Below are 144,179 nucleotides of genomic sequence, written 5' to 3' on the forward strand. Positions count from 1 at the left end.
GTGTATCTGTCTAATCACATTTTCTTTCTCCGTTCATCTGTACATGAACACTTAGGTTATTGGCATGTCTTGGCGTTCGTGAATAATGCTACAATGAACATGCAAGTATCTCTTTGAGAAAGTGATTTTATTTCTTTTGGAGATATATATGTATCCAGAAGTGGAATTGCTGGATCATATGGTAGTTCTATTTTTAATTTTTTTGAGGAAACTCGATACTCTTTTCCATAGTGGCTGCACCAACCTACATTCCTACCAACAGTGCATAAGGGTTCCCTTTTCTCCACATCCTCACTGACACTTGTGATCTCTTGTCTTTTTTATTATAGCCATTCTCACAGGTATCAGGTAGTATCTCATTGTCGTGTTGATTTGCATTTCCCTGATGATGTTGGCCATTCATGTATTCTTTGGAAAAATGTCCATTCAGGTCCTTTGCCCATTTTAAAATTAGATTTTCTTTTTTTTTTCTATTGAGTTATATGACTTTATCATATAACTGATCTTAACCGCTTATCAGATATATGATTTACAAATATTTCCCTCCATTATGTAGGTTGCCTTTTCATTCTGTTGATTGTTTCTATTGCTGTGTAGAAGCATTTTAGTATGATGTAGTCTTATTTATTTTTCTTTTTGCTGCTTATGTGTTTGGTGTCATATCCAAAAAGATCATTGTCAAAGCCAATGTCAAGGAGATTTTTCCCTATTTTCTTCTAGGAGTTTTATGGTTTCAGGTGTTACATGTAAGTCCTTAACCCATTTTGAGTTAGTTTTTTGTGAGTGATGTAAATAGGGGTCCAGTTCCATTCTTTTGCATGTAGATATCCAGTCTTTCCAACACCATTTATTGAAGAGACTATCTTTTCCATATTGAGCATTTTTGACTACCTTGTAAAATATTAGTTGACCATATATATGCATGGGTTTATTTCTGGGCTCTCAATTCTTTTCTATTATGGGTCTGTTTTTATGTCAGCACCATATTGTTTTTATTACTATAGCTTTGTAGTGTAATTTGAAATCAGTTAAGTGTGATGTCTCCAGCTTTGTTGTTTTTTCTCAAGATTGCTTTGGCTATTCAAAGTCTTTACTGTTTCTATATGAATTTTAAGATTGTTTTCTCTATATTTGTAAAATTTGTAAAACGTGTTGGAATTTTTATAGGGAACACATTAAATGGCTTTGGGTATTACGGGTATTTTAACAATATTCTTCTAATCCATGAACATAGGATGTTTTTCCATGTATTTGTGTCTTCACTTTCTTTCATTAATACGATGTAGTTTTCAGTGTGCATATCTTTCACCTCTTTAATTTTATTCCAAATATTTTATTGTTTTTGGTGGTATTGTAAATGGAATTGTTTTCTTCATTTCTTTGTCAGATAGTGCATTGTTAGTACATATGAATACAAGTCAATTTTTTGCCTGTAGATTTTGTATCTTGTAACTTTATTGAATTCATTTAAGAGTTTTAACAGTTGAGAATTTTTGCATCTATATTCATCAGGTATATTGGCCTGTACTTTTCTTCTCTTGTAGTGTACTTATCTGGCTTTGGTATCAGGGTAATGCTGGTCTCTTAAAATGAATTTAGAAGTGTTTCCTCCTTTTCAATATTTTGGAAGAGTTTCAGAAGTGTTGGGATTAATTATTCTTTAAATATTTGATGGAATTCTTCAGGGATACTGTTTCTATTAATGGTATCCCATAATTCACTCTTTTATTGGATGATTTTAAATTGTTTCTCTACTAGTTCACTAATCCTTTCTTATGCATGGTTGAGTTTGTTGTTGATGCTTCCTGTTGAATTTTTCAGTGAAGTCATTGTACTCTTCAACTCTAGTATTTCTGCTTCTTTGGTTAGTGCTTTCTATTTCTTTGTTTAACTCTAATTTTGTTCATCCATTTTCCCCCCTGATTTCATTTAGTTGTCTGTGTTTTCTTGTATGTCACTGAAATTCTTTAAGAGGATTATTCTGAATTCGTTTTCAGTTCATAGATCTCCATTTAATTTAGGGTCAATCACTGGGACTTTGTTTATTTCCTTCAATGGTACAATGGTTCCTTGATTAATCATAATCCTTGTGGTCTTGCATTGGTGTCTGGACATTTGAGGAAATAGGCATTTCTTTCAGTTTTTACAGACTGGCTTAGGCAGGGAAATTCCTTTACGAGTCAGAGATTCCACCCAGAGATTCTGAGTGGGATGTCTGGTGCCTTCTCTGGGCAAGCTTGCTGCTGGAGTCTTTGGGCAGCCTGTCCTGAACCTGGGTCAGCAGGTGAGCAGGCCTGGTGATGGGGTCCATGTGGCCTGGTATAGGTCTTGGGTACACAGGGGCATATCTAGGGCCTTGTTTCACTCTGGTGTGCCTGGCTCTTGAGTCTGTGATGATGGGCCTGGGACTTGAGTTCACATATGCAGGCCTAGATCCTGAGTCCTCAGGAGTCAACTAGGTGCAGGGGCTGACTAGAGGTGGGCCTGGTGTCTGTGCCTGCAACATCTGCTGGGGCAAGTCTGGAGCCTTGGGATCACAGGAATTGGCCCGTAGCCTGAGGCCTCAGGGGCCAGCCTGGAGACTTGGGCTATAGGAGACAATCTGGCACTTGGTAGGCCAGGATCCTGGGGACAGAGATGTCAGCCTGACGCTGGGATCATCAAAGAGCCTAGGTTTGTAGAAACCTGCCTGGGGCTGCAGGAGTAAGGCTGGCACTGGCGTAAGTGGGTGCTGTGGTTCATGGTCAAGTCAGGTGCTCATTTCACTCTCCCTCCCACACAGGGAGGATGTGTGTCTTTGCACAGGGCTGCCTGGTGTTGGGAGAGGGTGACGGGAGTAATGTGAAACAGTATTTGCTACTCTCTTCGATGCATCTTATACCTTTGCTCCATCCAGGTGCTGTAATCCTTCACCTGGAATCCTTAGCTCTTGTGGAGGTATCATCATGCTTGGATAGTTGTTCAAATTGATGTTTTGGGAAGGGGATAAGCACTGGAAGTTCCTACTCATATACGGCCGTCTTACTGACATCACTCTCCATTCCTAAGCCTCCTAAAATACTCAGTCCTAAGATGGTTTCCAGCCTGGAGCAATAGGACCTCAGAAGAAAGAGTTTGGAAGTATATTATCAAAATCAAGTGTTGGTGGGAGATAGAGGGAGTGCTTTAATGGCCATCTAGAAGAAACTAACTTTTTTAAGGAACCCCTTTCTTTGGACTGCTGCTAAATATCAAATCCACTTTGAAAAGATAAACATTTGATTTCCACTTCTGGTCAGGATGGAAGAATAGGGACTGGATTATCTTCTCACCTCCCTGAGCTTATTCCTTCAGGTACTTATTGCACCTGCATTCTCTCGCCTCCTCTTCTATTCCAGGTTGGTCTCTGTTTTTCCACATTTAAAGACAAAATTTTCTGGAAGCATAAGAAGAGCCGTCTTAGAAACCTCCATACTGAAGCATTTCGCATACTAGCTCTATCTCATCCTGCCTGACTACCTCGCTGGAATGGAGGTGGGTAAGAGGAGGTCAAAGCTGGGGCCACCTACGGTTTCTTACACTTACTAGTAGATTGAAATAACCATTTGTTCAGAGGAGGAGTAAGTGAGTGAAGAGTAATAAGGTAGTATTTTTGACTCTTCCTTCAAACTCTTTTTGGCGGTGACAAACCTTAGAGATTTTCAGGTGATATTCCACTGTGTACAGTTGCACAGCCATACAAACTACAAGCAGGTCTGAGAAGTACAAGGCTCTCCTTCAGTTTCTGGCCTTTGCATATGTTATTCCTCCTTATAAAATACTCTTTGCCTCACTTTTCACTTACCCATCTCCTGTCGTTCCTCCAGTTATCAACTCAGATATCACTTCCTCCAGGAAACCTGAAATGTTACTTCTATATACTCGCCAAATACTCTCTGCTTACATTCACTTATGATTCTGCATTGAAGTTGCCTATTCTTTTCTGATTCTTCTATGAAATTTTAAGCTCCTTTGGACAAGGATTGTATCTTGTTTACTCTGGCATACCCATGCTTAGCTCAGCGTCTAGCATGTTTCAGCTGTTCAGTAAAGTTCTGGTGACTAGTCCAAGGTTCCATAGCTCATAAGTGACAGATCTGGGACTCAGATCCAGCTCTATCTGCCTGTGGGGCATTTGCTTTGTGCTGTGCTGAGAAACACTACCTCTCCCTCCCACATATACTCACTTAAACATATAGTTATTAAAATGTAATCTTGAAAGTATTGCGTGGTACAGACTGATGGTCATTGTTAGGGAAATAGCCACAGCTAAAGTAAATTATTCTAAATCCCTCCACTGAAGTGTGACAAAAGTTGGCATCACATGTGGTGTTTCTACTGCTGGCTGCTGTGGCCGAGGAATGGGCCTTGATTTGTTTCTCATGTGATGGAACAATAATAATTCCTACAATCCAGCCATGTGGAATGAATAGGTCACGAGTGAAATGCACAAATATGTCCTTCCTCAATCAAATGATGTTATGCCATAAAATGTGTCAAAAACATAGTGACTTGTTTATGTATGTTAGCAGGAATTAACTGTTTCATGGGTGTTTCTAATGAAAGGAATTACATTTTAAATCTTTTCACTTAAGTGTTTTTAACTGAATTTCATTATGTGTTGTAGTTTATAATGCATTTTTACTACAAGACAATGTGTCTTTCAGTCTCAGCCATAATGTGTATTATGTAAGAGTTTCTAAGTGTTTTTTTCTTCTTAATTATTTTGATGTTCAACTGTCAGATTGTGGTAGTATTACAGACTGCTGCAGCTTGAAGGAGAAAAGAGAATTTGACAATAATTTCTACAGCGTAGAGTGTATTTTATACTCTCATAATGAGAAAGTGCTTGTAATTGAGATGGCACAGGCTGCACACATCATTTGTAATTGTTCATCCCTTTTAATGTGTTTAATGTCTCAAGACCTTAATTGGCAAGTATCTACCTAGAACAGAGATAGTCAATCACATGGTATTTTAAAAAGCAATTGAGATAAAATTTGTCAATTAGGAGATTTAACCTCAGGATAAATATTTTTGAGATCTTCTAAAAAATCAGGTGATCTGGAACCAGGTGCTCATGCAACATACGACCCTGGATAGGCAGGTGTAACACCTGCCTGTCCCCTTTCAGGTGCATGTGTCTCTAGTCCCTTTCACCCACACATTTCCTCCTGTTATGTGATCTCCTTGGTCCTCTTGGAATTGATTTCTTGATCTCTCGACTAAAATATTTCTGTTTTGTCTAACTAATAACTTTTCAACAAATCAAATGGATCCAGACAAAATCTATTTTCAAGGTTAATAGCAATTGAGTTCTTTAAGTGCTGGGGAGTATTTTTTTAAAAATAGGATCACATCCCAATGGGAATAAGTGAACTTTTGGCCTATATTATTTTGCAGAGAACATAGTTTAGTTAAGAGTTTATTGAACATCTGTGGAGCCCTGGGGATGCAGCCATCTTCTTTCAAGTAACTTACGGACATTCTCTGCTTTCAGTCAACTGTCAACAAGCCAGGAACAGGACTGTGGGCTTGGGGGAGGGTAGACCAACCTGTTAAATAAAACAGAGTTGTAAGAATTCAACTTTTTGAAAGTTACCTGTTTAGAAATGTTAGCTCATAAATAAAGATCATAGAGTTATCATCAAAATTGAAGGAAACATAAATCCCTAAGATTATATTCTTTATTTTTGGAAAAAAAAACTAAGTGTTTTATGAGTAAGCATTTTTCTTCTTGGAATAAAAGAGAGTCCTTGAAAAGTAAGGTTCACTTATTCTCTCAGTGAGCATAGTTACAGAAAGTAGGTCATTGCTTTCCTCACCAAATTAACTAAATATGTTAGCCCTTGAACTGAAAGAAAAAAAAAATCACATTGTTAATGCTAGAATGTCCATGGTATTCTTCATCTATTCCCTAGTTGGGAAAGAGCTGTTTACATGTTCTTTGTCCTGCTTTATTGCCTTCAGAAAGCTTTAGTGTTTCTTCTACTTTCAAGACAGAAGAACAGAGATTTGCTGAATCCTGGCACCAACTCTCCTGGCTAACGGCCATTATGTCATACTTTGACTTTGGAATTCTTCATTAGTTTGATCTGATTTTCTGAAATCATGGCAACATAATTAAATGAATCCGGAACAAATAGACACAGTTATAAATCAGTTATCAAACTTGAAGTCTATCAACTTATTTTTTTACTCCAAAACTGTTTCTTAATTTCCTTTAAAAACTCTGTGGTCCTTATAACTAATACCTCTGCCCTATAAGATGGTCTTATAGGTAAGACATTTTATACTTACTGGTGTCTCCCTATAGCCACGTTGACTTTCTTGAATCCTCTAACAAACTCTGCACACATAAATTAGTATTTTTGCTCCTGCAGTTCCCTCTGAATGGAACCCCAGTACCTTCTACACATTCAGTGAATGCCAAACTTTCTTACCACTTCTACTTTTACCATTCCACCAATGGATCTGCTTTAGCCGCCGAGGTCTCTAAGGAGACAAACATTACCAAATTCAATGGGTCCTTCTCAGTCTTTCTCTTGATCTTTCTGCAGTTGACCATCTTGAAACGTCTGTTACCTTGTGTGACACTACAGTCTCCTACTTTCTGTTTCCCTTCTTACTCAGTTTGACAGATAACTCTTCCTCTGCTTGCCCTTAAATAAAGTAAAACACATTTTTAGACCTTTCATGGACTCAGTTCTTCCCTAAGTGATCTACACCATACTTATTGTTGAAGACGCACTCCTACGCCACTAGCCCTCAAAGCTGTATCTTCAGTCTAGATCTTTCTTTTTTGCCCCACACTTTTATGCCCAACCCTTGAATACACATATTCATTTATGTGGACTACAGTACTTCAAATTCAACCCAAATTTTTGCACCCAAGCCTCATCTTTCTTTTTTATTCCAAATCCTAGTGAAGAGTATCTTTATAGATGCAAAAAACGTAAGCTGAATCCTAGCACTGATCGTGATTTGCTTCTTCTTAATCTTGAATCCAGTCATTTACTCCGGGAGGTGGAGAAGAAGTCCAGAGAGCACTCACGTTCTGTTCCAGTGGCCTGCTGTCTTGAAATGGGCTCCTCAGATCTCTAACCCTGGCAATCGAATTATTCTTAGGATCTGACCTTGAGTTTCTTCCACCTCTACTGAAGGTCCAGTCAATGACTTCTTAAAATGTAAATCTCTTCTCACTACTCTCAAAAATAAACAAAGAAATGAACAAACAAACGAAAATCAAAACCCTTTCACAGCCTCATTACCTATAACAGAGGTTTTGAAACTTGTTTCACAAAGGAAATATAAAACAGATAAAAGCTAAGAAGGTTTATTTCCCAGCAGGCCCTGAGGAGACACTACTCTATAATTTGAAAACCACTGGCCTACAGTGTAAACTACAGATTCTTTCATAAGGCAACAAGTAGGCTCTCCTTAGCTTCCCTTCCCTGCCCTCACATCCACTTTCAACCCCCTGTCCACCACATTGATCTCCTTTCCTTTCTCTAAACCAGCCACTTTCATTTGGGGCCTCTCTGCTGTTCCACACCCTCTACTGGCTGCCTGGATGTTCTTCCCACCTTTTATGACTGATAACATCTGGTTTGTCTCTGAGACCCAATTAAACTGTCCCCTCAGAGGCACATCCCAATGGTCCCCCTTCCTGCCCACACCCTGTCCCCTAGCATCAGTGATTATTCCTGTTTCTATTTACCATAGTATTTTTACATGCACTTATATATGTATATATTTATATATCCCTCTATTTTATATATACATTTATTTTAGGTTGTTTATTTGTTAAGTTCTCCCATCATATTGTGAACTCCTGAATAAAGCAAGTGGTGTATTCATCTTTGTATTCCCAGCCTGCAGCAGAATGCTTGGATCAAATTCAACAACTTGTACCTTTTACAACGATCTCAGGTAATTTTTCTTTTTCTGGATATCTTACTTACAGCATCTAATCCTTTTCCTCAAAAGCACAAATGCACTTACTCCCTTCTGCTCAGTTCTGCAGTGTCCTACTGTGGTTCCTTTAATTATGATACCGATAAGTACCAACCAAGTGATTCACCTTCATAGATTTTTATTTAAATTTTTGGAAGCTTTTTTAGATCATCCATTCATTTGTTAATTGAAGCAGCAAGCCCTTATTGAGAACCCAGAGTGCACTAGGCATAGAAAAGTGGAGAGAGAGAGAGAGAAGCTGGGATAGCCATTTCCCTATGTTAAGTCTTTCCATGGTGACACCTTTCAACCTAACACTTTATGGATCTTTTGAAGAGAAACTAAATTTGGCTTTTAATACACGAATCCTTAGAATGGATGGTGAAATTCAAGAAAGGGAAAATAAAGCCTTCACTATTCTGCCTTTCCTCTTAAATGTGCATACCATATTGAAGTCAGTATAATTTCAGAGGAGTAGACTCGCATGATGCAAAACTAAGGCTAGAATTCATTTCTGTCTAAAAACTCTATTATGTCTTCCTTATAGTGAGGTAACTATGAGGGTTCCTTCGGATTTTAGTATTTCATATATGTTATTCACATATATGAACAAAATGGTATTATCCATTTTGGTGTGGTGATTTAGTAACTGTAGGTGATTAAATGGGGAATTAAAAAATAATTATTGTTATTTCCATAAAAAGTCTCCTAAACTGATTATTAAAAAAAAGACAACTCTCTGATTAAAGATTTCTCATGGTTGCCAAACTCAAGCTATTTATTGCTTGACATGTTCAATTTTTTATGCAATAAGCATAGAAAACACTTGACTTTTCTTGGAGTACTTTGTATTTTTAGGAAAAGAAAAGGAGAAATTGCTATTTATTGAATGTCTGTTATGCAGTAGGTGCCAAATGCTTTTCCTTTAATTCTCCCCACGAACCTTGTGACAAAAGACATCACCTTCATTTTCGCCAGTGCAGAAAATGGGTCTCAAGGGAAGTACAGAACTGTGCCCCAGATTCCTCACTAGAAATTGGCATAGTCTGATTTACAAGTCAGCGCTCTAATGTCTGACCATACATACTCTTTCTCTGTGGAATGTTTCCTCAGACACACATGCTCAAGACCAGCGATGAATAACAATACCCAAGTAAATGGACTAATTTATGACATTTTAAAAAGGATGACACTTCAGGCCTGACCTTGTTGCTATTTGTCTCAGTGCCATATTCTATCTATTTGTGACTGTAGTTCACTTTTCACTATCCACAGCTTATTTCTACTTCTTTCCTAAGGCTTGTTAGAGTTGTTTTCAGGATGTACTGTATAGGACCGAAAGGCCTGCTAACTAGAAATCACAATGTAAAAAATTGTTTTGGCCACCAGTATAACAACCATATGCTTTTTTTTTTAAATTAGATCAAAGGCAGCATGGAGTGAATAATACCTTTTCCTGCTTTATTTGACCCTTATGCACAATTATCCTTCTAATTTCCGTTCTTTTAAATTATTATATCTTTTATGGTCACTACGGCTTTCAGAAATATCACATTATTTTGTGCTGGTATAGTACACTGTAGTCCAGTTTTTATATATCATGGAAAGATATTTACTGTCCAGATATGAGATTGCTATAAGGGAAGTTAGTTCTAGAGCAGAATATACTCAGGCATGGAACTATTGTGGAGTTTGAAACTTTTTTTATGAAATTGGAAATTTTATATTGTAATTTTATTTCAAAGCATTAAAATTTATTGCAGTTGGCATTTCAACAGTGGAGTACTGTATACAAATTTTGAAAGATGCGTCTGTTACCGTGATTTTCATTCTTTCTCTCCAGTTCATATTAAATAATGTTGGATCTCCAAATACTCAGATGACAACTAAATATGCTTCACTACCACTCATTCAGAAACTTTCTATAATTCCACTCATCTATTATGGGAGTAAAATGTAAGATAACTAAAAGCTTTTATTAAGCAAGTAAAAATAAGAAAATTGCAGTTTGTTCTTTTCATTGAGCTTCTGAGTGATGGGAGCCTGTTATTGAAACAAATTGTGCTCTGAAATAACAAATGGGAGGAATTAGGTCTGTACTTTTATATGCTTACTTTTTTTAAATGTTTCCTTAAGCTTTAATTTAGAAGCTTAAGTTAGCAATAGTTCAAATTATAAATTAATAACCGAGCTTTTGAAATATACTTTATTATTGTTTAATAATAATAAAGTTGTTTATTAATCAACTTTATTAAACAACTTCATTATTTTCTACACTTTGAATTAGATTCTGCTCTGAATACTTATCAGTTTTATTTTGCAGAACAGAAAATGAAAACAGGAAACTCATTTTTTATAGATAGTAATAGAATAACAAAATTACCTCAATGCTTATCCTGTCCTTCTCTCTGCTAGTCACCACTAAATTCCGGGCTGTAAAGATCTGTTTAAAGACACTAACTCTCTTCCCGTGCTCTCCCCGCATAACCCTAGCCCCCAAAACAAACAATCTGAGTCGGTAGCATAGGCAGTTAACAAGGTATAAATTTTAGTGAAATGAATCGAGCAGAGCAAAGGCTTACCTTATCATCCATGCCATTTGCCATATATGAAAACCATACCCTTTTTGCCTAAATTCTCACCATTGGTGGCAGAACCAAGTCTAAAATCTAGATCTTCAGGCTGATGTTTACACCACATCACACTAAGTTCAACCAGTGATTTGTCTGATGTCTGTTCTTTGTGTAAAAGTATAGTGCCTCAATATTTCACAGATTTTAAGGGACATTTATTCATTCCACAGATATTGATTGAACACTTACTATATGCTAGATATATAGCTATAAATGAGATAGACAGATTCATTGCTTCACAGGGCTTAAATTATAATAAAGAAGATAGACAATAAATAAACTGACAAATCTATAATATAATAATACATATTCAAAGCAGGGTAAGGCAACGTAGTATTTTGGATAGTAACTTTGTGAATGAATTGTTTGGCTGTATTTCTTTTTTCAAGTGAAGATGGACTTAAGACATTTTGGGGGAAGTATTAACAGAAAGTATGCTTTTGTCCATCTTGGCCTTTGGACTTAATTCAGTATATTCACAAACTCATGAACACACACACAGTGTGTTAGTGAGATTAGCATAACAATGGTTTTTCTGATGAGTTCTTAAAATGCTATTTTAAATACAGACTTATTTCTTATTGTTAGTGTTGCCATTCTCTCTTGCTCCAATTTATTTCAATGACATTGTCATCTAACAGTGTTCATTCATCTAACTGTTGATGCAAAATTTGAAAGGCTAAGATATAGAAAAATCACACTAGAATGACTTTGTAAAACATAAAATGTGGGACACTCAGTACAACTGTGAAGAAGCTGTTACTATTCCTGGGGAATTCCAGTGTATTGTGGAGAAGAAACTTCCCTCATATCTGCATCTCATCCTGTTTTATCAGGAAAGAGTAATGATGGTACACAGAGCTCCAGAATGGCCATGAGGCAAGTGGAAAATTTTTTCTTTTTTTTTCCTCCCTACTTTTTCCAAATACCTGGGAGTTTACCTCTGATATTGAAAAATATCAGATTGTTAATGATGATAACAGTATCAAGCCCTTACTATGTCCCAGGCATTAGCGAGATAGGGAGGGGACAGGGACTCCAAGAAAAACCACTAACAACAGCCAAAGACAAAGGACCGGTAAATCAAGAACAGACAAGGAAACCAGCCAGCTAACACCAAGATGGCAACGAAATTCACCTCCACGTAAACTCCATCCACATTATAAGATCATTGGAATACATCTCCACACTAAATGACATACCCACCAGTGTCATGACACCTCTGGAGAGGACCATATAAGGGCAAAAAAGGGTGTATCCCAAATTCCAGGAAAAACCCACCCCATCCAAGTACTAATAAGAACATTCCTCTGCTTTATTCCCATATTAAAAAGTTTAATAAAAACCACAGCCATAAGCAGGGTCGGTGCTGTCTTTTGCCTAAGGGCAGCCTCTACTCTATCTGTGGAGTGGGCTGCCCCTCAACAAACTACTCCTGCTTTTTTGTCTGGTTCACATGTGAAGTCCTTCCTACGTGAAGCCAAGAACCCTCTTGCCTGTAACACTAGGAAGTACTAATCGCTAATCACTTCCTGGTACAGCACATATACAAAGTACTTTACATGAGCTATTTTATTTAATGAAAACAAAAACCCCATGAGTTAAACATGATTATGTTCATGCCATGGGTAGGAGTCCCAAAGAGGTTAAACATCTTGCTCAAGGTCACACATGTAATCACAGGAGTCAGACATGGACCCTAGCAATTGGACTCAGGGCCTCAACTTTTCAGCACAGCCATCTGGGTGAGTCTTTTATTCTGAAAAATCATCTTGTGGATCAGGTTCTCAGTGAAAAGTGAAAAGAAAAAAAGAAAGAAATGAACTGCATGGTGTGAAGCACAAAAGATCTGGGAGTAGTCATTTGTCATGGTCAAGCAGTCTAGTGTGGTGAAAGATCGTGGTTTTTCTAAGTATCTGTCTACTCTTCCTGAGGGCGATCCCCATGAACACAAGAGAAAAGTTGTAGAACTTAATAGCACAGGATGACACATATAGAAACCTTGGAGAAAATTAGATAATTTTTTCATTGCAGGAGTTTTTTAGACAAGTGCTCTCAGTAAAGCATTTGTAGATTGTGTCTGGAAAGACCAGGGAAAAGCCTTACAAATATCAACCAAAATCAAAAGGGTACTTGTGGTTGGTGGATACATAGACTTTATAACATGACTTTCTGGTGCCCCTTCTTCTTCTTTCTCCTGTGGCTGCTAAAAGTGAAATTATTCACATTTGCAGACGTTTCTCTGATTGTGCATTCATTGAATTAACCAGGGTATGCTGTACGCTGGAGAAGGGGTATTCGTATTTATTGAATTATCTGTGTCAAGCATGGATCTATAAGATTGACATATATAAAAATTAAAGGACGAATTCCTGCTTTAAAAGAGTTTATGGAATGTTCCTTCTCTCCTTCCGAGAATCATTTAACACATATTATGAAAGTAAATTGTATGCGATATAATGCTTGCTTCAGGCTTACAACCAAGAGCAAGGGAGACTATCTTCCTGAACTTATGCACTAGGTGTTCTAAAGAGGAGACAGGAAATAAGTGAACAAATACAGACTAATTATTATTACTACTATGATGGGATTAAGTAGGGTGCTGTGAGAGAGAATAATAGAGTCCCACTTTATGGAGGGGAGAGTAAGAAAACCTCTCTGAAGAGATGACATACAAGTTGAGACGGAAACATGAAGTGGAAACTGTCATTGAAACAGTCAGTCAGAAAGAAGTCCAGACAAAGGAAATGAAAGACTTAACATGGGAAGTAAGAGGAATAGGAGGAGGGGGATTTAGTGACTTAATACAGATTCTGAAAAAACTTTTTTGCAGAGGCAAAAAATAGGTTTTTAAGACACTTATTCCTATGATTTCTGTTCTACTTTCCTGTTTACAAGACAATGAGATGTGCATGAAATCGACTGAAGAGCCACGAAGAGGCAAGAGGAAAAAAATCTCAGATTTTACCAGGTCTTCAAGATACTAGAGGACAAGTTGTATTTCCAGAAAATGAATAACTCGCAGAATAATTTATCAAGGTAAAGTCTTAGGATACACATTTTTAACTTGCAAGAATGCGTTATTTTCCAACAGTAAACTGAGACACTGGGGATGGCAGATTTCTTATAAAGAAGCATTCTGAAACTTTAGTTAAAGGCTTTATTGAAAATATTTTTCATGCCAATACCCTACTTAATGTTTCAGAAAAGTCATTGCTGAGGTCAATATCTATGGAAAAAAATGACATAATTTTTGTTTCAGTTCAAACATTACAGAAATAAATTTTAACTAATGATTACTTCCTCATATTTAACGAGGTACTTTTTAGTATTGTCATCGTGAGGTGCTGACACCTCATTACTTGGCAAATTTATATGGTTTTCAGAACTCTGAGTTATAGAAAGAAGACATCATGAAGCCCAAATTCACTCAGTTTTGTTATTTATATGGTTGATTAAAAATTAAGTCATGTAGGAACCACTAACAATGTGATTGAAACTCTGTGGTCAGCTTCTAGGTTGTCAAAAGAATCCAATGTATATGAGCTCTGACAATTTAGTTCACGAACTTGTTGCAATGATGTTGCTAACCTTTTCTGATATCAGAGGGATTATTCGTTATGAATTTGTACCAACTGTTTGTAACAGTTAACCAAGTTTACTGTTTGGAAGTGCTGAAAAGGCTGTATGAAAAAGTTAGATGACCTGAACTTATTGTCAACAATTCATGGCTCTTGCATCACGACAATGAACCAGCTCACAAGGCACTGTCTGTGAGGGAGTTTTTAGGCAATAAACAAGTAACTGTATTGGAACACCCTCCCTACTCATCTGATCTGGCCCCCAATGACTTCTTCATCCAAAGACAAAGGAAACATTGAAAAGAAGACATTTTGATGACATTCAGGACATCAAGGGTAATATGACGACAGCTCTGATGACCATTCCAGAAAAGAGTTCCAAAATTGCTTTGAAGGATGGACTAAGTGTTGGCGTCGGTGCATAGCTTCCCAAGGGGAATACTTCAAAGGTGACCATAGTGATATTCAGCAATGAGGTATGTAGCACTTTTTCTAAGATGAGTTTGCAAACTGAATTGTCTGACCTTGGACACACACATACATGTGCACACATGGCCACACACACACACACACACACAAAGCCATGTTTTCATTGAGCACGTACGTAGGAAGGGTAAGAGGTTCAGCAGTCCTGCTTCATGCATGCACTAGGTAAGACTAACCAGAAGGTTCTTCTAGTGTTCTCCAAAGAGCATTGGAATGTCCCCAGATCACCCCACAATCCTGCCTTATGCGGCTCTGCTGGGGAAGTGACTCATTACAGGGGGCAAAGAGGAGCTCTGTCAGAGACTCTGGTTTTCATCTCTCCTTTCTTTGACACAGCTTCAATCTCTTTCTTTTTCTGATACCTAATTCTCTGTATCTTTGCTTCTCAAGGTGAGGTCTGTGAACCAGCAGTATCACCTGGGAACTTGTGAGAATGCAGAATTTCAAGCCCCACCCCCACACCTGCTGAATCAAAATCTGCATTTTAACCATGTGTTATATATAATTTAAAGTTTGAAGCTCTCCTTTACATTCAAACATGCACAGATTTTCTCTATCTTGTAAGACTATCAGACTGTCCCCGTCTTTTTTTTTTTTTTTTGCTATAATTATGTTTTCCTCTCTTTCCATGCCAGACTTCCATGCTGCTCCATGTATTCCAATTCCTTTTTGCTTTCTGCTCCATAACACCCTGGAATCTGGTTTTGTGTCCATCTGTGGTGCACACGTACAAGTCATTGACCCATAGCATCCTTGTACCTTATCTCACCCAGCATCCTTCACGCCTCCCTTCTCAGCACACGGGTTTCACACCCTGCCCCCAGGGAACAGCGTACCCTGGTTAAGTCATACAGTTGACCCCATTCCTCCTGGTCAAGGTATTGATGCCTACAATCGGATGGACTTGTGGTCACTTTGAATGAATGAGGAACAACCAGATTGGATGAGGACTTCCGGGGAAGGAGCTTTTTGCTTTGTTTCTATGGGGTTTCAGGATGACAGGATGTATGTTCTGGAGTTTCTCCTGCAATCCTTCCTGCCTTAGATCCAGATGCAAGTGGCCCCTGCCCTGGACCCCATACTCTGGTCCTCCTCCAACTGTGTTTCTTCTCATTGGTCAATGAATCTCCAAGGCCGTGGGGGTGGACCAGGCAGAGTCCCTGACACCCCCTTATCCAGGAACCCAGGACTCTGGAATTCTCTGTCCAGTTGACCCCCAGCCTCCTTGTAAGGCTTGTGCCCGTCTTGGCCTATCTCCTGAAATGCTTTCTGCTGCTACTGTTGCTGCTGCTGTGTGTAGTTCTCACCTGAGGGGTGACCGCAGGAAGCTTTTTGTGAGGGGTGTGGACAAAGCTTGCTCCAGTGGGCTGTGAGATTTCCCTCACAGGGATGGAGCTGGAGATGAAAAGAGAGGCAGCCATCAACAGCCATCACCATTCATTTACTGTTGGTACCACATGAGAACTATTCCCCCCATCTCTGCTCTGGAATGTCACTGATGACTTCTAAATTGCCACACCTTTCCCTCTGTTTTAGTTTTCTTTGGCCTCTCCTTCATTCAGCACTATTAACTCCCTTAAAACCTAGAAAATTCTATTATCAGTACTTGTATGGTGTACATGTCCTAAACCTGAGCATCAACCTGGACTTTTCCCTCAGCCTCAGGTGTCCTCTGCACCCTTATGTCCTTCCAATTAAAAATTGTTTTTAATCAGTAACATCTTTGTCTTTGCTGTAGATATCCTGGATTCCAAACTAGTCTCATTCCTCTGAAATGAATCTTCTACATAATCATAAGAGTGACCTTCTAACAGAAAATCAATTGCATATATTTTTCCTACTTATTCATCATCAGTGTTTCCTCTCCACCTATTGAATACACACAATCTTGATGATAGCTTACAAATACTTTCATGCTCTGTCCCGTGCTTACATGTCCAGCCTACCTCATTAATTAACCAATAGTTATTGTCTACTTTGTGGTAGGCAGTGGGGAAACTGTGGTGAGCAAGCTAGGACCCCTGCTTTCAAGGAACTACGAGGACAAATAGTCTGTAAGCAAATCAACAGATAAGTCAACAAGGGAAATGTAAAACTATTAGTAAAATCTGTTCACAGAATGACAATAGGTTATTTGCTGGAGAGTGACAGGGTGGCTAAATTAAGCTGTTAGTCTGAGAAACTTTTCTAGAGATGTGACATTTAAGCTGAGAGTTGACAAGGACACAGACCTGAAGTACAGCCTCGTGATCCTTCTGAACAGAGCTCACAGAGCATGCAAAGCCCCTGAAGGAAGAACTACTGACCAGTCTTTGATTCACATTGTGTGCCTCAACTCAAACGTGCAGTGCTTCAGGCATGCCCGGCTGTTACAGCTTCCGTGGCTTTGTGCACACAGGTCTGTCTGCTTGGGATGTTCTGTCCTTCATTCTGCCCAGCCGAATACTACTCATCTTTCCAGTTCAATCCACCTGTTACCTCGTTTGTTAAGGCTGCTTCCACTGCCATCCGTAGCCAAGCAATGGAGGTGCTCCCTCTTCTGTGCTCCCATTTCTTTGCATGAATTTCCACTCTAACAACCCTGTTATAGTTTTGCAATTCTCTTAAAGACCGAATATTTGTATCACCTTGTTTTTCTAGAGTTTTGCATTTATCACACAGTCAATGAATATGTATGTAAATGGATGAAGGAAACATTCTTTTGAAAAATCTCTCATCTATTCAAATCTCCATGCCTCTCTGTTGTAATTCTTTTCAAAAACCTCCCAACTTCCTTATTTTTATTTTTAGTAGGGTCTTCTTTCTCTCTTGCCTCCCCATCTATCTTTAGGCCTCTCTAGGGCTGAAAACTCATAACTTTCTAGTTCAGAGATCCCTTGAATTTTCAGAACTTCAACAACCATTTCTGTGTTGATTTAAATTTTTTTTATTTTTAATAAGATGCTAGTGTTTTCTTTAAAAATTTCTTTATTCATACTAATTTAGTTGACTTTCAATTCTTTGTTTTATTCCTTGTCCTTAAGATCTTAAACATTATTGAAAGGGATAGTAGGCAAAAGAAAATCAAAGTCAGTGTATATTTTCGAGGAATCCCCGGTATTTACATGTGTGATAATCGTCAAGTAGCTTTGAATCAGACATGCTAAGTGCTTTATAAGTATTAGTCATTTAACCTTCAGAAGGGTTTTATAAAGTAGGTACTTTTATTACTTCCATTTTACAGTGGGACATATGAGACTTAGAGAGATTGGGAATTTGCACTGAGCCACCAGTCAGGGCTGCAGCCTGGATTCTAACTAATTCTCATCTGTTTGATTTGACATTCAACCAGTAGGCCAAAAGGGCATGTGAAGATGTAGCTTAAACATTAAGCATTTTATGATAAGTCTGTGCCTCCTCAATTTATCACTGTATAGCTATGTTTCAAGTAAAGCTAGGAATGCAATGGGTCTGAAATTCCTGCAACCATTTAGTAATTGGGATTTGCCAGCCTTTTACTGTCTTGTTTTGTCTCATAAATAAGCAACTATCTATATAAAAACATTCTTTCCGAGTACAGCCACAACACAGCACTTGTTGTGTTTCTTGCACACATTTTTACTACTGGAAAGGGCAAGCATAAGACTCAGATAGTGGCTTGCTACAACATTTGCTGTATGATATATGGGGTGGAAATTTGGAATTCATAAGCCTGCTAAGAGAGGTACATTTTGTAAATCAAACAATGCTATAATCAGGATTCATGTATACTCAGTGGCTTCTTTCAGACAATGTTTCTGAGATTAAATATGCTTTCCCTGGAGAGTTATACTAGAATGTGACAGCAATCAGATTCCTTGGCTGATTAAATACTTAGTGAGCATTGAAATCAACTTCACATTTTCCTCCTGCATAGTCAGGACAGAGGCTTTTGTGGGGGCATCACAGCAGCCATCCTGTGAGGATAGACACACCACTCCTGGTCACTAGAGTAATTCAGGTACACAGGAGAAACCCACCCACAAGCAGAGTGGCTTCCACCCTCCTCAGGCAGAGGTGGCACAGTCAGTTGTGCCTTGTGACAGCAAGTCATCCACAGACACTCCAAAACTTTGATTTCTGAAGAAATAGCTTGGATCCATTGTTTGTCCTATTTTCATCTGGGTATTCAAAACAGTTGACTCTGTAGTGATGGATTCTTGTGACTGTAGACGTCAGGGCACATTTGCACCATAATGGTTTTGAGGATGGTTGTGACGTTCTGTGTTGTTGCAGGTTTTGTAGAGAAGCTTGCTAGAGTAATTGTGTCTTTTTGAAGTAAAGAATGATGCAGACCATGCTCATCTCCAGCTTTTGTTCTGCCTTTCTTTGTCAGGACAGAGTGGCATATGGATATTAGGGAATATTTTGGGAAGCTGGATAGCACATTTGGGAAATCTGAGACTGGAGTTAGGGGAGCTGGATAAGAATCTTGACTGTCACTTACTGGTTGTGTGACCTTGGATGAGAAATTCACTACCTCAGTGTCTTCACCTATAAAAGGAGATGTCAAAAATACCTGTCTTGTAGCATATTGGGAGGATCAGAATAAAAGACTTATATGAAAAAGGAGAAGGCCTCCAGATGGTACATAGCACTTAGTGATACCCAGTACATGTTACTTCTCTGCAGTTGGACTCCCAGATAAAATGTAAGTAAGCTGGCTTTGCCTCAGGTCACATTTGATAGTGGTAAAGATGACAACCACATTATTCCCCATACAGGAAACACTCAGTACACATTAATCCTGTGATGTACCAGGGCTCAAAGAGAAGTATGCTGGACCCAGTTTATGTGTTTGTTTGGCATCAGCTGTCTTCTTAGACTTACATCTTGCTTTGGTTATCGAGGCCATCACAGTCATCACCTCATTTCTGAACGACACCAGTTATCTTTGCCTCCCTGAGATGAGATGAAACCTGGACTGCTGGAAACCATCAGAGCTCATCTCCAGAACCTAGGTCCAATCTGACTACACCCATGAGGCTCAGAGTTGTCCAGTAGATGCCCAAAGGGGCTGGGCAACACACTTTGGAGATACGGGAGTTCATGTCCTGTGGGGTGACTCTTGACTAACAAAAGAGAGAAGGGAAGAGTAAGTAAAGCACTCACCTTTCTTTTCTAGATGGCCTGGTCTGAAATACGGTGGTTTCACATGGTCAGTTCAGTAACAAATCACCTGCTATTTACTTCACTCGTTCCCAATCACTTTACTTTCTCCTTTACTCTTGTTTCCTTGGGGTTATACTCCTCAATAAAATGTTAGTAAGATAGCTTTGCCCCCATTCTCTAGGGATCTAGGGACTAGAGGCAAGAAACAGCATTTTTCCATAATAAACTGATAATACAGCTTAATAAACATAAAGACATTAACAACATTTTCAAAACAATGTAATAATGGCTATTCTATTACCATGGCCACAGAAAAGATGTATTCCTCAAAAAGGAAGGAAGGAAAACTCAAGCAGGCTTCCCTGAAGAGACTTTTGAAGGACGAATATTTTTGAAGCATGAATAAACATGGACAAGAAAGACACAAAGAACAAATTGAGTGAGGGCAAAGCAAAGGTGGATGAACAAATGACAACTTGCATGTAAAGAATAAGGGATCCCATGTGACTAGAGTGGAGGGCGTTTAGATGAGCAGGAAGTGTCTGCTGACTCAGACTGTGAAGGGCCCTGGAGGCCATGCCAAGGAGGCATTTTGCCATTAGACTCTATACCTAGGGAGCTTTCAAAGGTTGTTAGTTGGGAGGTGATCTGATCAGAATGAAAGATATTGGAAGCAAGTGACTTACTTAGCTGGCTACTTACTACAGTGCACATGTTGCCATAAGAACCGAATCTAAGAAAGAGGAGGGACTGGAAAGTGAAAGATAAATTCCAGAGATGTTTTGGTGACTGAATCAAGGGGACTTGAAACACTTTGCCTGTGGAGTGAGAAAGGAGTGGACGATGCTCAGACGGTAGGCAAACAGCAGAATGAATGATGATATCATTATGAAGATGGAGGGCTGTCACGTCCTGCACGGCAAGAGTTGTGAGGAGTGAGGAGGGCGGCGCAGGGTTAAGAAAGACAGTAGCCAAGATAGTGTGCAAGTGGGGCCAAGGGACTCCAGCTTCAAGGGCTGAGCCCTGAATCGGGCCAACGCATAGCTTTTATTAGTTAGGTGGGGAAGTAAAAGAAGTAAAGCTTGTCAATCTCAAGATCTGTGAATCCCATACATTATAATAGGAAATTGATTCAAGCCAATCACCCTTGCCTGCAGGCAGCTGAACTGTAAGTCTCAGGATAAGTACTTCCCCAAGGGACAAAACCTTCATGCATATGACTAGATGGAGAGCACATCATTGAGTCACTTCCCCTGCAGGTTGTGGGAAGGAATGCAGCCACAGAGGCAGAGGCTCTCCTTAGCGGGGGGAAGGTGGGGGGCTGTGCCCACCTCTATCGAGCCCGTGAGTTCCCCAGATGGTCCCCACACGGCTGTGTCTGGCTTGGGTTGCCCATTCCCTCCACCCTCTGCTGTGGGGAATCTTACTCATCATTGACTAGCCAGCCATCTTTTGGGGCCAAACTTGGAGACATAGGTGTAAGCACTAAGGTGAAGCAAAGTCCCTGAAAGGATCCGTCTCACAGACTCTCCTTTCTTTAGGGGCAGGTACGAGGGGACAGATGGGTAGGCTGCTGCATGGCAACAGAGGGCAGAGGGAAAACATGGGTTTTGGGAGGGAGCTAATTTTATAATAACATAGTTAAGTTTCCCCATGAACATCTAGGCAAAGGTTCCTAGAAATTGTTGGCAGTACAAATCCAGACCTAAAGAATGTTGTTAAACTACAGATAAAGTTGACTGCTGACATTCACTGGTAATAGATTCCAAGTCTTTTTAGAATAATCAAATTTGTAAATACCAATTTAGCATGTAAGCCTTGCCTCCAACTCCCCCCACCCCCAGCAAATGCATTGAACTGCAATGGGAAGCTCTAATAAGCTTGAATAAGGATGTTAAATTATGTGATTGAGATGTGAATGATGTAAATTCACTAGGTCATTAGGTTCACTCTTACCTGAGGATCCGGGCCCTTTATAAAACAGGAGAGACAGATGTTGGCCTCAGAAGAACAACAAATTATTATGTCTTCAGAAGGACCTTTAGGGTCCTTCATGAATATTTCAAATTATGATGATTACAGTTATTTATAAATGTAAAAGACATTTATATTCAGGTGCTGAATAAAGGCAAAATAGACCAGGGATAGTTTGCAGAATGAAAACATTTATTAGGGAGGGAAGAAAACCTCACATATATTTATATTTCAGTAATGTATGTGAATTTTATAAATAACAATTAGCATTTAGTAAGACATCTTCATAATAAGCCAGACACCATAGTATGAACTTGACATGTATTAACTCTCTTAACCTTTGCAAAATCCTGGTGATATCGGAATTACTTCCATTACTTTTGAGAGGAGGGCACAGGAGGGTCGTAGGTCACGTGGCTGGTGAGTCAGGCTTAGAACCAGGCAGCGCTGTTCAGGCCCTCTTCCTGGAATCATCATTCCGTTCACCTCTCTAGTTCTCGAAGAACAGCAACGCTATTACTGCCCACAAATTTACAGTTCTTGATGCATTATTTCATATTGACAGAAAACAAACTTATAACCTAGAAAATACAAGTATCATTAAGGGGCGTGAGGCTGACAAGGTTTGTATTCTTGAAGGTTACCCAGCTTTTTCGTAGCTCTTCTGTGACATGAGCTGACTTTGAAGGCAAATACTATCAAGGCTGGAGAGTGCTTACTTCTGAGTAGAAAAAGTGAAAAACCCAAAGCTGAGTGAACCCACAGCATGGTGAAGTCAGAATAGAATCTAGGAAGTGTGATTTATCCTTCCTAGATTTGACCATATTTCCAACAGCTTCCGTGGGGCCTGTTCTTTAGGAAAGAGAGCCCCACATTCCAGACTTTTCCATTGAACACAGTGTACCCCCACAGCTTGCCAGAGGTATACATGTGTTCTGAGAGATGAATTCGAGGAGACAATTCTGCAAATCATTTCACTCAAAGGCCACTAAGACTTAGTGGGCAATCACTTTGCCCCTCACTGCCCTGTGTAATCCGGCCTCAGGCCTGCTCAGAAAATGGGACCATTTCCCTTTGTTGCTCCAAGGAGGTTTTCTTGGTCACTTTATACAAACACAAAAGGAAATGTCCATCTTTCTTCATCAAATGCACTTCACTAACATTGTATCCTTAATGTTATTATGGTTTAGGTATTGATAATTATAGTGGAAGATGGGGTTTCACACATTTACTTAACAAATATTTGTGTCCAGTAAAACATAGCATTTAAGAGAATGGACTCTGGAGCCAGACTGTGTTCAAATCCTGAATCTGTCCCTTTACTGGCTCTGAGGTTGATCAATGTCACTCTTTCCTTGTCTGTAAATTGTGGCGAATAATAGATCATGGGCTGTTATAAGGATGAAATGCCTGGCACACACATGCTTTGCTAGTGTTAGTATGTTCCTGAGTGCCAGGGCTGCTGTAGGGACCTGGGGTACTGTCATGGTCAAAGGTAGACAAAAGCCTTGTCTTCACACATGGCCTGTATTCCATCATTCTAGTCTGGAAAACAGATAGCCCACAAGCATCAAGTTCGGTATACATTATGATTTCCAGTTGTGAACTAAATTGCATTGCATAATGGCTGTCCATACTCATATGCTTAACAACATAATACTTTATGTTAGATAACCCTCCACTGTTTTCAAGCACCTTCCACGTCTTGTATGATCACTGCAGTTTATTCACTGGCCCAGAATTTGTTTGGCACATATTATTTTCACTCCTCCCCCAAAACCCGAAAGGCAAGGACCTTAGACTTGGAGAAATTCTCTAAGTTGGTAAATGGTGGAGGTAAAATCCAAACCTACGTTTGTCTCACTTTCAAGTCAATGTCCTGTACCGGCACTATGCTGCCTCACTGCCCTGAGAAGGGGTGAGACGGACATTACACCCGTTTCCAGGTGTGTCCTGGATCAATGTCACAGAGCTTAGTAGGTGGAAGAGTTGGTGTGTGAATCTAGGTGTTTGGATTTCTTTGTCGATGCTTTATCCACTATAGCAAAATTGTAAAATTCTACAAGCATGTCAAGAATGGTTAGAAATGCCACCTAGTCCCTCAAACAACTCTCATACTTTATTGTTATTCATGTCAGCCTCAGGCTTAAAAATCCTTATCAACTGTGTGTGAGTCAATTGTTTGGAATCTGAATGCAGCTTCTCAAAAAATAATGTCTGAAATAGTGGTTAGGTTCTTAGATCAGCCCGCAAATGTCTCCTTAACATTTAGGGGCATGAACCACAATGTTAATGAAGCTACTTGGTACTAATGATTTGTTAATTCTTCTGGATTTACACCAGCAGGGTTTCCTTTCTAGGACAACCTCAAAGCCCTGAGATCAGTGCTCAGCTGGGAAAGATGGAGGGTGATTATGCAGGAGGGTCACTCTATCACCCAGTGGGCCATTTGTTAGTCAAGGAAGCCCTGCATTTTCATTCTCCTGGAACAATGCCATGACAGAATTAGCATAGATGTTTCTGATTTTTGTATGTGACAATAGTCATGTTTTGTACAATTTTTAATGGTTAAAAAATAGCATGACGGTCTATTTTAGTCTATCCAGACAGTGATCTGTCAATTCCCCGATGCCACCCCCACAGTCTCCCAGAGAGATTATGTGTGGAAAGAATCTTTGCAAATCACTTTCAAATCTTGTATTTCTTTGATACCCCGACGTTCTCAGTGATGTTGGAAAAGTTGGCCAGGAGAGAGACCAATAGGCAAATCAATTGCAGCAGCATGAATATAAAAGGAAATTGTGTGGCGACACCACAAACTATCCTCCTAAGGCCATTAATTTGGCCAGAAACATTCTTTTATATTATGTGGTTTACGTTTTGGAAATGCAGGCAAATGTATCTAAATGAGTGCCAGAGCTCTTTCATATTTCTGAACTTTTACTTTCATCTTCCCACCAGTGAATATGAAAGGGACTTTTCTCTGTTTAATTTCTTCTTTGGAATCCTAAACCATTTCTGTAAAGGGTTTTTGATCCTCAAATACTTTTTTGAAAATTATTTTTACCCTTTTAATATATGGTTCCTTTTAACCACTCATATAAAACATTTATTTCACAATATGCAGTATTATGGTTTCCATAGTATTGGAGCATTGATGATGCCAGAAAGATTATATTAAATGTCTTCATGGTTAAGTAGAAAAAACACTGAATTAGGAGCCTAGAGACCCAGGGTCCAGCCTGGTTCATCCACTATGAACATTCTCTTAGATCTTTTGAGTCTCGGTTGCCATGCCTGATACATTGTTGTGTGTTATAATGTTGTATGAATTTGCAAAGTAAAGATAGTCTCAAACCTGAGAAATTCTAAGTAACTCTTTAGAATTTGAGATTCTCTTTTTTAGACTCTACTTTAACTCCTTTCTAATAACTTTCATGATACTTATGAGTGACTAAGGCATCATTGGAAATCTGTTCATTAGCATCTTCCCTCGATAATGAGTAAGCTATTATTCTTTTGCAAAGATGAATGGAATAGGAGTAAATCTATTTTATAAATTTTGATATTGATTTTTATAGGTATAAATAATAGAAGCAAACAATGTTCTTATAGTAGCACCAAATTTCACTATAGGCGTCTCCAAGAAATTAATGCTTTAAAGTGCTAAGGAAAGTTCAAAATAATTTAATTACACCAAGTAATTAATGTGAATAATATCCCACTGATTTTAATCTGAAACATGTTTGATATTTTGTCTTTCTTGGATATATTAAAATTCCTTTAGTCATGTTCATTTTAAAATGCGTTATTGATCATTCATGGACCTTAAACATATATTTGAATCTTAAAAAATGTAAAATTTCTGGTGTCTTGTCCATTATTGAGAAATTAACTCTTTAACTTCACATGCAAATTGTACCGTTTATGTGTGAAGAAACATAGTTATTGAACGGCATTTAAAATTATACCACAGGAATCTGAGTTAGTATATATTCAAATTGAGATAAATTATTTTCCTCTTCCTGGCAGCTTCAGTTCTTAGGATGACTACCTTAAATTATCAGCTTGGAATTTAGGGTGACACATTAATCACTTGGGTGTGGGGTAACTTAATTTCATTTTCCAGAAATTCAGTGAAATCTGCAGGCCTGTATTTATTAAATGTGGCACCCATGACTTTAAACTCTTCTTTTGGAAATTCCTAAATTTCTTCTAAAATGAAGAGGGGGAAATTATTCTACGAGTGTTCCAGTTAACTGATTTTTTTTGTTTTGTTTTGTTTTTTAAATATAAATGGCCATTTGGATGTTTCTAGTCTCTACCCTAGTATCATGTTAGAAGATTGTCCATGACATATAATTGGGAAAAGATGAGTACACTGTGTCTCTTTTATTAGTAAGGTTATTACTAATAATCTCATAAACAAGTACATTTTAGCAAAAACTTCTAGTCCTAGAAAATATTTCTTTATGAATTTCCCTAGTGAGAAGGACCTCAGTGTCTCTCTCTCTCTCTCTCTCTCTCTCTCTCTCTCTCTCTCTCTCTCTCTCTCTCTCTCTCTCTCTCTCAGAAACTTTAAACAAAGTTATAAATATTGTTTCCACTGAAACCTAGTATACAAAAGGAATTCAAAATTTGCCATTTAGTTATACATTTAAACTATATTTAATACACATCTGCTGTATCCCAGACACTATGTTAGCAACTGGGAAAATAATGAAGAAACAAACACTGGCCTCATGGAGCTTACCTGAACAACAAACATGAATTATTTACCAAAATTATCATGGAATGAAAAACTTTATGTGGATGTTCAATGGAAGACTTTCCTGTGGGTGGGCAAGATCTAACGGGAAAGAAGGAAGAGATTATTTCAATTAGAGGGAATGTGCAAAGACTCTTTGGTGGAAGAAAACTTGGAAAATTCCAGGAAAATTCCAGAAGTCTTCTCTGGAGCAAAGCAAATCACTGAGTCTTATATTATGAGCATGGACAAATAGGAAGGAGTCAAGAAACCATGAGTTATTTTAGCTTTACCCTGAGAGCAAGGGAAAGCTATTTAAGAAATTTAAGGTGGGGGACTTGTATTTACATTTTGGAAAAAACTTTCCATTTTCAGGGTAAAGAATGGATTGAAGAACATCGAAAGTGGATAAGCAGAGGCCAGTTAGGCTGTTGTTTAGTTCTAGGCACGGTATGTGGTGCGTTTGGAGTAGGGTAATGTGTCAATGAACATGGAGAGAGGAATATGGAGTGAGTTATATTTAGGAGGTGAACCTGACAGGGGCTGGTGATAGACGTCATGAACAGTGAGAGAAGCAGAGCATCTGTCCTGGGAGTTTGACATAAAATTGAATGGCTCCTGGTGCCACTCTCTAAGGGAGGAAACATGGGCAAAGAAACCATTTGGGGGCAAGTTTATGAGTCCAGTTTTGGATTGAGATGCACAAGTCGAAATGAAGAAGAGTGGAGAGCTGGATGTCTGGGTTTAGAGCTCAGAGAAGGACTCTGATGTAAGTTTAAAATTATTAACGTATAGGAGGTAATAGAAGCAGTGGCAAGGATGAGATTGCCCAGGGAAAGAAATGAGGTGTGAGGTCAGTCTGACTAGGGGAGAATGAGCCTGCAAAGACGGAAAACAAGAGCAGCCAGAAAGAGAGGAGAAGGATCAAGTGTGTGGTCTCTCAGATCATGAGGGACAGTCAGTCGCATGGAGGGGAGGGGTCAGGGAACCTCCTTGTAGGAATTTCATCCAACTTATCAGAGTTTTCTACCTCTTCATCTATAGGGGCATGGTAACAACTACTTCCTAGGTGAGTGTGGCCATGTCTTCAGTTTTGACTGAAGAATTAAGAGCGAGAAGGCTGTGTGTTGATTCTAGGCACAGGCAACAATAGCCTGTATGAAGTTTCCCCAGGCTCTCCCTCCACCAGGACAACAGGCAGTGTTCAGAAAACAGGCTTCTCTGAAGGTCTAAGTCCCTGAGTGATTAAGATGAGCAAAGCCCTCCGGGTGACTCTCAATGGACAGGCAGAATGAGCAAGAGAGAAACCTTTGCTATGGTGAGCCCGAAGTCTTGGAGTTGTTTTTTTCTGCAGCATAATGTAGACCATTCTGACTGATTTCACTATTAAAAATCTGCTGAGAGATCAAGAAAGATAAAGATGGAGAAAAAAATCCATTGGATTAAAAAAAATGGCTGTAAGGAGAGCTTGATGAAAGCAGAAGTCAGATTAGAAAGGGTTGAGGACTGAGAAGAAAATAAGGAACTGATAGCAAGTACATATAGAGAAACTCTATCGAAAGCTTATCAATGATGGGGAGCGAAGGTTATCGTGGTTGCTTGAGAATGATGTAAAAGTTTGTTGTTTTTATGAAATGGTGGACACTTAAGAGATGTGTGAATAAGGAAGGGTTCCAATGAGAGAAAGGTCTAAAATAGAAAAAAAAATGCAAAGGAAAATAAGAGATGATTGATGTTAAATGTTTCTGGAACAGGCAGGATGAATATGCCTTGAGAACTACTAACAGAATTAGGCAAATTTTGCCTAACAAGTAATTCTTGGTTCCTTAAAAAGCAAATCATTTATTGGAGCAAAAATAAATAAATAAATTTAAAGTAATAAATAAACAAATAAATATTCTGCAAAGTAGTAAACCTGAAACAGTGATGAAACCTTCATTATATTTAGTTACCTCATTCTTCTTTTTTGGTCACAGTGCCATCTGCAAGAAGAGACAAGCTCCTACTTGAACCCATTCAGAATGAGAGCTCTGTACGTTTAGAACCAGTCCTAGGCAAAACTTGAAGTCATCAACTTTTAATTTGGGCCACATTAATTAAGGTCTTTCATGTTGCAAGAAATACAATAATGAGGGATCTGAAAGGATAGAGAACAAAGTAAGAGCACAGGAAGTCACTGTGACGTTTGTACAATCAGAAAGAACTGAAACGTAGTTTAGGGTGTAACCCTTAGTACACAATTCACTGGAATGTAGCCTCTGTGAAGGCATGGATTTGAGTCTGTTTTTCTTGCTGCAGTATCTCCAGCTCTTAGAAAAGTACCTGACATGTAGTAAACACTCAGTAAGTATTTGTTGAATGTGAGAATGACTAACAACTCACCTTGCTTTGGCCTTATAAATGGGTCTCTAATACTTTTGAACTCTGTGATTCTGCCATTCCTGTGACTAGCCTTTCTCTTTGTTTCTTTCTGTCTGTTTCTACTCTACCACCAATCAGCAACCGTCCACCCTACTGCTCTCTCCTCCCACGGTCTCTGCATATTACTCAAGTTTTTGACTAGTTTGTGGTTTCTATTTTCCGTCTTGTCAAGATGTTTATCTTGGTTTTGCAATACTCCCAAGCCTGTAACTCTATTTGAAGTTTTTCATTTGCATGTCATAAAAGAGATGATTTGATTGTTTTGTTCATTCGTTACTATTCAATAAAAAAAATAAGAAAATAAACCCTGATAGGAAATACCTCCATGTCAGAATACCTCATAAGACCCCTGTTTAGCTCTGCAGCTTTCAAATTTGCTACAGAAAGGAAAACATTTTGTATTTGACCCAACATTCAAACATCCATACAGACACATGCATGCACATACACACACACATTTACATACACACGGAAATGAACCCTTCATGAAACAACACTGACCTTTTTAAAATGTGTTTTCTTCTATTTATTCCATTTCATCCCTTCTATTCTGTTCTATTTCCATATATTCTATTTCACTGGAAATGTTGATGAATTGACTTAAGATCACAAACACGTCTAACACACAGTGTGAAAAACCCTGGTCTAGTTTGCATTTGGACAACTTCGGTTTGGACATTAATTTTCAATCCCGTTGTCCATGATTAATCACCTGTGGTCAGTCAGGACAGAGTCATGTGTTAGAAGGCTCGCAAAATGCTATCTGTTGCTAGAGTCTCTCGGGAGTCGGGAGAGACCCTCCTTTCTCACGTGGATGTGAGCGAAACTTGTGAAGAGTTTCTGCTACAGGGGATCCTGTTCAGTGTCGCGCTGCCTTTATCGGCCCGACTCCGCCCATTTCATCCACTAACCCCTACTAGAAAGGTGGTTGATGAATCCTTGCCATGGGAACCCTTCTAAGGTATATTTCCATTTTAATAAGGACTTATTGAATTAATTTACTTGCTCTTGAGAGCACTTCCTTTTAGAACTGAATCATGGGTCTCTCATAATGAAATAGTGGGTAACAGTGCAGAGACAGGTGATGGTTGGAGGACCCAGGGCCTCTCTTATGCCTTTTCAATTACATACATTCTCTTAACACTGGTCCTGTTTGCACATAAAAATATTTTCTCTTGATTCCAGTGACAAGTTTGTAAGGGACCCAACTCTACCCTTAGAATACTATATAGATAACTTCCTGAAGTGGAAACTTGGCGTGGTAGCCAGAATAATGGCCCCTCAAAGATGTCCACACCCTCATTCCTAGAACCTATGAATATATTACCTGGCATGGCAAAAAGGGCTTTTTAGGTGTGATTAAGGGTCTGTACTTTAAGGTGGGTGGGGGACGGGGGTTAGAATCCAGGAGGTCTCGTGTAATCAGTGAGTGAGTTCTTCACAGAGAAGCTCCCCCAGCTGTTGTCAGGGAAAGAAAGGGGGGAAAAGGAGGGAGAGAGAGAAAAAGGGAGGAAGGGAGAGAGAGAGAGAGAGGGAGAGACAGACAGAGAGAGAGAGAGAGAGAGAGAGAGAGAGAGAGAGACAGACAGAGACAGAGACAGAGAGGGAGGGAGAGTTGATGTGATGACAGGATCGTAAAGATGTGACTTGAGAGGACTCAACCTGCTGTTGCTGGAGGAGGGAGAATCTAAGCTAAGGAACACGGATGACCGCTAGAAGTTGAACAAGGCAAGGAAGTGGAGTCTCCCCCAGCATCTTCGGAAAGGAATGTGGTCATAATGATGCTGTGGTTGCAGCCCAGTGAGACCCTGTTAGCCTCCTGTCTTCCAGAACTGTACGAATATAAATTTGCATGGTTTGAGTCACTGAATTTGTGGTAATTTGTTATGACAGCAATTGAAAACAAATACACTCAGAATGAACTTGTTAGCACCAGGAGAATGTGTGGAAATACAAACGGCCAACCTCATAAAGGCCCTGACATCCCAGATGGGAATCCTTATGTGGTAGAGGATGATTGGCTGAAGACAGTCTCCTTCTATGCTGGGGAGCACCAGATGTTTGCATCTTGTCGGTAAGCCTGTCTGTGTCTCTAGGGAGTTCAATCTCTTAAACCCAAGATAGAGAATAGATCACACTGTGGTTTAATACTTATTAGAAAGATACAAAATAAGTGGCAGTATTCCCAGAATATGAAATACACTGCTACCTGCTTTCAGAGCATCAAACTGACAGAAAAATGATTTGAAAAATTCCATTGATGGTGTCCACAGCACACAGCAGAATGTGAATGGATGTTAACATTAAAAAATGTTTTGTTTTTATGTGCAAAATTTAAAAATGTTTAAGAAACAGGTTGTGTGTGTGTGTGTGTGTGTGTGTGTGTGTGTGTGTATGCTATCTAAACTATGTTTGCACACAAATTAGGAATATCTGCCATCCCCTTGTCTTGGCTTGTAGATTATGAGTTTTAGAGAACACAATCAAAAGCTGGTATTTTATTCTCAAATAACTTACAATCTAGTATACCAGGGACTCAGAGTAAACTCTTTTATTCCCCCTAAAGTGGGTGAGGTAATTTGTATGCTTGTACACACACATCTGTTAATGGAATGCACAAATCACTATTTTAATCAAGAGACACAAAAGTCCATACATTCCTAGGACTTAGACAAATATACACTTTGAAAATTTTCTGGAAACGCATGTGAGATCCCAGGAAGCTGATGTAAAGGCTTCTGAAGATTTTTCCAAGGCGCGGTCGTGGTATGAAAGTGGCAGTTGTACCAATAAAAATACAGAGAAGTCAATAAATAGACAACTCTTTAGGTTATGAGGCAAGTACTCCATGGACGTTCCAGCCAAAACTGCACAGAGGGTTCTCTGTTGTTGATGAGTAGCAAAAGGGCAGCATGGAAATCTAACCCTTGGAAGAGCTGGCATGGATTTCCTTGTGTTACCCTGAAAGCAAGAAGTGAAAGAAAACAGTGATGAACTTCTAAACTGCAGCTTGGTGGGGGTCAATTTATGGATGACTCATCTTACAGTTGGAATCAGGAGCCAGAAAGAGGTAATGAAGGAAAATATGAAATTGTAAGAACAACTTGGCTCGCTTTCTTAATCTAGGGAAATAAGGTCGATCTGACCGAGGTTAACTTTAGCCGTAACGTTTTACTATAATTTGAGCTATTCACTGAAAGTAACTGGTAAATGGCACAGTTATTAACTATTTTTGGAAGGTTACCGTGTGATCATGACTCAGGGACAAAGTGAACCAGGATGTCAGAGGCAACATACAGACTGAAACAGGACAGAGAAAAAACTCCAGGGGGGACTTTCATATAAGCTTGCTAATGTGGCCTTTCTCTTTCCAAGATAGCCTCATACTGGAAAAAAATCTGAGCACGTGGGGAATATGGCTGTTTCCTATTACTCTTTTTGGTATATTTGTGCTACAGGGACCAAACAGGAGTGACATTTAACATAGGTCATTGAAGGATACCAGGAAAATCCCCTTTTGATTATTAAGTAACAGCATGGGCATATTTAAACCACTTTTTGTGTGTTTGATTTCCCCTCCGGGTGCAAGAATTCACTTGTTCTGTTCCCTAGTAGATACCGAGAGGGAGTCATGTCCAAATTCTAAACTAGCTGCAGCATTAATAGAAAAAAAATTACCCCTGCATTAATATGTAACTAACATAGCTAACAGCTTCCATGTGGTCAGAGAATTTTTGAGGTAGAAGGAACTTGAAGCAAAGCTTCCCCATTTTGCTGGTCAGTTCAATTTAGGTCAACAAATCTGTACCATGGGTAGGCACTGTGGAGCTTTTGGATATTTAGAGATTAAATATGACCCAGTCCTTGATCTGATGGAGTCTAAATATTGTGGGGGAATACTGCCACTTATTTTGTATCTATTACAGTGAGGTAACAGTTGCGTTAGATGTAGCAGTCAGAGTTTTTAGCTCCAAACAATAGAAATGACTTTGGCTAGTATACACTGAAGAATGACACACCAAACTCCAGTCCCACAATTGCTGGGAAGGCTGGAGAATCGGGCACAAGACTTATGAAGCCAGAGCAGCAGCCAAAATACAGTAATGCTACTGGATAAATTAGTTGTTTCTGCTGAGAAACCTCAGTGTGTATGTCCATCACTGAGAATCCTGGGCTGTAGTCTCCACGGCTGCGACAGCCACATCCAGAGCAGGGCACTGTTTTCACAGCTGCTTTTGTTCAACACGACAGTGTTTCTGCTGTCTCTGCTTCTGTGTCGCCAGTTCCTAATTCCAGCTCCCAGATAGCTGTGTCTGTTTAGCCACTTAAGTGCTCTCTTCCCCCCTTATCTCCCAGGCTGGCCTGAGTCACTGGCATTTCAGCTTGCATGTTGGTTGTCACCATTAGAGTGTGGATGGGGTGAAGCAGATTTTAAACTCCCAGTTTAGTCCACCATAGTCTTTTTTCTCTTCAGTAATCTTTTGGGCAAATCCTTTTTAATTCTCAATCTTTCAGTTTCGCCGCCTCCTCCTCCATCTCCAAGACAGTAGCTCAGTGTACGGTAGGAGGACAGACAAGGCATTATTGTATGGGGTTAAGGGGGTTTGAAGCCCTTGTGTTGCCATCTGGGTCCTGGCTGGTCACGTGCTGTGGAGGTGTGATTCTTCTGCTTAACCAACAGGCCTTTTTGGAACATTGTATAAGCAGGCCATCCATTGATGGGCGATTCTTAATCATTTTTCTGGCACCACCAAGGCATAGTGTAGCCTTTTTATCCTACCCCTGGCTCAAAATTTATTTTACTCTGTCCCACCCCCAATTTTCTTGTCTTGAATTGTAAGCAATCGGAAATAATGCTGTAATATGCAGAAGGAAAACACAAAACGAGGAAATGGAAGGGAAAAATGGAAGGAAATATCATCCATCTTACACTTTAAAGCACATTTTGAAAAATCCAGGGCATTTTGGAAGATGAAGGGTTAAAGGTCTGCATTATATCGGTGGCCCCTCTGAGTGACAATCACAGTGCTGATGTAGGAGGAATCAGAAGCTTTCCATCCCCACCTGGAAAGCCCTCATCCACCTGCTCGGTGGGCAGGTCGGCAGTGAGGCAGCTTTAGCTCTGAATCACTGAAGGAGAATCTGGTGGGGCCGGTTCCACAGCTGCATGAGCATTTGTTTGCACGAAGCGTTTTCAGTTCTTGCCAACACTGAGGGTGCCTGCTTACTCTTTGGCAAACATCAAACCACTTTTGTTTCCTTTTACAGAAATAAGTTCGTATTTACAAATTGCCCTTAGATCTACCCACCTGATACGTATTTTTTTATGTACTGCTTTGCCTTTCCAGTTATTTTTCCTTCCTAGGGTGAAACTGTAGCCATCCACCCTCTTCTCCTGGTTTCAGGTGAGGAGTATGAATTGTGGGTGTTGTAGTTTTGCCTCTTAGGGTTTCTGGTCGGGCAGCCTGAAGCTACACGGGGAGGACTTCTAGTCCCAGGTGGCTCAGTAAGCAGCAGGTCAGGTGCCGCACACAGAGCAAGACACGCTTGAAGAGAGTCCTTGCTTGTCGTAGAGTGACTTTCATTCACTAACATAATGTTCCTGGACTGATGAGACTTGGGTTCATTTCCACAACTGTAAGTGTTGTTTTTAAAAATTAATATTCTCTTCACTATTGATATATGGTACATATAGGAAATTGGGCTATTTCCAGAAGAATTGAACAAACTAAATGCTTCTTCCCAGGCCCTGCCTAGAAAGGAAAAAAGGAAGGTAATTGATATTCTGTGAGTTTGTGGGACGTGGTGTAGAACAAACTTCGACACATAGAATAATACCTTGAGACACAGACTACAATAAAATAATTTATAAAAAAAGGAGAAAGACATGCAACATTCAAAATCAAATGTGAAAAAAAAGACTCTGGTTTGCTTCAAATATGTATATGGTTGAAATCCTCGGAAAATTTTAAATATTTCAGGAAACAGCCAGGTGTATTGAAGAAACTGTGGGCATTGAAGTCAGATGAAGTTGGATTCACTGGCCCCAAGCTTCAGATGTGTGTCCTCTAACTATATGTGTCACCTTGTTGAGCCTCAGTTTCCTCACTTGTGAAGTCGATATAAAACCTACTTCATTGGGTTAATATAGTGAAATCAGTATAGTGTGTTGTACTAAATAAATGGTTAGGCACTAACAGACGGAGGATAAACTTGGCTTCTTCCCAATTAAGTTTCAATTAGACTTCAAAAACAGATTAAAGAGACACAAATATTGTATGAGTCCACCTATGTGAGGTATTAAGAGTAGTTGAACTCATAGAAACACAAAATAGAATGCTGAGTGCCAGTGGGTTGGGGGAGGTGGGAATAGGAAGTGTTTAATGGGTACAGAGTTTTAGTTTTGCAATCTGAACACGTTCTGGAGATTGGTTGCACAACAGTATAAATATACTTAACGCTACTGAACTGTACTCTTAATAGTTAAGATAGTAAATTTTATGTTACTTGTTTTTCACTACAATTTTAAAAAAGATAGAGAATGTAGTGAAAATTCTGGTGCCTCCTATTTATTAAGGCATCCCTGACTCCAGAAAAAAAATATCTAAGTCCATTTTCAGTGGGTCTAATTTCAGGACCGATATTGGATCAACTATGTTCATGCCTAAGTTTTGCATAACAATAATTAGCTATGATGATGCATTTCTGGTATATTCTTAAAGTTTCCTCAACTTTTGTGGTGATCCTTTTATACCTTCCTTAACTTAATCATGTGATTATCTCTCATTCATAATAGGGATTTTTAATATGATTTCATAGGTACTGTACAGATAGAGGAATTATGAAGTCATAATTATTTGGTGCAACTTGTTTGAAAACTATATACAAGTAAATATTATTTATGCCAGTTGTCTCACATTCCCTGTAGCATTTTGTAAACAGATTATTTTTATGTGTCTCTGTCTTAAAGATAATAAAGACTATTAAGATGGGATGCGCCAAACACCATCTTATCTTAAAGTGGCTAATTTGGAAGACAAAAGACAATTTGGGGTTATATTTATTTTACACTTGAAAGCATGTCTGAATTTTTGGAAAATCTTTTCTTAAAAAACCACACATATGCCTAACTATCTATTAAAACTAAGTATCCTCTGTGGTATTTGGTGATAGCTGAAGGTGATAGCAACCTGTATTTGTGATGCATGTAGAAAGTTTTGCATGTGATGTACTATTTAAATTAAAACTCTCTGAGGAGCTATGTCAGCAAGTGTAGGGTAGCATTAGAATGAAAACAAAGAAGAAGGGAAGCTGCAAAAGCACTTGATAAATATGGTATACTATTTAAAAGGGCAGCATTGGTTTGCTGTGGAATGCCATCTATGGTTTACTCTCTCTAGGAAGTGTCATTATTCGACAATTATTTTTAGCACTTCTACAGTGTTCTTCCATTGGACAGGGCCTTGGGGTTAAAGAGTGACAGAGGCATAGCCCTTGAGGGGATCCTCTTCTCCTAGAGGAGATACGTACTTATAAAAAGCTAAAGGGAGGAGATGCGACTCCATCAATCACTCATGCCATTCCCAGTATCACTGTTGGTCCGTTTATCCACTCCTTAGAAGGTGTGATGCTCAGTATTATGATTAAAAACATGCCTCCATAAATCTTTGCTTGAACTATAATCATTGGAGTTCAGAACAAAATAAATTCGAAAACTTGTTTATGGGTCACTCAAAAACAGAGTGGAGTGACTTCCCAAAACATGAAAAAAAACATGTGCCCAGATGCCAGAGGAAGGGGAGGTCATGGAAAATGAATATCAAGATGATATCCTGGGAAGTGGTGGAGCTTAAGCCAGGCCTAGAAGGATGTACAGAGTTGAAATCAGCAGAAAAAGATGAAGAGAATATCTCATCTAGAGCAGTTTCCCAACATTTTTATGGATGAAATAATTTTAGGCAATATCAATAACAATAATGTTGAGTTAGCACAGTGAGAAAGTTATATTTTTCAACTTACTTTTAATTCTTCAAGGACTAAGTTTTGTTGTTGTTGTTATGACTTTAAAATTCTTCTAACACATGTTTAATCCTCATTTTTAACAACAATAGAGTAAGTAACAGGTTTAATGATTTTAGCAGGCAAAAAGTATTTAGTTATAACTTAATAACTTAGAAAAACATTTATTTTTATAGTTATTGCGTATTTATTCCAATAGACATGAGTTTTTCCATTTCTGGTACTAATAGAAATTTGCTTTTAAAAGACTTATCTGAGCTAAAATCAGAGTGGATTTACAGAAAATGTTAAGTTAAAAAAAAGTTCAGATGGTACTTGATAATGGAAAAATCATAAGGAGGTACTAGAATGTCTGAAGTTTGGGACACATTCAAGTAGAGGCAATGTCAAGTACAGAAATTAAGATGGGAAGTTGAATAGGCTGTTTTTATATATAGCTGAAAAGGAGGGACATTGGGTATTCTTTGAAGGGTCTCCTAGGGAACGTTGGGTGATGATGCTGGAATAAGGTTCACGTTTATGGAAGCTTTAAAGGGATTTGTACTTTAGCTTCAAGTTGGTGGCATTCCAAAAGGGTCCTGACCCAGGGACAATATGTTGAAAGCTGTGCTTGAGGAAGATCATCCAAGGAATGGCATACATGGTTTGGAGCATGGGAGCATGAATTCAGAGAGCACTTTGGAAACAGGTTTTAGTAGTCTGAGCATCAGTGGATAACGGGTGCTGGGAATGAAAATGGAAGAGAGGGATGAGGAAGTCATGCAAAAAAATAAAAAAAAATTAAGTAATAATAAAAATGATGATGATGATGAAAAACAACAGGCAGGATGTTCTTGAGTTTCTCAGCTTGGTGGCCTGTGAGAATGACAATAACACTGAGTCAAGAGGTAGAGCTTCTTCTTGTGGGAAGAAACGTTGCTTTTACTTCAGGCCATTTGAAATGGAGATGAATAGACCCTCGGTGCAAAGGGAAGCTTCATTGTTAAAAACGTGGGACTGGAATTCGGGAGAGCCCTCAGAGTTGGCCAGAAAAATGGGACAGCAGCACCTCCTTCACTAAAATGCAGCTTAGTTCTGCTTTTCCTCCTGCTCCACTCAAGAAGGAATGCTGAAGAAAGAGAATCTTCAGGTGTCTAAGGTTGCGAGGGGGAAGGAAGAGGAGGTTGACTGCTTCCTCCCAAGATGTTACTGTTTCTTGGAGGCTCTCTCCAGCACCTTCCTCAGAAGTGACACTTCGTTATAGGATCCTTCCTCAGAATAAACAAACACATCTTTATTTCAAGCCAGGACAATAGCCACCAGATTTAATTTCTAACAATGGTAGAGGGAAATTTGCGTGTCTTCTGTTTCCATTGGGAAAAGCACTGAATTCAGATATTTTCCTAAAGGGATTACAATACATAATAGATAGATGTTTAAATATAGATTATCAAAAAGACTTGTGCACTCACCTCCCAGCACACAAAAAATAAAATATTAGAAATTGTTTTAAAATGAAGGGTTCTTTTTAATCCTATTCTCTTTTCCTACTGCAGTGGCTACTGCTATCTGTCTTTGTGGATTTTCTCTCCATTGTGTGTTTTTATTATTTTATCTGTTTTATTTTTTCTACTGCTATGTGAATGTACCCATAAATAGCCTATGCCATTGCTTTGAATGTTAAAAACTTTATATAAACATCAGAGTACACATTATTCATCTGTTTTCTCTCAATATTGTACTTTTGAAATTAATTCATGTTGATGCTTGTAGCACAACTTAGTCAGAGTCATATCTATGTGGTATTTTGTTATCATAAGTAGCACTCGAATAAATATTCTTATACATGTCATTTGTGTACAAATGTAAGAATTACCCTAGTGAATGTTTCTAATAGATTTGCTGGGCCATACACACATGAATCTTCAACTTTATGAAATATCTATACCAGGTTATATTTCTAGCCAAAATGAATGAGCGTTTCTGTTTCTCCCCAATCTCAACACACTTATTTATGTTCTAATTAAATAACCTTTTTACATATGTAACTGAAAACTGGGTGCTTGTGGCATCTGGGAGAGTCAGATATGTTTGGAACACTGCAATCTCTAAAATATAGTATAAAATTTGATTTCAAATCAACTTCCTTGCTTCTCAAACTATGGTGTAAGAAGTTGACTGACTTTTCCATTTAATAGACATTTGCTTTAGTATTACTTATATTAAAAATAACAATATTGTTAACAACTGTTGACATTAATTGAATGCTTATCACATGCCAAGTACTGTCCTAAGCACTTTAATTACATTATCTTATTTAATTAATTTGGGGGGGGGCATATAATGATGTCAAACAAATTTTAGAGGTGAAGAAACTGAATCACAGAGACATTATGTCAATAGTAAGTAGGGGTGGTGGATTTCATATCTACTCAGTCTACTCCAATTAAGACAGATAAAAAAGGATAGGTGGGAACAGACTGGAAAGAGAGACATCAAAGTATCATAGTCCTTAACTCCTAAAAGTTTACAATCTAGTTAATATTTAAATAACATCAAAAGAGCTATGTAAGTAAGGGGATGTATCAAATAAGTGCTATATTTCTACTGGGGAAAATTTAATTTCCCTGGGAAGATTGGGACATTATTCTTGTAGGTGATCAAACTTTATTGATCTTGGAAATGAGAGAAAGGGAGTTAAAGAGACAATAAAATGAAGGGAGTAGTTTTTTTTAGCAAATATGGGAAAGTGAAAAGTACAAGAACATTTAGTAAAGTTAGTTTATCCAATCATTAACTCAACAAATAATTCCTGAGCATCTACTAAGTGTGAGGCACTGAGCTAAGTTGTGGAATACAACATGAACAAAAAAGATACCATCCCGCCCCACAGATGGGTGTGCTTGGACGTGTAGAATTCAGGAAATGGGGGCAAACGTATGAAGGAAAAGATAGGTTGCTGCTAATTTTGAAGGATCTTCACCTATCAGCTTGAGGAGTGTGCCCTTTGTCCTGAAGGCAGTGAAGGATCAGTGTGAGTCACTGTGAGATGAGCTGCAATATTCATTTATTCAGTAAATAGTTACTCTACCTGTGCTTTGCCTAGTGCTGAGGAAATAAGGGTGGAGGAGCTCATATTACAGAGGCAGCGAAAAATATATATATAAAATTGATACGTAATACAATGTGAGCAATGAGGCAGGGGTCGCACAGGGTAGAGATGCCGCACCCAGACTGGAGAATTGTGGTGAGAAGACGGATGAGCACAGTGGCAGATGTTCCAAGATGTTTTTGGGGATAAAGAAAACTGCTTGAAGAAATTTGACAACTAAGTTTAGTCTTTTATAAAACAACATTTTCTTTTCTGATTTATTTTAAAAATCTTACATGTTCATTGTAGAAAACTTGAGAACTACAATCATAATTACCAATGATAATTACATCTTTACATCTTTAAGATCTGTGTGTATATCCTGATAATGTTTTTATGCCTATAATATATGTTAAGAATGAATCATTTACAAAAAATGTTATGCAATCATTTTAGTTCACTTGACAAGATACTACACATTTCCCTATCATGACATAGTCTTCTATCACATAATTTTAAATTGCTCGTTTGTTTATGATATAATTTAACCAATCCTCTACTGTTAATCCTTTACTCTCACCGATGTCTGCTATTGTGAGTAGTGCCACATTGAACATCGTTGTACAAACATCTTACACAGATCTGATTGCTTTTAAAGGTAAATGTGTAGAATTTAAATTATGTGTCACATTACCCACTAAAACTGCTGACCATATCATACTAGAGAAGGAAAACCCTTATAGAATATTAATAAGAGATTGAATCGATGAAACCTGGATTTTAGAAATATCATCCTTAAAATATTGTGATGGGAGAATAGAAAAGTTGGAAGCAGCCAATCAGGTAAGATTTATTGTGGAAATCTAGGTGAGGAAAAAATAAAGCCTGCACAAATGAAGTCACATTAGCAATGCAGTGTTGTAGATTTTAGAGATACTAATTTTGCCGAAATTAGTGGATTAGAGAAAGTGACTCAGAGGCAGGAAAGAGGTTAAAATTGTGGATTACTTCTCAGTTTCTGACATAGATAAGTAACCATAGGGGGGATGGTGGTATCCTTGTTCCTCTAGATAGGGAAGATGAGAAACAGGTTCAGTTGAGGCCAAGGGACTTTGACATGCGTATGACCATCCGATGGAGAAATTGCTTCAGCGATTGGACAGGTCTGGAATCAGGAGTACAGATAGGTTAGAGATAGGTATTTGTGGGAGTCACTGATCCCTAGGCAGTGTTACAGTCATGGGTGTGGATGGGATTTCCCAGACGTGTTAAGGATTGCAGCATAGAAAAAGTAGAAGGCTCATGATGGTGTCCTCCGACATAGTAATAGCATTAAGGTTGAATCAGAGGAAGCCACAGCCATACTGGAGACTGAGAAGGAGAGGCCAGAGAAATAGGAGAAAATCCAAAGGAGAGTAGAACGAGGGAAGATAAAAGAGAACGTTCCAAGATGGGAGAAGTTAACAATGTCACATGTCACAGAGAGGCCCTAATAAAACTGAAAGGTGTCCTTTACATTTCACTGGAAGTCTTGTCCAGAACAATTAGAGTAGCAGGGACAGACACCAAAGTACCGTGGTTAGAGCTGTATTTCAATCCTCAGTGGGTAACAGAGCTTAGGGAAGGAAGAGATGAGAAAGTGGGAAATCAGTCCCATGGAGATGGACTGGGACTCCAGAAAGGAGGTTATAGGAGCTAACCCAGGGCATTGGATAGAAAGACTGTGGCAGTAGGATGTATCAAGTAGAGGGATGTGATGTGTGAGGGAGAGGACGGAGGTTAAGACGGCTCCAAGATTTTAATCTGATATGACTAACAAGATTGTGAAGCCATCAACAAAGGCAGAGTTAAGGAAAAGCAACACGCATTTTTGTTGGTAGAGAGAAGAAAGGAGAGATGAGTTAGGCATTGGATATGTTGATCTGAGGTATGTGTGGAGATGTGTAGGATATGGCAGCATCCACACAGAGACATTCTGAAGCTGTTATGATCCTGTAGCTCAGGGCAGAGATCCAAGTTAGAGACAAAGGTCATGGAGCTTTTCCTATAAAGGTGGTGTATTAAATCATGAGGAAGGCTGCAATAGCTCAAAGAAAAAAAAATCACTGCACGTGAGAAGTGCAAGAAAACCATCGGCAATGTTTAAATAAGCAGGTAAAGTAGGTGGAGCTACTGAAAACAGGGAAGGAATGATCAAAGCAATAGTAGGAAAACCACTGGGGGATAATTTAAGAAAGAAGAGGTGGGGGAGTTTTAGGAAGCCAAGGTCGTGACCAAATCAGCCACAGGCAAAGAAAGCAGGAAGAGGACCAAGGAAGGCCTTTGGGATCTGGGCTAATTTCAACTCTTGCTTTGTCCTGAAAAATACATTTTTAGAATATTTATTGTAATGCTGTAATTTATGTTGTCTTCTAAGTTTTTATTTTCCTTCTCAATTTCTTCTTACTTTTGTATGGAACTAAATACCTAACTTTGTTTAATTCTATGACACAGCTTTCAATTTCTCTTCTTGACTGAATTTACAGGAAATACTTTATGACAAAACTAACATTTCTAGAAACTAGCCAGTTTTGACCTCATAAAAATTTATCAGAGGTAAAACTTTATGTGGGTTTTTCTTCCCATTTTTTTTTTTTGTGCCATTCTAAAGAAAATAAATTGCGTTGATTCACATACCAAACTTTTTTTAATTTTCCGTAACTTTCTCCATGATACATAGAGCTTAAATTTATTTCTAGACCTTCAGACTAAGGGGTTAGAAGGAGCCTCTTTATTCTTTGCTAATTAAAAAGTAGCACGTCTCCAGCAAAGTGAGCAGTCATTCTCACTGGGCCATTTCTTTGTGGATGATTTTGATAAACTGAAAATTCAGTAAAAATATAACTTGATTTTGAATATCAAGAATCAAGGCTCATTTTCCAGGTGTAAAGGGTACGACCATGGTTTTATGTTATACCTGAAATCCAACCTATGTTTATGTATCCTCCTGGGAAAAGAAAGCATGTGTGGTATATTGCTCACCTATTTACTGAAAAATATAGACTCATTTATTCTATCTTTGATGTTTCATTCAAGTTTCCAAAGGTTGATGTTATAAAGAAGCAAGTCAGTCATTTGGGAAGTGCATTTCACTCGGGCTATGATTTAGACACAACTGTGTCAGGATGTCAGGGTTGGAAAAAAAGATGTTGGAGCCTTTGTGCCAAATGAAAATTTGAAAATAGTATTTTTAAAAATTGAACAATGAATAGAGGCCTTAATATGTACCTAAATGTATTTACAAAGATATTAAAGACTTAAAGTAGTTCTTACATACAATAAAAAATCCAAATAATATAAAAGCATATAGACTGAGAAGTAAGCTGAAATGCCAGGTTGCAGTCTGTGTGTCCTCTCCTTAGAAGCATAGCTTGCTAAGCTTTCAGTCTCTTTTGAATGCTTCCAGTTATAAATATTCTGAGCATATGGGGTATCTGGCGCCTTTCCTATTTTTGCTTAATATATTTTGGTGATTGACCCATATCATTGCATATGAAGATACCACATTATTTTTTATTATTTTTATTTTTCAATTTCAGTTGACATTCAATATTATTTTATATTAGCTTCAGGTATATCGCATACTGGTTAGACATTTATATAATTTACAAAGTGATTCCCACAATTAGTCTAGTACCCATCTGATACTATATATAGTTATTAAGGTATTACTGATTATAGTCTCTATTCTGTACTTTACATCCCCATGACTGTTTTGTAGCTACCAATTCGTACTTCTTAATCCCTTCACCTTTTTCACTCAGTTCCCCAAAACCCCTCCCTTCTGGCAACCATCAATTTATTCTCTGTATATATGAGTCTTTCTGTTTTGTTTGTTCATTTATTTTGTTCTTTAGATTCCACATATAAGTTAGATCATATGGTGTTTATCTTTGTCTGACTTACTTCACTTAGCATAAAACCCTTTAGGTCCATCCATGTTGTCGCAAATGGTAAATTTTCATTCTTTTTTCTGGCTGAGTAATAGTCCATTGGATATATGTACCACTTTTTTATCCAGTCATCTATTGAGAGGCATTTCTGTTGTTTCCATAACTTGGCTATTGTCAATAGCACTGCAGTGAACATAGGGGTGCGTATATCTTTTCAAATTAGGGTTTAGGATTTCTTTGGATAAATACCCAGAAGTGGAATTGCTCAGTCATAGGTAGCTCTATTTTTAATTTTTTGAGGAACCTCCAAACTGTTTTCCATAGTGGCTGCACCAATTTGCAACCCCACTAACAGTACAAGAATTCCCTTTTCTTCACATCCTTGCCAACAGTTTTTTGTTGATTTGATTATATCTATTCTGACAGTTATGATGTGATATCTCATGGTGAGTTTAATGTACATTTCTCTGATGATTAGAGACCTTGAGTATCTTTTCATATGTCCATTGGCCCATCTGTTGTCCTCTTTGGAGCAATGTCTGTTCAAGTCCTCTGCCTGTTTTTTGTTTGTTTGTTTGTTTTTAAATTTTATTGGGGGATATTGGGGAACAGTGTGATTTTCCAGGACCCGTCAGCTCCAAGTCAAGTCGTTTCAATCTAGTTGTGGAGGGCTCAGCCCACTGGCCCATGTGAGAATTGAACCGGTGACCTTGGTGTTATGAGCACTGCGTTCTAACCAACTGAGCCAACCGGCTGCCTCTATGCCTATTTTTAATTGGATTTTTTTTTTTTTTTTTTTTTTTTTTTTTGGTGTTGAGTTATATGAATTCTTTATAAAATTTTGGATAATAATCCCTTGTTGGATGTATCATTGACAACTATTCCCTCCCATTCAGTAGGTTGTCTTTTCATTTTGTTGATGGTTTTCTTTTTGTGTAAAAACTTTAGTTTGATGTAGCCCCATTTGTTTATTTTTTTCTTTGTTTTCCTTGCCCGAAAAGCTATCAGAAAAAAATATCACTAAGAGTAATGTCAGAGAATTTACTGCCTATGTTTTCTTCTAAGAGTTTTATGGTTTCAGGTCTTCACCTTGGAGACTTTAATCCATTTTGAGTTTATTATTGTAGATGGTATAAGAAGGTAGTCCAGTTTCATTATTTTTGCACATGTCTGTCCAGTTTTTCCAGCATCATTTATTGAATAGACAGTCTTTACCTTATATATTTTTGCAGCCTTAGACATAGCTTAAATGACCATATAGGTATGGGTTTATTTTTTGGCTGTTTTTTCTGTTCTATTGATCTATGCGTATGTCTCTGTTTTTTATGCCAGTACCATGCTGTTTTGATTCCTATAGACTTGTAGTATAGTTTGATATCAGGTAGTGTGATATCTTCAACTTTGTTCTTCTTCCTCAACATTGCAGTTGGTATTAAGGGTCTTCTGTGGTTCCATATACATTTTAGGATTATTTGTTCTAGTTCTGTGAAAAATGCCATTGATATTTTGATAGGGATTGCATTGAATGTATAGATTACTTGGGGTAGTATGGACATTTTAATTATGTTAATTCTTCCTATCCATGAGCATAGTATATGCTTCCATTTATCTGTATCTTCCTCAATGTCTTGTAATTTTCCAAGTATAGATCTTTTACCTTCTTGGTTAAATTTATTCCTAGGTAATTATTTTGATGCAATTATAAAGGGGATTGTTTCTTAATTGCTCTTTCTGATAGTTTGTCATTGGTGTTTAAAAATGTAACCGATTTCTGAATATTAATTTTGTATCCTGTTATTTTACTGAATTCATTTATCAGTTTTTTGATGGAGTCTTTCAGATTCTCTCTGTATAGTATCATGTCACCTGCAAATAATGATAGTTTTACTTCTTTCTTTCCAATTTGGATGCCTTTAATTCTTTTTCTTGTCTGATTGCTGTAGCTAGAACTTCCAAAGCTATTTTGAATAAAAGTCGTGAAAGTGGACATCCTTGTCTTGTTTTTGATCTTAAGAAAAATACTTTTAGCTTTTCACCACTGAGTATGATATTAGCTGTGGGTTTGTTGTATGTGGCCTTTATTTTGTTGAGGTATGTTCCTCTATTCTCACTTTGCTCAGAATTTTTATCATCAATGGATGCTGGATTTTGTCAAATCTTTTTTCTGCATCTATTGATATGATCGTATGACTTTTATCTTTCATTTTGTTTATTTTACCACAATGGTTATGTATATGCCAGAGTTTATTTATTAGACTTGTATTGATGATTTTTAAATGTAATTTCTAGTTTTTAGCTACTATTAACACAAGTGCAGTGATCAAGGATGTTAAATTGAAGATTTTGTAGGGTATCCGATGGATACTTGTCTCATTAGGGAGACCACCTCAGGGATGATGTAGATGCCTGATCATTGCACTATACACCTGAAGTTGAAGCTGAACAATAATGAATGTCAACTACAATTTTATATATATTTATAAGAAGTGGAGTACAGCATTAGGAATAGAGACAGTGGAAATATAATGGTTCTATGCAATGTCAGGGGGTAGTAGATGGGGGGAGAGGGGTTATCACTGTGTGAGGGATATAAATGATAAATGTCTAACTATTCCATAGTTTTGTACACCTGAAACTAAAAAAAAAAAAAAAAAAAAGGATGTTAAATTGGATAATTTTGATGTTAAATTGGCTAAAATTTTAAGACAATTGATTTCAGATACAAAAATGAGAGGTATCTGACTAAAATCCCAACTGGGAGTATTTTCACAGTTCTTGACCTCCTTACCTACTTCCAGGTTATAACAAAAAATAAAGGGAGAAAAACCACTGAGAGGATTTTGCGAGAATGATTTTTGGACAGCTAACCCAATGTAGAGAGGTAGAACTATGGGATCATTTTTTTTTTTTTTTTTTAACCTTAAGCTTAGAGGAACTGGCTTCCTTGTACAATCCTGGAAAGCTTCATATGTTTTCCTGCTAGAAAACCGGAGATGAAGGAGGCATAGCTGACAGAAGAATTAAATGCATTGTTCAATCCACAGGAAGTTGTAAGCTTCTGAGGGTCCCCCAAAGCTCATCCGTGTACGTGTGTGTACACACACACACACACACACACACACACATTACATGTAGTATAAGCAATAAACATTGCAGAAGCAAAGCCAATTTTCAATCTGAGCAGTAGATTAAAAGTGTTCTATTTTATTTCTCCCTTTCCACCCTGATTCTCGAATTTTGGAGGCTTCAATAACAAGAGCTTGCATGCTGGGTGACGGAAGAGGTGAGGTAGAAAAAGAGAAGATGTGCATCGCACCCTGTCCCCATAAGACTGTAGAATTGCACAGCAAGGGGGCAGGGAAATCTGTCTTACACTGGGAGATTGGTATGCTGTTGGAAATATTGGACGGGGCATTCTAATTTATGAATCAAAACTGCATTTTGCAATTTAAAATAACCACAGGATTTTCTTTAAATCAAAGAGTGACCAGAAGCTACATGGGGCCAACTGGGGAATTTTCATTAGTGGTATTAGAGAAAACTCCCCCCAGTGAATACATTTTTAAAAAGAAAGTGGTGGGTAAAAATGCAATTGCATTCTGATTTGTCTGGCAAATTGTGTATAAAATGGTTATATATTATCTTTGCCTACATATAAGGGAAGCACTCATTCTTAAACAAAGACAATATTCTATAGGTTTTCAGAGCAGTGTAGACTCAATTAACTTGCAGTAGGAATAATTGAAACTAAAACCATATCCTAGAGCTGCATTTCCAATGCGGTCATCACTAGTTACAGGGCCTTTTAAAATTTAAATTAATTAAATTTAGATAAAATTAAAAATGCAGTTCAGTTGCATTATCCATATTTCAAGTGTTCAATAGCTACATGTAGCTATTGACTACCTGATTTGACAAAGCAGATGTAGAACATTTCCCAAATCACAGAATTTTTGTTCCTTATCACAGGCGTTAAACCATTTAATTCTCACAAAACACAGTGGAAAAGGTATAATTATTTTTCTCACAAATAGACATAAAAATCAAAGATCCGACAGTTTTAGAAACTTGATCAAGTTCTCTGATTCCTGGTGCCATGTTCTTTCCTCTAAACCACACTGGTTGACCCTCAAGACAACTACAAAATATAAAACTGATTTCGCTATACTTTCAAAATACAACAGGGAATATTCTGAAATCTAGAAATTCCTAAGGGAAGGAGGCTTTTGTTCATCGCTATATCATTATTGGGTTGGTGAGAAACACAATCTCATTTGTAGTTTCTAATTCCTCCCATTTTATAATCCATAAAATTTATTCACAGAAGGAGATTCAACTAAAAGACTATTTTAGTGAATGCCAAAGGTTTTAGTAGCAATAATGAGTACTAAATAATGGCACTTATCTATATTATCCTTTCACTTTGGTATGTTTCTCTAAGAAACTACTCACAGACTTGTTTATGCGAAGATTGCTTTGAGACCAGATTTACATTCTGTTGTCTTTTACAAATGAAGATAAATGGAATTCATAATAAAATTATTGCTTCACACAAAATATCTAGTAGTGTGTGGGGATAACTGTTTTATTGGAGAGAGAATATATAGGACCAATTGCAAAAAAGTAAAGATAATTAGCAGTCAGTGAGATATGAACACCTCCTCCCCTATTCTTTGTAGGAGGCCAGAAAGGTCCAACTGGTGTATGGATTAAGTGTGTCACCTCCAAGTTGTGTATTCATAGAGCCTAAAGCTCAAAAATAGAATGCAAGGAGGTCTTGAGTGCAAAACCTCAAGAGATTATTTATAATCTTTAGGAGTTCAGGAGTGGAAGATGAGGAATGAGTTGGGTTTTGTCCCCTTCTCTCCATTCATGTGATAAACTTTCCTAGTTCAGGCTACTACCACTTCTTGTCTCTAGTCGGCTCCACCTGTTGTTTTCCATCTTTCATAAACTGGGGCATGCCATTCCCTTAACTTAAACTCCTTTGTGTCTTCTTTCTTTTAAGCTAAAGTTCAAGTTCCTCAGGATGTCTCGTAAGGACATTTAGGACCAGTCCTTGCTGGCTTCTGCATTCTTTCCTCTTGAGACTTTCCCAGACCTCCTACCTCTGTTGCTACCAAATTGCTGTGGCCCAGCCTTCCTCAACTACTTCTGCTTCCTGAATGAAGCATGCTCACTCTTGTTTTCCACATCCTGTGTATCATATGCTTTTTGCTTGAAGCATTCTTTCTCTTCTTTTCTCTACAAACACCAAGGTGGAGCTGGTGTTTGAACCCAGAGAGCTCAACCTCAGGAACCCATTTCATAAACACTACATGATATATGAGGTCTGACAATTAAGTGTGCTACATTGGCAGCACTGTACAAACAGCTCAGCAAGGTTTCATAACCTTGGTATATCAGTGTCTCACAGCTGTGTTCATGTCAACATGTGGCAGTGTCTTGCTGAGTGGTGTTCATTATTGTTGTGTGTTTTTGTGCGCCGTCACGAGAATGTCTGAGCTTGAATTAGAGCAACAAACAAACATTAAATTTCTTGTTAAACTTGGCAAGAGTGGAAGTGAAATCATGGACGTAGTAGTCCAAGTTTATGGGGATAATGCCATGAAAAAGTGTACATGGCATTATCCTGGCAGTATATAAGTGGGTTAAACGTTTTTCTGAGGGGAGAAAATGTGTCACTGATGAAGAGAGGTCAGGGCAGCCTGTAATGAGCACAACTAACAAAAACATTGCAAAAATTCACTGAATTGTGCGTCAAAATTGTCGGCTGACTGTGAGAAGCATAGCAGACCAAGTCAACATCGATAGAGAAACAGTTAGGAAAATCTTAACTGAAAATCTTGGCGTGAGAAAGGTATGTGTGAAAATGGTCCTGAAGGAGCTCACCCATGAAAAAAAGCAAAGGAAAGTTGAAGTTTGCCAATACCTTTTGGAGAGGCAAGACGATCCTTACCTTTTGGAGAGGCCATGTCATCACTGGTGATGATACATGGATGTGCCAATATGACCTGAAACAAAGCTTCAAAGTGCACAATGAAAGTCAGCCAATTCTCCATGACCAAAAATGTTCCGTCAGCCCAAATCAAGAGTCAAAATTATGTTGCTAAACTTTTTTGATATCAAAGGGATTATTCGTTATGAATTTGTACCAACTGGAAAAACAGTTAACCAAGCTGACTAGTTGGAAGTGCTGTAAAGGCTGCGTTGAAAAGTAAGACAACCTGAACTTTTCGCCAACAATTCATGGCTCTTGAATCACGACAATGAACCAGCTCACATGGCACTGTCTGTGAGGGAGTTATTAGCCAGTAAACAAATAACTGAATTGGAACACCCTCCTTACTCACCTGATCTGGCCCCCAATGACTTCTTTCTTTACCTGAAGATAAAGTGAATATTGAAAGGAAGACATTTTGATTACATTCAGGACATCAAGGGTAAGACGATGACAGCTCTGATGGCCATTCCAGGAAAAGAGTTCCAAAGTTGCTTTGAAGGGTGGACTAGGCGCTGGTGTTGGTGCATAGCTTCCCAAGGGGTGACTGTAGTGGTATTCAACAATGAGGTACGTAAGCACTTTTTCTAGAATGAGTTCGCGAACTTAATTGTCAGACCTCCATGGGGCTAATAAGTTCAAGGGCCTTTCCTGTCCTCTTGTATTTCATGAACCCATTTGCTGCTTTCATCCATGTCTTTTGCTATAACTGCAGACTGTGTTCTCCTTCCTCTAGGTCTGACCAGCACCTATCAAGGTCATCTTTATATTTGATTCATTGATTCAGATGACATAGTGCCAATTCTCTCCCTTTATAATATATATATATATATATATATATATATATATATATATATATACACACACACACACACACACACACACACACACATATATATACATGTGCATACATATACACACACATGTGTATATATATATATATATGTGTGTGTGTGTGTGTGTGTGTGTATGTATGGATATGTGTATCATATATATATTTAAATTTTTATTGAATTCATTGGGGTTACATTGGTTAGTAAAATTATATAGGTTTCAAGTGTACATTTCTATAATACATCATCTATATATTGCATTGTGTGTTTGCCACCCAGAGTCAGTTCTCCTTCCATCACTATATGTTTGATCCCCTTCTCCAGTTCTACCAATCCCCCTCCTCCCTTACCCTCTGGTAACCACTAAACTGTTGTCTGTGTCTGTGAGTTTTTGTTTCTTTGTTGGTCTTGTTCGTTTGTTGCTGTCAGTTCTATAGCCCACATACAAGTGAAGTTGTGTGGTTCTCGATGTTTTTCTGACTTATTTCGCTTAGCATGATAATCTCAAGATGCATCCATCTTGTCACAAATGGCAGTATTTCATCTTTTCTTATGGCTGAGTAATATCCCTTTGTATATATACTACATCTTCTTTATCCAATCATCTCTTGAAGGACAATTGGTCTGTGACCACTGTGAATAACGCTGCATTGAACATAGGGGTACATATATCTTTACTGAGAAATGTTTTCAAATTTTTGGGATACCCAGAAGAGGGGTTGCTGGGTCATATGTCTTCTTGGGAGAAGTGTCTGTTCAGGTCCTCTGCCTATTTTTTAATTGCATACTATGTTTAATAGCGGCTGTACCAATTTACAGTGTGTGAAGGGTCCTACTTGTCTTGAACACATTTGTTAGAATGGCTGTTATCAACAAAAAACTGGGAGTAGAAGAAAAAAATTATTAGCTACGAAAGTGGTAATGTGGTTTCTCAAAAAAATAAGAATAGAATTATCATTCTAACAGGTGTGTCCACCTTCCTCTGAGTGGTTTTGATTTCATTTTCCTAATAGCTAGTGAAGTTGAGCATTTTTTCATATAGCTGTTGGCCTTGTATAAGCCACATAATCTGTCTGTGTCTCAGTTTCTTATCTGGAAAAGGAGCTAATGACCCTGGCTGGTTTCCTCCTAAGATAGTCCTAAGGATTAATAAGTCAGCATTCAAAAGCACAGGTGCCGAAGACGAGAGACCCTCCGTAAATTCAAATTACTATTATTAATACCCTCCCTTTTTACTGTCAGCAGAATAAGTCACACAGGATCTAGTATCTATAAAGGACTTTTCATTCTTAAATGTGTTTTATAATGTTTAATAATTTAGAAAAGCCTCTCTGCAGTCTCAGCATCATACTTCTATGGACAGAGAATTCACTAAGAGTCTTTGGTAAATCTCTCTTTTTCATGAACTCTTCATTGTTTTCCAGTTCAGATCATTATGATTGAATTAATTGGATAAAGCAGTTCTGCTTTGCTCCTTGTTTACATTCTGGACTAGTATGACGCACTGGGGATCTTTATCCCTCTTGATCTCCCATCCAGTGCCTAATGCTGGTCCAGAAAAGTCCCTGGGACTTTACCCAGGCACTAGTTTAATTAGTGCCAGGTTTTTCCCAGCACTCGTGAAAGGGGATTAGACATTGCTTTGATCAATATCTTTTTGGTGGTAGTTTGCTTCTCTTCCCATCTCTCTCCTCCATGTCCCGGATACCTTGTGCTCTCACAGGCACTCAGACGTATGTCGTCTTCATGAGGTTTTTGCTAATATTCAAACTTCAGACCTTCTTATTATTCCCTTCTCTACCTGGATGAGTCTGTGTGGTAACTGGAAGACAGCCTGTCCTCATGACTTTGTTATTTCAGGGTTTTACCCCTAGAGAGTGGTGTTTTCTTCTCACGATACTTGAAACATTTTATGTTGAAATGGCTTTTTATTAAATAAATATTTCTATAAAGGAAATCACTTATATATTTTAGTGGACAAAATAAGCCTATATAGTATAAGGAATAAAAATGAAAGCAAACAATAAATGTTAGCTTTGGAAGCATTTTTCCTAAAAGCCATCATCATAAGTCTACTATTCAATGATCAAAATTTGATTTAACCTTTTCTGTTTCATCTGAAAAATTGAATGTGAAGAATCATGACTTGGAAATTTGCAGGTCAAATGTGACTTTTAAAAACTTGATATGATATATCCAAAGCTTGTCTGCAATACTTGTGCATCATGCAATTGCATTCTACTTTCTTAGTTTTTATCTGGAGACATTTGTAAAATAAGCCATGCTCCCAGGTTTATTCAGTCCTCAGTTCATTGATAGTGGGTACACAGGACATGCGCAGCTTTTACTAACAGGCAGAAGAATTTGGTTTGTATAATGTTAAAAAATCAAGGTCAGATCAACATTTAAAAATGGTCAAGAAAGAAAAACAGGTTGTCACTAAGGTTCCACAGAATCTTTACCTTAGCTATGCTTATTTAATATACAAAACACCCAGGGTCACATGATACTTTACTCAGAGGGTCAAAAGACGTAGGTACATTAGTTTTGCATAGGGAATAGGCAAGAGGCAGAATTAGTTGAAAGAGAACCTGACAAGAAGAGAGGGCAGCCCCTTGCTGGATAGACCTGGGAGGAAGAAAAAAGAGAAAAGATAATGTTTGATGCCTTGCTGAGTTTAAGAAAGCCTTAGACTCTCTTTAATTTTTAACAAAATCCCAAATCACTCAACCCTTTTCAAACACAATGTTAGTTTTAAGCCAGTACTGGGATTGACTCCTGGCAGTTAGGGAACCTGAGATCTGGTATTGACCTGATGACCAACTAGGTAAGTGTTTTTAGAAGCTTTAGTGTCCCAGTTTCCATATTTATGAAAAGAGAAAACTGACGTTTATCAGTAGCGTTCAAATGTGTACCATGGAAAAGTGTGAGCTCTGTGAGGGGACTCCAGGGCTCCCCACTGCAGTGAAAAGGGGGGAGGATGGTGGGCCATTATCTCCTTACCTTTCAACCAAATGAACTTTGCTTTTATTTGTTTACATTCCAGCTGTATTTCTTTAAGTTTTGGATAGTATTTCATTTGAAGAAATAGGTTCTCCATGCAGGAGAGCATTATGTTTGTAACCATTCAATTAAATTGTTGCCAAGCTCTTTTCAATTCTAAAGATATGTTTTCTATGACAATTAATGATAATATATGGTGTATTCAACACACATATACATATATCAACACACATTGTTGTATATGTATATACTACCTTTCCCCAATATAACTTGCAGTACCTAATCATAAAGATATGTATACACTAAAATTGCAAAACATTAATAAAAGGTAAGTCTCATGTAATAATGGCAAGGTACGGTGGGTTAGAGAGCAGGTTAAAAATTAAACAAACAACTGGGGACGTGAGAAGTTACAGCAAATGCACAAAAGCCCAGCCTAAGCTTCCTTAGTAGCCAAGGTAAAACCCAAACCATGGGGGGTACCAGTCTTTTAATAAGAGAAAACATAAATTGGGAGGAAGAAACATTTTCTATCCTCAAAGTAAAAAAAAAGAAGCCCTACGTGGCTTTTTAGGATAACATAATGGGCAAGTTCTCTGATTACAATTTTACAAAAGTATAGGAAAATGTCTCCTATGGTCACATCTCACAAGTAAAAACCAAGGAGGTAGTGCTAAGCCATCACTCTGTAAAGGCCGCTTCGATACTGTGGGAGTCTGGAGTAATATGCTTTACTTCCAAAGCTGCATTTCGATTAGAATTGATTTAGTGATAAAGCTAGAAGAATTGTGTGCTGTGAATGGTTCACGTATTCCCTTTTAGTATGGGCATGGCTTTTAATGGAAACGACAAGGTAGGCAATTTTAAATTCACACTGTGCGACATGTCTGAAAGGCAGACTTTCCTTACTGTTCTTGAATACAGCAAAATGATGTTGGTGGAAAAAAACTCCCTGATATGGTCTTGCTTTTAGAGTTGTTCACTGGACCTATCCAGAGGAGCCCAGAAGGTGTCAGGTGTACATTTCTTAAGGGTGCAGTGAAAGGAGTGGGGCCTCCTTAACAGGCTCTGTATACCTTTGCCATGGGGCCGGATGAAAATGTCTCTCCCTGCATTTCTCTTTAATAAAAACTAAAAAGAAAGAAGAAGGAGGGGGCTACAACTTTGTGGTACTGTTTTCTGAGTTTGAAGAAAAAAAAAAAATGCTGGATTCCCTGCCTCTGGCACTACTGAGCTGTGAGTCAGAACCTGGCTTCCTTTTTAATTCTATTCTATCATTTAAAATTGTATCATCTAAAAGTCTATGATCTCAAATTATGATATAAAAAGAGGTAAAACCCAGTCAGAGCATCTTGGCTTCATACATTCCCCGGTGTTTAAATGAACTCCATTTCATTTGTGGACAGAGACCGATGATGGGATCACACTGTGAAGATCCCCTCATTTTACAGATGGAGACATGGAGGCTCCCAGCCAGCGAGGGGTCACTGCAGGTCATGTAACTGGCGGGCTGCAAACCCAGAACCAGCCTCCCGATCTGCTACTTCTATTCTTCCACTCCACAATATCCAGAAAATGATGACAATAGCTAATGTTTTCTTCAAACATGTCCTCTTGTATGTGTGTATGTGTGTGGGGAGGTGGGGGCTGCATATCTGTTTGTGTAAAGATGGCAGATACAGGGATGGTAAGCAGTGTTGGCTCTTTGATTTCTAGCTCCTGACAGTTTTATGTTGCCACTCACGAGGTGAAAAGAGAATAGAAAGAGGCCGAACTTCCCTAAAAGCCTGAGTTTACCTTCCTAATGACAAGTGTATTTTTACCACATTACATATATTTTGCCAACAAGTGAGAAGTGGCCCTCGACAAGTGGGCCTGCATTTCCTAGCATATTGGACATTATAATAATTCCCTTAGTTTAGCTGCAGCTTTTCCAGGATATCTCTTTTGAAAACTCAGAAGCTGATTTCTGAGAGAGCTTGTATCATTTTCCAGTGACTGTATCAAAGTGCAACTTAAATGAGAAATGTGAATTAAAAAGAAAATAAAGTCAAAGTTGTGTCTTGTGACCATCACCTCAACGTAACTGTTTTCACTTCCCCAAATTTCATTCCTGTTTTTATCTGTAATATATACGTTTTGTACTTGCAATGTAGTTTATATAAAGTTTCAAGATGAGCTTTTTTTACCTAGACAGACTATACACAATGTTTCATGTTGTTAGAGACGCTGAAACTATTTTATTAAAAGGTGACTTCATGCTCTAAGATGATAGCTTGTAATTTATTTAATTATTCATCTATCGTGAAACATTTGGGTTATTTTCAGTTTATTTTTCTATCAGATATAATGCACTGATAAAGATTTTTATATACGTAGCTATCCTTTCCTTTGGAATTATTTTCTTGGGGAAAATACAAATTACTGATAAGGCCTAAAAGAGTTTTGTGATTATTAATGTGCATTCCTCAGGGATGGATTTTCTTTTGTGGGCCCTAAAATGTATACAACCTGGGAAAGGGGCTGTTTGTGTAAAAGAATGCAGAGTTACAAGCATAAATTGTTAGGGCCCCCTCAAGGGACCCATCAGAGTGAGGGGCCATAAGCTCAACTTGCATCAGCTTCACATTGCTCAAGAGGGTCCCTTAAATACTGTAATAATTTTCAATTTCATTAGCAAGATATGAGAATACTTTATCCCTGAAGCTTCCCTGAGTACTGTTTTGTGATTTAATTATTTTTAGCTGATTTAGCTAGCATAGCCAGGATCCATTTTACATGGATAATTTGCTTTAGTGTTCATTTCTTTGCTTATTAGAAAGATCATATTCCATTATCTCTTGCTACATAACAAACTACCCCAAAACAATGGCTCAAAGCAAGCATTTTGGTGGCTGAGAGATTTAGGTAGGGATTGGCGGCGTGGTTTTCTGCTCATCATAATATAGACTGTGGCTCTCAGCTTCCAGATGGGTCCATCTGGAGGGTTCCAGTTTCACATTCATTATCTGGCACTTTGCAGGGGATGGCTTGACGTAGGTGCTCAGGTGGGACTGTTGATCACAGCACTTACATGTAGTCATTCCGGCATGGTGACCTCAGGGCAGTCAGACTGAAATGGCAGCTGGTTTCCCCTAAGGCAAGTTTTCAAAGAGACCTAGGCAGAGACTACAAGACATTTTGTGATAGACTTGGAAATCCCAGCACACGGCTTTTCCTGCACTCTATTGTCAAGCAAATAACTAAGGTCAATCTAGATTGACAGGGAATCTCAATGACAGGATAGCTAAGAATTGAAGTAGAGGTCATATTTAATATACCACAGGCTCATTCATTTTCCTTGATTGTGTACTTCTTGCATAAATTACCTGTTCAACAACATCACGTATTGAAATTTCAACAGAACTATAAAGGTTTAAGTAGAATATTAACATGGCTTTATGACAGTAAGAAAAGAGATTTAATTTAGTAACTTGCATAAATCTAAATGTACCTTTATTTAGATTTATAAAATTATAATTTGTTTAACAGTAGGCTTAAATAAGGTCACATATAGTTTTATATTACATATAGCAGGGGTGCCAAAAAATGTATACAAGTGGACACTTTGGTCAATGTTGCTCAAGCAGTAGTTCCCTATAATGAGAAGTGTCTAGATGCTAATGGTAACCACTTTGAGCACCTCTGGTAATTGCAGAAGTTAAATGTGACTTGTATTAATCTTTTGTTGTCGGTATATATTATTATAATTTTAATAGTTTTTCCCTTTCTTAAAATGTCTATACATTTTTTGGGCCCCCGCCTGTACATATTGTATTCTTTATGTTACATCCTCATCTTCTATGTGTATATATTTATTATTTTATTCCTTTAGTAAGATGACAAAAATGAGATACCAAATTCTCATTAGCAAATTGAGTCAGAAAAATTGGCAGAGAAGGTCGGAGATGTACCAGCCATTTGCCTGTTTGCCCTCAGCCTTCATTTCTGTCTTCTGCTCTTCTACGTACTGTGGATTTCTCATACCTCACAGATTACCTTTCAGCTTTTTATAGTCAGCAAGATCTCAGTTTGTCAATGGGAGGTCCTGGCAAGAGACTGAGAAACAAAGGAGGGGAAAGTGACTCACTTCCTAGTTTCAGCCTCTGGGCCTCCATCCACAGCAGCAAGAAGCTATGAACTCCAGCATCTTCGGGCCATTCCAGCCGCCATAGACTTCTGCCTTGGTTCCAGCAGCAGCGCCTCCTCAGATATCCCTGCACCTGCCAACTGGAGCTCCCCTTGCGATACCAGCACCTGAAGCAGAGCCCCTGGGGAGCCTGGGTTCCAGCCAGTGGTACCTGCTCAGCAGTTCCAGCACCACTTTCATAGGTCCCAGCTGTGTTTCCCAGCTGGTGTGTGTAACGCACCTCATCCCAGCTGTGCAAGCACCTACTTCATGGCACCTCATCCATGGCCCAAGTCTGCCAGAGGGACCCCTATTTGGTGTTCCAGGACCTCTTGAGGCACCCGAGAAATGCAGTGACAGTTGGGCTCCTGGGCTCTACCACCTCCTCCTCCCTTTTGTTTCTGTGGCCCTGGGGGTAGTTGCTTCCTTCAGATGTCAATGTCTAAGTTAGTTCACAGTCTGCTTTTTGTTCTTTCAGCCTTCTGCTCCCCTTTGCTTCAAAGACCTCGTATGGTTTCTATTTTCCTTACTGGGTCCTGAGTGACACAGTAGGTGCTGTATTGCTGCTAGTCAGTTGCAGGTATGGATTAAAATGTCCATGAAGGAAAAATGTTCAGATTAGTGCAGCTGGTGTGACAGAAAGGCCAGCAGGCCATTCCTGAAATACTGATGCTTTGTTTTCCGAGTTTTTAATACCCTTTCTTGTTTATAGGCTTCATGTACACAGTACCAGTTGTGTTTTGTAAAGAAAAACTGTATTTTCATATACACAAAAAAACAAATGTTATTAGGAGTAATACTTGTTTTTCTTGTCAGGGTCAAGTTGAATTTTTAACAGGAGGTGTGATAAGAATATGTCTACTGATTATCTGTCATTAATAGTTCACAGACAGGCTCTCAAAAAAGAAAAAGTGGGTTAATACTAGGAAATGGGCTTGTGATGAAAACCCTTTGATTCTTCTTGGTTTGACAAACGCTAACAAGTTTTGGCTTTGTTGCTGTTTTGAACCCATGAGCTGCTCCAGAATTTAGAATTATCTGTGCAGGCTGTGGATATGGACAAGGTCACAGCCAATTCCTTTTTGAATGAAAGGATCAACAGAGAGGAATGTTTATTTGTTATGCCTTGACTCTTATATTTGTCAGCTCTGCGAAATTTGTACAAGAAAAAAATTGTTATTTAATGTCAAGATCCAGTAACAATTTATTAATTTTGGGCTTTGAATCTCATACAAATGCTAAATAATAATAAAAATAGTAAGGTAAAAGTGCTGTGAATAAAGGGAGCTAAGAGGAAAACTGTTTAAAATTAAACATAGAGTTTGACCTCACTGTGATTATCTTTGCTATTCGGCAGAAAAAATGATATGGTATACATATATTTGAGCAAACATATAAAAACCCATGATTTATTTTTTACCACCTTAAGCTTGGTCAGTTGGATAGTTATCTTTCTATCTTTAAAGTACCATGTATTTATAGTTATTCCAGATCCTTCTTCTATTAATAATAGAAGATGTCCTTCTTCTATTATTAAGTCACTTTGGGATACAAAAGACTGGCCTGAGTCAAGCTAAGAATTTATTTATTAAAGCCAGTTGGGGCTTATTTAGAATGTCACTTAATGTGACTGTCTCTGTGAGCTTGGAAAACAAATACATGTTTGACATTAATAATCGAACTAGGTCAGGAGTGAGCTATTCAAGTTTTCACAGAATGAGGTTTTAGGATGGATATAAACTAAAGAATCTAGACATTTACTAGCTCTCATATGTATGAATCTGAAGATAATTTAGGAAACTGAAAATATTTGTGGTCTACTCACAATGAGCCACTTTAATCCTCTAATATGGCATTGATCATAGTATAGATTAGAAGGTAGAAGGATAGAGTCTCATATACTGACCTGGATTGGTGTCTCTATCTCTATCTATCTCTATCTCTATCTGTATCTCTTTCTCTTTCTCTGTCTCTTTACCCCATCTTATATTTGCAGGCAGTCTCCCTCACTTTGGTCTAGAACTAACAGATGTTGGAATTTAAATGTTACTTCTTGGTTAGTCTTTCCAGAGCTTTGCACTGTGGCTGGCATTTTTTTTAAAGGTAGCCGTTCATGTAAACTACCCACATGCCAGATTTGCAATAGATTTGCAAACTACCTAGAAAACCTTCAAGAGTTCCACTGATCTGTTGCACATAACTTTTGGTCTGTTAATCCAGTTAATTTCTCTCTCTATTTTCAAAGGGAAATAAAAGTCATTCAACATTCACTCTACAATTACTTACTGGGCATCTACTATATACTAGAAACTGTCCTAGGTTCTGGGGATACAAGAATGAAAAAAATAGACAAAGAAATAAATCTATACCCTTATGGATCTTGCATTCTAGTGTAGTGAAAGTAGGACACAACAAAATAAATTAGTCATATATATTGCATGTTAGCTGTTGTAAGTGGTTTATGGAAAAAATAAGGCAGAGGAATCAACAAGGAGTGTGTGTTGAGTTATTCATTTTAAATTGGGAGGCTAGGGAAGTCCTCATTAATGAGGTAATATTTTAGTAAATAGCTGAGATGCTAAGGAAGTCACCATAGATATCTAGGAAAAGGGAAAACAGCAAGTACAAAGGCCCTGAGGCAGGAATGTGTCCCATGTGTCTGAGGAACAGCAAGTAAGGTCAGTGTGTCCAGTAAGGCTAGAGACATGTGAGGAAGGTGAGAGACTTCAGACAGGTAATGAGGCCAGATGTTACAGAATAGGGCCAGAACGGGATCTGACTGCTTTTGTTTAGACGTCATTGCAAAGTTTTGAATGTGGATGAATGATACGACCCCAGTGTTATGATCTGATTGTTTCAAAGAAAAGAGTGATGAGCTCGATAGGTGAAGTAAGGTGAGGAATAATAATTTACTGTTGAATTTGGCAACAGGAGGTCATAGGTGACCTTAACAAGAGCATTTCTGGTGGAATGGATATGGGCAAAAATGATTCCAGGGTGTAAGAGAGAGAGGAAGAAAGTATTTGTGGATAAGGAGAGAAGGTATTTTTGTGTGTGTCTCTTTTGCTGTGAAGCGAAGGGGGAAATGGGGTGGGAGCTAGAAAGCAAAGCAATGTCAAACAGGTTTGGTTGTGTTTTTGTTTCAGATGTCAAAAGTATCAGCATGTTTGTATGCTTATGGGAAAGATGCAATAGAGGGGAATGCCCTTGTAATGCAGGGAAGATGGAGCAGAGTTTTGATGTGTTTTCTTTGAATGGGTCAACAGGAATGGGACCTGCATACATGTGCAAGGGGAGACGCGGCTGGCAGCACCTACAGTGCATCGACAGTAAGTGGGAAGAAATCCAAGTACATGGGTGCAAATACAGGTAGTTCAAGAGATGTGTTGGTAGGAACAGGTGGGAGTTCTCTCTGATTGCTTATTTTTAAATACGTACTTTACTGAAGTATGAAACAAGATCCTCAGCTAAAAATGAGATCAGAGAAGGTTGTTAGAGATTTGACAAAAAAGGAGAGGGAGGTGTATGTGCCAGGGACATTAAGTAAGATTGCCTTATAACGTTAATTTAAGAACCCCCTTGGAGTTAATTTGTGTGCTTTTCATCACCTACAAGCAGGATTCTGGGTTAGGACAAGTAGGTGCAGTGTTGGATTTCACCAAGGTATGGTCCCACTAGTTACTAGGAGAAAGTTGTGAGTAGTTAGAGAGTTAAGGGGGCATGCAGGAAGGTGATTATAACTCCTTGTCATTTAAGCTGTGGATAGAGGAAGAGAAGGTTTGCGGGGAGACAGTGAAAAGGTAGTAGGATTGGTAGATTGCTGGTCCTATAGGGTGAAAGGATTGTTGAAATCAAGGGATTGCCATGAAATACTAGTTCATGTTCGAGTTCATCTCAATTTTAAGAATTTGCTTTGTTCTCACTGTGGTTTCCTCTTTATCCTGTTTTTCTTTAAATGTATCCCTCTTAGAACCTAGCCATGAATTAATCACTATTGCCTCTCTATGTAAAATAATATTTTTATAATCAAATAATATCTGCTCATTAAAAGTTGGAAAATGTAGAAAATGAAAATGAAAATCAGTATCAAGACTCTTACCACGTAAACACATGTACTGGTAGTAGTTTTGAATATGTCATTCCAGTCTTGTTTCTCTTTATCTGATTTGATTACAATAGTAACCATTCTATGTATTTAAATTTTGTACCATGTTTAAGTTTTTTCATCTTACCGTAATTTTATAAGCATACTTCATGCTGGGACATACTTTCATCAAAACTATCTTTAATGATTGCATAATATTCCAATAAAGGGATATTTCATAATTCAGTTTTGTCTACAGAATATCTGTACTAATTTACTATGGCATTAAAATTGTGTGCTGATAAATGTCTTTAAGCATAATTTAAAAAATATTATTTAGATTATCTAAGTAATCTTTATAAGTTCATTTTTCCATTTTTTTAAAACAGAATAATCCAAATTCTTCAAACTAATTCTTAGACATTTTTTTCTTTATGTGAATCCCCTCAAAGTTTCCACATAGTATTTTAATTACTTTCCAGTGGATTTAAATATAACAGACTGATTTTATATTTTCAGTATTTTGGGGTCCTATTTATTTATTTTATTAGTTTATCCACTTTTCAATATGATGCTACATTTTTAATGGTGTTCCATCATGACCACAGCCATAAATTCACACAGCCTACCTGTTTTTCTGTTGATTAAGATAATCATTTATTTTAATTTTAATTACTTTGTTCAGTGAATAGATATTTTATATTTATGGACCAATTTTTCCTTTTCAAAGTTGCCAGAACCATTCAGAATGTTGGTGGTAATTGGCTCACCTTATGTATATTGGAAAACTCCAAAACCTTCCCAGTTAGCAGGTCCCTTTGAGCTTGAAAGGATCAAAGATTCATTTAGATTACAAGGGGTTATGGAGAGGCAACATGAGGAAGTTAACAAGAAAAGCAACAAAACAAGCAACGAACGAGCGAGGCGTTACTGAACCGGAAGCCAGTTATGGATGTAGCAGGAGCTCTGGCCACGTGCTGATAACTCTTGTAGTTGTTCCCTCAGATGAGCTATTTAAGGCCTTCTGCGTTAGGGTCTTAGGGACCCCGTCCACAGATTACTCTGCATGTGGTCACTGAGAGCGTGGGTGGCAGGGTCAGATTCTTGGGCTTTGGCTTCTTCTGACTCTTCCTAGCTGTATTAATTAATTGTATCAATTAATTAATTAATTTATATCTGTATCTCAGTTTCCTTAACTGCAAAATGGAGACAATAATATACTCTACCCGAAGCACTGCTGTTCTGGTTAGAAGAGATAATGGATGTGAGGTACTTAGAACACTGCCTGGCACAGATTACACCCAATAATTGTTAGCTATTATTAGTTACTGCAAATTTAAGTTAACTTACATTAGACAATATCTTTCCTACTTCTGCCAGGTTCCTATTGTTTTCAGGCTCTTTATTTTCTTTTATTTTATTATAATGACTTTCAGATAGTTAAAGTATTTTTTTTTCCACTTTGTTCTCTGTTTTCATCCTCTTCCCTTTGTAACTAAACAGTCTGAATTCTCTTTTTTACTTTATCTTCGTAGATTAACATCTGTTTAAAGGCATATTTTTATGTCTTTCCATATATTTTGTAAGTGTCATCTCATTTTTAGCTAGGACATCTAATCCAATCATAAGACATTCTTATTTCTTGTTTCTCTTCTATAATCACGTGTCATTTTCACTCAGTTTATTTCTCTTTGGGTGAGTTTAATTGGAATGCTCATTTTGGTTACTGTTTGAATACCAGGAGATATATTTTAGAAAGATAAACGTTTTAATATGGTCTTATAAAAGTTACAATATGTAATTGGCTGGGATACTGATAGAATTTTAAAGAGCAATCTGTCTCTTTCTAGTTCTTATACTAGCAAATTGTAGGCCTTTGTAAAAAATCACAATTTCTTGGTGATTCAGATTCAGTTTTTCTACATTTTAGAAAGGACTGATACTATTATCCTTCATAGTCTTACCAGGAGGTTCAGGAGAAATGTGATGAATGTTTAGAAACCTGAAATAGGGACCAAAAGGGAATGTTGAAATTTTTATCTACCCAATAGAAGGAAGAGAAAAATAAAAACAAATAAATAAAACACAACAGAAAGTGGTAGAAATAAGTAAAAATCATGAGTTTTTAAGTAGTTATAGAAGGGTAGAACTCAATTATTTAAAAATAGATTAACCATGAATTTTTCAAAAAGTCAGCTATTTGCTATTTATAGTGGTATATCTAACTAACAACCAGACAAAAGGGTTGAAATAAAGAGATAGAAAAAGATGTCAGGTAAATACTGTATTTCTTTAAATTTAAGACACGCCCTTATTTTATGAAATACCCAAAAGAAAAATAAAGCCATCTAGACTCTGACATCAGTTGCACATGCATCTTGATTTCAGATGTTAAATTGTGTTTAAAATGTGTTTTAAATTGTAAAATACAATAATAAAAAGAAAGACAGAATGGCAATATTAATATTACATAAAACATAATTTAGGTCAAAAAGACTTATAGGAATAAAGAGAAACATTATAGAAAAATAAAGAGAAAATCCAATAAGAAAACATAACCTTTACATACTTATATGGTCTAAGCAAAACCTGACTGAATTACAAGAAAATTCGACAATTTCAAAATCATGGTTGGAAATTTTATAACACCTCCAGCATAAAATTATAATCAAATGTAAGGATAGAGTAAAATAAGGATAATAAGGATAGAATATATTTGAACAACATAATTTTTTAAAAACTTAATTTAATGGATACAAAGAGACTCAAATATTTCATGTATAAAGTTAGTAATTTGTTGTTGAATTTCAAACACCCTTTAATTTCACACTCTGTGTTTGTATATTTCTAGTTTTTTAAATGAGAAAATGATAACACATTACACACACACACACACACACGTCACCCCAAACCCTCAAAAGCACACTAAATACCGCACAGTCAATATAGTTATATACTATATAAAGAAACAATAGTGCTTAGTGCCAGTAGCTTCAAAATTCATATTCCCTTTATTTGTACTATGTTGATTTTGAAACGAATGCTTATAATTCTAATGTTCTACTAGTTGGATTTAAAATGAAACTTTAGTTTTTCTTGACTATTGTTTAGCTAAAAATGTTCCTTTGAGTTTAAGGGAAATAAATATAATTTTTTCCTAGAGAGACATTGGCCAGTATGTCATAACGAGAGATTCATATGCTATATAAAATTTGTGTATTAAAACTGAAAGACTTTTACTGGAAAATATTAATTATGAAGATATTCTTTGTGTGTGTGTGTGTGTGTGTGTGTGTGTGTGTATTTATGTATATAGTGAACTAGAAAATGCCACCTGGACCATAAGTAAATTCTTTTTGCCTAAGTACAAGTAGAACCAAGGCTTATGCTAAAAGCAGGCTTTTATATTATGTTAACATCCAAAAATGTGTTCATCTGGATCTTATAATTCTCAGAGAAAGAAACAACAAGGAGATAATGAATCCCAACAAGGAATACTGAGGGAGATAGTATTTTCCCCTAAAGCCTACGGCAGACCTAAAGGTGATTGCTAGGCTACACCAGGAAGATCCATGCCACTCAGAGCAAGGGTTTTTTCCTTTATCACCCTGAAATCCATATCTAGCACAATGTCCCAATAAATGCTTTTGCTCCTAGAACGATTGCCTTGTAGGGGTGGGCTGCCATATATTTTATTATGTCTAGTGATATGTTTGTCTAAAACAACGAAACGAAACAAGTTCCAGTCACCTTGTAATTATGATTTAGTGGTTCTCAGTCTTCTGTGTACCTCAGAATCTCCTAGGGGCTTTTTATAAAAATAATGATAATTGGGATCCACACCAGGGTCATGGGATAGGACTGGGCATGTGTATATTTTGTTCAAGTTCAACAGTTGATTTTGATGCAGAGGAATAGTTGAGAACCACAATTTCACACTAGAGCAAGATGAGCACATGGCTGTAGGACAGCAGGCCAGGAGGTCACCCACCTGGCACCAGGTGGTGCTATGGGCACAACTCTGAGCCTCCATCCAGTTTCCTCAGCTGAACACAAGGAACCCATCAGCTCCCACAGAGCAATGCCGGGGTTTTAGCAGAGGGACACACAACTTCCATCTTTGTGTACTTACTTCACCTGCTTTAAATGAAATGAGATGGAGAGGAAGGGAAAGGAAGAGCTCCTTCTGGAAAGGTTGGGCGTTCATTTAGGCCTCCAAGTGAGGGGGTTCAATTTTTCAGGCCGATTTAATGAAATACAAAGAACCATGGTAGTTCTATTTATTCCATTCTGGATGGTTCCTTTGTATTTAATTTGCTGTTTCTATTAGAATTTAACACTTGAACTAAAATAACAAAATGTAATTTAAACATTACAATTAGTCTTTTCTGTATAGCTGTTTCATATGTATATGTAAATATTTGATTTTTTCTCCATCATCATGGTTTTAAATATTTTAACAATTTGTTCAAATAGAAGGAATTTACATTGAATATTTCACATCCTCCATGTAGGACCATACACTTATACCCTAATATGTGTGATTACAGTCACCAATCATCCTGGTTTTCACTGCATTGAGAGATTTCACAGTTTGAAAATGGGACAGTCCTGGGCAAACCCAGGTTGATGGATGTTCCCCCTACTTATACCCCACTTATTCATTCGGATAGCTATGTTTTCCTGTTATTCATGCCTTTGAGTGGGACTCAGTACCTTTTGTTATTCACTATCATGTTTGTTTTGTTTTTTTTTTGCATCACTAAGTAATATGATATTCCCGAAGGTTGTATGGGAGAAGTAGGTGGTAGGCTTGACAATGCATACCCCTCAGTTCCACTGAGCTTCTTCTCATTACTTGCGTCTTCTTAGGATTATCCATCTCCCTCTTAGACAACAGTCACCCAAAGTCCCAACCCCCAAGTCCCTCAGCTGGTTTCCTTCCTCACACAACAAAATTTGATCTCTCGTAGCTTTTCTTCAGACTTCTTGTACACTCTATCAGTACTTGATACTGTCTTCAAATAAAGTAAATTTGGAAGACTTAATTGTCTCTCAGAAAGAAAATGATCTTCCAGTTTCCAGTATTCAGAGAACAGTGAAGCATTACTAATAACAAAAATATTTCTTGTTTGACAAACTTATATATATATATATATATATATATATATATATATATATATATATATTTATAACTATATCTACCTACCTATCTGTATACTGTATGTGTGTGTGTATATATGTATATTCACATATATATCCATGTTAGTATTTTTCAAGTTTGTGCTTTGATAAATATTTCATACTTTGCTCATGAGTCTCAGTTTACAAAATTGACAAATAAAAACACTGTGATTCCCTGAAACATTAAAAATTAGACGGGGTAAATTGTTGAGAATTTAAGGGAAGCTCCGATTTTACACATTGGATGATGTGGTTAGTGTTCCCTTCTTTAATCTTATCACTTCTACTTACCTTCCTCCATGGGCTTCTTCTCACTGCAATTGGTGCATGAGCACTCTGCTGTCATTTAACAGTGACCAAACATTCACATTTACCCTCTGTTAAGAAGGCACGTTTGCCAGATGATGTAGAAATCATTCATTCTCACCATGTTCTAAGTTCAAACCAACGGAGACTGTGGATGTGCACAAAATATTTGTCAGGATTTTTTTCTCTTGGCAAAGAATATTGTGACTCTTATAATGAAGTCTATTCAGAAGCAGTGTGGCAAATGTTAGGTTTTATTGCAAAAGGACTGATAGAATCTAATTAGCAAGTAATACAGTAATTTTTCAGTTATCCTCTTTAGAAAGGAATATTATCAGGTTGAACAATCAATTAAGCTAAAATGATAAACTTCCACAGTGGTTTTCCTGTTTCCCCCTTTCCAATAATCCTTAGACGTCTGTCAGCAGCCACTCGTTACTCTTGCTAAAACCAACAGAATTGGCACAGACGTGAAAAAATATAACAGACAATAACTATCAGTTTAAACAGTAATTTGGTGTCATTGGGGATTTATGGTATTTAATCTTTATAACTTAAAAACATCCCAGCTTCATTGATATGTAATTCACGTACCATTGCTACAACTATTTAAAGTAGATATTTTTATACTATGTTGATGAGAAAAGTGAGGCTCGAACCAGTGAATTCATTTGTAATCTTTGCTTTGAACCCATATCTGTCTAATTTCAAAGCCTGAATTTTGCCTTTGTTGTCCTGAGCCCAGCACTCTCTTTGACAGACATAATGCAAATAGCTGTTAAAATGTTCTGTGAGGAGTGACAAAAAGGACATAATCCTTGTTTGATAGGTATGATTCTAAGGGTGCATGAGGCTACGGACCACTTTATTTCACTCTCGTTGAGTTAAACTTTTTATTAGTTTTGCTTCAAGTTCTTAAAATCTAAGCTATTATAACTTTTGACATTATATAGCATGAGAATTTCAAAGGATCTCATTATTTTACTCTTTAGAATTCATAGAATGGGTAGAACTTGTTATTATTACACTCCTCTTCTTATGGAGTTCACATCTAGAGATCACAGTTTGATTTCTGAACCTCCCAGTATTGAACTTGCTACCTTAGGCAATTCATTTGACTCTCTGCAGCTCACGTTCATCATCTGTAAAATGAGTGTCCTTCATCTGTATAATATGCTTTTCTTTTTTCTTCATGATCCCTTATAATTGCAGTCATTCTCCTTGGGTCTGAAGGCTCCGTGTTGCCAACTCCATGAACCAGGACTAGCTACATAATTTGCAATGCTCAGTAAAAAAATGAAAGAATGGGATTTCTTTTCAAAACATATTAGTATTTCAAGATGGCAACAGCAGAGCCTTACACCAAGCACAAGGCCTTTCTAAGAATCGGGCCCTGTGGCTGCACAGGTCACATGCTCATGCATTGGGCCCTGCTGTGAACTTGGTGAAGATCTCCTGGGATCAAGAATGAGGCCTGATACTCTCCGGCAATAGGCCCAAGGCACAGTCCCAAATCTACTTCCTTTGAAGGGAAGGTCTGAACCATGGCTAGGAAGCATGGTGTACGGTTCCAAAGCTTGTTCTCTAGAGTCTGAGATCCCTGAACTGAAACAGTGGCTCTGCTGCTTAGCACCTGTATGATCTCGGGCAAAGTAATTCCTTAAACCTCATTTCCTTCCCTTTAAATTGGGAATAACGATAGAACCGACTTTCCAGAATTGTTGCTAGTTATAAATAGGAAAATTCATGCATGGTATTAAGAATGTAGCAAGTGTTCAATAAATAGTAACTCTTATGATGAATGTGTTTTATTTTATAGCCCTGAAATATTCCTTTCGTGTATCTATTTAGAGTCCTTTACACTTTCCCTTACAGACTGAAGTTTCTGGGAAGGTTATCTGGTTACATCTTTAAGCCGAATATAAAACAATTTCCGGTCTACTGTTTCTCTGTTCCTGACTTGTGCTCACTAATAAGATGCTATCCAGTACAGTTATCACAATTTTCTCAAACTTCAGTTCTGCCAGGGATGGAAGCATCATAAGGTATAAATGAAGTGATAGATGGCTTGACATTGTGATATTAAGATGATGTATTGATGGAATGTTTTGAGTTACTAAGATTTGAGGGATCATTGAAATTAATGTGCATTACTACTACTGCTTAATGCATCAGGGTCCCTGGAGAATCTTGTAAAGCCTTTTTCCTGAGAAAAAGTGACTGCTCACATTTTCCTTGTCAGATCTTTTAAATCTTTAATCATAATGGCCAGAGATAACACTCAAACTATTTCATAATTGGTGGGAGGGTATACATAGTACCAGTCAGAGATTGCCACTAGCCCATCACAGGATGCCCTGGGGTGATACCCAAAGGTCACACACACCATGATCACGTCCAGTAAAATCACATGTGGTGAGCATCATTGGCTGATTATAGTTTCTTTGTGATCCACTCAGGCATTTTATACCAGTTGCATTTACAAGGGAATGCGAAGTTATTTGAGTGGATTTAGCCTTTGGGGGCTCAAGAAGTCTACTGTCCGATAATTATTCTTCTGACATTTTATCATATGCTTTCACCTATATGAGTGACAGCCTGCGTGGAAGTATTTTTAACATAATGTAGGTCAAGAGTTAAAAAATAGTACAGATCATGGAAACATAAAGGAGATCTGAGGTATTCCAGGACTAATTGGAAAATACTTGGAACCTGCTGGGTGGCTAAAAATAACAATTTTCACTATATAATGCCTACCATAAATATAATGATTTCAAAGGGACACATTTTAAAGGAATAATTCGTTTAAATAGTATTGCTTCCCTGGTTACTCTTTTGTAAACACACCCTGCCCTGTTAAAAATCTGTGATCTTTTGCTAAATTGTACAGTTGGTTAATGTTACAATTACTTAAGGCCTAGTTTAAACAGTAAAATAAGTGAAGAGCAAAACTTTATTCATCATTTTCTTAAGAAAAAAAATAATGAATCATGTAGAATCATTATAAGTAGGTTGTAAAAGGCATATTGACAAAAAAAAAAAAAAATGTGTCCCCAATTAAGTGGGTAGTACACCACTCTTTTCCCATTTACTTATTCCCACAAATACTGACTCATGCTTCTTTGGACAAAGTTTTAAAAATTCTAGATTAGGACAGCACGTGTCACTGAGTCTGAAGTTGAATTAGAAGAAAACAGGGAAATGACAAATGTGGTTAGCTATTTGCACCTGTGTAAACAAGCACTGCCCTCCATAGGTCAGAATCACGGTCCTTCCAGACAAGGGCTTTTCTCTTATACTGCCTCTTCCTGTATCCCTAGGGGGAAACAAAAAAAAAAATCCAGATTTAGGGTGAAGTCCTGTGAGGGGTGTGTGTGTGCATAAAAAGATTGGGAGAAGGAGGATTTGTTGGGGGATAGTCAGAGAATAGGCAGAAATCCATTTGGTCAGGAAAAGAAATTAGCACGGTGGTTTTCAGAGTGTGGGTCCCAAAACGTGTACCCCCCCTCCAGAACCAGAGCATCACCTCACTTGGCCACTTTGTTAGAAATGCGCATTCCCACGTGCAACCCTAGAACTTCTGGATCAGAAATACTGGGGTGAGGCTAGCAAACAGTGTTTGATCAAACCCTCCAGATGACCCTGGTAAGGCTGAAGTTTGCAAGGCTTGAAGGACAGTGAAAATCTTCTTGGGTGACTGGGGAAGAGGGTTACTCCACGAAGTTTCAGCTAATCACAACTTGTGCCTTTGTTTCTGACATATTATGATTCTCCATGATCATAGTTGCATGAGGTACCATTCCTGGTTCTTAGGTGGGTAAGGACTTCTAACTGTATTTCACTGAATTATAACTATTTTTTTGCATCAAAGGTTGTTTGCTTCAAAGGAATACTGGGTACAAATTATACCTTTCTACTCTTTTCTCCATAAGAAACTAAAGAATTTAGGTAGATCTAAATTGGTTTTCCACTTAAAATTTACTTTAACTTTTTGTTAAACACTTTTTCATCTAAACATCTTTTTTTCTTATTTCATTTTGATTTACTTAATTTTGATGAAGGATGTGAACTTAGTTTTCCTATCTCAAAGTTTTGGCCACCTATGGTATGCTTAGTTAGTTTTGGACCTTGTATTTGGTAAAAGCAACCAAAGAATTTTGAAGATCTTCCAGGAAACTTGAGATTTTGATGCAAATTACATTTTGCATAATTCAGCTTTTCACCCAATCTTGCCATGTCATTTCGTCTATCAGAAGAAAAAACTTGCTATTGCACCATTTGATTTTTTTTTTTAAGCATGGTACCTTATGAGATAAGCGTTTGTTTGTTTATCATGTTTGGAAAACATGCTTTCCCTCTCCTTTCCTTTCTTTCCTTTTCCTTTCTTTCCCCTCTTCTCCTCATTTAATTGTTCTTTCTTTCTTTCTTTTTTTTAAACCAATAAAGGTTTTCGATTTCTTTTAAAAATAAAATAAACTTTGAAACAAACTGTCAAAAACTTGAAAGAAGAATATGACAAAATATAAAAGTCAAAGGTGAAAGAGGTGTGGTTAACACATGAAGGAGAATAGGAAATAACAGTTTGCAGGACAGAATGACTGTAAATTTCAACTAGAAGGTGGGATAGTCTTAGGATTGGGAACCTTGCGTCTGAGAAGGGGTTTACAGCGCAGAGTTTTGGCTCTGTGGGGTAGCTGTAATATATATTAGTAATTATTTCTGAGTCTATCACTCACCAGCTATTTTACTTTGTAGGTTAGTTATGTCCCATTGTTGCAATTAATTTTTGTGCTCTGTAAACTCTGATTTGAAATACCTTTTTAGCAGGAAACAAAATTAGTATGCAGAAATACATTGTGTTCCTGTATACTAGTAATGAACAATGAGAAGGAGAAATTAAGTAAACAATCCCATTTACAATTATATCAAAAAGAATAAAATACCTAAGAATAAATTTGACCAATTAAGTGAAATACCTTACTCTAAAAACTATAAGACACTGAAGAAAGAAATTGAAGAGGACACAAATAAATGGAAGGATATACTGTGTATATGGACTGGAAGGATTAATACTGTTAAAATGACCGTACCATCCAAAAATTTTTAAAAATTAAATATTTAAATCTACTAAAAATTTACTGCAATCCTTATCAAAATACCTATGACATTCTTCTAGAACTAGAACAAATAATCCTAAAATTTATGTGGAACCACAAAATATAGCAGATTTCAAACTCTATCACAAAGCTATAATAATCAAAACAGTACAGTGCTACCACAAAAAAATAGACAGGTAAATCAATGGAACAGAGTAGAAAGTCCAGAAATAAATTCTTTCTTATATGGTCTGCTAATCCATGACAAAGGAGGCAAGAATATACAATGAAGAAATGACAGTCTCTTCAACAAGTGGTGTTGGGAAAACTGGATAGATACATGCAAAAAAAAAAAAAAAAAAGAAAAGAAAATTGAAACTGGAGCACTCTCATTCACTGAATACAAAAATAAACTCAAAATGGATTAAAGACTTAAATGTAATACCTGAAACCATAAAACTCCTAGAAGAAAACATAGTAAAGTTATTTGATATCAACCTGAGTAATATCTTCTTGGATATGTTCCTTTGAGCAAGGGGAAGTAAAGCAAAAATAAACAAATTGAACTTTATAAAACTAAAAAACTTCTGCACAGCAAAGGAAACCATCAACCAAACAAAAAGGTAACATAATTAAATGAGAGAATATATTCACAAATGATATATCCAATAAAGAGTTGATATCTTAAATGTATAAAGAACTCATACAACTCAATAACAAAAAATAAACAATCTTATCAAAAAATGGGCAGAGGACATGAAAAGACATTTTCCAAAGAAGACATACAGATGGGCAACAGATATGAAAAAGTGCTCAACATCACTAATCATCAGGGAAATGCAAATCACAACCACAATGAGATACTACTTCACACCAGTTAGAATGGCTATCATCGAAAAGTCAACAAATAACATGTGGTGATGAGGATGTGGAGAAAAGGGAAACCTCGTGCTCTGTTGGTGGGATTGCAGATTGGTGCAGCCACTATGGAAAACAGTAGGAAGATTCCTCAAAAAACTAAAAGTAGATCTACCATACAACCCAGCATTTCAACTTCTGGGTATTTATCTGAAGAAAACAAAAATGCTAATTTGAAAAGATATGTGCACCCATTGCACCATTAGTTACAATGGCCAAGATATGGAAGTAACCTAGGTGTCCATTAATAGATGAATGGATACAGAAGAAGATGTGAGATATATATATATATATATATATATATATATATATATATATAGTTATTTTTTCCCATTCAAAATGGACTATTATGCAGCAATAAAAAAGTGAGTGAAATAAGTCAGACAAAGAAAAACAAAAACCATATAGGTTTGCTTATATGTGAAATCTAAAAAACAAAACAAAACAAAACAAAAACAGACTCATAGAAACAGAGATCAAAGGGATGGTTACTGTAGGGGAAGAAGATGGAGGATGGATGAAAAAGGTAAAGGCTGATATAGTCAATAATATTGTAATAAGTTTGTAGTGACGGATGATTACTAGAATTAGTAGGGTGATCACATTGTAAGGTATAAAAATGTTGAATTACAAAATTGTGCACCTGAAACTAGTATAACTGGTATAACATTGTATACCAACTCTACTTAAATTTAAAAAAAAATAAAAAATAAAGGAATAGCTGGAAATGTTGAACGAAGAGGTGTGTTGACTGAGAGAAAGGAGAAGAACTAAACCAAGGACAACCGTGCACTGCTACTGGAGTCCTTTGCCAAACTCTCTGCAAGGAAGCTAAACATTCTGGCCAGCTAGTGTGGTATGCCAGTATGTTTCCAGTGGAAATTCCAGTGGAGATACCAATATATTTCCTTCACGTTAAGTCCCAAGGTACCACTCCCTCATCCACCTAATTTTACAGTGCTCTTCTACTCTGACTCTGGGCCTGGCCATGTGACTCACTGTAACAACAGAATGAGGCAGAAACAACAATGTACTTGTTCTTAATCTGTGTTTCAGGTTGTACATGCTTAGGTTGGTTGTTGGTTCAAGAAGGATGAGAGATAGGTGCAGTTGAGCCCGACCAAGATCAGTCAACTCTCAGCTGATCCCAGATGTGTGAGCAATAAAGCTTAATTATTTGTTGGGAAAAAAAATGCCTGCTTTTCAGTGTTGTTGTGGGACTAAGAGAAAACATATATGTAAAGGCTGAGTCTCAACAATGGGATACCTACAATGAATACATATTGATACTTACAGTTGTAATTCATCTGTGTTCATAGTTTCATGGTACTCCATTTTATTAAAACACCCTGATTTATTTATCCATTCATATGACAAATGATATTTTGGTTGATTTTACTTTTTTGTTAAATAATAGAGTGAACATTCATGTATATCTCTTCTAATACACATGCCAGGTTTTACTAGAACTAATAACTGGGATTGGAATTGCTGGGTACTAGGCTGTCAGCATCTTTCCTAGACAATGCCAGATTGATTTCTAAGTAGTTGTATATATTGACACTTCCACTAGGAGTGTATAGGATTTCCCTTTTCTTCAGGTGTCCACCAGTAATTGGTGCTGCCAGATTTTAAAATTTTTGCAATTTGATGGGTGGTAATTGTATCTTGTGTGGTTTCATTGAGCATTTTCTTGATTACCAATAAATACAGCATATTTTAATATATTTAAGGGTCATTTGTGTTTATTTTTTGAGAAATGCTTGTTCAAATATTTTTCCCAAAATTTTCTCTAATGTTTTTATTTTGCTTAATGATTTGTAGAAATCTTTAATATGTTTTGGAATTCAGTCTTTTTTTTATTTTTTACCCATACGTAATGGATATATCTTCTCCCAGTTTTTGCTTTGTAGTTTCACTTTTTGTAAATGATGTCCTTTGATATATAGGATTCCTCAGTCTCATTCTTTTTGTTTGTTTGTTTTGCACTTTTTTGTGTTTGTGCTTATTTAAGAAATTCTCTGTTTTCCAGAAATCATAAAGATAATTTCTTAGACTCTGTTTCCAGTTTTAAAGTTTTGCTTTACAGCCGTTAAATCTGTTAGAATTGATTTTGTGTATGCTCAATGTCATTTTTGTTCTTCTTGGACAGCCAATTGTTTTATCACTGTTTATTGAATTATCTATCTTTCCCATATTACCCTGCATGCCCACTTCTGTCATATATCCAATTTTCATTTGAGGGTGTGTCTACTTCTGGTGGTATTCTGTGTCCTTAGTCTATTTCTGTCCCAATTCTACGTTGTCTTACTTAGCACGTAAAATAAATGCTGATACCTGGTGGTGCATGTTATTAGTTTTATGATGTTCTTCCTCTTGATTGTCTTGAATATTAGCCTTTTGCTTTTCTATATCCATTTTAAAGTAGCTTCAGAACTTACAAACACACACATATACGTGTATGTTATATGTTATATATATATAACGTGATTTTTCTTGGAACTGAATTGAATGTATAGAAGGATTTGGGGACAAATTTCAAGTTTTGTGATTTTTTTAGTCTTCCAATCTCTAAATAGGAAATGCCTATTAATTGAAATTTCAACTTACTATTCCTTTTTATTATCCTTGTGATTTTCATTTTTATTTTTTTATAGGATCACTAATGTATTTCTAGATTTGCTTGTTGGCATTAATCCAGGACCTGAGCATTTTCCAGTGGAGTGTTTTTACACATCTAGTAAAGCATCCTACCAGAAATAGATGACCTATGGACAGTATTTTTATGTGTAGTTTTCTATTTAAATATGTGTGACTACCTTGAGTTTGGTTTCTCTGCCAACACGTATTTACTTACATACTTGTTGCTCTATTTTTCACTTTGTAGGTGGAAAATGTTAACCAGCGAAAGAACCCATTTTTGGTCAGGAAGAATTTCACAAAGCAGGTCTGAAGGAAATCTGATTGACATGGAAGCTCGAAGAAACTCAAATATTTGTAATATCATAGGTATGGGAATTTATAACTGTTGTTATCTTTTCATCTATTGCAGGTCTAACTCCGAAAAGTGCTACATAAAATTAGAAGAAGGATAAAATCCCAACATTATCATAGAAATACTTACATTAAAAGATGAGCAAAATAGTGTAGCCAACAGATCATAATAAATATTATGAGGAGGCAAAAACTCTCATCATTAAATGAGTGTTTTATATGCAATAAATATATAATGAATTTGGGGCTTAAAGACATCTCTGGAGGTTGGAGTGGGCTACAAGATCTTTACGGAGCGTAACACAATTGAATTGATCCTCAGAGGAACAATAGTTTTAAGAGAGTTAGATGGGACTGTATTGAAGAAAATATGGAAATAGGAGAAAAGCAGCCTTTTCAAAATGCATCTCCTAATTTTTAATATATGCCACTTAAAACTTATTTCAATCAAGATAATAGTTCTCTATATATTAAGCAAAAGAAGTCTGGCAGTTTACCTGAATTTGTTTTTCTTTTGGCTGGCCTTTTGACTTACACTTTCTCTAAAGCAGCACTAGCTTCACAAAGTGCACAGAATCATTACCAATAATTATTGGGAAATGACCAAGTACGGGTAGCTCTAAATATCAAAACAGACTTCAATATTTGTGACATATGTAGAAATTCCTTATAGGTGATATGTGAATATTTTAATGTGTTGCTGATTCTTAAAATACTCTCCAAAGTAATAGCATGTTTTCATTTCATAGTGATAAACCTTTTTTTTTGTCATTTAAACCTGAAAAAGCTCAATGAATTCCTTCAAATAGTAAATCTAATGTTTACTTTAAGTGAAAAAAATTAATGTTATTAAAATTTATCAATACCAAGTTATTAGAAAATAATTAAGAGATGCATAATTGTCTAATATGGCATATTGTGTTTTTTAAAAGTTATTTTAGCTGTTAACAGATGTATTTGATATTTTTCACATGTTGAATATTATCAGAAAAGAAAAACAAGCGAATATTGAAAACAACTATTCAATGTTTAGAAAAATCTAGGGAATTGACTGAATTATTCTGTTTGTTCAGAGGTTTTCTTTTGTGAAAATGAGACATAAAACTATAAGGCATAGGTATATGTAGTCTGGGTCATTTTCAGGAAATGTGTTAAATTGATTATTATCTAAATTGTTAAACATTTATTTATTTATAAATTATATTTATAAACAATAATGTAAGATTACATATGGTCAAAATAAACTGGTAGAACAATTTCCCTTTCCTCACAACATACAAATTTGACCAAATTTAAGATTAATTTTGCAGCAGCACCTATTAGACTAGACATCAAAAAGCAAAATAAAAAGTCTTGAATTTTTAAGTGTAATAAAAATTAATCTTGGTTGTATCTCAGAATGACACTCATCTCTGTTTTGCTTTGCTTTCATTTAAATAACAAGAATGTCCAGACCCAGGTTTGCTTCTCAACTGGACAGATGCTTTCACAAGTCATGGCAATAATGCCTCCAAAGCTACAAATCCATTCTGGAATGAGCTGTCTGCTTCTAACCCATTTTTGGATGACATAACTCAGCTAAGAAATAACCGGAAGAGAGATAATATTTCCATCTTGAAGGAAGATCCTTTTCTTTTTCTTAGAGAAATAGAAACTGGAAATTCTTTTGATTCCTCTGGTGATGAGCTCGATGTACAACAATTGCTTAGGCAGTCTTCCTCCAGGAAGTCAGGGAGATCTAAAAGTGTTTCAGAACTTTTGGACATTTTAGATGATACAGCACGTGCCCCTCAGGATATAGATAACTCTGACCAGGTCCTAGAACAAGACCTAGAATGGCTTCAGAATGATCGAGAGGCTTATAAGATGGCTTGGCTAAGTCAGCGCCAGCTGGCTCGTTCCTGTCTGGATTTGAATACAATTAATCAGAGTCCTGGATGGGCCCAAACGCAAGTTGCAGAGACCACGATAGTTTGTAAATTAAACCATGAAGGAGGGTCAATACAATTACCTGAATCAGATATTACTGTTCACGTGCCCCAAGGTCATGTAGCTGTGGGAGAATTCCAAGAGGTATCCCTCAGGGTTTTCCTCGATCCTCCACAAATGCTTAACCATGGTCTTTCATGCACTGTAAGCCCCCTGTTGGAAATCACGTTAGGCAACCTTAACACAATGGAAGCCATTTTGCTGGAGATGAAAATCGGGGCTGAAGTGAAAAAGGATCCTTTCAGCCAAGTCATGACAGAAGTGGTGTGTTTACACAGCCTGAGTAAAGAAGGCCCTTTCAAAGTGTTAAACAATTGCTACATTTATAAAGACACCATCCAAGTCAAGCTAATAGACTTGAATCAGGTGATGTATCTAGTGGTTGCTGCACAAGCTAAAGCGACTCAGTCACCAGCTGCCACCGTTTGGGATTACATCCACAAAACCACCTCGATTGGAATTTATGGGCCAAAATATATCCATCCCAGTTTCACTACTGTTTTCACAGTTTGTGGACACAGTTATATGCCAGGAAAGCTTACAATCTCTGATATGAAGAAGGGGAGGAACACGTCTCCAGTTGTGTTTCAGCTCTGGGGGAAGCATTCGTTCTTACTTGATAAGCCACAAGATTTAAACATTTCTGTTTTTTCCTGTGATCCTGATTTTGAAGTAAAGGCAGAAGGAGGAAGAAAAGAAATTAAACAAAAGCAGTTGCAAGCAAATCAAATAGTTCATCAACAGTTTTTATTTTCTTTAGTTGACTCCAGAGAGATGCACTTATTTGTTTTCTGTGTTCAGTTGGAGCCTCCCAATGGTAGACCAGTTGCACAGTTCTTTGTCACTACACCTGATCCAGCCCCGAACTTAAAAAGACTCTCAAATCCACCAGAAAATTTGCAGAAGAAGGAAATCAATTCTGCTCCTTCATTACTGACAGTGCATGTTAAATATCCCACATTTCAAGACAGAAGATTGAACTTGACCAACTATGGGGTAACCCTGAAGACAGTGCTAAGACAAAGCAAGACTGACTACTTACTTGAATATTTCAAGGGGGACACAATAGCTCTTCTTGGAGAAGGTAAGGTAAGAGCCATTGGTCAGTCCAAAGTGAAAGACTGGTATGTGGGAGTCCTGAGAGGTAAAATTGGACTTGTGCATTGCAAAAATATCAAGGTGATTGCAAAGGAACGCGTAATGCCTATGTCAGATAGCGTCTTTACAACCAGGAACCTTCTTGAACAAATTGCTCTGCCCTTTAAAAAACTGACTTATATCTATTCAGTTGTATTGACCTTGGTGTCAGAAAAGGTTTATGATTGGAAAGTTTTAGCTGATACCCTGGGTTACTCACACCTGGCACTGGAAGATTTTGATCAAATACAAGCAGACAAAGAATCAGAAAAAGTTTCTTATGTTTTAAAGAAGTTAAAGGAAGATTGTCATGCAAACAGGAATACCAGAAACTTTCTTTATGAACTTATTGTGGTGAGTATTTCTTGATCACAGTAATGTATTTACCATAGAAAGCTTGATTAACTCGGTAATATTTATAACCAAACGTATGAGAGGAGAAGCTGAAAAATTCTCAGCAGTCTCAAATAAATTGAAGTCACTTTACTGGAAATATATAGCTTTTCCTACAAGAGCATATATTTAGTTTCTTAGATTCAGTAGTGATTTTCGCAGAAACTAGGCCCACAAGGATCTTCTTTTAAAGGAAGATTAAAGTTTGTTTGTGCTAGAGCGTAACAGTTAAGAGATTCTTTTCCTCTCTCAAATATTTGGATGGCTCTTAAAATATCATAGAAACTCCAATAACATGAATAAGAGCAAACTGAAACAAAACTAATTAACTTGGCCTTCGCTATAGGTCCACTTTTAGTGTTTTTTAAAACATATAATCTGTGTCCTTTACTTAAGCAATTTAATATTCTTCTTCTGTATGCAATTCATCATAATCCCAAAATAATATTGCTTATTCTCTTCATAATCCTCATGCTTTATTAGTACTTACAGGATCATTTTTTTTTTTTTCAAGACAACATTCACCCCAGTGTAAGGCTCAGTGGAGAGTTATACGAAAGATGAAGAACTGTTTTCCCTTTAAAATGGAAATTCAGTATTTTATAAAAGAAAAAAAAAAATCAAGAGCATATTCCTAAAAATGGCTAAAATGTGAATGTATAAGTAATAAGAACGATAACTATCACTCCTCTAGGATTCTCTGTTTGGCCCTGTGCCGAGCACTCCATACACACGCTCTCATTCAGTCATGATAACAACTCTAGGGGGTAACTCTAGCTAGTCTTCATCTTACAAATAGGGGAAACTGAGTCTTGGGAGTTTGGGCTCCACAGTTGGTTAGTAGCAGAGATGGAATTTGAAAACTTTTTGGTTCCACAACCATGTTTAAAACCACTATGCCTTCTGAAACAAGTTGTGTGTGGGTGTGTAAAAATGTTTCAGTACGTGTGTTAGTGTGTGTAGTAAATACCATTATAATTGTGCAGGGCTGGTGCTCTGTAGGAGATGAGTGGTTCATCCAGATGGGGCAGGTTCATGTAGAGGAACTGAGTTTTAATCAAAGTGGAGAAGGAGAGAAATTTCTGGAGAGGAATTTATCCAGTGATATTAACAATAATTTATATGATAAAGAAATAAGTATATATAAAACATTTCCTCTCCTTCAATTATTTTTATGATTCTACAGTGATACTGACAGGGGTTAAATTTTCAAAGCCCCAATATCCAGTTGTTAAGTGGATAGCTCTCTGGTGGCATGCAGCTTTATCACTTAACCTGGGCCATTTACAATCATTGGCTGATCCACCTGGTCAAAGCTGCACATGCATTTTGCAGCAGCTGATTACCTCCGGTAGCTCATGTTCAGCATGGACCCATGGAGGTTTAAATTGAAAGTTGCTTTCTTAGTGGCAAAAAAAGGTAATGTTGGCCAAATGGCCTGAAAGTTAAGCCTGATCATACCTACGTTGTATTGATGTATGATAATTAATTGAATAGCTTTTGTGACTAATCAAGGTGGTGCTGGTGGAGAGCTCATTCAAGGGAATAAATAAGTGGTTCCTAAAAAACTCATACTGTGCCTCAATGGAGGCTTCAGGACTTCTGAAAGGAAGGGGCTTAGGTCTGACCAGAAGATGGTGGAGCACATGGTATAGAGTCTCCCTCTTGCAACTTAATTTGCATAGTAAGTATACAGTTTTTCTTGGACTGTATACTAATTTGAGATAGCTGGAATGCAGCAAGTAAAGATTGTGGGTTCTAAACCCCTTAGTCATCTCTAGACATTGAGACCTGCTATCCTTATGTACTTGAAACTTGACACTAAGTACCTCAGCATCTGATTCAACTTTCATAATGATTATAGGGAGCTAGATGAGGTGTTATTAACACTGTATTCATTTCAAAAGTTAGTAAATAGAGATATTTTGTGCTTTTCCTAAAGTCCTCTACTTTGTGGAGCTGGACTTTAAACTCAGGTTTGTAATTCTAAATGCATATTGTTTTTCCTTACAACAAGGAACTGGAATCAGAATTGCTAAACCCACTCCACTTAAGGTTCTCTTATTAAAAGAATCTTCAGGGGCCTGCTGGGTCAGTACTATTTCTCCCTAAGATCATAACTCCTCACTATAAAGTTATGGATCAATATGTACTGTATGTACAAAGACCATGGGCAGTCCTGCTAATGGTTCCATAGGAGTGAACACTCTATGGACTTTAATAGTTGTCTTACTTGCTCATTCATTTTTACTTACTGTTTCATAATGATAGATAAAACTTTTTAAGTGCCATTAATTGAGGGACTACCAAACATGTTTATTTGCTTATTTGAACAGAAGAGAGATATAGAGAGACCTAATCCCACATTTTTAAAACATACTCAAGGCAAAAAGAGAAAGTCATAGACTTGTTTGAAACACGTAGGGTGATTGACAAAGCTCAGTCTAATTGAGGAAGAAAGAAAGAGTCTGGTGATGTCCCATTTTGCATTGTAGAAGACTTAAGTTTTTTATCTTTAATAATTTGTGGTTTATATTCAGCGCAATTACACTGGTGGTGAAGGGACAGAGTTAGTTTTTATAAAACTCATAATTATCAATAGCTTTGTTCAAAGTTGTAGGAATGTCTCACTTTCAGGCAATAGGCCTGATTCTGGGAAATTTAAAATCACATTTTGATAAAAAATAGAATAATGTTTACCAGCACCAGTGTATTCACTCCTTAGAGAAGTCCTGTAGCCAGTTCTCTGGTAGAGTGAATAATCATCCCTGGGTGGATAAGTCGTAGACTGCTACAACCTCTTTAGAAGTATCTAGTTCAACATCCTTCTTTTGCAATTAAAGATATTAAAAAATATTAGGTAAGTGGTTTACCTAAGGCCCTATAGTTAGCCACTGAATTGGTCCTAAATCTCCCCTAATTTTGGTCAAGTTGTGTCTGTTGTCCTTTGCTGGTTGGATTTTCTTAAAATTAAATCAACTTTTTTAAATTTTAGGAAACTCAAATATATGTGTGGTGAGAAAAAGCATGTCAGTTTCTAGAATATGTAATGAAAAATTTAATTTCTTGGAAAAAGCCCAAGTTAGTTGCTTTTAATTATGACATGTAATTATTGCTTCAGGCTCTGCTAAAGATGGATTGCCAAGGGTTAGTAGCACATATCATCCAAGAGGCTGCGATTCTGACTTCAGCTGTCAAGCTTGGTAAAGGCTGGAGGGAACTGGCTGAAAAGTTAGTACGACTCACAAAGCAACAAATGGAGGCATATGAAATTCCTCACCGAGGAAAAGCTGGAGATCTTGCTGTTGAGGTAATGTTTCTGTTTGTCTGATTCAGTAGTGAAAAATTGCAGAGCAAGTAAATCAAATGTAATCAATCCTGAACCACTTGCATAAATTAATTGGGTAGTGGTCTAGAGGATCCACTAACTGAAGTCACCGCCCTTACAATCATTGATATTATCTGACATATACACACATCACTGTTTAAAAGCATCGAGAGCTTTTAAAATATATTGATGTTTCTCCTATTGGATTGCATATTAGCATGGCCTTTGATCAGAAGAAGTGATCCGTTGGCTAGCTAGCCAGTTGGTAGGCAGAGCAATAATAACTTGAGACAGAGAACAGATAAACTTTGAAGGGAGGAGATGGGACCCCATCAAGGCAATGGAAAAAGATATTATAGTAATAAGTATTTATCACCCTCAGGTATAGACTTAGTCATTTGTGACAAAGTTGGGTGACAAGCATTAAGAGGGTGGATTGTGTGGGATGACTGGTAACGAGAGCTAGAGGTATATAAGAGCTTCTTTATCGCCTTCATAATTTTGCATATAATAAGAACTATAGACATCAACTACAGAATGATAGCATGTAGAACAAAGTAAGTATTTACCTTGCAAATATTGTTGTTCTTAATATTAAAGCAAATGTTATGTTAGGTAAATATGTTCTCCACTTACCATAAATAAATGTGAATCAATTATTATTGAATTAAATATTTCAATGACAAGCACCTAAAAAATGTTCTATATCTTTCTTTCACAAGAATTTAAGCATTTTCAAGGTATTTCAGTTAAGGAAAGATTGTCTCTCTTAGATGATGACTTTGTAGGAGGCAGAAGCTATGTTCTCCACTTCCTTTTTGGGCACAGAGCTGGGAATTAATTTCTTGAGAAATTTTCTGACTTTGAAGCCACTGTGCTAGTTGGCTGTGCAGGGCAAGGCAGGAGTCAAATGAAGTCTGTTGAATCCCAGGGGAGGTCTCAGCGGCCAGCTTCTGGGCCCCTGGAGCCTGGCTCTCCAGCAGGACTCTTCTAAACAAGACAATTCAGCCAGGAGACGTAGCCAGAGGCTGAGGACATAATTCCCCCTCTTAGACTGCCCCAAGAAGGCATTATAACCCACAAATCAGTTTTTACTGAATGAACTAAAAGATGAGATGTTTTTTAAGAAGAAAAAAGGAACAATAGTATGAGGGATGTGTTGCTGTAATATTTCAGTTAACTGATTAAAAAAATGTCTGACTAAGATACCACTTCGCACCTATTAGAATGTGCGAATCCAGAACACTGATGACACCCAATACAGGTGAGGATATGGAACAGCAGGAACCCTCATTCACTGCAGGTGGGATGCAAAATGGTACAATCATTCCCTTTGGAAGGGACTTTGGCTGTTTCGTACAGATGAAACATACTCTTAGCTTGCAATCCATCAGTCATGCTGCTTGGTATTTACCCAGAGGAACTGAAAACTTACTTCCACACAAAAACCTGCATGTGACTCTTTATGACAACTTTATTCATAATTGCCAAAACTTGGAAGCAACCAAATGTCCTTCAGTAGGTGAACTGATAATTAAACTGACAATTCCAGACAATGGAATATTATTCAGCACTGAAAAGAAATGAACTATCAATCCATGAAAAGACATGGAGGAAACTTAAATACATCTTACTAAGCTAAAGAAGCCAATCTGAAAAGGCTACACACAACATTCTAGAAAAGGCAAAACTATGAACACAGTAAAAAGATTAGTGGCCATCAGTGATTGGGAGGGAGGGGTGAATAGGTGAGGTCCAGAGGACTTTTCGGGCAGTGAAAATACTTGGTATGATACTATAACAATAGCTATATGTCTTTATACATTTGTCCAAACTCGCAGTATGTGCAACACAAAGAGAAAACCCTAATATAAACTTATGGATTTGGGGTGATTACGATGTACCAATGTAGATTCCTCCATTGTAACAAATGTCCCACTGTGGTGAAGGACGTAGGTAATGGGGGAGGCTGTGCATTTGTGGGGACCGGTATGGTATATCTCTATATCTTTCCCTCAATTTTGCTGTGAACCTAAAATGGCTCCAAAAAAATCTTTTAAAAAATGGTCTAATTGAAAGTAGGACTTTTTTTTCTTAATGTCTCTGTTTTTAGAAAGGTTTTATTAAGAGTTGTTTATCAAAGAGTTATTTATTCTCTCAGCTTTGTTAAGCATCTGACTTCTCTGTAATTATGGTTGTTTCTAGTTTATCTTCCTGCAAATCTTGATGGAGGCCAAACAATTAGGCCACTCTTCCATTGTTTACTTTTGCATAGCCCAGGTCACCGTGACTAAGTCTATTCCAGAGACTATTCATACTCAGAAGCAGAAAGGAAAGCCCCTAGGTGGCTTTCTTGGGGCTATTACTTAATTTGTTGTTATTAATACTAGCAGTCGTCATTCTGATCCATGTTGTTAAATGCTTAAAAATAATCTGTGGTGTATTTGACCAAAAGCCATCCCAAATAATCTATGGGAATCTTTACCTGTTAGGCCACTTAAACTAAAGATAAATGTATGCTAATTTCCATCTCCCTGGGGGAAAAACAAAACTGTACAATTTTTTTTCTTTCAGGAAGGAGATGGTTCTTAAATATAATTAATTTACAAATCAAATGGTTGATTTCAAAACATGCTGATATTAATTCCAGGTGGGGGATGCAGAGGGAGGGAACTGGAATTGGGGCAGGGAGATAACAAGGTCTCATGGTTCCCATGCTGCCTTATTTCCTTTATCTCACTACCTCAGAGGGCACAGTTTGGAAAATTTCCCTCTGTGAGTGCCAATGCCCACAATGCAGCTCTTTCTTTCACTTTCCTTTCTTTTCAATTTCTCTCTTTTCCCTTTGTTTTGTTTTTATCGTATTTAACAGTTATCTGGCACTTATTCTGTGCCAGGCACTATTTCAGTAATGTTTCAACTTATTTAATTCTTTCAACAGAAACATATAGAGCAGGCACTAACATTTTCTAAAATGTAAGGAGACTATGTTACTTGCTTAAACGTGCATAGCTGGAAAGCCATGGAACCAGGTTTGGGGCACATGCCTTTGACTTTCGGGTCCTTGTACTTTACGCTCTGTCCACCCACTCCAGATCCAATATCGTGGCTGAGTGGCAAAGCCAGTAGCTGTGATCAGGACACGGGGATTTAAGCATCTCATTTCACTTTTTCCTCCTATTTTTCAAGTTATGATATTACCAAAATTTGTTTCAACATCTTCATCAAGCCTCGAGCCAATTAAAGCATGGAGATTGCTAATAGTATGTCAGCTTTCTCTTAAGTACTTTAGTCATTTCTTACTCTTTTATAAGATGAAAAAAAGCCTCTCTAGAGACTTCTGAGAACGTCACTTTTTAAATTACCCATCTTCTGAAGTTAAATTTCAAGAACTGTTACTCAACTTTTCTAACGACATTGCAATTCCTACATAAAAACAAAACTATAAAACTTGACACATGTTTCTCAGAGTATTTCTTTTGAAAAAATACTCGTATCCTGTACAAAGATGGTCGTTGCCAAGGTTTTCTTGTGAAAGTTAGTAAAAATTAATTGGTATTTTTCTGAAGATATTTAGAGCTTTAATTAAAAAAAAAAAGAAATCAATAAAATATTAGAAAAATAGCCCATTGTTAACAACAGTTGGATTTTACAAGGGGTGATGCTGGGGATTTCAGGGAGAAGGTATTCACAGGCCTAAATTAGGTATTCTTCTCTTAGGCCTCTGGGGATCATGACCGTATATGACAATAATTTACCTAGCAACTCTCTCCCGCTGGCCCCCTACATAACAATAAAGATTACGATCTTTCCATCTTATTCAGTGTGGACACTTATTCACCGAGGACACTAAAGGTTCACTTTGCCCTTTAAGTTACCTTTTACCAATCAGTGCTCACGGGCCTTTACCTCAACCACAGGCACCTATCAATAGATAGGCCTGTTGAGACTGATTTCTTACCTGACCTGCTACAATGGGCCACCCCCCACCCCCCTGCCCATGGAAGCCCAACAAAGTCAACATCTGTAATTGTAATATTTATTTTTATCTTAGAAACCTCTCACCTATAGAGAATTATAATTGGCAAGGTGTGTTTATAAGCCTTTATCATTAATACTTAATCAGTGAGGATCTAATTCTCTGTTTCACCTTCTAGCCAGAGTCTATCCTTCCTCATTTTTGACTGGCAACTCTGGTGTTCAAAGCACTTTATTCTAAGCCTAGGTAAAAAATGAGAGTACATGATCCTTAAACAGCTAATTTTATTAATTTTTTATCAGTCAATGAAAATTTTATAAGAAATTCTTCCTACTTGTTTAGTTTTTTTTTTTTTTTCCCTCTAAATTCTTGTTCTCAGTGTTTAATTCATCCGTATACTTAACACATTTTCTGGGACTGTCAGCTCTTGGCTTTGGAGCATTAGGAGCTACAAAAAACCACAATGATTTTTTTTTTCTCTCTAAAGCCAAATCTTAATTGGCCTGGGAATTGGGATAAACCATTAATATTTGAATTACTATGTTTTAAAGAAGTATATTAACAGATGCTAAAAAAGTGAAAATAACTAATAATGCGAATAACAAGAGTTGTGCATTATGTGTTTTCTGAGTGGCAGCTAATCATTATGAACGTTTTCTTCACAATCTCATTTATTTCAACCAACTTTGGAAGGAAGACATTGTACCATCTGTTTTTTACAGGAGTGTAAACTAAGAGTGAATGAATTTACGTAAGTTATCCAGACTCACATGGTTATTAAGCGACAGAATTAGGGTCCACATTCAGGTACTTTATACACAGTCCTATCCACTGGTGATAAGTCCTTTCAGAATCAACTAAATAAAAAAGTCAAAGTGGGAAGAAGCCATCAGCAAATACATACATCGTGGTCCTGAAGCATTTGAATAACTGGAGAGGTCCCGGAGGGGATTTCAGTGCTTTTGGAGAACATGTGGGCTGGAGGGTAGAGTTAATCCTAATAATCATTGGGGTATGTGGTCGGATGTATATTATTTGATGTTGATGGAGGAGTCTCAAGTGGTTGCCAGAGCACAGAAGTTAAGATTCCTGGCCTGGATTCCTGTTCCAGCTCTACCATCTATTAGCTCCAGGACCTCGGGCAAGTTACTTGATTTTTCTAGGAATCAGTTCTTTTTAAATGTGGCAAATAATACTCTTATTCATCAAATAATTGGAAGATTAAATGAGATCATATATGTGAAATATTTGGGACAATGCTTTGCACACGGTAATAGGTGAAATATGTGTAATCTACTTTGGACTAAGAGGAAGAGGTGAATTTGGCAACTGTGTGCCATTGAGTGATTTTAGAAAAGAGAATAAGGTACTATACTACTAATTTTTAGTAAAACGGCTGAAAGTAATAATAGAAAGAATATCGATAAGGGAAAAATGGGCATTGATTTCAGGGCTTTTGTTCTGAGAAACTGGCAGAATTGTAAAGTATGGACAAAAATGGGACAAAGTCTTGGCTGATAAGCTTTTTCTTATTGGCTAACAACATATCATTTTCCTTTGGAAATATCTCTTGCAAAATATAAAAGGAATGTTCTTGGACTTTTATAGTTTTCTGGCTCTCATGGCAACTCCTGGATTCTGCTTACAGGGATGTGGGCATTGTCTGATTTAGTATCTGGACCTAGTTCAATTCTAGCCTTGGTACTTAAATCTTTAGTTTGCTGTTCTTTTGCAGTAAGAAATATATTTGCAATTTCTTTAAAAAGGAAAAAGTATTATATCAGAATTTATCGATGTGAAAATGTATAGAATAATTTTTCAAATCTTTGTTGTTTGTACTAGAGATTTTGCACAGTGACATAATATTTAGATTATCATTGAGTAGCTTTTGCAATACTTTAAGGCTTGTTGCTACAGTTTTTAATTCCCGAAAGATACTCCATTTTTTGAAATAATGGAATAAAAAAAAATCGTAGTAAAATTAATGGTGTAACACATTGTATTCCTGCGATCTTTGATTTTCTTCTATATTACATGTCTCATTACCACTCTGAAAATCAAATATTAACAGAAACAATAATCACATTAGAGTAAATATTATAAAGATATTTTAAAATGAATGTAGAGACATTAATATTTGACTTAGATTATCTTTATCAAGGTTTATTATTAGGGATCACAAACAACAAGGAATTTCAGAAAACCAAAGTCCAGCTAAGTATACCTAAATCAGCATTTATTGAAATGACTTAATATTGCAATAGATTCATGGCAATACCTTAGTGAAATGGCCCTAGGTTTGTAGCTAGTGGGTGACCTGGATTCTTTTTTCTAGATGTTTGACCATGGTTTGATTTGATATGTTAATGTTAATGTTAATATCCAACTAATATTAATTAGGTACCTAGTGTGTGCCAAGACCCTTCATACCTGTTTACTTTGTGTACTTAGCCATGCTTTTATGGCACTGGGTACACTTCCCTTCCAACCCCCGCTTTACAGAAGGAGAAAATAAGGGGGCAGAGAAGTTTTGTAACTTACCCAAGATTCTGGAGCTAGTAAGTCAAGAGTCTAGATTCAAACCCACAATATGGTTCTCTAAATCCAGAGCTCTCACCACTATGTTTTCCCTCATTTACTTCCACATTTACATTGAAAGATTAGATTGGAGAAGCCCCGTTTTTTTAAAACGTCAATGTTCAGATGTCTACTAATAAATGGTTGTAGTGGGGCGTGAGGGTTGGGTGACAAGGAGGCAGTACGGAATCCATCTAACCAGGAATTGGTGAGGATGATTTGACCAGCAGGTTTTCCTAGGACGTCAGATTGTTTTGAGCAGATATACTAGCTAGGAATGGATCCTCCGTTTTCCTCTGGTTCATGCTTAACCGATGATGTTCCAAGTGGTTGGTTATGCCTAGAACAACCAGAGCTGGCTGTCTCTAAAGAGTGTTTTCCAAGAGAATCTTATGTCAAGTTTTAAGCAAGTACCATCTCCCTTCTGAGGAAATAAGAATCCCTACTATGTTCCAATTGCAGGTGATGGACGTTCCACCTGGATATTGTAAAGATGTACTGAAGATAGAATACATGTAATAGTCATTAATAAGGCAAATTTGCCTTAATACATCTACAGCTAATTGCACTTAAAATGAAACATCACTTCTATAGTTTTATGAGGAAAGTAGGTGGATTATTAATCCTTTAATGTGGCAAAATGTAATTACCCAAAGGTAATTAAAACCAATTGCATTCGTTATGCTATTCATGTTTTGCAGGCTAAAAAAAGACATAGATATTATGCTCAAATCTAAATTGCCTTTATTCGTGTTGCATTTCACTATCTAGGACGTTATCTAAAGTCTTATTGGCTTCTGGGAGTAAGTACTCTAAATTTTGAAAACTTTAATTTTTTAATCTCTATTCCTGTTTCATTTCTTTTGTCGTTCTACTTATTACTTTTTCATTGCTCTTTTACCTTTGTTTTTGTACCATAATATCTAGAAGATAGACCAAAGCAAGACATGTTCTTTCCACACAAGTGCTGGGACTTTGGAAAATTGCTCAACTTTAGTAGATTAAATGCTTACTGATCCTGCTGCCCTTTCTATAGAGACCAAAACACATAGATGAGAAATTAACGACTTTGTGTTTTTATCAGCCTCATGCTTCCTCTTCAAAGATGAACCTGTCACACCATAAAGTTAACGTTAAAAAAAAAAATAAAAATCCAAGAGTAACAGGGTAAGAACAATGCCTGTGTATTCAATATTTGTGATAAAGATGAGAAGGCTGGGATAATTTATTTTGTGGTTAAGAATAATTCCACAGAAACAAACCCTCAGCAACATGCTTTCCTTGTGATTCGTGAAGGCATTAGTGCAGAGTTTCTACATATTTTGCCTTAAATCATAACATTGAGCAAGAGTGGAAGAACTATTTTAATACCACTGAATATAGATATAACATAAACCTGGGAGACATTTTGGCAGTCCACAACTCATTTCCAGCTTTTGGAGGATTTAACTTGGGTCATCCTGGAAAGAAAATTGTTTATTCTACTCATTTTATTCATTCGATCATTTCCAGAGAAAATGACTTCATTTTTCTCTTTAATTTACCACCCACAGTTTAGAATCCTTTGTGGCCTTAATGTGTATATATTTTTGGACATAACTTTATAAAGTTTATAGTTAATTAATGTATGTAAATTACCTCTTGTGTCTTTGTTTTTGATAATGTATGTTCACTTGCTGAGTAGGAAAACTAGAATGACATAAGGTAATAAATGCCAAAGAAATAAAAGTGTAAGTATTTAAGGACTTGAGTTCTAATGTCATATATCTATACCACAAAGGAAAACAACTGATGAGACTATTTATTGCATTGATAAAAGATGAACTTTTATTAGGCATTGTTAAGGCAAATTTCAATATAGAAAAAATTATATTTATTGTACCTGGCAGAGTTTTGTTTATTAAAGGAAAACATAGTACCCAAATTTAATGTTTTTTTTAAATCAGTGTATCAAGTGCATAACTATAACATATGCTTTTGATTCCATTCCTTTTCAATTTTTCTTGATACTTGCTCCCTTCATTACATTCCGCAATTCCATAATGCTTTTAATATTCGCCTGCATTTATGTTTGCTGCCTAAAGGAATTTAACTTGTCTTGAGTGTTTTCTGTATGCTGTCTCTTTAATTCTCAACAACTCTAAATTGTCCATCTAGCAAAGTTAGAATCCCAAACAAACTCTCCTTTCCATTGTAGAATATTACTTTTTACATATTTTTCCTTTTAAAAACACTTTTATTGTCCACGGCTTCTCCTTCTAGCGTTTTTCTCTCTTCCTTTAATTTTCAAGTTTCACATGTGACCCATTTGTTCTGTGGCATCCAGTTCCTTGGCACCTGCTCATACCTGCAGTTTGCCTTCCACCACTTTCTTTAAACTTCTTCCTCCAAGGTTTCCAAAGACCTACTAATTGCCAAAATCCTGTCTTTTTCCAGTTTTCCCTTGTTTCTACATTGCGTGATGTCAGAGGTAGCAGAGGAGGTACCAGAAGAGCGATGTCCTCAGTGAGTGGCATGTTGGTAGATGTTTAACAACCAGCTCTGCAGTTGTAGCTTTTGGCAGTTTCTGTGGTATCAGTACTGCAAGCAAGAAGGATGTTAGCCTCCCATTGTGAGGTCACTGAACAAGTCCAGGCGAACAGTCGGCTCTGGAGAGCTGGCTCCCCTGCATATCTGTTTTGGGATGCTATTAGACCTTGGCTTTTGCAACATGAAGCACCCTGTTTTCATTTTCTATCACTCTGACTCTAGCTGCTCTCCATTCTTTTATTGCTTCTATTTCTTACTTGTGGCCCTTCACGGTAGACTTAATTGAGGGTTAACTGTGTCTTCCTTTTATCCTCGTCCTTGGCGTTTTCCTCTGCTCTCATGCTTGTCACCATTACTTTATCCTGACTGCTCCCTGGAGATCATCTCCCCATTCCAATTTCTTATCATACAGCCCCTCCTTTACCTCATACTCAGTGGGGCTAAAACTAGACTTCTTATCTTGCCTTCACCCCCCAAAGTACTTACTTTCCTACATGCCAGATCCTACACGAGGTGCCTTGGATGCAAGACTTGGAAGTGAGTACCCATATTATATAGATGAAAAAATTCAAAGTTCAGATAATTTGATTAATTTACTCAACTTGACTCATTTAATGGGAAATGGAACTCAGATGTGAAGCCAGGTTTTGTACTGTGACACACCAAAACCCACCTTGCTTTGTATTACACTGTAATGCTTGTCAGTTAATGAAAACTATGAACACTGTCTTTGTTTTTAATCTCACACTGAATTAAAATATGCATTTTTGCTTTTTTCTTACCTGTGAATAATTACCAAGTCCTGTCTGTTTATACATTGGGTCATTGTTTGTGTAAGTCTCTATCTCCCTTCTATGCTGTAAACTTCTAAAAGCAAGAGTCATACTATATTAATAATTTTATGTAACAAAATTCCTTGTACTGGTAGGTACTCAATATTTCTTGGTTTAATAAGTGAAATGATTACTTAATGAACAACAATGTATTTCAGATATTTCTATTGTATTTGTGCTACAGTAGTTCTTTTCTGTCACCTGTGTTAAGAGCAACCAGTGATATTATATTCAGCAAATCAAATTTTGCACTGAAAAAATATTCCGGTTTAGTTTGTTGCAAAGAGGGAAAAAATAGGATGCAAAATATACTCATATTTTAGTACAAATCATGAAGTCTACCGTTACCCTAATGTTTTCAGCCCATTGCTACTGTATCTGTTTCTAGGCAGCTTATAGTTTAGACTTCAGGGAATCTCTAATGAATTCAGGGCAAAATCCCTCCTTGCATTTCGGAGTAATTTAGGGGACTCCTCAGAAGTCTTTTTACATTTTCAGATCTTAATTAGGCCCCAGGACACAGCAATCTATCCAAATTTCTCTGAATTGCAAGAGCTGGCCACACTGTTCTGCTGTAAGTACAAATCGCCAACTGTGAGGGGGTCATCTTTCCCTCTGCACAGGTGAGTCATGTCATTGGACTTCGGAATCCAAAGTTTTCAACTCCCACATCACTATGGTGTATTTCCTGCTCCGTACAGCACTGAGGGCTACTCCCGACTGAGTGCACCGCGGGCTTCATACATAGCAATGCGCGCTGCAGCAAGCTATGTGACGCAGGACTTACCCACCCAGGAAAGTCGGTGGCACCATTTTGGCTGCCTCTGACTATGAAGGTACTCTGAGTCTGTAGAATAGTGAATGACCCCAAAATTACCTGTTTGTGATTCCTGCGAGACACCTGTTTTCTGTGATAACTGTGCTATCACCTCAGAATTGAAACATTCTCGGTTGCTGTATATCATAAAATAGCCTTAAATACATCTTTTATCAGACTCGGTCACTCAAGGCCTTAGATGCCTTTAGCTGGAAACACCATTATTTTAAATAATACATGACAAATTGAAATAATGTGTGTACCCGTTAGTTCAGCATCAGGAGAATTGAGTGCAATAGAGCATGCAGGTCTCAAAGCTTTTGCAGAGCTTCACCCACTACAGAATAATTTACTTGTTTAGTGCTTCTTTGCACCTGAGCAGTAACAGGCAATATTGAGTCTGGCAAAAAAAAAAAAAAAAAAGCGCTATTAATATGCCTCACCTCATCTTCCATTGCTGAGCTATTAGTGGCGACCTGCTCTTTTAGGAAGTTTGGTTTCAATGTGAGTATTCAGAAAAAGAGAAAGGTAGATGAGAGAACTCCTCATTCACATTCTGTCAGTGGTAGAAGACATAATTCTTTATGAATCAGATTGGTGAGGGTCAAGCTTACATACAAAAATCTGGGATGGTTTCTGTCGCCGCATCATGACCACCTTGATATGCTATCGTTTTGCAATTGTCTCCCCTTCTCTACCTTGCAGAATCCAGCTTTGTCAAGAGAGGCGAAGATGTTGGTGTTCATGGCACCCAAGGAATGCCAGTTTGGACAAATAACGTCAAATTATCTTTTCAGCCTGATGCCTAACCTTTTATGTAGACTGAATTGAAGCATAATGAAATTCCTTACTTTCGTTCTTTTAAGTTGTAGAGTATATGAGGATATAAGAGGAGTGTAAAAATTTATATCCCAAGGCCCTACTTCATGTGATATTACTGTTAATGGAGGCCCTATTTTAAGAAGACAGTTCTGCATAATGTTTAGCTCAGCCTGTGTTCCTGCATTTTGCAAGGGATAACATTACAAATGAATTAGTTTAGTGAGCCCAAATAAGTAGCAAGTAATAAAGTTTATATTCCAAATATTCCAATTATAACTGCATAGTTCATTTAGTAGTTGTTTCCCTAGAGAAAATTCATTTTAAGGGGTGTGTGTGTGTGTGTTACAATTTGTCTTATGGTCGGCCTTTGTCTCTATTCTCTGGTTGCCTGGTTGCCTTGGTTACCACCACATACACGCTTGTACATGAAGATCCTCTTTGACGTACATTTATTTCTATGGAAACAATGACGTCTTTGGTATGGGTAGGTGCTTAGAGAAAGAATAATAAAGTGTTGAATATTGATCTTTCTTGTGGTCAAAAATGTATCATTAAATCACTTTTTTAATTAGAGAACTATATTTTTGCTTTCCTTTTGACTCGATCATAAAGCCACATTTTTCCTTGTGTACAGACTTGCTCAAATAAAATGACTTAAAGTGTTAAACATACTGTATAGCTCCTTATGACATGTGGTGTCATAAAGCTCACCACAAATAGATGTAACAATAGAAGAGTTACTACTTTAACCTTAAAAGTCTTTCAGAGTGTTACAAGTTTATCTCAATAACATTTTTTATCATCAGAAATTGTGCAAGGAATTTTGTACTCACATTAAGGCAAGGAGCAATGTACAGGTGGTAGATCAAGAGAGAAAAAGGCCCTACTTGTAGTCCTTATTTTTAAAATCTGTTGGTTTAGAAACACAGGGCTATAACAGGGAACTGATCGTTATTAAAACATGTTTTCTGTGACATTAAATGAGTCCATGTATAATTGATATTCCATTTTCTCTTAAGTCTTAAGAGATTTTAAAACTTTTTTAAAGCATCTGTCTTACTCTCTGTTTTACTTCCATGTTATAGTCTATTTTTTTCTTCTTTATAGATGATGTGGAAACCTGCCTATGATTTTCTCTATACTTGGGGTGCTCACTATGGAAACAGTTACAGAGATGTGCTACAAGATCTTCAATCAGCTTTGGATAAAATGAAAAACCCTGTGACCAAACAATGGCGAGAGTTAACGGGTGCTTTAATACTAGTAAATTCTTTAGATGTCTTGCGAGCAACGGCCTTTTCCACTTCTGAGGAAGTATAGAAATGAAGGGTATGTTTGGGGGGAGCAAGAATGATAGGGGGGAAATGGTGTGTGTATGTCAAAGAGAAAAAGCTCAGAAAGTATTGCTTATTTTTTTCATGTTTGGAAAAGTATTTTCCATGTGAAAGCACAGCAGAACACAAAATCCAAGGATAGATTTTATAATCAAACATGTATTTTTGTATATGTTTTAAATGCAAACATTAGGCTGCTTTGTTGTTGAGAAAGGAAAGGAAAACCCTCTCTCCCTTACATAGTAGTTACTTTTAACTTATTTAAGTTAAAACAAATGACTACTAACATAATTATAGCACTCAGATACCAGATAAACTATCGTTTACCAGATACCAGATAAACTATTTTTTATCTGTTATCTGACTCTCAGTTCATCTGGTTCTCAATGTGAACACTGGAGTTTGACCAGGAGACAGGTAGGGAGAGAGGAGAAGCAAACACATATTTTATGGATCAGCAAAGGGCTATAGACTTCTGATACCTGCTCTCTTATTTCTCAGTGGAGTTTGCTAGCATTATTCCCATGTTTCATGTGAAGAAACTAAGAACTGGAGAAGCTACTCAGGGCTATATAGCTAATGGGAAGTAGGTTTTCCTTTCTGCAAAACCTGGTTCTATTTTTTTTAAAACAACCAGAATACATAGCAAAATAGTAAAAAAATAAAATTACATATTTAAACTTGTGGGGAAATAGTAGCTATTTCATTGTAATTGAAGCTCATTGCTCTTTTCCACCATCTTTTGAAAGACTGTCAAAAGGAAAACATGATGTATCATCAGAAATCTGTTGCCTGAAAACATGGCCTGGAGTTTTCACCACCTCCCTCCAGCATCTCGCGACCTAGCTGATCCTGGACTGTTCTTCACAATCATAGTGCAGAGTAGTTCTTTAATTCTCAGGGATTTTGAATAAGAAGGCTTGTTTTTTTTTTTTTTTTTTTTAAGTTTGATTTATCACTGTTGAATGAAGTAATCTTAACCACAAAACAGTGATGTCTGCATGTATGCATGCTCATGCAAACACTCTGTGTGTGTGTGTGTGTGTGTGTGTGTGTGTGTGTGTGTGTGTGTGTGTGTGTGTTTACCAGAGTGTTTTATAAAGCTTTTGGAAGACAAAGACTATATGCGGATTTGGGCCAGTATAAAGGATAACGGCTGGCAGAGTTCACAAAGAGATGGTCCGCGCTTACTCATGTGTTCAGTCCTCTGGCCGCCTGCCAGTGTTTATGTCTTTTGGACAGTCATTCATTTATTGTCATTCAGTCAATAGATGGAGTGCATGTTCCTGCTCTGTGGAAGGCACATAGATGCTTGAGGTTAATAATGGAAAAAAAAACACACACACAAAAAAACAGCATGATCCCTGACTTCATATTACTAAGTGATAGATAGAGACAATGTTAAAAAATTAAACAGGTAAATGTAAAATGGCATCTGTAATAACAGCTGCAGTGGAGAGACTGGGATGCCAAGAGATACAGCTATGGGGGCCATGATCAGAATCGAGGATCGAGTACGTTTTCCCTGGGAAAGAGATGATGAGTCTAAAGGAAGATTAGGCACTACTTCCATTTTGGGGAAGGTGAAGACATGATTCCTCAACCTACTGAAGCTCTCAGGCAGGAGGGGAGCGAAGGTGTCTCAGGGAACAGGGTGAAGGGCCCCAAAAGGCGAAGGAATGAAAGAAGAACAGACACACCCTCAAAGGTAATGTGGACAAGCTGAAGAAGGATTTTGTTTAGGGATCCTGAATAAAACATGTCCATTTGGCGAAAAAGTAAAAGCAGAATCTCTTCAGAGCTTTTAATACGCCCACCCTGGGGTATGTGGTATGCTGGCAAAGGTGACTTGAATTAGGGTTTAAGAACAATCTTTATGGCTTTCAATATTTATATTTGAAGAGAAGAGAATACAGCCTGCCCAAGGAGTTATATACACACTGAGAATGGAATTTATTATAGTTGAAAGTAAATTCAGGGAGAGGAAACAAAAACAATTTGTAAGTTCCGGACACAATCATTTTAGTGGTAATTTTGCTTTCTTTAGAACATTCTTGGAATCTTATTAACTTGTCCGCAAAACAGAGAATTTCGGGAAGAGATAGTAAGGAATTAATAACTGGGTTTCTCTAGGTTCCAAGATCTGAGAAGACAGGGATCGTGTTAGCTGATTAGGGTAGTAAGATTAAATAAATCACTTCAAGTTTACATTGCATCATGTATCGCGATTGTGGCTGGGAACTTTAAGAAGAGTTTAAAAAAATGAAAAACATCTCTGTAATTTAAGAATGAAACAACAGTTTAAATATTAATACACACACAGATATTTTATAATCATAATAAATCCTTTCAGAGGAATTTTAAACCCATGTCCAAACAGTCTGTTCTTATAAATGCATTCTTATATTTTATAAATCATTTCTACTTTTCTGAATTTTATATTTTTCTTTCCATAATGGGTTTTCATAATCAGAAAAGATTAACTCAGTAATCATGAATTGCCTTTAATATTTGGCAGCAAATCAAGGGAATTAATAAGGCACTTAAATTCCATCTCTGACATCATTGAAAGCATCAAAAACCATTAATCTAAAACTTCTTTAAGCATTTTGGAAGTAAAAAAGTGTAGACGGTTCTTTGAGTTCCTCAGGCTTTGCCTCTAATGACGCATTAGTTCAGTGCTCAGCTTGCAACATAATTTTTTCTATGCAAGCCACAATTCTCCAATTCTTCCTGCTAAAGCCTGAATATGAAGGCCAATTAAGGAGGTGCATGCAACAGTGGGTCATTAACTGTTCATATCAGTAATAGATACAGCACACTTTTATCTCCTGTCATGTAGGAAATACCATATGAAGTTTGAAACTTGGGGATGACTAAATCTCTGGAAGGAGTAGAATGCACTACATTAATGGATGGTGTTGGTCCAACACATGTCACTACTAGTAAACAGCTTTGAATATGTGATATGAAAACACAATAGAGAAACGACACTTGAAATCGCATGGTGCTGTAATTGGAAATTTCAAAACTTGAATTTTCTTACTGTGCTACTGTAAATGATATTCTCTGTAATTTTTTTTTAAATGCAGAATATTCGAGGCAATACAAAGGAAAAGGAGAATAATGCAACCTTGTGTCTCTGGAGGCTTTTCTAATTAAAATGGGTCTCTTTTCTTCGCATACACTTAGATTCTTCCCCACTCTTCTATGTGAAGTTTCCTCCCTCATGCCGCAGTAGAGCTTACTGAGTGAAGTCCCACAAAGGTCAGAGGTTGCCGCTATGCTAGGTGGGTAAACCCAAAGATTTTCTTCAGAATAAAATAACCACCTGGAGGGTTTATTGGAACACAGACTGCTGGGCCCCACCTCCAGAATTTCTGACTCAGCAGGTGTGGAGTGGTGCCTAAGAACTTGCATTTCTGATAAATTCCCAGGTGATGCTGAGGCTGCTGGTCCAGGCACTCCATTTTGAGAACCAATGCATTAGTTTCCTTCATTTCTAGAGAAATAAGAGAATCTTTGTTAAACCAGAAAAACTCACTTTTATATGAACAGATTTTTATGTCATTCCATCAGAGAAATTGTTTTTAAATTGTGAAAAACCCAGAAATCACTTTATAAAATAGCTGCATTTATTTATATAACGTGAACTTCTTTCAAACATGCATTAATAAGAGCCTGAAAACTAATTTTGATTATAAAACTAATTAAAATGATTAAGATCTGTGTCTCATCTGAAATGTAAACATATTTGAATAAAAGTAGATTAATAATTGGAGACATTTATTCAGTGTGTTAAGATGATTTTGCAAATGTATGTAATGATGTACTTTTTTCCTGTAAAATATGTCTGGAGAAAGTCTTGTTTTTACTGATCCATCACTTGTTAAACTTCTTGTTGAACTTTTCCCCATTGAAAAAAATGTTTTTGACTACTGTGGTCAATAGAACTATCTGTATGCCTCATTTCCATTGTAGAATTACAAAGTGATTACAGGCACTTGTTAATAAGGTAGCCAGATGTTCTCTTCCTCAATGAATAGTGCTGCATACGAGGAATGGTGATGAGCTGAACAACCTTGCTCTGACAGTCATGCATCATATCTCGTCCTCTGCTGTAATTCTCCTTTTAATCATTCTTCTGGGGGTGCCTCGGAGGACCTATGACTTCCTTTGTTCTGTTCTTAGAGGTATTTGAGACTGTCCTTTTGTGCCTGGAAGCAGATTTTAAATGTTCCCAATATTTAAGCCCACATTTATAGCTTTGGAATGTATCAAGATGTTTAATATATTTATATAATATGATCAGTAGTTGAAAACCAACTTAGTCATGATGAAATTACTGGATTTGGGATTGGCAAGTTCAATGTAATGTTGACCTTACACAGGTTAGGTTAAATGGCATAATGCAATTAGCTACGACACTCCTTGGAATAGTAGAAAAGTCCATTCTGTGGGAGGAAATACACTCTTTTACTCCTAGGAAATATTATGTGTACTCACCCAATCCCCTTCCTTCAGGAAAGTGTGAGGGGGACATAGGAAAGAGTTTGATTATGTTCTAATGAAAGAAGACTATTAGGGACAATGGAAACTTTGTTTTCCTCTCTTTGTGCTGGTCTTTTTAAAACTGGAAAATATCTCCTATTCTTTCCCATTATCTAATCAATAATAAGATACAAATTAACTGTCCCTTGGTTTTCTCCAGGATTGATTTAATGAGATTTAAGACTACTCTTTAAAACTACTAGGGAAGTTCAGCTAAAGAAAACACCGCAACCCTATGTTGAGATTGTCATTTAGCAGCCTTTCAGGAGCTGGTGTCAGAAAACCTATTTCACACTGGCTTAAGCACAAATAATTTATTGTCTCTCGCAGCTGAAAACTCAAGGGTAGTTTCAGGCATCTCAGGATTCAGGGCTTGAAGGGTATGAACAAATTGCTTGTTTGTTATTCCCCCTTCTCTGCCTTTGATTATATTAGTTTCATCCTTGGGCTCTACAAAGCAGCCCCACAGCTCTGGGCTCTCCCGTTATGGGGCAAGATGGCTGCCGCAGCTCCAGCCACCCATTTTCCATGTTCCAGTTTCTGGCTGGCATGGCTTTATAATGTGTCAACTTAGCTAAACTAAACTATGTTTCCCAGAGTTCTCTTCACTGAATATTTCTGGTTAGGGTTGACCACAAGAGAAATCTGTGGAAAATTTGGGAGATCCCAGTGGAGAAGTAGACATTGGGACTCTTGGAGGTCAGACACTATTGCCGCCCCCAACTCAGCTTGTTAGGGGTAGGGGCAAGCAGCTGCCTGGCCTGCAGCTCCAGTTTCCCTGGGTTCTCCTTTCTCTTCTCCAAATTACAGCCAGATGGAATGTAAATCTGCAGCAAGAGTACCACTTCTCCTGCGGGCTATCCACAGCAGCAAGGCTGCAGGCGTGAAGTCAGGGCTCTAGAAACCAATATGGGTACCAGAGACTGATAAATGTAGATTCTAGCTATCTCTGCTCTTCCCCAGTCCACTTCTATCTTTTTTTTTCATTGAGCCTGACCTATGTATGACTTAAGGTTCAGCACCACAGACAGAAGAAAGAGCCAGGCAAGACCGACCAGCTCTCACAAATGGGTCTGGTCAAATTGCTGTAATAAAACCTTATTGTACATCATGGCTGCTAGTTCATCTTTTCTAAGTGAACCTTGATTGGTAGGGAGGGCAAGAAAGTATTTCTTGGTAACTCCACAAAATGAGTTCCTCTGATTGGACCAATTTAGGTTTTATGCTCATCCCTCAGCCAGTCATTAAGGGCTGTAACGAGTGGTCTTTGATTGGCCAGGCCTGGGTCACATGCTCCTTCCTTGACATCCCATCGACCATCAGTTTTGAGAGTCATTGATCACCTGGTGAAATGGAGATCTGTTCCTGTAAATGGAAACAGATAGATGTTGGAGAGGCCAACAGCAATTTTCCACTAAAAATGTGAGTAAAATTAACCGCAGCACTATTTTCTGTACCAGGAAACATTTATCTATCAAGTGTAATACAAGAAGCTAGTCATATGAGTCCTTCTTATGAGACTGGGCAACAGGCCTGCTTCTATAAACGTCTGCACTAAATCAAATGCTAAGTAAATGGAACCTCACCAGCAATATCTATCCTCTATATACCATTAATAAGTTGCTGGTGATCTCACAGAGCCACTTAAAACCCCAACAAGACTATGGGTTCACTTGGCCCAGAAGGCCCAGGGGCGATCTCCTTAATTGCTCACTCACAAGCAGGACCCATAACCTAGTTGATACATCTCACCTGCTGCCAGAAGGAAACTGGGAGGGAGGTGTAGAGGAGATGTTTCCAGAATGACTGGTTGAGAAAATTGAAGTTAGGATCGTATGGCATGACCTGCCAGTGAAAAACAGAATGGCGAAATCCTTTGAACAGTGTCTGAATGCAGTTACGAAAGCAAGTCCAAGGTCAGTGGTATTCTGTCTTTCTCAGCCATCTGACTTTTCATTGAAGACCTTTATCTCCTCTTTTGAATCAGTAATAACCTCTAAATACTACGCAAGGGAAAGTGGAACAGCCATGTGAGCAAGGTGAATTAGATGGTTCTAAGACAGAAAAAAATGGGCAAAATGAAAGGGATTTACTGACAAAGGCGGTGTATGTGGTTGTTTTATATGCATAACAGCTCTCATAAGATATAACTCACATATCAGACATTTCACCCTGTCCATTTATAAGAACCCATAAACATTTTCCTTCTTAAAACACAGTTCCTGTTTAATATATGTTCAATTTTGTTCACAATTTACTCTGTGTGGAGAAATGCTTTCCAGGATGGAATGTCATATTGTTACATTTTTCAAGGTTGAGTGGAATGCTGTGGGTTGTGGTGAAATAAAAGATTAGTAATCAACGTTATTCAAGAGAAAACGAGTAGAGAGCACTTGATGTTACATTCCTAAAGCTATTTTCAAGAGGTTTCACTGACAGTTTAAGGGAAAAAAAATCTACAGTCCACCTTTCACTCTTAGAGAAACTTTGTATTTTTTCCCACTTTGATTGCTGAGATTGCTGTGTGCTTAGGGATACGAGTCAAGGTTCTGATATGAGAGCTGCAAGTAATTAATCCACCTGCCCTGGGTTCCTGCCTCGAGCGAGATTCTAAATTGATCCTAATGAGAGCTCTGTACTGACTAGTTAGTATATTCTGTGTTTAGTTACTAGAAAATTCTATGAATTTGCTAGTACTGTCAGTACCACAGACTAGGTGGCTTGAATGACAGAAATATACTTTCTTACAAATCCAGGATCAAAGTTTTGTCGGAGTTGGTTTCTTCTGAGGGCTGTGAGGGAAGGATCTATTCCAGGCCTCTCCTGACTTGTAGGTTCTTCTCCCTGTGTCTTCATAAGGCTTAACCTTGGACATGTGTCTGAGCCCCACCTCTCCTTATTTAAAGGACACCAGTCATTGCGTTAAGGCCCACCCCACGTGACCTCATGTTAACTACCTATTGAAAGATGCTCTCTCCAAATACAGTCACATCCCTGGCTACTGGGGGTTAGGACTTCAACATGAATTTTGAAGGGAGACGCAAGTCAGCCCATAAAAGTGATTGGGTCAGCTTGTTTTTCTTTTATTTCCTGAAATCAGCTACTTTGTTCAATTGTCTTTTAAGCAATCATGCAGTGAACCTTTTTAAGGTTTATGTCCTATTTTTCTATCACAGGCAAATCACAGATGCCCGAGAAGTACTGGGCACTTCAAAGCCACAGAATGAGCAGAATGGTCGGGAGGTGGCATATCTAGGCAGCTGGAACTATTATAAGACATTGTCATTTTCCTTCAGGCCAGTTATATCATCAAACACTTCTTATCCAAACTAATAAAAAATATCAGTGTAGATAACACGTATTTGTAGATAACGGTCCCTTGGGTTTTCTCTGTTGTCACTGTAGGATCTCAGTGCTGCAGATAAAGAATGCTCTTTGGACAGGTGGGAAACGATGGAGATGGTCTAAGAATAGACTGGATGTCCTGGGTGGGAACTACGACATGAATCTCGGTCTCTCTATTTGTTTAATTTTGGGTGAACAGTGCCATGCCTGGGGTCATCATCTGTTATTGAGCAAGCGAAAATAATTGAAGGCTTAGATAACCCAGAAGGCACACTGAGCAAATCTGGGAAATTTGTTTTGAAGAGTGTGGTGGGTGGGGAAGAAAGAGTGTGGTGGGTGCGGATATACTGGGTGAACTCTGTGGGGGCCGAGTAGATTCTACAGAACAGGGATGTGAGAGAAGAGGCAGAAAAATGTCCAACTGGGAACTGCCATGAAGTCTTCCCCAGTTGTCATTTTTTATAGTCCTTTCAGTGCAATTTGGATAAACAACCTTTCCCAGTTTGCCTGGACTGAGGGGTTTCCTGAGACTTGGGAATTTCATTGCTGAAACCAGGAAAGTCCCAGGCAAACGGAGACAGTTGGTCACCCCAGGTACAAAACACTGAAAGCCGCTGTTAAAAATAAAAGTGTCAACTGGAAGGGTAAGACTTCAGATCGTTATCAGGCTTTTTGCACCGTAGCTCACATAATCACAGCAGTTAAACCTGTGCTAACAGAAGGGACATGGGATATTTTTATAGGTGGAGGGAGTCACCACAAGTACCAAGAATGTGTCACTGACTTGGAGTCAGGCTGTTTTGAGAAAAGGGCAAAACTTAAAGTAAATACAAGGTGCAAACGTTGATAGGGAGAGATACCAAGAACAAACCTTGCTAATTAAAATTTTGGCTGAGGACCAGATCTGACAAAGCTCACATCACTGGTAGATAATCTTTGCAAGGAAAGCCGTAAATTTGTTACTCCATCACCAGTTTCTCTGATTATAAAACACTGAATTAGTCACAAAAATACAGTTGTCAAATCAATTTGCAGTGTTACTGGCCAGTTTCTGGAAAAAGTATTTGTCAAACTGTTGTTTGGTTTACAAAGACCAGTTGTTAGGCATATGAAATTTAAAACCTGGAGATGGTGTGAAAACTTTTACTTCGCAATCTTTGCGAAGGGTGTTTGGAAATCCTAAGGATTACTGAGAACATGGCGGTGACTTAGTATGGATACAGTGATCAACCAACTTATCCATTAGCATTTAAGGTACACTAAATTGTGCCAAGTCGGGCACCAGATGTGTGAGCAATAATCCAAGTACATTTAAATGGGAAACAATTACTTTAATGATAACAACCCGGTCAATGTTAGTTTCCTCCTTGTTTTCCCTTTTTCTCTTTCTCACCTTCCTCCTCTTCCTCTTTTTTCTCATTGGCAAAAGCGATAGAAGTAGACCTAGTATTCTTAGAACAATATGAAGTAACTACTTGCAAGGAAACAATGTCCATTGTCTGTCATGTCTAAAGCATTATGCACAGCATGAGTCATAAACAAAGAAAATCCATTCTTCATTTTCTATCTCGTGGAGGAGCTGGCATGTAAACAAGAAATTACAGAGATGGCAGAAAATAAATTGTTCACACAGTTGAATTTATGTGTAGAAAGGCCTTGAATGAATGCTCACTTTGTTAAAGGATTCATGAAACACACTGAACATGAAAAGTCATCATCATTACAATTCATGCCTGTTGCTTCTGCGGTTTTGTGACATAACAGACATGGCTCATGTCAACCATAATTTTATTTTTCTATTTACACTTATCTAGATTCAAAGCTCATTTGACAGTTAATTTTAACTGTGTACGTAGTGAAAAAAAGTGGACTTGAAGACTTTTCTTCTCTCTGGACTACATACTTTTTAAATTCCATTTTTCTATGGACTGGGAATGCAGAGTTAGCATAATCGACCAGCTTTCCTTCCTTCTCAGCCCTATTTGTATATTGATAGCTTCTGTATTATTTAGGAGCAAAAAAAAACACCTTCAAATGGAAAGTTTCTAAAATCTTACACAAGGTTTCTTATTAAATATTACAGTGACAACTACATTAATGCACTCCTCGATTCCTTGGAGGCAAAGGGCACTTGGAACGCAACATTTAAAGCTCTGGGCAAATTCAGGAATCTATCAGTAAGTCCTGACTCAACAGAATTAACTCCAGTTTACGGGCAATGCTCTTACATTAATAAAGGATTATTATTTCCAAAACATTCCAGTGTTTAAAAAAGTCTTAGAAAAACTACAACCCCAACTAAACAGTGCTCAAGTAGAAACAATTCTGTGTGACTAAGTACTTAGTACAGGAAAAGACCTTGAGAGAGGCCCAGTTATATTAACTGTGAAGATGTGACTTTGACAGTTGATCTTTTCTTTAGAAAAGCAAAGGTAAATATTTTAATGGTTGGGATATAAAAAATAAATAATTTCTGCATATTGGATAAGGTAGTTGGACAGAATCCTTGGAGCAAGGGGATTGATAGATCCCCCTAAAACACTCCAGGAACTAAAATTGTAGACTATCAAAGCCATCTGTGAAAGGATTATCTAAAATTATACAGGATTATACAGCATGGCCCATTCCCATCAGTTCACATGCTATAGCAATTTTTGAACAGAAATAATGTAATGCATTAGATTTTTGATGTTATTTATCTATTTGTATAAACAATATTGGTTTTCCATACAAAAATATACTTTGTTTGAAGAGCTTTATGAAAGAAAAAAAAAAGAGTCTAATAGAATACCTACTTTGAAGTCTTCTTATTTCATTGTTTCTTCCTCTGGCAGTAATGATGGGTTGAATTCCTGTCTGTGCTTTTTTTCTGGTGTTCCCTGGATAAACACCATGATTTCCTAATGGGGAGATGAACTCACTGGTAAAGCAATTTGGGTGAATATGTCACATTCATATTGAGTACAGATATAAGAACCACTTCACCCAGAAAGTAAAGAGTAACTGATTGGAAGTCTAGTGCATAGGACAGAAAATCTCACAATTGAAAGAAACCCACTATATGATCATACAAATTGTATTTCAACAGCCTACAGGCTGAAAAACTCACCACTCAGATAGGCAGGTCATTTCAGTTTTGATCATTTCTCCTCTTATGAAGGTCTGCCTAGACTCAAACCCAAATCTACCTTTTGAACCTCATTCATTAATTTATTCCTTCATTCCTTCATCTCTGAATAATACTGATTGAGCGCCTAACTTGTGGCATATGTGTTGGGGACAAAATGATAAGTAAGACCTATTCCCTGATTTTGCAGCCAGTGGGAGGAGCCTATCCCACCAATACCATTCGACATTTGCTTCCTTCAGACATGTGAGACCACTATCATTTCTCCAACTGGAATGCATTTCCTTGTTAGTCTACACACCCTAGTTCCTTCATTTCAAATAAAGGATTTCCAGATTCTTCCCTGTGTTTGTCACTTTCACTGTGGTTTTCCCAAGCTCCTCTTCAAATATTTGCCTAGCACTAAGCATGGTTGTCTTGGTGAGGTCTATTCAGTCATTTATTTAGAACACTTATTTAGCACCTGTCAGGCACATGGGAGTCTGACCATATTCCAGTTTTCAAAAAGTCCATGTTCTAAAGGAAGTTCCCGAATGAGTAAACAAGGCAACAGCTTCTCTAACTCTGGGCAACACAGTCCTGTTAATTCAGCCTGGGCTTTGCAGATGAGGAAATGGGTCTTCATAGGCTTATGATTTAACTCCTCTGGTGTTCAATTAAAGAGTTTTGTCCCCAGGCCTACCCTTAAATACAGCAAAATTCACTGAGCTAAGCCAATAATCTGCAACTGAAGAGCTGAAAATGACATAAATTACAAAGTTATCTTTATATGCAAAATGGAACAATTGTGACATAAACCATTTTAGGGTTGTGATAAGTTGTAACAAACTCATAGATTTCTAATCAGCATTAATTTGAAAATAGAAGAGTTTGTACAAATATTATAAAACCAAGTAGCCTTACATGTTGCCACCATTATGAATTAATAATATTTTTGTTTCCTGCTCTCCCTCCCAAGGATTGACAGCTTCTGAGTCTGTAACATGGTCCTGTCAGTGATATCTTGGATATGAATGACCCTTCTCTGTTCTCTTAGCTTCTCTAAATAGGAGGAGGTTTCCTGCCCACTCTGTGTTCTGTGTGAAGGCTTTTCATTTTGAGTATAGTTCATACTTGTGCTACAAAGAGAATTGGTGAGCCAAGTGACTTCATTCATTCATTTACTCATATTCCTACTCAAGTTGTTCATTACATTTTCAAAATAAATTTAGTGACTGGCTCATGTTTGGAACTCAATTACCTTTAGTGGAATGAATGAATGAATGGGTGAGGACATAGCCGACCAACCCCTCGTCTCAGTAGATTAAGATTCATCTGCTTCATAGGCAGGAACAAGACCAGGGTTTGTTGCAGCCTCCGGAAGCGATAAGTCTGTGATGGAGCAATGATACCAACAGTGTCGGGATGTCACACAGAACAGCAGTCCCATCACAGATAGGGTGGCTATAGTTTTGACATGATTCTGTGATTCTCAAGTGACTAGCAAGTGTCCCAGTGTTATGCCTCTAACAAAGCCAGGCCCTGTAGGAAGACACTTGATGAACTTAAATGTTCCTTTGGGCCTTTCTTACGATCATTTTGAGGATGATTCATTAATTGCTACATAACATTAGGTTTCAGTATTGATGGTCTGTGCCTATGCCTTACTTGTTATTAAATATTTTAACTATCACCCCTGCCACCGTGAGGTTACCATTCAGCTCAGACACCATTTGGAAATGGCTCTTCCCACGAGAGGTTTACAATGACCCTCCTGTCCTCCCAACATGACAGTAGAAAAAGATGCAGGTGTTCAGGTCCCTGAGCTGTGTTGCTGAGTTGAGAAAACAGGCCGGTGTCATTTCCAGGGCAATAAATACACAAGCAGCCAAGGTTTTCCATGATGAAAATTCTTATAGATACCTATGGCTCAATGTTGTTCTTGTGTACATTTAAAGGAACTAGATAAGCAAAGATTGCAAAGTAAGGATCCAAACACAGAGAAGTGACATACCCCAAAGAGAAAAGAACAGCATGGAAAACAAAAACTCAATGAAGAGGAATTCAGGCAGGATAAAATAAAAACTTACCTTGGTTACTGATTATCACTAGTAGCTTAAGAAAAAGAAACCGGAAACTGCAAAGTAATTTTAGAAACCAGATCTAAGGAGTTGTAAAGAGATATTTTTTATGCCAAATTTAACTGTGTAGTACTGAGTGGTAGAATAAATTGTCTAAACCTTCTCAAAACCAATTCAAGGAACTTCTTGGAGCATGTTCTTTATGAAAGTTTAAATTACAAAAGAGGATGGTTTCCTCAGTGGAAATCACAGGGAAGAAGTTGGTGGACATATTCTGTAGAGTGACACATAGAAGATCTGATGACAGGGGTTACTTTACATGGAAGAGGTTTGATTACCTCGTAGGTAGTGTGCCCTGAGACCAGACCAGGCAGACCATTTCTTCTCAGTGCTCAGGTTCTAAAGCTGCTGGGCCTGTATCAGTCACAAGTACCTGGTGTATACAGGATGATGAACAAGCCGTCTGCAAAGCCAGGCCAAAGAAGAGGGAAGGTCATGGTAGAGGATGAAGCACAAAGGCTGAGATGAAGATGTGTGAGAGCTCAAGACCCCAAGTGATGCTTTTTTTTTTCATTGCAGAGTAGTCCATTTTGTACACTTGAATTATCCAGAACTTTTGTTGTTTTGCCATTGTATTAGTTAGCTGGGACTGCTGTAACAAAATACCACAGACTTAAACAACAGAAATGTATTTTCTCATAGTTCTGGTTGGTGGAAATCTAAGATGAAGGTGCCAGCATGGTTGGTTTCTCCTGAATCTCTCTCATTGGCTTGTAGATAGATGGCGACCCTCTTGCTGCCTCTTTACATGGTCATCCCGCTGATACCCCTTGTGCCTCTTCCCCTTCTTACAAGGACGTTAGTCATACTGGATTTGGGACCCACCCTAAAGGCCTCATTTTAACTTACTTGCCTGTTTAAAGAACTTATCTCCAGATACAGTTACATTCTGAGGTGTGGGGGTTTGTGACTTCAACCTATAAAATTTGGGAGGACACAAGTCAGCCCATAACATTGCAATGTGCGGCTTCAAGAGACAAGTGAAATAGAGTAGAGAAGACATGTCCAAACCCCAGGCATGATCCAGACCTTTGTGTGGAATAAGAGACATTCCCCAGGTGCCAGTGTGTATATGTGGCTAAGAGACAGAACATTTATCATGGGTCACAGCAAACCTCACTCTTATCAGGCACCTGTGGCTGAGGTTATAGGAACACAGAAGAATCGCCTCTTCCAAGTGTAGATTCTGACATTCTCACCTGATCTTATCTTAATGCAGTTCAGAAGTATTAAACTTTGCAGATATTATTACAGATATCTAGGTTAATTAGGCCTAATTTCAATATCTCATCAAAATGTCAGCAGCCAAGGGGTCCTTGTCAGAGGGTAAGCAGGCCCCTCTTGAGAACACTGTCTTCAAAATGCGTATTTTTTTCAGAGTGCTACCATGTTTTCCTGAAAATAAGACCTAACTGGAAAGTAAGCCATAGCATGATTTTTCAGGAATGACATCCCCTGAACATATGCATCTTTTGGAGCAAAACTTAATATAAGACCCAGTTTTATTTTCGGGGAAATACGGTATATATTTACCTTTTTGATTTGGAGTCCAAAGGCAAGCCTATAGCCAGCTTTTTTTGTCTCAACACTCTATAATGGACAATAAATGTGAAGATAGAGGCAAATTAGAAAGAAGAGTCGTCTACAGCTTTAAATATCACTTTTTTTAAAAAAAACCATTTCCCTGTTGTGAACATCAAATAAGGTAATGCAAACGAGTGATCTGTAAAACTATTAAGTGATTTCTACACAAGCAAATCATTACTTTGGATAGATTGGCCCCTGTGGTGGTGTTTTCTGGCATTTATCTAGTTTTTTGGTGAGTTAGAGACCAGCACTCTGATTGGTGTCTTTTTCAGATTTTCTTATTAGTCTTTTTACCTATTTATAAAGTCAACACCATACATTTTACATGGTATGACAATAGAGGTCCTGGAGAAATACCACTCAAGAAGCCACCAAGATATTAAAATTTCTTATAATTGTTTATGCGTTAGCCATACAAGAACAGATATGGGAAATGAGAAATTTGTGTCAAAAGGAATAAAATGCCTTGAGGAGGTTTCTCAGGCTAAAAGGAAGAATCATGCAACAAGTAAGAAGTGCAAAATAATTTGTCAAAGGGAGGACATTTGCAAGAGAGCTCCTGGGGCTGGTGGGGGCCTTGCTAGGAGATTTTCTAGGGTGACAAAGTTTCAAGGGAAAGGAAAACGATGAGGTTCTCCTGGCATTTCCTGCCAGGTCTCAAACTCAGAACTGGGTGGAGAGAGGATAGAGCCTTCGCCAGTACAGGGGATGATGGCAGGAGGGGACAGGAGTACTGGAGAGGCAGTGAGTGGGCAGTAAGCCTACAGGCTGAGCAGGACTGGAATCGGGGCGCATAGGGAATGCTCTAGCCTTCACTGATGGGGCTTTCTTACCCTAGATTCTCTTAGGGTGCTTTTCAGCTTGGTTCTCTGCATGTACTATTTGGCATTGTTACATTTCCACTCCAATTTTATTATATCAATTTCTCACCTTCCAGAAGTATACCACCTACATTAAAGATTACAAGATGCATAATTTAAAATACACAGTATTCTTTGCCTTATAGAGATCTGCTATTTAAATATGTGTTATTCTTTCATGTTCACATCTTATGTATGTACTTCTCATTCACTTTAATGCCTTAACACCTAAAGGGAATAATTCACAGAACTGCAGACAACACTTTTTAACTAAAAGCTAAAGCAGAAACAAAGTTGAATGCAGAAAGTAGTTGAAAAACCTTTCATACAATATGTAACACTTAACATACATTTTAAGTGTATAAATTATATATAATCTATGATTGCATGCATATATACAAGTATGTAGTAAAAGTATAAAAGACATGTGTAGGGGAAATGCATGGCAATTTCAGAAGAGTGATCATATTTAGAGAAAAGAAGAAACATGCGCAGTGGGGCATTGGCTCTTCATTACATTTTTATGTTTTCTAAATGCAGCTTTGAACCTTAGGCAACAAAATATTAGCATGTATTTAATCTAGGTATTTTTACATATGGATGCTTGCACGAACAATATATTTTTTACTTTTATATTTGAAATACTTGGTAACTAAAAATAAGTTAAAAACTTAAACAAACAAAAAATTGCCTAAACCTCCATTTTTCCAGTAGAAAAAATCCTAGCAGAATTTCTCATCAAGCAGAATATTGCTTGAAATTTGTCATCAAGTAGAATCTCAGATCACCACTCTTGGCTAACCTCTCCACTTAGTAATTAAGAAACAGGCTTTCATCCAACATTAAGTGGTAAGGATGCTATATTTAAAACCGTTAGTTATTATGTATTCCTGTTTTAGAAAGGAGAACTCATATGCCAGGAACTGAGTATTCAAGGCGCTGAGAACCTTTATAATCACTATGGTTTTCCTCTCAAACATTAATACTGCACACAAATTAAATGTACAGATTGCCTCCCATACAGGGAGGTATGCTGTAGCTAAAGAATTCTGAGTTCAGGGCCAGAAAACTGGATTCTAGCTCAGTTCTGCCATTTCATAGTAGTTTTAGCATGGACAAGACCGTTTCCCTCTCTGGGTTTTCACCTCTTTTATCGGGAAATTGAAGCTTTGAAATTCTTTCCAGCTGTGGGTCTGTTGCATCCATCATGATGTGGGTTATGGGGAAGGAGAAGGGCGGCGCAGGGTTAAGAAAAGACAGTAGCCACAAATAGAGTATAAGCACGGGCCAAGAGGAACAGTCTCAATGGACTGAACCCCAAATCGAGCCAACGTGTAGTTTTTATTGGTAAACTTCTAAAGAGGTAATGATTGTTAATCTCAAGATCTGTGTGTTACGTAGCCTGCTTGCTGTCTCTCCGAAAGTTCCCATTGTGTTCCAGCCTGAACTTTGCCTTCACACACACGCACATGTCCAAGGAATCCAGTGAAGGGGAGGGACTGATATAATTCCATCCGGTCTCAGTTTGCTGAGGCACTCCCTCGTGAAATCCTGGGAAGAACGCTGGGGGAATAAACGGCTTGGCAGCTGTAAGGCAACATGGGTCCTCTCAGTAGGTGGCAAAATAGCAGAGTGTGAAGGGTTGGTTCTGAGGCGAGATGGGAAGGACTGTGATCCCTTCCTTACAGGGTGCATGTGAGGACTGAATAAAACAATACAAGCATAGCCGTTAGAACCACATTGCATTTGCTGTTTTGCGTAGCTCTTTTATGACTGCAGTGCCCAGTGAATATAAAAGGGCTCAGCTCTTTGGATCGCCGTGATTCTGTGTGCCCAGAACCGTGCTAGGCTTATGGACATAGAGGATACCCAATGCTTTATTTTGGTTCACTGCATGCATTTTCACACTCTTTCTTGCATGCCAGGGTTGAAATGACGTATATGCTCTGGCCCTGGGCCTCGAGTTAACAAAGTAGTTGAGATATGAAAAGTAAATACATGCGTTAATTACTAATCTATATAAGGCTCTATGCAGCCGAGAGCTGGCTGGTGTGGTTCACACCCAATCTAGAGAAGGAGACCAGAACAAGACACATGGGTGTTGGAGTTTGAACTGGAACAAAAAAATATGCATTAAGTAACATGGGAATTTCTTAAGTTTCAGGATCCATTGTTATCTTAGTCTCTTGTCAGCCATTGTCATCACTGCTACTTTAACAAAACAGAAGAACATAAAGTCCGGAGTGCTTTCATCACTAACAAGGAGGCCTCTGGGTTCTGGGAAGAATCTGGATTAATTATTTACAATTTGGGGCATGGATTGATATCTTCTTTCTTAAGCAAGAAGTTGTGTGCCAAAATTTACATTCTTCCACTTAAAAGTATTAATTCAATTCTATTCTCAAGTTCAAATACTCTTTCCAAGCAAGCTATTTCCTTTTTAATCCTTGCTGCCAGGAATCCTTCTGCATGCTCATTACTGATATCCTGCTCAATGAGGCAATGCATTTCGTTTTAGGCTTCTTAGGTTGAACCAGGAGGATAATTTGGCTCTCACAAAAGAACGAGGTAAGCCTGGTCACCATCGATATCTAGAATGGTTAATGCCTTCCCCCACTAGAAAGAAGGCAGCCTCCCTTAGAGAGCCAGCCCTTAGTTCTTTGTAGGAATCAGACTCTGGAAGATTTTATCCAGTCTCTCTGGCTGACTATGCAATGTGGTGAACTGCCGTAAGCAAAGGTTCACAGGCAGATGGACGTGGGTTGGCCTCTGCCTCCTACAACCACTGAGTTTATTTTGGCACATGACTTAACTTCTCTGAGACATTTTCCTTACTTGTAAAATAGAAAAACAAAAATATACCTTATTGGATCATTGTCAGAATTAACACAATAATTCATGTTAAGTACTTAGAAAAGTAATTAAAAAGAGTTATTTATTTGTGTGGTACATAGAATTAAAAATATCCATAATAGTTCCCATTGCCTTACCCCTTCCTCTCTTTCAATAAAATATACATCATTTCAAGATAGTGATATTTAATGTTTTATTTTTATTCTCTAGAAAATGTAGAGGAATTTCAAAACTCAGATAATTGAAATAAAAACTGAAGGCTTTAGTTGGTCAATAGAGAGACGATGGATACGAGCAGAAGAGACACACAGTGTTCTTGTATACCACCTCAGCCAATTAAAGAAGTGTGGTGTTGTTCCCCCAGTTCTCTCTCGCTTTCCCTCTCTGCCTCCCTCCCTCCCTCCCTCCCTCCCTCCCTCCCTCCCTCCCTCCCTCCCTCCCCTTTTCCCTCTCCCTCTCCCTCTCTTTTGCACGCTCATTAGCATTTTGCTTCTATGAAGATCATAGCTTTCCTTTGCTGATAACCTCGAACATGTCCTCCCAACATCTGTTTTGTTTTGCTTTGTTTTACAGTTATTTGAATTTCTCAAGTTGTTTGAGATAAAGGTTTTTGAATGAAAAGGATTTTTACTGAACTGAGTCAGGTAATCTCAGAAAGCTGATTTAGAATCCAACCTGAGTCAGTAATCATTTTTTTGTCCCACACTAATCATTGTTTATCACTCCCGCTGGCTCTTTAGTCCATGAAACTAATCAAATTGTATCCCCTCTTTTGTGCTGCTTTTGATAAGGAAGAACAAACAAAGAGTACACTATATTTGCCTGAAAGGAAGCTACACAGAACTGATAACTGACTTCTGTTTTTCCATCCTGGTTCTTTCCGTATTGTTAGTGTGGCGTTGGTCTCAGAAGAGCAGTGGCTAGAAAGCAGCTCTTCAGAGGGTGGCCCCAAGCATCTGATAGCCTTTCCTTAGTGACAGCATTACTGGAACTAAAGTATTTTCTTCTGCTACCCTTACTTGGCTTAAAACAACATGACATTTCCAGGCCACTTCCTGAAATGAGCCTGATGGCTAAAGAGACTAAGGATATAATTGTGTGCTCTCTAATGTTATCAGCTAGAGGTATCGAAAATGGATTCCACAAGAGATTTTTAACTTTACCAATGCCTTCTTTTCTATATAACTACTTATCTTCATGATAGAAATAACTAAAGTTTATCAAACATTAACTCTATGCCAGGCATTTCTACTAAGTGCCATAATGTGCATACCTTATTGGTTGTAGGTACTATTGTCGTATGTGCTTTACCAATGAGGACATTGAAATACAGAAAAGTGAAGTAAATAGCTCATGGTTACACAGTTTGTAAGGTTAAGGGGCAGGCACTGGACTCAAACTTGAGTCTTTGGACTCTAACTCCAGAAGAACCACATTTGGAGAGTGTTCTCACAATTGGTTTCAATTTATTCAAGGATGCTGTTACTCCTAGATGCCATGTGGATTGTGTGAACATGACAGTTTTGAAAAGTAGGCTCCCCTCCCAGATTCAGAGTCCATTTGGAGTAGCCTTGTTTCAGCTACAGTTACTTCAGTGTTTCTTCTTTGCAATGGGGCTCCCAACTCTCTTTTCAAGATCAGATGGCTGCAGGGATTATTAGAAAAGGTATTAGTCTAGTATTGGCTGAGGATTTATTATAAAACATTATTTTATGAGTTTATTATATATTTCCCAGGCATGTACTAGGTATCTTTGTTATTTTAATGTTCAATTAATTTTTGAAAAGATTTATTCTTTTTGGAAGAGAAATTGCAAGATGCTACAGAGAATATGTATTTTCACATTCAATGTGTATTTCTGATATATATATAAAACGATAGACAAAATGGTATTTTTGGGGTGGGTGATGCTAAGAAAAGGGCTACATGAAGGACCTTAACTCACAGAAATGTGTCATGTGTAAGCAGACACACTGGAGGAATGAAAAAGGACAGTGTGAATCAGAAATTTTTAGAGGAAACTCACTTTTCACCCCTACTCGGTAATAAGCAGTGAAATGAAAGGTTTTTGCTAGGTTTTTAGCTCAGAAGGAAATGAATAGTGATATTATTCATCCTTTAAGGAAATATCTAGTTACTGCTAAGAGAGAAAGTGACCCTTCAGCAGTGAAAATATTTTCTCCGTTTCTTGTGACAATACAAACTACCCTGTGAATTTTTATTTTTACAGAAATGTACATTAATTAAAAAAAAAAAAAATGCCCCTTTCCCCAAATTTTGCCTGGGAACTATACCAAGTCATGGAATGTTCTTTTTGGCTACCATTTCCTTCAATCAAGTTAATTGTCATTTATCTTTACTCCTTTATGAACTCTAATATCTACCAGAGCACCTGGGAAGTCTCTGTTTCCTGATTTGCTTGTCTTAATAACCTCATAGGTATTTACATTATAAAATATCTATGCTAAGACTTTAGAATTATACTTGAAACAAACTGAAATTGGTATCCTATATGGAGATCTGTGCTTAGACTATTGAAATACAAATATCATGAATTGGTATAGATGAAGATAAAAACCTATGAATGACACATAAACATTTTTTACTTTGAAAGGTATTGTAAAAATTCAATAAAATTAAGAAAGAAATATACGGTCATTGTTTATTTAGAATCTTTCCTAAAATTGAACAACTTCATTCTTATGTGTCAAGACTTCCAAATAAAATACTATACTAATCAAGCAATTATTCAATAATTATGTAATTATTCTACATAAGTATAATCTGTTTAGATAATAAAGTCCTATTCTTTATTACCTCCATCTTCATGATATTAAAAAGTTTTTAAATTTTTCTTGTCTTTTTTTTGCCATTGTTCAGCTTTTCCTATTTTAACACTTGCTGCTAACCAGGCCTTCTCTTTTCTCAAACTAGCTATTTCTTTTCTCAAACTAGCTATTTCTAATCTTTTATAAAGACAGAAACCAGATCATAGTTCTTGTCTAAAGTTAGAGTTAACAGGCTCTAAATTAGGTCTCTCTTTGGTTTTTGTAACAGTGATTTTAGTTTATTTGGGGACCTATTTAAATTTCATCCAGATTAGTCTTTATTCTGGATGATTGATATTTTTTTATTAGTTTCAGGTGTACAAAACAATGTAATAAACATTTACACCTCTCACAAAGTGATAACCCCCTTTTCTCAGTCTACTATCCCTCTGACATCGTATAAAGCTGTTAAAATTCCATTGACCCTATTCCCTATGCTGTATTCCATGTCCTGTAACTATATCTGTATCTATCTATCTATCTATCTATATATACATATATATATTAAATTATAGTTGACATACAATATTATTCAGCTTCAGGTGTAGTGCAGTGGTCAGGCACATACACCATCCATGAAGTGGTCTCCCTAATAAGACAAGTGTCCTTCGGACACCCTACAAAATCTTTACAGCATTACTAGAGACATTATGCTAAGTGAAATGTGTCAGACGAAGAAAGACGAATACCGTATGATCTCACTTATGGTGGAATCTGAAGAATAGACTAAATGAGCAAACTAATCAGAAATAGTCTCAGAGATATAGAGAAAAAAACTGAGGCTTGTTAGATGGGAGGGGTGTGGGGATGAAGGAGAAGGTGAGGGGATTAGAAAGCATAAACTGGTAACCACCAGATTGGATGACTGACATTTTCAGATAAGTGACCTCAGGGAAGTAAAGAGGTGGATCTGTCCCCAGGCAGCTCCAGCAACACGAATAGAGGCAAGTGTGGGTGTTGAGAGTACAGTGTGTTTTAAAAATTGCAAATAGTTTAGGAAGGCTGCTGCCTCAACTCTTTTAAGACAAAGAGAAGGTATGTGGGTTGTGGCAACAAGAAATGGAACAATATGCAGAGGCAAAACAACAAAGGCTCTTATATTTCATGCTAAGGAGTTTTAACTTCAACAGTGAGGTGTGAGATGCCCTGAAATGTTTTAAAGAAGAGAGCATCAAGGTTAGATTTGCATGTTTGAATGATGACTTTGGTGTCGCTATGACAATGTTGCTATAAGTAATGAAGGCAATCATATATTATGGATTACATGAACTGGCAGAATTTGATTCAATAGCTGGAATAGTGGAAGGGGATTATGTTTATGCCTTCATTATAACGTGACTTTTTATCTTCATATCTAGAACAAAAAAAGCACTATACAACTTGGGCTACAAGTCAAATGTGACAATAATAGGTAGACTATCTCCCACAGGAACACAGAGAGCAGAGTCACTAATTTTCTGGATGGCCTCTTCAGAGAGATCCAGAGTGCTCTGATATATGTGTTGTTGGCATTTGGCATATAACAGTGAAGACTGGAGACAGGCGTAGAGTGCCCTCCTTTATGCAAAGCATTTGAGAAAGCAAAAGGCATATATGTAGAAAGATGAGTTAAAGTGTCATGAAATGCCAATTACCAATTATTAAAAACTTCATCATTCTGATCATTATCACTATACCGATGCAGTGACCATTATCTTAAGTTTCAAGTGATAAAAGAGATGCCAAGAAGGTCGGTGGCTTCCTGAAGAAATATACAGCAAAGATAAGTATACAAATAGTCTTCACTTAAAGTTATGTCAGAATTTGGTCATAAGAGGTGAGTTTTTTCTTCTGTACGGCTCAAAAACCATACGTCCCAGGTATACAGATTGCTGCTCTAAGAAACTGACAATGGAGCTCCGAGAAATATGTTGCTATGTTGTCATGAACATGATAACAATAACAGTAACAAGATGATGATGATGATGACGATGACGATGACGATGGTGGCCGTGGTGGTGGTGGTGGTGATAAGGATGATGATTACTTACTTTTCCTGACTGGTAATTCTGTCCCTTTGATTTCAGGGATGGGAAAATCCTAAAAAATAAAGGATAGGAGGAGCTAAATATATAAAGTTGATTCTAATCTGCTTATTTAAGGAGCTAGATGAAATCATTAAATTCCATCCTTTAATTTTACTAATTAGGAAACCGAACCTCAAAAGGCCATTTAGTTGGAATGTTTCAAAGTGTCTTGCTTCATAGATTTCAGAATTTAGTATGTGTTTCTCATATGCTGAATGTCCCTTTAAATAACTGGCCCTTTGGGGCTCACTTCCTAAATCATTAGCGATATTGAATAATACAGCAGTGATTTAACACTACCGAAATCCATTCCTAGGTTGGCCCTACTTGGCAGCTATGTGGATATCCTGAGTTAACCATACATCACTTCTCTTCAGAAGGGCAGGGAATGTAAAGTTATGCTAATCAATGCCCAGAGGGGTGAAAAGGCATAGCTAAAACACCCAGGGCCTGTAGGTCCGTGCCTTGTCTCTTCTTGCTTATGTGTTTCTTTAGGTGACTTCAAAATTCTACTGGGTATCATTAAATATAGTCAAATGCCATAAGTTTGATCACCCAGTGCTACAAGGGTTTTGGGGCAATGTCCTAGGCTTAGATTTTGTGAGATTGGTGTCAGTAATCTGACACTGGAATATCTATTTTTGCCTTTTGGCTGTATTGTTTATTAGTCTGCTCATTTTCAATCCAGAATGAGAGCTTTCATTTTGACCTATTTATACTATTCTAGTACCATAGCATCAGCTTGATTTATTTCAATAAGCTTATAGTGGTCTCTGCTTAACTGGGAAAAATTCTAAGAAAATATGATTTAAAAGTATGACATGATCTAAACTTTGTATGAATGGTTAAGTATTTCTAGGATTCTGCTGAAAACGATTTGTGGAAAAAATGTGTGCCTATTCATGGCATGCATCTGAGGGCAATTTTGATAGAAAATGTTCCATATCCAAGACATAATGTGCTTTATATTGTACATTGTAAAATACAAATATGCTTATTACAAGTATTAAAGCTTAATCAATTTTCTTAGGAACATAGTTTCATGAAATACATGGAAGACGTGTATCAAATCAGCCTGTCTAGATGAGACTAAGAAAGTCGTATCAGCTTTATTTTAAACCATCAACATCAGTGACCTTGGTACAAATCAATAGAATCTGTTCAGCTTGTCTTTGGGAAATGGAGTTAAATCAATGTCTAATTCAAGCCCATTAATATCTATGAATCCTTCACAATGTTCCTGAGTCTAGGGATACAATAAATGGTTAACTTCCTCTTCCCTGATACCCCACCAGCGAGCTAGGAGACAGATTAGTACACACTGGACTAAAATACAAATTTTGTCTATGACCATGACACATGCAAAGTATTGAAGGGAAATAGATGATGGACAGGGCTGAAGGGAAAAGCTTCACAGAGGAGGTGAAATTCAAGTTAGATATTTAAGTTAGATATTTAAGAAAGGGTGCCTTTTTCCTTCCTTACAAAGTGCTCAAGAATCCTGTAGAATCATATATTCTTTCTTCCTGACTAAACAGCTGCACCCAACATCCTAGTATGTGAACTATTATTGCTAGAGAATTGATAGACTAAATTGACTTTTTAACATATAATTTAGTATTTATTTGTGAAGAGTGAAGTTGGGAGGAAATAGCTATACTTGTTTCTCAAATGGGAAAACTGAGTCAAAAAGATAATTCAATGGAAAACCGGAAGAGAATTAGCACTTCTGTCTCTACAAAGATGAAACATTTTTATTAGAAAAACAAAACCAACAACAAACAAACAGAGTAAGCATCTCACTTCGATTTCTTAAAGGATTATATGTCTGTATAAGGAAGGGGCATTAGACTGATTCTGCTCTGAGCTTCAGATGTCAGACTAGAACCTATGATTTGTTTCCTGGGTTTGAGATTCATAAAGCCAACCTTATAACAATAAAAAGGGTGCAAAATTCAGAGAGCCTTGGGAAATAATGAGCTATCAGTTTTCATACGGAAAGGTGATCACCCCCCTTCCAAATAAAGTCAGGTTCAGGGGTTATGGGCAAAGCATAACATTCCCTCAAGAAGCAGCTTTGGATTGACTCAAACAGTCAATGCAAGAGATTTCCACTTCATTGAGTAAGATTGAGATGACCGGCTCAAACATGAAAAATAAAATGAGCAGCTGAGAAAAAAAAAAAAAAAGAGCAAAGAATACCATTTCTGTTTTTGAACCATTTGGGAACGTTACATATGCACAAGATATATAAAAAGATGGGTTGAAAAGAAAACTGGCAAATCTTTTTTTTCCCCTTTCCATTATGAATTAAGAACCATCTGTACAGAACAATGTTCTATCATGCAATAGATGAAATGAGATGTATAAGGAGCTAGAGGTATGTACAGATTTCTTTGACAAATACTTATAAAATACATTTAAAATGTGCATTTAAAATATCAGGAGTAGGTGTGAGTTAGCCTCTTCAGTGCTTTAATTGTAATTTTGCTTCATATCACAAAACTAGCAGTTGCTCAATTTAGAGACAAGCAAAGCAGCTAAACTCTAATGCCAGCCAGATTGCTCTAAGCATCATTTTTCAGGTCAATGAAAATGTAATGCTGAGTTGGATTTTTCTGTTAATAGCCATTGATGTGATGTTAACTGAGATCAGATGACTCCTAAATTTCTTCCTATCAACCAAAGAGAAGAGAGGATTTCTATCATGCCTAACATTATTTCCTGGTCAAAAGGAAAAGAGTACTTGTAACATTTGGAATATTATTTCCTGCTATGTCTGCTGACCCTCAGGATCAGACTCCTTATATTTCCACACAGGCTCTGACAGCATTTGTTTGGCTATGATGTCCTTTTTGTGTTTTCTAAGCTTCAGAAATAATAGAGTTGGTGGTAGAAGTAGAAGGGGCTTTATGAGTTCAGACACTTTAAGTTCTGGATATTTGGCTTTGAGGGATACCTACAGGTCCCTCATACCTGTGCTAAAATGACTCTCTTCTCCCTGTCACATTCCCAGCTTGTGATCTCATATCATTTGGATTTTCTATTTTATTTGTTGAGGGCGGCCAGCACAGTTGCCCTAAACTTCCACTCTATCCACTTACAGACTTTCTTGATAGAGAAATGTATCTTCATCTTGACATGATTCCAGGCAGTTGTCATTTTCATATTTTTTACCTTCCCTACCGAGGGTTATAATTGACTTTAGAATGGAGTTGTTTTCTATTTCCTGTTTGGTGTGGTTCCTTAAACATAACTATCACCTAATGAATATGTGATTGTCAAGAGATGTGAGGTAAGTTTGGTAGCAATTTGTTAAGAATATTGTTTTTTCAAACTGACCTTCTTTTCCTTTTCATTTCTTCTCTTTTCATGGATAACTGTACAGGTCAGTCAGAGCATGCTATTGACATAATACATCTGGTGGTAATGAGTTGTCATATGATATCTTTAAATAAAAATCAAAGAAACACAAGCTCAGTGATAGTATGGTTAGGTAGATTTATAGCTTGTTGAGCAATTAGACTCGACTTCTTGATTAATGGCTCAGTGGATGGCTATTTTGTAGGGGAGCGTGCTAGAATGACATTGTGGAACTTCTCTGTTGGGATTACACAAATCAGAATAGCATTCTAAAGGCTTATTTGTATCATTTAAAAGCACTCAGTAATATGCTATTAAAATAGAAAATCCAAATGATCTGTTCAAATACACTTTTATATCTTCAAGTGAAATAAAAGAAATCATTTTATAAGAGACTTTGGGGGGAACAGGAAGGGGAACAAGACTTTATTGGGAACAGTGTGCACTTCCAGGACTTTTCCAAGTCAAGTTGTTGTCCTTTCAATCTTAGTTGTGGAGGGCGCAGCTTAGCTCCATGTCCAGTTGCCATTGCTAGTTGCAGGGGGCGCAGCCCACCATCCCTTGCGAGAGTCAAACCGGCAACCTTGTGATTGAGAGGATGTGCTCCAACCAACTGAGTCATCTGGTCACACGGGAGCTGAGTGGCAGCTCATTTACTTCATTCTAGTTGTGGAGGGAGCTCTCGCAGGCCCATGTGGGAATCAAACCGGCAGCCCCATTGCCCAGATCTCGTGCTCTAACCAACTGAGCCACCCGTCTGCCCAAGAAACTTTTTCTTTAAATCAGTGTGGAATTTTTTCTCTCTCCTGGGTCACACGTTGTTCAGCCTTTTTCATAGACATTACTGGGAAAATAACTGAACAAATAACAATAACAGTAAAACTATGGATTCAGTATTTATTAATTTGGGACATCGCTATAGCTAAATGGCAGCTCAGGTTCAACTCATAGTTCTTGGTACGTAGTGGAATGGTTAGTGAAAGATAGAACTCATCAGGAAGAATTAATATATGCTTTCCTTTCCATGGGACCCTTCCCTTTCATTGTCTCATTCTTGTTAGATAATTAAGCCAAACTATATTATGTAAAACTCGTCTATGGTAATACACATCACACAGTAATTATTTCTGTAGATGGTGTAACTGGAAAGGCAGATGAGGTAGTTTTATGGGGAGTGGAAAATTCCCTGTACTTTGGTGTGAGTGGTGAATACATGAGTTTACATATATTAAGTAAAAGTTTAGTAGTTGGTGCACTTAACTGTATTTACTTTATTCCAGTATAAAAAAAAAAATAGAAGGATAATATGATTAAAAGCCTTAGGCAGTAATAAGCAAATAACCAGCTATTAAATAAGTTTCACTCTAACAAATGGATGTATATAGTAGGTAAGGAAGGAAGAGTAGCGAATATTGTTTCATGCTATAAGTTCTTTGAGTCCTAAATGCCATGATGAGGAAACCAGACTTTATTCCTTATATCTTTAGAGGATTCCATTCTTGAACACTTAATCTTGAACCTCATTGGGGTGAACTGATGACAAGAGGAATTGGTTGGTGATCGTCTGGAAAGCATATTGTTATCCATAATGGAAGGGCACCCTCTAATAAGTCATGATTCCTGAGTGGAGGGTCAGAATCACTAATCTCCACCACACCCTAGGCAAGAGTGGATCAAGAATATCCTCCAAGAGATTCTATGATCTTTTGTAGCTGGTTTTAAAGTAAACTGTGCCTGGAGAATTAAAAGCCTGGAGGAGAAAATGAGAGAAAAAATGAGAGAGGTGTCTTCTGGGCGAGTTCCTTGGTACATGGCAAAGGCAGTCCAGGGCTACGTGGGATAATGGCCTTTCCGCATATGATGCCTTCCTCACCTTCTCCTCTAAGAGCCTATGGAATTGTTTTACTGGAATGGGGCCAGCACATAGTAGGCATTTAATAAAGTTTTTTGAATGAATGAAAGTTGGATAATGCCCTCCAAAACAATACAATTTTTGCAAAATAATTTTTTGTTGTTTTGGTTTTTTTATTGGCAAGATAACTGAAAAATTGTGATCACTCTAAATCTAAGTTAATATATTAAATATTGCATTTCCTTGCTGAAATATGTCTCCAATGCCAGATGAAGACAGTTTGACAATTGGAGGTTTTATTTATTTATTTACTTGTTTATTTATTTATTTATTTTATATTTGTGTGAGAAATACTACACTAAATAAACACAGAGCCATGCACTGCATCCTGATTTCAGAAATATTAAAAATTGAAAACTATGGCATTTTAGAAATGAGGGAGGTGGGATGGTCAAAGAAGGTAAAAGGGGGTCAAATATATGGTGATGGAAGGAGAACTGACTCTGGGTGGTGAACATACAATGCTATATATACATGATGTATTATAGAATTGTACGCTTGAAACCTCTCTAGTTTTGTTGACCATTGTCATCCCAATAAATTTTAATTATAAAAAGAAAAGAAATGAAAGAATAAACATGCATAAGTCTCCTTCCCCCACCCTTTCTTGAGGATTCCATTGCATTTTCATGGCACGCCCACCTTTCTTGCCGTCTCATCTTCAGTGGCTCCCAGGATCAGCTGTATAACTGATACAGACTCTGTGGGAATATCCAGTAGATTAAAATCAGAGGGGAAAAAAAAGTGTGGCCACATACTTGCTCTGCACAATTTACAGGAAATTGATGCTGTCCCAGACCTTACACCTTAAAAAAAAACAACACAAAAAAAACTACAATTGGGAAAGAAAGAAAAACTTGGAAGTCCCCTCCTCTAAGATTTTATTCTTGGCAAGATAAGTCCATGATTTCTGTTGTTTGCTTGAAAGTTGAGTTTTCCTGCACATGTGCTTCCAGTAAAACCCCCCAAAACATAAACAATCTCGACTTCACCTTACTTGTCCTTCTGTGGAGCTCCTACTGTGAATTTACCCTTTTCTATTTATACAGGAGGCTCATCTGCTACTCATTCCCACAACTTCTTCAGTGCCTTGGCTTGGCTGTTTGTTCTGATATGTAATCATTATATTTAATAGTAATAATATAATATTACATAATCATTGACATATAATTACCACATATAAATATAAAACTGCTTTGCAATTTTCAAAGTACCTTCATATGTTTTTATTTAATGTAGATAAGTCAGCTATTATTAATTCTATTTTAAAGATGAACAAATAGCAACACACACTGACTAAGCAATTTGTCCATGGTCACAGAGCTATTAAATGCCAGCTAAGGATCCAGAACTGAGGTAGGGCAGTACTTTGATGAGTGCTTAGGAAAACCCTTCTATACTTATGCTCGTAGCTCTTTGTTTCTTTGTGGATTGATTATTGAAGGAACCATCTAATTGCATAAAACAAGTGCATCTGACTGCCTCCTTCAATGTTTAATATCTTACAACATATCATAAATTTTAGCAAAAAATTCTATTCTTGACCTCTTCCTCTCCCTTTCTCTCTGTCTCTGTTCCTATTATCCCAGTCCCATTTCTTTCTTTCCAGTAGCTCGCAACTGTTTGAAGAGATATGATATGAAAGATACAACAGTGATGCTTCAATAACCCTTCTGTTTCATTTCTCTCACATTTGGACAGTTGGATGCTAGTCTCAAAATTGCCCTTTGATTCTTTTTCACATACTCCTTGTTTAAAATGCAGTCATGTTTTGCTTCCCATTGGAACCTTCTGGACAACAAGACCATGCTTGAGTGCTGAGACCAAGAATCTGCTCCTTTGATTTTGAATTCTCTCCCACAGTGGCCCAGACCTGTTCTGCTTCCAATTTTCCTTTGTGGGGAATGATATCATCTAGTTATGTAAGTCATGGAGCTGTGCACGGAGATGTCATTGATCCCTTTCTATTCTTCACTCCTCATATCCAATCCATCACCAACTCAGGCACTTTTTCCTCCTAATCAGCTCTTGAATCAAATCACTTTTCTCTACATGACACAATCCTAATTCATGCCATCACCTGCCTGCTAAGACGTCTGCAGTAGTTATCTAACCATCTCCTTATTTATTTCCTCTCTCTCCTCACCTGTAATGCTCATGTCATTCTCTGTGTACCGCCATTAAAATGATTGCAATGTTTCTCTTTGCTTTTGAGATAAAGATCTATCTTGCGCTGCCCATGGATTGTCACTTTCAGATCTCTCTGAAATCATGTTTTCCCATCTTTTATCTTGCTCCTTGTAATGCAGTCTCACTGACTTCTTTCAGTTATTTAAACAGGCCTGCTTCTTCCACATACCTACTATTTTCTCTGCTTGGAGAATTCTCTCTTTCCCTCTGATATTTTCAATCCTCAGTTCAAATGCCTGTTTCATTCAAATTTTCTCTGACTTCCTTGACCTGCCAATTCTCCCCTTCACAGGAGTGTGCACTTTTCCTTTGGGGCACTCACCACCGTGGTAGGTTTACTTTTGTTTGGCTAATTGTTTGATCAGGTGCTGCAAAGGAAAAGGTGAACCGAGAAATGCCTGCGGCAGTTTTTCTTGTAAGTCCAACCACACCTTCTTGCAAATATTGACTGATGATATTTACTAGCACCTGACTACCGAGCTGGGAATACTTTTAACAAACGTGCCTGACCTCTCTGGCCTGTCTCTTGTAAATATATTTAATTTATAGATTTATGAACTGCAGCTGTGCTGATAACTGCAAGTTAATTCCATGGCTAGACCTGGACTGCGAGATGAGATGTATAGATTGTGAGACCACAACAGTAAAAGGCTTTGGTTTGCTAATTCAAGTGATGCAGAGTGAGCACCATTCACTCCAGAACGAACACACATCATAGTACAGAAAGTAGGAGGCTGCATCTGATGAGATTAGGTCTGCTTAATATCATTGTGGCATCTTTTATTGATATTCTTTTCCTATAATCTTTGCTAATCATTAGTAGAGATTGATGCTGGCTAAGATGTGTATTTCATGTGAGTCTTACTGATAACTCTGGCTCTGGTTATTATATAGGTGGAATATCTATATTTCCTCCTCATTGTCTCGTGAGCTCCATGAAAGCAGAAAGATAATTGTTTTATCTGACAGTTATATTCCTATTATCTGACCCAATATTTAGCACGCATGGATGCATAATAAATATTTGTGTGGCAGAGATCACTAGAGCTCATCATATCCAATTTTTCTTTCCTTTCTGCACACGTGGGGAAAATATCCAGCTTCCTAGGCAATTAGGTTGAGGGCACATAGTTAATTTTGGCCAGTGGACTTTGGGCGGAAGTACATAGGAGGGGTGATCAAAAGAGATGGTGAATGTTTAAATAAAAATAAAAAAAATTATTACAGTAAAAGACACATTGCCATTAACCCCCCTCAGAATGCTTCCCCTCACTTCAAACACATTTATCCCATCATTCTTGTCACTTTCTGAAGCAGTTCTGGAAGTCCTCTTTCATGAATGTCTTTAGTTGTGCCATTGTGGCTGCCTCGATGTCCTAAATCGATTCAAAATGTTTACCTTTCATGGTCATTTGACTTTGGGGAAGAGCCAGAAGTCAAATGGTGCCAAATCCTATGATAAGGTGGATGAAGACACACCTTAATGTTTTTATTTGATGAAATTGCTGTACCAGAAGCGATGTGTGACATGGAGCCTTTCCAGTGTGATCAAAGAATATGGTGAATGCCGCTGCCGAGTGCCATCCAACAGAAAGGCAGGGATCTTCAATGTAGGAAGCAGCACGTTGAATCTTAGTAACAGTGTGTGACAAGTTCCAACCTGTTTGATGCAGTCAGTCGGGTGTGAGCCATAGTTAAGAAAAGGTGTGCTTTAAAGCATGCCATCAATCATCCTCCATTATGACAACACTCCATGTCACACATTACTTCTGGTACACGGCAATTTCTGTCAAATAAAAACATTACGGTGTGTCCTCATCCATCTTATTCACTGGATCTGGCACCGTGCGACTTCTGGCTCTTCCCCAAAGTCAAAATGATTCAGGACATTGAGGCAGCCACGACAGCGCAACTAAAGACCCTCATGAAAGAGGACTTCCAGAAGTGCTTCAGAAAGTGGCAAGAATGATGGGATAAGTGTGTTCAAAGCAAGGGGGAGTATTTTGAGGGGGATTAATGGTAGTGTGTCTTTTACATTCACTGTATTGTTTGATCAGGCATCATACATAGATTCAGAGTAGATGTAGGTAAGATCAGATGTGAACTGCCCACACTGTTTTTCCTTTCTCTAGCAAATGCTGAAACCTGTGTTGGGATGGCTGTATGGAAAGATGGTAGAGCTCCTGTCATTTCTGTGTTCCTGACTAATATATAGATGACAACCATCCTCCTACCTATTTTGGATATATTACATGAGCTAGAAATGACAACTGATTTTGTGAAGCTTCTGAGATTTTGTGTGTAGCAGCTTATGCTGTCTGATTCCTGAATGAGCAGTAGGCAGGCAAGATTATATATAAAACAGTCTGGAGTACACCTGGCTTTTCCTCCCCTCCCTTGATTCTTTACTGGGAATTCAACCGTATCTTTTTGTGTGGTTCTTAAAAACTTTGGTATGCATAAGATTCATCTCCATAGTTTGGTAAAAATAAGAATTTTAAGGTCTCTATCCAAAAATTCATTAGGTTTATGAGAGGCCGAGGGACTTGCATTTTAAATAGCACCCCCGGTATTCTCAGTTCCATGGTTCTGAAACTACACTTTGTAAACACTGCTATATACCGTAGTTGTGAAAGATCTATAATGTTGTCCCTTTTGTATCAGTGGTTCTCAACCCTGGCTATATATCAGAACTGCGTGGAGAGCTTTTAAAACAATATCAATATAAAGGCCATACCGCAGAACAATTGCATCTGATTATCTGGAAGGAGATGAATGTAAATGAATTTATATTTTACAAGCTATGGAAAAGTATTGCTTAGAAGGTCTCTGACTTACTGTGGCCATTACAGGCAATTGGTAAACAGGTCCTATGGCAGGCAATAGCCCCTTAACTGAGAACAATGGTGCAGTTTCCTGGGATGAGACCAAATAAGTACCATTTTCTTAAAACTTTCGAACATGGAGAGCAGAGCTTCTTGGTAAGATACTGACTTCATGGATCTTGGTTCCTCTGCTTCTAACTCCAACCCAGGCCAAGCTGTTGCTGCAATGAGCAGGCATGTGGGGACTGAAGAGTGTTTGCCTCAGGCTCTCAGAGCCCTGAAAGATGGAACGTCAGTTTGGGAGAACAGGCAGAAATCAGAGTTAGAGAAGCCATGATGAGTATCTGAAGTCTGTGATTCCTCTGCTTAGCTTACAGTGATCTTGTTTTGCTGAGGGGCTTGCGTGAGAATGAGGATAAAGAGGCCAAGATAAGCCCACCTAAGTATACTTGGTTTCTTTGGCTTTTCGTGGGTGGAGGAATAGTTGGCAAGGTAAGCTGAATTTTCTATCCCTGAAGATTGGAGGCCTGTAGACACCAGGGGACAGAAAGACTTCCTGCCAGAGAGATGGCCAATCTGGTGGCTCGAACACTGCCAGCCCACATGGACAGAGGCCCTTCCTGTGGGACGGCTGCTGTTTAGTGTTCCCCAGCAGTAGGTTTTGGCTGCAATGAACAGAACCCCGAAAACTACAACTCATCTACAGGGGTCCACTAAAAAGAGAGAGAAAGAAGTGATAGGTGCTCAAACAAGACATCTGCTAGACATTTGAATATATAAATGATTGAAAATGTGTAATAACATTTAAGGACAATTCAAAGCAACTTATGGAACTTAACACCATCTTCAAGTTTAGAAGTTCAGCATATCAATAAAAAGAGATGTTTACTGTTGATTACTGAATTTGTAGCATAGAAGAAAAAGTGAAGGAAATACCACAGAGTAAAATACACAGGGATAGAAAACATAAAGGAAGAGTTAAGTGACATTAAGGAGACAGTCAGGAAACAGGAATTCCTGAAGAAGTAAAAAGGGTAGATTATGTTAAGATATTAAGTAATTAAATAATAGAGAAAAACATTCTCTGAGATGAAGAAAGTCCAGTTAAAAGGACTTTCCAAGTTCTAGTCAGTTTTTTTACAAGAAAAAAACTCACACCTGAGCAAGGTAAAATTCCAAAATTTCAGACATGATCATTGATGTTCGAGATCTTGAATATGTAAAATAGGATATCTATTTTTCATAATTTTTGTAAGCAAGAGTATATAACATACGTAAAGCAAGTAGCACAGTGGCAAGCATATGTCAAGTGCTCAGAAATGTTAGTTTCTTATTTCTACTTGGTTGTATTTAGAATTACTATTCTTTTTTTGATTTAAGGATATAAATACAGTTGGTATACAATTTTGTATTGGTTATATTAGTCTTAGGTGTACAATACAGCGATTTGACATTTGTAGACCTTACAAGGTGATCACCCCACTAATTCTAATTCTGGTAATCATCTGTCACCATGCCAACTTATCACTATATCACTGACTATATTCCTCTGCCCTCTTTCACCTATCTCCGCCACCCCCTCCCATCTGGTCACCATCGCTTTGGTTTGTTTCTATTTGTTCTGTTGTTTATTCTTTAACCAATTACATTCATTTACACAGCATCCTCATTTTTTCCCTTAGCAATAATGGGCATTGACTAACACCCAAGGCTAACAGCACTGTAGCATTTTCAAAAATCAAAACCATGCACAAGAAAAGTTATTCTTGAAATAGGGAAAATAAACTCATCATTCCACATCATTCCATAGCATACAGTTCATGTTAAGCAAATTTTCAAACTTACATTGCAGCATTTTCAATCATGCCTCCTACTGGCATCACAATAATTCATATAGATTTGTTTTAGATTGTTTAACTTTAAGAGAATACCAAGACAATGAAAATATTTTTCATGTTTTTCCAGATGAAGATAATAGTGTTTATTTGTTTGTTTATTACCCTTAGAGCCAACATTGCTGAAATGTAACTGGCAATAAAAGGACATGTTCCATTGTAGTTTATCTGTGTATTAGTTTTCTATTGCAGTGTAACAAGTTACTAGAAATTTAGTAGCTTAATACAACATCCATTTGTTATCTCACAATTTTTGAACGTCAGAGGTCTGGACACAGGAGCTGAGTTCTCTGTTCCTCTCAGAAAATTGCAGTCATGATATCAGTCAGGCTGCCTTCTCATCTGGAGCGTGGAGTCCTCTTTCAAGCTCATTCATATTTTTGGCAGATTTCATTTCCTTGCAGGCATAAGTTGAACTCCTCTCTTCCTTGTTAGCTATGGCCAGGGACCTGCTCTCAGCAACTAGAGACTGCCCTCAGGTTCTCGCCACATGGTCCCATCCTCCCTCAACGTGAAGTTTCCTTCTTCAAGGCCAGCATGCAACTCTTTTTCCCCCTTTGAATTTTTTTCTTCAGGTCTCTTTTCAAAGCTTCCCTATTAGGTAAGGCTTATTCAGGATAGCCTTCCTTTTGATTACCTCAAGGTAACTAATTGGGGACCTTACTTGATCTGAAAAAAATCCCTTCACTTTTATCATATAGCATAAGCCATTTGTTATACAACTTTACAATAATGGAAGTGAATTCCATCATGTTCACAGTACCCCTCTCAACCCCCCAATCAGGGGAAGGGGAGGTTATACAGGGAATGTACAGCAGGATGTGCCATCTCCGAACTCTGCCGACCACAATCAGATTCAGATTACGTCATATTCCTATTGTTTTTTGTAGCAAGTGATAATGGTATTGTGGAAAAATCAAATTGAAAATATGTGAGGGGATTATATTGTACTCGTTTCACCTTTTATCATTTTAATCATTCACAATTGAAACACATTTTTCCTTTCCTTATCCCATGTGTAAAGAAACAGTGTTTTTAACGTTTAGTCCCTGTACAACATAGATGGAGAAAGTATCCTCTGGGAGCTTATTACTTATGATGATTGTTCTCTTATTTCATTGTAGATATTTAAAAGCAGCAAAATTGTTGCCTTTTATATTTCAGTTATAAAAAGGGACTCTGTATGATATAAACTAAAAGGTTAAAATTTTATATCTAGACTCCTAGAAAAACAGAGACACTATCCCATTAGATGAATAGGGCATATGTAAAAATATTTTTAATATTCTTGATCATAGCAGCATTTTTATTATTTCTGTTTAGTTTAGATTACTTGTTAAATTTTAGGTATTTCTTTCAACAATATTGTTTCTCTGGAATTTAACACTTATGCTATTAGAAGAAATGGTTAGAATTAGTATTGAGATAACAAATTAGGTTTAAAATAGGTTTAAAATGTGTGCTATTCATATGTCAAACAATTCCAAGAAATACTCTGTAACCTATCCTCTGTTAATAATTTATCTGCAAAATATAACAATTTATTTTTCTTCTAAAAAATCATCTGAAGTACAATTAATAGAGGAAAAAATCAGGTAATAGACTCCCTTTATTTTGGATTTATTATTTTTAAAGATAATTTTTTTTTCCTTTTTAAAGTATTGTAATTATCTGAAGAGACTTAAGTTTGTGGTCAATTGTTATATATGTCAGGGAGTCCTATGTCTTAATTTATTTCCCTGAGATTAGCATAGCAGGAGAAAAAGGCTTGCCTAAACAGTTTGTTTTGTGAAAAGATTTCAAGGAACTGGAGGGGATGAGTGGAAAGAGTGAAACGGAAGGCAGCAAAGCCGTTCCAAGAGCATGTTATTGAGCTGATGACAACTATAGTCAACTGAAAATCCATCACACTGAGAATTTTTTAAGGACCTGTGTATACTGCACCTCCAAATAGTCTGCTTCAGGGATTAAGCACTGTTTATCCACTAGTTCTCACCCACTATCAGTCAAGTGTCACCTCACAGGGTATAAACTTCCTTGCCTTTTCTGATCTGTGTATGTGTCAGAACGAGCAAGTTCTTACACGCATCCTACGTGGGTGTGGCAGAGAAGCACGGGGACAGAAAGTGAGCAGCTTGTGGTGCAGCTGAGCTTAAGATGCCATCAAGTTACACTTGCCTTGCTGTTGATTATTTAGAAAGTGCTGGGGTAAAACGCTGGTAGAATCTTTGGTCATGTGTCCAGTTTTGCAACTTCTCTACTATCACATAAGTCCATTGGTCTGAGGCAATGTTATATGGGGACCCGTACTCATGAATCAAGCATTCTGTAAGCATCTCAAACCGATGCTGGCAACTACATAGAAGCGGGGAAGGGAAAGCTATCTCCAGAACAGATGTCAACTGCATTAAGGATGAATTACTGCTCCTTCTGGGGCTGCCGTATTTCAATAATACTTTATTCCTAGCATCAACATAAGAACTTGTGGCAAACCTCAGGATTCCCTTGATTGTTTTGATACGTAGTAACTAAGTAATCAGAAGAACCTCCAGGACTCATAGGGCCATGGCCAGTCTCAAGCCAGTGTGGCATTTCCATGTTCTTCAATGCTGAATGCATTAATCGTAGAGGAACTCGGCAGCTGCAGATCTAGTAGAGTGAAATTCTGCAAAGCTGGTTGGTGTTTATTTGTTTATTTTTGTGACTACATTTCCATGATCTCACCAGAGACATTAAGGGAAGGAAACAATAATTATGTAATTAACTGCAGCTGCTGAAGTTGAGTCACCTGCAATTTCTATATATACTAGTATCAGAGAAAAACATACCCCTTTATTAGATACAAATCTATGAAAATTCACTCAACATTTATTCAAAAAAAATTAGCAGGTGTTCACTAGATGCTAATGGATGCATGCTTATGTGTGGGGATACAACAGAGAATGTTAGACACAGGCCCCTGCTCTCTGGAAGCAGATTAGCCAGTTCTGAAGGAAGGAGCCTCACGTATGTGATGAAGTGATGGTGCAATATGAAGGGTTTTGCTCCTGTAAGTGAATGTGGTGTGTGTAATAATTTAGGGTATCTATAGAAGAATAGCAATTGCGCACAATGAGTAACTCATTAGGCTGATGGTCTCCCAAACTTTGATTAGTACTACCCAAAACAATCTATGAGGTATCACAATTAAGTTCGTGAACTTGTTGCACTGATGTTGCTAACCTTTTTTGATATCAGAGGAATTATTCATTATGAATTTGTACCAACTGGAAAAACAGTTAACCAAGTTTACTATTTGGAAGTGCTGAAAAGGCTGCATGAAAAAGTTAGACGACCTGAACTTTTTACCAACAATCCATGGCTCTTGCATCACGACAATGCACCAGCTCACACTGTACTGCCTGTGAGGGCATTTTTAGCCAGTAAACAAATAACTGTATTGGAACACCCTCCCTTCTCACCTGATCTGGCCCCCAATGACTTCTTTCTTTACCTGAAGATAAAGGAAATATTGAAAGGAAGACATTTTGGTCACATTCAGGACGTCAAGGTTAATATGATGACAACTCTGATGGCCATTCCGGAAAAGAGTTCCAAAATTGCTTTGAAGGGTAGACTAGGCACTGGCATTGGTGAATAGCTTCCCAAGGGGAGTACTTCAAAGTTGACCATAGTGATATTCAGCAATGAAGTATGTAGTGCTTTTTCTAGGATGAGTTCGCAAACTTAATTGTCAGACTGGGTATGTCTTTCAAAGATTCTTCAATAGAGAATACATGTCATTCCATCTTAGTAGCTAAAGAGGTCAGAAATAAAAAAGAATATAAAAAGGCCATTGGATGTTGGACTACCTGGTGTGGTCAAATTTTCTTATTTATTATTTCTTTGTCTTTTGTCTGTACCTTTTGGGAAGATTTCCTCAATTGTATCTCCCAACTATCCACCTTCTTTTGAATTTTTCAGTTCTACTTAATTTTTAGGAATTCATATTTGTCTATTTTATTTAAGCAACCTGTACCAATTTAAGCATTACCTTCTCATATCTCTTTATATATTAATGATATCAATGTTTTCTTGCCCCTTCATAATCTCTGTTTCTTTCAATTTGTTTTTGTCTTCTTTTTGATTGTTTATATCACTGCCATCACATGTGGATGAATGAGAGAATATGTTGTGAGAAATGCATTAGGCAATTTTGTCATTGTGGGAACACCGTCGAGTTACCCTGCATAAAACTAGATGGTTTAGCCTGCTAATCGCCTAGGCTATGAGGTATAACTCCTAGGCTCCAAGCCTGCACAGCATAGGACTATACTGTGTACTGTAGGCAACTACCACACAACTGTAAGTCCAGCACTTTTATACGACTGGTCATGCAGTTTTTTACACTGACATCACCTCAAACACGTGAATAATGGGTTGCACTACCAAGACTAGGTTCCCCAAAAAGATATCCAGTGCCCCAGAGGGAGGAGTGTGCTTTCCAGCCCTTGGGCCCCTGGGCCAAGATTGAGGAGGCGGAGCAGGAAGGAGAGAAGGAAGGAGAAAGGGATGAGTCTTACTTGGAAGTCAGGTAAGAGTCTCCAGATTCTTGGCAGCCACATTGTGAGTCCTGCCAAGTGTTACAACTTTATGTCAGCTTTGGTCATCACTAGGTGATAGGAATTTTTCAGTTCTATAATCGTGTGGAACCACCATTGTATACACGGTCCCTTGTTGACTGAAATGTCTTCGTGTGGCGCATGACTGTATATTCCACATTAGAGACATCTCTTCTCTCAAAGGTCAGTTAAGACTTGGCATTGTACTCATGGATAAAAGTGGAAGACAAAAAGCTGACTTCAATGCCTGTATGGTTTTAGTTGACTGTGAGGTTTATCTGAGTGGATTGTTTCTGAGGAAACTCTAGGGTCAACATCTTGGAACAGTGAGAATGTTCAAGGTTCTGAGTTCCAGAATAATGGTGGCCGAGTGGCACAGGAGGGTTGGGCGTGTTCTGCCTTCTGAGTTCGGGATGAGAATGGTCACTTAATCCTCGTTTCAGAAATGTACATCTGAAATCCTCTTGAGGTCCCCCAAATAGAGACCCTTTTTTTCACCTGGCCAAAGACTAAACCTCCAGATATCTGCTGGGGTGGGGCTCAATTCCCTGAGACAAGCTGTGGGAAAGGGAGCCAACGTCTCCAATAGAGTTCACTCTAGTCCCTCGAGTCGTGCCCACGTTCCGACTTAGAGCTGCTGTCCCTGCGCTTCCTGCAGTACAAACTGTGTTGGTTCTTTGTTTTCCCTACTTCCAACTTTAATTTTGGCCTTTTGGGTGTGCTAAACCAGTTGTTCTTGTGAATTAGGAAAGGGTTCCCTTCAGAGGACACCAGTCTCACTGGTGAGGGCAGGGTGAAGAGCTGGATTTTATATCCCCCTGGCCCTCATCCCAGCCTCTGTCATACATGGCTGTCATGGTCACCACAGGCCCATCTGCTGTTTACCTCAGTCTTGTGAGTTTTAAGTTTTTGAAAAATTCTCTTGGCAAAAGCTTAACTGTGTGTTTTTCTTTTTCCTAGCGGCACCTAAATTATATATATATATTTCCCCCCCCCCCACTAAATATCATCCAGAAATGATATTTAGTAATTTTTAAGTCAGATAAATGTAATATTCTGGAATCACTATCTCACCAGTTCTATTCAGAGATTTGTATGCAACCTCCGTGGTTCAACAGAATTACCTGGTTAAAATTCTTAACACAGATTATGTGACAACTGAGATCAGAATATTGCTGCATAAGCAACTCTGAGGAACATACTATTTGCAAAGCAAACTCAAAGCCACCTATTTGGCTTGAATCAGACAATATTAAAACTTTGATGTCGGCTGCGATAAGGTTGATATTTGAAACTAATTAAGAAGTTGTGCAAATTGCACATAAATATATTACCCAGCATATTCTTCATGGCTCAATAATTGCAGAGCGTGATTCATCTCACTTAGTGACCTCCCGTTCAGGGGTGAAAACAGAGATTTCTTTATTCTCAGTGATGAAAGCCAGGGACTCTTTAGTACTCTTAAGCTAAGAGTTCTCACACTCTTTTGCATTTCTAATGCAAAATGGGACCCATTTTTAATGGGTCGGAAATTAGTAAAATCACAAGGGGCTCTGCATTCTTTCTCTTGGCCACAGATAAGTGGTCAAGAATGCATCCCATGGACTATCTGTATCAGAATCTAAGAATGTATTTTAGACATTAGACCTATATATGGTAAAATTCCTTTTTTCCCCCCACAACCAATAAGTGACATTACCTGTGCCCATCTCTACAGTGGCAGCTCCCACCCACAAACTGTATAAAGCTGACATCTTGCTGTGCTAGCCCATTGTACATCACAGTACTCACTATTCTCAAGAGAAACTTTTCCATTTGTGTTCCATGAATTCTATGGCCCTGTTCTGAGCACAGAAACACCTCCAGTCAAATAACATTTTCTAAAGCACAATTTATATTTGTATCGTTTTCTCTTTAAAGCCATATCAGTTCCTATCCCTTGTCCATTAAGGTCTTTATTCATTGGGCTGGCTTCTAAAGCTCTCAGAATTTGCCTTCGGTAGACCTCTATCACTTAGGTCTGTATTTCCACCAAGTAGATGGCTTGCTGTTTCTCCAAAAATGTTGGTCAGTTTCCTGAGTCCGTGGATTTGTCTCTCCATCTGGAAATTATTCTTTCTTCTCCCCCATCAGTATCTCTTAAATTTTATTCATTGATTAAATCCCAGCTCAAGGATGACTTCTTCACTCAAGTTTGTCCTTTGACTTTGCAAACTTTACAACATTAAATTTGATTGTATGTGATACAAATTTATATAGTTTCCCTTACTCAATTTCAGTCACTTTAGACAAATCCCCCCTTTAAAATAAATAAATAAACAAACAAATAAATAAATTCCACCTTTGAGCCAGGAGCCTGGCAAATAATAGATACTGAATAATTCTTTCCTGAATGAGTGACATTCTGAGTCTTTCAAGTATTTTTGGCAGTTAGATTTATAATAGCTTCACTTTGGACAGAGAGAAGACATTTGTTTTACAATGGAAATTTTGTTGTTTTTATAATTTAAAGGCTTAAGTGGGCATCTACATTGCCTCTTCATGATGAGTATGCGATATATTGTTGTCAATTGGTTGGATTTCCTTTGCGGTAAGCCAGTAGCAGGCAATTTTTTATAAATATTCCAAGTATGCGTAACAATGTGTAATCCTTCTATTTGCTGAAAACGAGAGTTTATTCAAAAAATGTTTTATTGAAAAGCTACTACGTGCCAGGCACCGTTCTGGGCACTGGGAAGTATAGTGTCATGTAAGTATTCATGGCATCTTCCTTCTAGTTCAGGGCTAGGCAATCCAAAAAGCGAGTAAAAAGATTATACATGTCACATCATGTTAAATGCTGAAAACAGTTAAAAAGAAGTGTTATGGCAAAGGGTCAGTTAAGTCTTTCTTGAAGAGAGTAAATCTAAATACAATGAGAGGGCAAACTGTGTGATGATGTGGGTCAGTATCATTCTAGAGAGAACAACCCCAACAATGACCCTGAAGGGAAAATGAGCTTGGACTCTATGGCTGGAGGTGATTAATCAAGAGGGAAAGTGGAAGGAGTCAGAGATAAAGGCCTAAGATCATGTAACACCTTGTAGTCTGTGGCAAAGAACTTGGATTTGCCTTTGAATGAGATAGAATCCATTGGATGCTCTGAGCAGAGATGTGGTGTGATATAATTGTGGGGACGAGGCCTACATCAGCTGATTTCAGAAGGCGATTTCGGTTCTCTACATGAGATAGGATGAGGTCTTGGATTATGGAGAAGGCATTGAAGGGGATCAGAAGTGTTCAGACTCAGGAGACATGTAGAAATTATAGATAAGCAGACTCTGATGATTCAATATGGATAAGAAGAATGAGAGGACTGTGGCACGACTCAGATTTGCAGCCTGAAAAACTTGAGAAATGGTGCTACCATTCCCCAGAGAAAACTGGGGAAAGAGCCAGTTGCTTATGAGAAATCTGCTGTCGAATCTTTTTTTTCATATTGACTGCCTTTTAATAAATTTTTGTTTTGTCTTTGATATACTAAGTTTAACAACTCTGGACATAGATGTAGATCTGAATTTATTTATCCTTCTCAGATTATCCTGTCTATTCTACATGAAAACTTTTATATTTTTTAAATTGTGGAAAGTTCTTTGTCATTATATCTTTAAATATTGCTTTTGAAGAGAGACATTCTTGCTATTTTCTCTTCCTAAAATTCCTGCTGAATATATTGGACCTTCATTCTATTCTCCATGACTCTTAAACATCTTGAATCTTTGACCAGCTTCCTGTGATTTCAACCATGTTATCTTTCAACTTATAATTTTTTCTTAAGCTGGCTGTAATCAGTTACCTTTTAGAAGTTCAATTTTGTTTTTATAATTCTGCTTATTCCTTTTCCCCTTTTTGTATCCTTTTATTCATTATGGTTGTGTTTTCTCTTTGACTCTGCCATTCATGCAAAATACTAATTTATAGTTTTCTCTCAGATTCTTCTATGATCTCCAGTTCTTTCAGTTCCCCCACACTTCCATCTCACCCTTATTGTGACCTCCTCCTTCTTTTTCTCCATTTCTGAACTCCACCTCAGTAGGGACCTTTTTTTCTGTCTTTGCTCCATGTTCCATTGGCCATAGAACTGTGTCCATCCAGCATTTTTGCCATGACAAAAGGGTCATGGGTGCTGACTGCACCAGGACAGGTTTTTATGCGAATTTCTCAACTTGGGTTTTATGCACCATCTGTATGAGCCATTCTACTCATGCGTATGATTTGAGTTTGGGGTCTGGATTTATCATGGATGACTTTATCCCTTCAATTATGGCCTTGAGTCAAAAGAAAACTTTCATTGCTTTGTTTGGTCCAGTGGGTAGACTTTTTCATGGAAGAGGTGGTAAGGTCTCTAGCACCCAGTGTCACATGGGTCTCATTTCACCTTCAGTGGAATTACAATCCTGGTGCCAGGCTCTGCAACATGTGCCCATTCAATTGAATACATTGAAGGAACATTGCAATGCCAAATTCTACCCACCTTTCTCACTTGAGTTCCCAGCATACTCCGGGCACACAGATATATCTTTCTCTCTTTTTTCCAGTTCAGATAGTCATTTAATTGTATTGTTGATGTATGTTGTCCAGCATTTCTAGTATTTTTAGCAAGATGAGTTCATTTCCTGCCAATTTAGATCACTATGTTGCCAAAAATCAGAAACAGCTTTGTTATGACTACATATCACATAGAGTATTCAGGATTCTTCTTTTCCACACACTGAAACATTGGAAAACAAGTTAATTATGAGGCCCTTAGGCCAATATCAGATTGTCTTTGTTGGGTCTAGGCCTAGGTATAGTAATGTACCCTTGAGGATGGGGAGAAAACCAAAATTAACATTTCTTGGAGTCAAGTCTGTTGTAGAAGTGAAAGCAAGGGAAGAGATCTGCCACATCTTGCTGTTAATAGCTTCATCCAACATAGCATCAGAAACAAAGGATTTTCCTAAAGCCCAGGGTGATTCTGAAACACAGAATTGATTATTTATAATTCAAGAAAGTGTCAGTTGTTTGTAACCTTCACTTGTATGTCCTTCATAAGATTTCTGAAAATTTAAAAAGGAAACAAGTTGTTTTTCCTTAGTTTTGTGTGAATATTAGACAGTAAGAAACTTTTCAAAGTTGGATATATTAGTTTGAGGTCCTATTCCCATTCCCACCCAAAATCCTACTCAAGAAATAGTATTTAGATGGTTAAAAGGAATACTTTCTCTACTATCCATCTTATACAATGATATGGGACCATTTTAGTAAAAATAAGATACTCATTGTTACTCAGAATTCGTAAGTCAGGCTTTCCTGGTTTCTTGAGTTCATGAATATTCTACTTCCCTTGATTGAGTAGAAGGGAAGGACAGTCATATTTCTCAGCTTCCACTATGAGTTGGGCACTTTGCAAACATTATTTCACTTAATCCTCACAGCCATTAAAGCACGTAGTCACCATTACTCATTTTTGGCAGAAGTGAGGAAATGAAACTCACAGAGATTAATACCCTTACTAATGTCTAAGAATTATTTAGCAGGTGAGCAGAGTTAAGACTTAAGCCCCATTACTAATGCCTTGGCTTCATGAACTATCTAAAAATAAGAGAAATCCAAAGCTCATTCCTGAGCTCTTACTAGTGATTCCAGGCCATTGCTGGACACAGATGGATGGACCTAGAGCCAGATTTGAAGCATCTTAACTACATCATGCTTCCCATCCCTTAACTTTTGACTTCTAATAAGTGGTAGTGTCTTTTGAAAATCCTTTTCATGTAATTTCACATAAAATCCTTTTCATGGACTGCTTCTGAAAGATCAAATCTATAAAATCTTTTTCTTATATAGCCTAATCCTAAAACCCAAATAGAGAAATAGTCATTTTTTCTTGTGCATGTTCTTTCTTTTGTCCACATTTCAAAGCAAGGGTTTTATAGAGCTAAACATTGGTGAGTATTTTAGCTATGCAAATATTTTAATTGGTTTAATATTTGCCTCAATATCCTGAGATACAATGGTAAGAAAATAATTGTCGATATCATAACTATCATTTACTTTGCAATATTATGCACATTTTATTAGGCACTGTACACAGATTATCTCAGCACATGAGTGATAGACTGAACAATCCCCACTTTTCAGCCAAATATCTGAAGTTAGATAATTTTCCAAAGTCACCTAGCTGGTCAGTGGGACTGCAACAATCTGATCTATTGGATTCCAAAGCCTAAGTTCTTGCTACTATAGAGCATCTCATGAAAGACTCTTGGTGAGAACACTTCTATTTTAATATGGTTCAGTTTCTGAACTCAAAATGGTTATTCTACTCCTATAGGTTTTGTGAACCTGAGTAAAATACAGTAGATGCAATCTCAATTAATATTTAATATAAATGCACAGGGAAAAGAGTAGGTGGTTGCTGCCTTATATCTGTGTGTTGCCAGTGTAATTCAATTCTACTTCACCTTTATGTTGTGCTGCGTTTGTGGAGGAGGAATTCCTCTGGTACGGGAAGCCATTTACTGGAGATGACATGCTGTACTGTTTAAAATAGTAAAGTCATTCTTTTAAGGGGCAACATTTAATACATGACAATGCTTATTGAGTGTTACACACTTTGATTATGCCTTGGTTTCACTGAGTTCATATTTGCCACCCAACATTTCATATTTACAAACAATGAGACTTTGAAAGGTGTACATTCAAGCAAGTTTGATAAAACACAGAGTGTTTTTGAGTGATTCCAACTTGCCCTGTTCTTATATTTTGTTTTGTACCTTTCCTTTCACCATTGTAAAGGTATTAAACTAATTGGATCAGAAGTTCCTATGCATGTCTAATTCTATATTTATTTTGGTGTCCAAAGACAATATATGCCTTATAGTTTTGTTTCTTTATAACACTTTGATCACTGTAAATTATTTTTTTCCTTATCTACTACTAGGACTTTTATTTAGGGGTATAATCAAAGTTGGACTTAGTGTTTTGTTTTGTTTTGGTGTTTTTCTAACTCTAATGGAAATCACATATTTGAATGCCTAACAAATGTATTATTTTATTTAAAAGAAGATAGAGATACTTGTTTTTCTATAGTTTCAAGTAACATAATGACTAATTAAGCCAATAAAAGGGAGACAGTGTATTTTTATCTATGTGTGACATTAAAATAAAACTTAAAAACACCATGTGTTTCTCTCCTCTCCAGGACTATGGAGATTTTCCTCTTCGATGGTACATTATTTTTCTTCCTTTTACTGCTTGCTACCTCTAATCTTCTACACATCCTACCTGACACTTCTTTTTAATCTTACTCTTTTGCTCATGATTTTTTTGGACTTTGTTGGCATTCTAAGTCCGTAGGTATATGCAAGAGGTTCTAGGTGGGCTCCCTGCAATAACTCACAAACTCTAGATATTTAAATATTATTGGCCTCTTTGAAAAAAGCTAGTTGAAAAATAGTAAGGTGTCAGAGGAACTCATGTGCTTTTTTTATATCTTCTTGGTCACAGGTCTTTATGACTTTGAACAGCTTTTATTGAAAACTGTTTTATTGAAAAAATATTTTATCGTATTCTGTAGACAGTAAGTACCGAATAAAAGTTCAACTTAGTAACTGAAAAGTCTCAGAAATACTTCTCTTGTTTTTGAGGAAAGTGAAACCATATGTCTTGATTTAAATTGCTGTGTGAAACTATCAATAGAATCTGTCTCTTCAGCAAAAAATTACATGTGTTAAAATTTAAACA

General features: G+C 37.5%; 1 protein-coding gene across 2 annotated transcripts; it reads left to right on the forward strand.

Moving 5' to 3' along the window:
• Positions 1 to 34,280: 34,280 nt before the first annotated feature.
• MACC1 (MET transcriptional regulator MACC1) lies at positions 34,281 to 96,959 on the forward strand. 2 transcript variants are annotated; one of them, XM_019727466.3, is made up of 5 exons: positions 34,281 to 34,583; positions 76,448 to 76,569; positions 77,999 to 79,632; positions 83,195 to 83,383; positions 96,066 to 96,959. In XM_019727466.3, the coding sequence occupies exons 2-5, from the start codon at positions 76,455 to 76,457 to the stop codon at positions 96,276 to 96,278; spliced, it is 2,151 nt and encodes a 716-aa protein (XP_019583025.2). In that variant the 5' UTR covers positions 34,281 to 34,583; positions 76,448 to 76,454; the 3' UTR covers positions 96,279 to 96,959. The 2 variants fall into 2 exon arrangements, with proteins under 2 accessions (XP_019583025.2, XP_019583000.3); XM_019727441.3 differs by having other exon boundaries at positions 34,282 to 34,583; positions 77,999 to 80,034.
• Positions 96,960 to 144,179: the final 47,220 nt, after the last annotated feature.

This window comes from Rhinolophus sinicus, chromosome 4 (genome assembly GCF_057876585.1).
Source record: "Rhinolophus sinicus isolate RSI-liver-muscle chromosome 4, RSI-T2T, whole genome shotgun sequence".
Taxonomy (NCBI): domain Eukaryota; kingdom Metazoa; phylum Chordata; class Mammalia; order Chiroptera; family Rhinolophidae; genus Rhinolophus; species Rhinolophus sinicus.

What these genes read in the sequence shown, in the direction of transcription:
- MACC1 (XM_019727441.3), top strand. Translation starts at nt 76,455, where the DNA reads ATGTTAACCAGCGAAAGAACCCATTTTTGGTCAGGAAGAATTTCACAA. An exon ending in AAATATTTGTAATATCATAG is followed by an intron (nt 76,570 to 77,998) that starts GTATGGGAATTT and finishes TTAAATAACAAG; the next exon opens with AATGTCCAGACCCAGGTTTG. An exon ending in CTGGAGATCTTGCTGTTGAG is followed by an intron (nt 83,384 to 96,065) that starts GTAATGTTTCTG and finishes TCTTCTTTATAG; the next exon opens with ATGATGTGGAAACCTGCCTA.